Here is a 143,951-nt window from a genome sequence, read left to right on the forward strand (position 1 = left end):
CCTTCCACAATTTCAGCTATCTCATTCCGGTTACCATTCTTCTATTATCTTTTAAATCCTTAAATTTATGTTCCCACTTTTCTTAAATTAGCAAATCTGATGGTTAATTTCCTATTAGAAATCTATTATTTAAATAATAATTTATTTAAATTTCCTCTTGGAAATTTGTGTGTCTTAGAATATATTCTAATAGCAATACATCTGGGCTTACGGTAACACTGATTTGTATTCTACGTTTTCATTATTTGGAATGGTATTAAATTTTGTTTTAGCTAGTCTGTTTCAATTTATATACCCCGCAGATGTTTCTAGTGCTTTGATGTTAAACTGTTCTAGCTGGTACAAAGTCTCATACCACTCTTCTGTGTTATCCAGAGAGTTATCCAAGCAGAACTTAGATCATGGGCAGAGTCAGACATGTGCAGGCTGTCCTTTAGGTAACCTGGTCCCAAACCATTTAAGGTCTTAAATATTAATAGATACCAATGCAATTGACCCAAAATTGGTGTCACATATCCAGTCCAATCTGCAACCTGCTGCAACAGCTGAAGGTTCTTAGCCATCTTTAGAAGTAGCCCCAGTTAGTTCAAATTGCAATAATCCAGTTGAAAATAACAGAGCAGAGGTGATCAAGGTCAGGTTATGCCACCCAAGTTAGGGCAGCAGCTGGTGGCCACAGGGGATGTACAAGCCTGAGATGATAGAATGCAGTCCAAGCCATTGCTACAAACAGCAAGCTCAAGAGCACTTCAAGCTGCAGACATGGTCTTCAAGGGGAATTGCAGCTCCATCTATAAGATCAAAATAGTGCCATAGTTCTTAACGTTGTGGTGAAAAATCAAAATCCCACAACTGTTACAAAGTGCTGATTGTATATTTTCCTGTATTCCTGCAAGTGTGATAGACCACAAGTGCCTACAAATCAGTGGGTGAGGGGATTGTTTTGAAGCTTTATGCTGAAAAGAGGAAAAATAGAATGTAAAACTTAATTGTTCAAAGGCAAAATCTCTTAATGTGCTGTGATTAAATAGGGAATTTGTTCTGTGTAAGCTACTTTGAGATCATCTTAAAGGTATTATGTTTTTCGTAAACACTAAAATGAGAAAAATGAGCAAAAGTTGCTAGAAAACATAATCAAAACTGTATTATAAGAATGGAATTCTAAGGTTTAGTCCAGCCTCTCAACCTTGGGTCCCCAGATGTTGTTGGTCTTCAACTCGCAATATCCCAACTAGCAGGAGCAGTGTTCAGGGAAGATGGAAGTTGTAGTCCAACATCTGGAGACCCCCCCCCAAAGGTTGAGAAAGCTGGTCTAATCTTTCATTTTCTCATAAATTATAATGTGCCTGTGTTTTAATTTGATATTGTGATACATTCCCTGGTAATGACAAGATTTGATTACTGTAATGTGCTCAACATGGGGCTTCCTTTGGAAAATGCAACAGGTTCAGAATTCAGTACCCTGAATTTTATGGTACAGAATATACGGGTCATAGAGGGGTTGCTTTCCCAGGCTCAACTGAAAAAGATGGTTTTGATTGTATAAAAAGTTTAGGCCTGTCCACACATGCCTCAGGGTCATGTGAGGCTGTACTTCAGGTGTCTCTCAGCCCCTGAGGTTTTTGAAGTCATTGTGCTATGAGTATCTAGGCTGTTTCTGCTGCCTTCCCCCATAAGTGGAAGCCAATGAAACTGATCCGGCACAGTGAATTTCACAGCACCATGGTGCCATGTCATGTGTTGTTTATTCATGACATTATTAACAGAATGAGTAGGAAGCCAGAAGGCATGTCCAAAGCCTTTGGCTGCTGCTTTGCTGTTTTGTTTCAAAAAATAAATGATCACATGCATATGTACATAATATATCTGATGCCCCCTCCAATTAATAAATACCTTAAAAATAATTTCAAAACAGCTTGGATAGTTAATGTTGAAGAAGAGGTAGGTAGTGTCATGGCACTTGAAAAGATGAGTTCAATACCACCACCATCGGTGTATAGATCTTGATCTTGAGCAGAAAAATGTATGTGTGTTCCAGGAGTGTGAAGGTACACATTGGACACTTAAAAGTATCATGTCTGTCTTCACATTTAAACAGTGGGTTTTACTCCTGTAAGGTTAAAAGATAAAGGTAAACGTAAAGGACCTCTGGATGCTCAAGGCGACTATGGGGTGCAGCACTCATCTCACTTTCAGATTGAGGGAGCCAGCGTTTGTCCACAGACAGCTTTCCGGTTCATGTGGCCAGCATGACTACACCGCTTCTGCCACAACGGAACACCATGATGAGTGCAAGAGCGCACAGAAATGCAGTTTACCTTCCCACCGCAGTGCTACCTATTTATCTACTAGCACTGGTATGCTTTTGAACGGCTAGGTTGGCAGAAGCTGGGACAGAGCAACTGGAGCTCACTCCATTGCACGGATTCAAACCACCGACCTTCCAATCAGCAAGCTCAAGAGGCTCAGTGGTTTAGACTACAGCACCAACATGCTTAATAGGATTGATCTGCAAAGCTGAGAGGCATGGACTTCTGCCATTGTTCCGATCTAAGTATACTACAATACTAGAAATAAATTACAATACATATATAATTATTTCATTTTAAAGGTGCAGTGCAAACCACAATCTACAGTCTCCAGAGATGTGCAGGGCAGAATGTTGAATTCCTCTATAGAGTTCTAAGAAGAAAGCTGTTTGCAGTTGCTGTTGTTTAAAAGGGACTTGCATGATAGTTAATGCAACCCATGTGCTGAATGTTCTTGAATGTTCTGTAAGCTCAGACAAATAATGTTTCAGGGCTTGGTGGTTAAAACACGATCTCGTTAACAAACAAAAAAGTATGTTTTGCCAATGAAGCCTAAAGTACTTCCAGTACAATAATAATAAATTTCTTCATATGTTTTAATAATTCTGCTGAATAATTTAGCAATTGAAAAGCAGTTGCCTGCCCTACGTACAACTTTCTAGCCGGGACTTTCCTTTTTCAAGCCTATTTCTTATAACCTTTTCTAGCTCTTGGGATGCCCTCCAGCCCTGTGATGTTATAATATAGCTTCAAGAGTGGCTTATGCAGAAGAGGAGGATGGCTAAAATGGGCAATCCAGTTCTTTTGTGAAGTAAACATCCCTTGCCAAATCTGTTAAGCAACCCCTTCTGAAATGCAAGCTAGTGGCTGTAGCCACTGAAACTAAATAGATGGAGGCATTTTAGGAAGCTGACAGCCAGTATGGCAAAAGAGGCAAGGACTTCTTTCCCAGCTCCCCCTGACTGTTTATGTGCAAGAGAGGGAAATAGATCGGTAGTTTTAGGAGACCCAGAGTCAAAAGGAGAGAGTAGACACAAAAGCTGAACCATCTTGAACAGTGCTGGAAACTCCCTAGAAAACTAATAGGTGAACAGGCTCTTTGGGGCTGCTAGGACTATGATTTCACCTACATGAAAGAAATGCCATAAACCTTGTGACCTCACTCAAAGGAAACAGCAGGGACTAGAACCCCTGAATCTTTTCACTGTTCTGAGATTGGGCCATATATAACACTGGTGTTAGAAACGGAAATCTGACTTACTTTGGCAGTACAGACCTGCCTGCATCTCTCATATTGGGTAGAAGGGTCAATGGGGTTAAGAAGAGAGCCTCACCCAGGTTGCTGGCTGCTGGTCCTCCAATATGCTTATGGAAAGCCCGCAAGCAGAACTTGAGTGTAACAGTACTTGCCCCTTTTGCAGTTTCCAGCAACTGGTATTCAGAAGCACACTTGTCTCCAACAGTGGAGGAAGAACATAGCCATGTAGGAGCAATCCCATCAGGTGGTGCAGGTAGGACTGCAGCCAATAGCCAAAGTCCATGGCCCCACCGCCCCACCCCACCTGTGGCTACCCAAAGAGCAGCAGATGAAGGCAGATGAAGCAGACCCAGCATCAGTGCCTGGGCCAGCATAAGCATATTGAGGACTTTATTTTTAAAAGCATGTTATAGTTGGAGGGAAACCAGCCTGGCATGTACATGGTAACAGAAGCTCAGTTTATTATTACACATTACATAATAAAAAAGTAAAAAGAAAGTAAAGGACCCCTGGTCCCAGGTCCAGTCAAAGGTGACTCTGGGGTTGCAGCACTCATCTCGCTTTCAGGGCGAGGGATCCGGCGTTTGTTCACAGACAGCTTTTGGGTCATGTGGCCAGCATGACTAAGCTGCTTCTGGTGCAACAAGTGCCAACCATGACAAGTGTCAGAGCACACAGAAAAACCATCTACCTTCCCACCGCATTGGTACCTATTTATCTATAGTGGTACGTTGTTTCTCAAACTTAATCTGTTCCGGGAGTCTGTTCGACTCCTGAAACAGTTCGAAAACCAAGGCACGGCTTCCGATTGGCTGCAGGAGCTTCCTGCGCTCTAGTGGAAACCGCGTCGGACATTTGGCTTCCAAAAAACATTCGCAAACTGGAACACTTATTTCCAGGTTTGTGGCATTCGGGAGCGGATTTGTGTGGCAACTAAGCCATTTGAGAACCCAAGTATGACTGTACTTGCACTTGGTATGCTTTCGAACTGCTAGGTTGGCAGGAGCTGGGATAGAGCAACGGGAGCTCACCCCATCAAGGGGATTTGAACTGCCAACCTTCTGATCAGCAAGTGATAACACCATAAATGGTGTTTATGGCTAAGTAAGGCTACAGTCTTACCCCAGTTTACCTGAGTATAAGCTCCAATGAATTTAATACACCATCTGTGTAGACATGGTTAGGATTGTACTGTAAATCTGTTTAGCATCAGGGCAGCACAATTTTTTAAAATTTTATTTCTTGTGCTTTAAGTAAGTTAAAAATATAGAGCCTTCCTGAATCATGTCATAAGGAAACCGCTATATAAATTATGGAAGAAGTATAAAGATTTACTGGAACCAAAAACTCCCTGGTGGCTATCCCCTCTGGAGGCCATTGCAGTGGAAAGAAAAAGATAATCAATTTAAAGTGAAAAAAAATCAAAGAAATCAGACATTACCTAAAGGACTGGCTACAATATTATCAATTAAATGAGGTTTTTAAAACAGACAGGAAAAAGGGTTTTGCAACCGAAGAATCAAAAGTAGATAAAGAATTAATACAAAATAAGAAAAGAGTAATATCCAGAATGTACAGGATTCTTTTAGAACGGGAGGTGAAAAATGAAGAGGTGTAAGAAGTAATGACTAAGTAGGTGAAAGATTTTGGTAAAAATATTCATCTATCAGCATGGGAAAGAGTATGGAATAAAGAACGGCCTGTCATACACTAAAGGAAATTTTTTTGAAGATGTCCTATATGTGGTAAATAAACTCCCAGCAAACTGCCCAAAATGTATAAAATTAGAAATCTAATGCTTGCTGGAGGTGTAAACAGGCAGAAGGGACACTGTTTCATAAGTGGTGCGGCTGCAAAAAAAAAAAAAAAAAGAATTTCTGGGATATTATTTATGAGGAATTGAAAAAAATGTTCAAGCAAACCTTTGTAAAGAAACCAGAAGCCTTTCTCTTGGGCATTTTAGACTCAGATATTCCAAATGAAAAAAGGAGAATATTCTTATATGCTACAAAAGCAGCAAGAATATTAATTGCCAGAAAATGGAGAGGAGAATTAGTATCAACAAAAGAGGAATGTCAGGATAAATTATTTGAATATCTCAAATTGGCAAAAATGACAGAGACAATTAGGAGACAGCCAAACCAAAATTTCAGAAAGGAGTGGGAAACTTATAAAGAATATTTTAAAAAACAGTGTCCTCAAGTCAAAACCTGGACCATTGTAATGATAACTGTGAGACGGCATATGGACTGCTATAACATTTAACATGGGATTTATCATCCAGAGTGTAATTTTTTAATGAAATTGTTGGGTTTTATAGAATTTTTATATAATATTTTAAATGTATTTATATATTTTTCTTAATTTTTTAAAAATCTATTATTATTATTATATCTTAGTCTTCTTTTTATTATTTTAATTCCTTTTCCTTAATTTTTCAAAAATATTTTAAATTTTTTTATCTTTCCCCTTTCCCTTCCCCAAATTTCTAACCTCCATTTCCCCCTAACTCTTAAGAATCAAAATGGTGGTGCCCAGAAGGGAGCCCTAAACCAACACAGGCCACTTGCTGAGATCACTGCTTCAGCCCTGACTTCCTACTTATTTTTTATTACTCATCTTTTAAAATTAAATAGGAAAAATAAAGAAAACAGAAATAAAAACCTGATTACTTTATTTTTCTATTTTTATTTTTTAAGGGGGGAGTCCTCCCTCCCCCTACTATTGTAAGGTGGGAGAGTAGTTGCTCACGAGGATAACAGCGAGGACTCCAGCCTGTCTTTTCAGATTTTATTGAGTGCAAAACTTATGTACAGTGCAGAAGCTTCAAAACCATGTCTGCCTTAATCGCTAGCAGATTCCGGAAGTGCCTTCTTCCTATTTCCCCTCCAGCATGGAAACCCGGGAAAACCCCCTCTCCGCCTCTTTTCCTTACGTGGAAAGCTATGCAACAGAAGCTGTACATCCCCTTCCCTGGTAGCAGTGTTTTGGCTCCCCTTTCTCTCGTCTTCCGTGTCTCCTGAAAGCTCCCCCTTCTCAGACTCTGACGAAGTGCAGCTGCTCAACAGAGGAGAAGGCTCTCTGTACGTTCCTGTCTCTCCCCCCTCCCCTGCAAGCAGATCCCTGACAACTATCATAATCTTTTCTTAAAAAACAAACAAACACATTTTTGTTATTGCTAGTTATTTCCCCTTCCTCTCTCTCTTTTTCCTCCCCATTTCCTTTTTCTCTTTAAAGAGAATACATACACACAAAAATTTATATTATCTTTTCCTCTCTCAAAGGGGTTTTTTAATATATATTTTATTTCTTACTTTTATCATTTGAAATAAAAATACTTCTTTCAGAAACCACCACCACCACATCTTTAGTTTCTTCCTTTGGGGGGGTGGTGTTGCCTTTTGTTTTTTGGTTCTCTCCTCTTTCTTCTCTTAAATTACCGCCCAGTTTCAAATCTTCCATATCTGGGTAAGGTAATTGAGAGCGGTAGCTGAACAGCTTGGTAGGTTTCTGGAAGAAAAATCGGCTTTAGATCCATTTCAGTCCGGGTTCAGTCGGGACCGGCACGGCTCTGGTTGCCCTAACAGATGATCTCCGTAGACAACTGGATCGAGGCGGGTCAGGACTGCTGATCCTTTTAGATTTGTCAGCAGCCTTTGACATGGTCGATCATGATCTTCTGGACCACCGCCTCGCAGACGTGGGGATACAGGGCATAGCCCGTAACTGGCTGTGCTCTTTTATCTCTGGTCGGGGGCAAAGGGTGGCACTAGGAGGGAAATGTCGTCACGCCACTCCTTGATGTGTGGAGTGCCGCAGGGCGCAATTCTCTCCCCGATGCTTTTTAACATCTTTATGCGCCCCCTTGCCCAGATTATCCAGAGCTTTGGGCTGGGCTGTCACCAATATGCTGATGACACTCAGCTCTATCTGCTGATGGATGGCCACACCGACTCGACCCCGGACACAGTGATCAGATGCTTGGAAGCTGTGGCTGGATGGTTTCGTGGGAGCCGATTGAAACCAAATCCTTCGAAGACAGAGGTCCTCTGGCTGGGTCGGGATGGCATGGGGATGAGGGACCAAATCCCTGCTCTTGCGGGGGCCCAATTAGCGCCACTGCCTTCCGTTCAGAGTTTGGGTGTAATCCTTGACGCCTCCCTTTCCATGGAGGTGCAGGTTACAGCAACAGCCAAGGCGACATTTTTCCACCTTCGCTGCATCAAGCAGTTGGTCCCTTACCTTTCCCGCCCCGACCTGGCCACAGTGATCCATGTGATGGTCAGCTCCAGGCTTGACTACTGTAATTTGCTCTACGTGGGGCTGCCCTTAAAGCTGTCCCAGAAGCTCCAGCGGGTGCAGAATGCTGCAGCGAGGCTCCTCACGGGGTCTCTGCCATGGGAGCATATTCACCCAGTGCTTTTCCAGCTGCACTGGCTCCCGGTGGAGTACAGGGTCAGATTTAGGGTGCTGCTTTTGACCTTTCAAGCCCTTCACGGCCTAGGACCCTCGTACCTACGGGACCGCCTCTCCCGGTCTGCCCCACGGAGAGCCTCAAGGTCCACAAATAGCAACACCCTAGTGGTCCCGGGCCCTAAGGAAGTTAGATTGGCTTCGACCAGAGCCAGGGCCTTTTCAACTCTGGCTCCGGCCTGGTGGAACGCTCTGCCTCATGAGACCAGGGCCCTGCAGGATCTGATTTCTTTCCGCAGGGCCTGTAAGACAGAGTTGTTCCACCTGGCCTTTGGCTTGGAGCTAATTTGATTCCCTCCCCCTTTCTTTTTCCTTTCTCCTCCTGTGATGAGGCTGCATTTTAATATTTGTATTCTTTTGTATTTGTTGTATTTTAATCTTGTTTTTAAGTTGTAATCATTCAACTTGTTTTTATAATTGTTTGTTAGCTGCCCTGAGCCCAGCCTTGGCTGGGGAGGGCGGGGTATAAATAATAATGATGATGATGATGATAATAATAATAATAATAATAATAATAATAAAATTCCCCCTCCATCCCCCCTCTCCTCTTTTCTCCCCCCCAAACAAATAATAATAATAATAATAATAATAATAATAATAATAATAAATCACATACCTACCTACATAAACCTCCCCACCCACTTTCAACAGTAAAGTCCCCCGCGGTGGTCCTTTAAAGGTCAATGTCAAGGACTCCGGACAGTTAAGTCCAGTCACGGATGACTTTGGGATTGGGGAGCTCATCTCGCTTTACTGGCCGAGGGAGCCGACGTTTGTTCACAGGGCAACCCAGACGAGTTGGCAGGGAATCATCCTATAAAGTAGATAAGCAAGATTAAAAAAGCTTAAAAGCAATTACATTAAATGTGGGGGTTGGGAAACCCTATCAAAAGAAAACGCATCACCTCATATGTAAACACCATGAAACCACACATTGCTTTCCTACAAGAAGCACACAAGCCAGCCAAAGGAAGCAAACTCCTGAGCGACCCCCGCTTCAGTCAACAGTGGGTTGCACTTGGCTCAGGTAAGGCCCACAGAGTTGCCATAATACTAAAAGCAAGACACTATTTCCGGTTTTGTGGAGTTTGTAAACCAAATCATTCTTAAACCAGACTGTTCTTAACCCGAGGTCCCACCGTATTCCTCTCCTCTCTTTTACTTTGCCCAGCAATGGATGCAGATATGCCTCTACTTGCTCCAGCTTTAAGCACATGCCTGAAGCTGGTTAGAGTGTGATATACTGTAAAGTATAAGTATTTTGCCTGCATAGTTTTTACTGCTGCTGCTGCTGCTGTGAACCAATGCACGATTATAAGCATGTAAATTATATTTTTAAAAATTTATTTCTCAAGTTGTTGCTTGATTCTTTGTTAAGTGAAGTAAGAAAGGGAGAGCTAGCTTATTTCATAGCTAGACTTGCTCAAAACAAGGTTTTACAGCCTAATTCCTATGCTTTTAATTTTGCTCCCAAGGATGGGATTTTAAAACTGTGTGCAACCCACGCCTTGGAACCTGGAGGGATAAGTTGCAATTAATATATCTTATCCCATCCATTAAAACCCAAAAGAGGACAGCTGTATAGAACAGGGAAATTCTGTAGATTGCATGTTTACCATTTATATAGCATTTTCAGTACTGTTAAAGATTCATATGCATAGATGCAGTAATCCTTACACGGATCCTCTTAAAGATAAGCCAATATGATTGTCTTAATGTCTGAAGGAGGGAGGTGCTGGTCGTGGCTTAAGCCTGAGAGTAGAGCAGCCTTGCTTGAGTTTAGGTAAAGCTGATGCCAAGGCTGGTTCTCCCATTAGGGTTCCCTGCGCAGTATCTCCTTGAAAGGAACCCTGCGAGGGGAGCGGCAGGGGCGCCGAAGGGAGCTCCAGCCCCTCCACATTTCCAAACGGGGCGCTGCGCCCTCCGAGACTGAGGGGGCGGGGGGGGCGCAGCCGCATTGCCCCTCCCTCGCAGGGAGGCCTTGCCCGGCGGGGGGGGGCGTGTGACGTCATGCACACACGGCAGCCCCCCCCCAGTATTGGGCCCCCCCGGCGCGTCCTTTTTCCGCCCATTTATGCAAGCCGCCTGCGTGGCGGGCCAGGTTGGAGCCTCGCCTTCGCTCGCGCGCAAGCGGATCGCTCAGAACGTTCAGCAAGGAAATAAAAGCGCCGCAGCCGAACGAGAGAGAGAGAGAGAGAGAGAGAGAGAGAGAGAGAGAGAAGCGCCTCCGCCTCCGCCTCCTCCGTCTCCTCCGCCGCCCTTTGTGCCGCTCTCGCCGCGCAGCCCGAGTCCCCGAAAGTAGTTCCGACATTCCTCCGGCCCGGAGCGTGGGATTCTGCAGCCCAGGGCCTGATTCCCTGCTTGGCGGCGAGGCGGCGGCGGCGGCGGCGGCGGGAGAAGGAGTCCCTGAGGAATGCGGCTGCCGCGTCGCCCCCTTTCCCGGGGGAGCTTCGCGGGGCGGCCTTCGGGGCGTCTCTTCCCGGAAAAGGGGGCCAGGAGCGCCGGGCAGGGGGCCTTTCCGCGGGCCCAGGTGGGAGGCGCTCCATAGGAGGAGGAGGAGGAGGAGGAGGAGGGATCTTCTCTGGCTTGGCGCCGGGGATCCAGGAGGCGGCGGCGGCGGCGGCGGCGGCCGAGAAGGGGCTGCTCTGCTGCTGCTGCTGCTGCGCCGCCTTTCCTTTCTCTCGGCTTCCCGAGGAGGAGGAGGAGGAGGAGGAGGAAGGAGCGCGGCCTGAGGAGGAGCAGCCGCCGCCGCCGCCGCCCGGTGCCTTGGCGGCGGACATGGGGGACGAGGGCTTCTCCTCCTCGCCGGGGCCGGGAGCCGAGGGCCAAGCAGCCCTTTAAGAGGAGAAACAAAGAGGACCGGGCGGGGGCGGCGGCGGTTCCTTCTGTGCGGCTCCCTCGCTTCCTGCCGGCCTCCCCCCGCGCCCCGAAAGTATGAGAGGGCGGCCGAGGCGCTGCTGCCCCCGCTCTCCGCCGCCCTCGCCGCCCCCGCCGCCCCGCCGCCGCCGCCGCCGCCGGTGAGAGGCCGAGGAGAGAAGATGGGCGCCGTCCTGAGGAGCCTCCTGGTCTGCGGCTTGTGCTCCCTGGCCGGAGGTGAGGCGGGGGGCCCAGGAAGGTCCCCAGCACGCCCGCGTGTCGTGTGCTCGTGTGTACGGCGCGCATCTCTCGGGGAGGGAAAGGCCTGGCCGGCCTGGGGACGAGGCCCCGGGAAGGGGCCTGGAACATGGAGGAATTTGCCAAGGGGAGAGCTTGCCAGTGCACACAAACACACGGCAGACAGGTCTCTTTCCTGCAGTTTCATGCAGGGAGGATTGCTTTTAAGTTTTTCTTTTAAAAAAGGACAGCATACCAGCCTTTATTAGATTTTGTGATTTTGGGGGAATTAGAACTTTGGAAAATGGTTTCCATCAATTAATTTCCAAGAAATGTGTGGCCATTGTAAACAAACAGCCCATTCCTATGTCTGTCTGCTGGTGCTATTGATTGATAGTGGTGGGACTTCTTTACAATGAATCATGTTTAGAATCGCGGACTGGATATTCTTGGTTTGGGAGTGTTGATTTTCCCTTAGCAAGGTCTCCGATCCTAGCTAAATAGTTACTTGGGAGTAAGCCACGTTGAAATGAGTGGAACTTACAGCAGTCAACATAGTTAAGATCAGGCTGGAAGCTGTAATTAATAATGCAATCCTGTACACAATTACCTGAGAGAGGCCTATTGAACTTAATGGAGCTTACTTCTGTGTAGACATGTACTGTATAGGATTGCACCGCTGGCAAATAACACATTTTAGATAGCAACTGTGTTTAATGGAGTTTGCTTCCTTGTAATCGTGTGTGAGATAATATTTAGCCTGCAATCAGTTTGGAAAAGTTGAGTGACTCCTGAGCACACCTGTTTTCGGACATAAGTTCTGATGAATAAAGCAAGTGAAATTTACAGCTTGACCATGACCATGCATACTCAGAAATAATATGCAATTAATATCCCTTTATGCAAAAGGTATGAAATGTTCAGGTCTCCTGCAAAGAACAGGTTTTTTTTATTGCATCTGTGAAGTCTGCATATCTTAAAAGTATTTTCAGCCATATGAATTAGTATGAGTTCATTTTGGGCAAAATGAAAAGGCTCCCCATATTTCAGGAAATGTTAATTTCCATTTCAGAGACCAGACTGGAATAGATTTTTATATTTTTATATACCAATAAAAATAGGATATATTGGTCAGTTTATTCAATATTTTATTTCTTTTTTGTCTCTTCCCTCATCTCCCACTTCCTGTATTGTGGTGAGCAGAAGTGTCAGATACTCTACAGCTGATTTGCTGAAGCTGTTTCACATACTGTTTAGAAGAAATACTTGTTCACAGACATCTCACAACTATTCTTTTTGCTGCAGTGGAAGTAGAAGAATGCTTCTTGTGTTTGTGTGTGAAAAGGAATCCTGTCTCAATTTTTTACAATTCCTCTGCATTTGCTTGCTTTGATGAACATTTTGGGGAGTTGAACTGGATTGGAGGGGAGACCTAGAAAGGCATTTGATAAAAACAACAAAAAACCCATGTGCAAGTATATTCTTGAACTTCAAGCTTTATGCATTTGTTTACCATATTGCATCTTCATAGGAAAATAATATGCGCATGTAATACCAAATATTCCCTTTGAGGAAGGATAGTTGATTTATATGGCTCTCTGATTTTCAAAGGAAAAATGATTGTTTAAGTTAACTTTTTAATGCATAAAGCTTAGTCTAGTTCTGCTGTGTTGTCCATAATCAATAACCTGACTGAGAGAACAAAAATTAGCAGGATTTTGCCACATATTATTCTTTTCTCCAAATGTTATGCTAAACTTCCATATTTATGAGAATTTCTACAGACTTCCTCGTGTATTGTAGAAAAAACGTTTCTAAAGATGCTTACTTTATAATCAAATATGGATTTAATATGCTTACCTTACAATCAAAACTAGGTATATTGACTGCATTCGGATGATCGTATCTTGGATTAATTATAATAGAATCAGAATCATAGAAGGGGCCTGAGGGTCATCTAGTCCACCCCCCTGCATTGCAGGAATCACAGCTGAAGAATGCTTTACAAATGGCCATCCAACCTATGCTTAAAAACCTTCAAGGAAGGAGAGTCCACCACCTTCTGAACAACTCTTACCATCAGAAAGTTCTTCCTGATGTGTAGTCGGAATCTCCTTTATTGTAACTTGAATCAATTGGTCCATTTGGGTCCTACCTTCCTTAGCAGGAGAAAGCAAGCTTGCTCCATCTTCCATGACACAGCCCTTTAGATAGTTAAAGATGGCTATCATATCGCCTCTTATCCAGGTTAAGCATACTTAACTCTCTCAACCATTCCTTATAAGACTTTGTCTCCAGATCCTTGATCATCTTAGTCGCCCTCCTCTGCACACATTCCAGCTTGTCAACATCCCTTCTTGAATTGTGGTGCCCAGAACAGTACTCCTGGTGTGATCTGACCAAGGCAGAATAGATCCTATCATGGATTAATTATGGTTTTCATGTTTATACTATTTTGCAAATCTTCTTGGGTCACTTTTGTGTAAAAATCAACAAATACAATAAATAATCATAAGCCCCAATATGAATGAGCCTTATGGACACACACACCTGTTTCATACCCCACATCATGCTTGCAAAGCCATAAAGTCTTTAGTTAATTTCATCAGAACCAAGAAACGGTCTAATGGCTTCAGAAAAATCCAGGATAAACCAAGAAACTCGTTAATTGCTTCAGAACAAGCCAGGAGAAAAAGCTACCATATTTTTCGTCCCATAGGACGCTCCGTCCCATAGGACGCACCTAGTTTTTTTGGGGGGAAATAAAGGAAATTTTTTTCCCTTTATTTCCCCCCCCCCAAACCAGGTCGGGGAACAGCGGTATGGCGGCGCTCCCCCTCCCCGCTGTCCCCAGAGCTTGTGGGGCTGGCGCTGGGGAGAAGCGCACTTCTCTCCAGCGCCAGCCTCCAAACCAGGTCGGGGAACAGCGGGATGGCGGCGCTGCGCCTCCCCGCTGTCCCCAGACCTTGTGGGCTGGCCGATGTCTGCCCGAAGCGCGGGGCGCTCTGCTTCAGGGCGACCTGCGTGCCGGGCGGCAGGCTGCTATCCGCAGCCTAGGGAGCCCTGCGGGAACTCCCGTGGGCTCCCCAGGCTTGCTGATAGCTTCCTGAAGCCTGGAGAGCGAGAGGGGTCAGTGTGCACCAACCCCTCTCGCTCTCCAATCTTCAGCGAAAGCCTGTATTCGCCCCATAGGACGCACACAGATTTCCCCTTCATTTTTGGAGGGGAAAAAGTGCGTCCTATAGGGCGAAAAATATGGTAACTTCAAGTCTGGTATAATATAATGACTTGTTCTGAAGCCCTTAACCATTGTTCCTGGTTCAGTTCAGATGAAATGGACAACTTTAGTTAACAGAAGGCCTGTATGCTTGCTGAAGTTATTAAATGAAGGCTCATTTGAATTTGGCTATACTGTATCTTCTATATGTTACATAATTTATATTGGATCTATGTGTGAGTTCAAGTGGGAATAAGAAATCGGAGCATTTGAACTCTGATTGTAAGGTGAATTATTTTATCTAAGAAAAAAATTGATGTTGGCTAGCTCTTTAGATTACTCAGAATTTCAGTATAAATACCTTTGGATTACAGAGAGTTTGTGGCTGTGTATTTTACAGAGGACCAGTTAGCTAGTATATTACTGCTGAGAAAAGCAGGAATTTGGTAGGGTATAGAGGGTTAAAGATTGTGTATGCTTGTTAATTTGCTGATGAATGATGTCAGGCTGCCAAAGGCTGGAGATCCAGTCATTGGGACCCCAATATTAAGATGTCACATTTTTAAATATACAGGATGAACATAGCAATTTTTCATAAATCTATGTGTAGAAGCCAGAAACTTTTACCATTAATATGTACTAGTTATCTTTTAGTTAGTATATTGTAAACTGTATAAAATGAGTATGCTTATATATAATGTATGATGTAGTGATATTTGGGTGGAGAGGGACTGATTTCAAATTCCCACTTGGCCATGAAACTCATTGTGTAACCTTGGGCTAGTCACAGTCTCCCAGGTTAACCCCAGCATACAGTATCGCTGTGAATATAAAATGGGGAGAGGTCACCCTGAGTGTTAGGAATATAATAAAATATTCATGCTGGATTGCTGCATCCTTTTTCTGCTGTACTGCTAGGGCTGCTAGTTTTGACTTCAATGAAAATCAAGCTAGGAAATTGCTTTCAAAAGCAACAGTAATTACTTTGCCATTAAATATGCAATCTGTTGGGACTGTATTTGCCAACTTGGCTAAAAACAGTTTTTAGACAGTCTTTTTTTACTTTGGAAAATATATTTCCTGATGTAAGGCACCTAGGTAAACATACTAGATGTGGGAATGCTCTTTACTAGACAAACTGACAGCTCAATCCTAGGTATGCTTCCTTTTTAGTGAGTTCCAGAGTTCATTAGGGCTTTCTGTACTCCTTTACGTTAATTCCAGAGTGGGTAGTTGTGTTAGTCACCATAGCCTTGTGGTACTTTGGAGATTAGCATGTATTTTGTGGCACAAGCCTTTGTGCATTACAAACGATCGGATGAAGTTGGCTCTAGTCCATGAATGCTTATTCTGTTAATTCTCAAGGTGTCCACAAACTTAGTTATTCCTTGCATAATTACTTGGATGGAAGTCTCATTGAACTAAGTGGTATTAATTTGCATGTAAACAAACACAAGGTCAGCTATAAACCTGCCAGGGTAATATATATGAACAAAAAAGGCGTATAAGGATAATGCTCCCAGGGGGTAGGATTCTTTCTATCAGTTGTTAATTTGGGAATTCACTGAGATTTTTGTAACCACCTTATTCCTTAGCCTGTGAGTGCTGTTGCATTATCCAGTAATAAAGCCTGAGTTGCCGCTGAATATATGTAACAGAGAAACACAGCAAATCCTACCTGTCCCATGAGTGGTACTATATAGGTGTCACATTCACACTGGATACTATTTTAAAAATATTAATGCTCCAATTTTCCTATGATGATATGTTGAAAAGGAATTTCCATTATGCCCCTAAATAGTGTTCAAAATTCTATAGGCGCCAGGTGCATTTTGCACCTGGCTATAAGTTACTTGCGACCAAGTGGAGATGCTTGGGTGCCAGGATGGGGCCTGACATCTCCACCACCTGCAGGCGCATGCCTGGGGATCCCTGGATCTGGACTGTTTTCACACACTAATACCACATCCTGTAAAACTCTATCAGTTATATTTTATCTGCACAATCAGTGAAATGCTGCTTCTGTGCAGCCTGAGCAGGAGCAGTGAAAAGGTTATAGTTAATGGTTTTCACTTGTCTTCACTTACCCCATCCCACTGACCTGCTCACAGTTGTGAAGAATATTCTTACGTTATGAATGGACCATTAAGAAAAAGATTTAGGAATCGGCTTGTATATATGTGGACTGTCCCTTAATCAAGTAACTTTTTTAGGTTAAGTTCTCAAAGTTCTTAACCTAGCTCAAGCTTGTCATCTGAACTAGCCAGATGTTTAACTGATAATCGATCAGTCCATAATTTGAAAAATAAGATTCTAGATCCGTCTTGCCCCAAAATCACAACTAAACAGTTTGTTTTGGTGACTGCAACCCCAGTTTAAGGTGCCATTTGGCACCTAGCTTCTATATCTGAGTTTCTAACACTGCTCCCAAAGCCCCACAGCAAATTTATAGTAATTAGGTCATTCTTATTCCATACCTTTTGCTGCCTCCTTGAGGTAGCGGCTTCTCGAGCTGTTACTTGTAAGCATAAGTGGGGAGTTGAATGAAATACCCAAATACAGTAAGTTTCACAGCTAGAAATCATGACCAGACACTGGTAGGTGTAGGTTTGTAGGTTTCACCTTTTCTCCCCTCTTAAAAATGCTGCTCATGCAGATCATGCATCAAGAGACTATCACATATTAAAGGAGCTTGCTGGTGTGGAATTATTTCTATGAGCAGTGCAGCTAGGATGCTGGAGCAGGGATACAAGACATTAAAATGTATTTTGCACAAATTACTCTCTGTGTAGTACACTCTCAACTTCCATCTGCCCCTCAGTGTGGCCAGTGGTCAAGGATGATGGGAACTGGAGTCCAAAATGCATGAAGGAAAAATAGTTAGGCTATGGTACTGTAACAAACATTTTTAAAAATAAAAATGGAATGGCTTTGATTGTATTTATGCTATGTTTTGATGTCCAGCTAGGGGGCAGAGGATGCTCATTTCACTCCAGTTTTATTTCTTTCTTCTACCATTTTAAAAAGCACAAAATAAAGAACAAAAGATGTCTCATAAAACATCAGGAATTAAAGATTACAAATATAAGAGTTGACAGATTGAGAGAGCTCCCCTTCTTTTTATCCTGTATGAACACTTGTTTGTATCTGGTGCTGTGTGAACAGAGTTCCACTTGTGTAATTGGACTTCTTTAACCTCTCCTCCCACTGTGTACCCCAAAATCTGCTGCAGTTTATGAGAATTCACAGGGAACTTGGGGAGGATGTTCCATTGCTCAAGTAGAAGTCTGCTGTGCAAGCTGTCACTGCTATTCAGTGACTTAAAGTAGAACTGCAATTTCGCTTTATTTACTAAAAGGTTCTGAGATAACTAATGGCAAAATTTAAAAGCAATCAGCTTAAAAATCAAAATCAGAAACAGCAATAAAAGTAGAAATGTCTGTGAAAGAACAGCCAAGGTAGCAAAATGCAGCAGTTTATTAAAAGCTTCAGAGAATAGGATTGTTTTACCTGGTGCTTAAAAGTTAGCAACTTAAGTGCCAGCTGAGTGCTCCATGAGCTTCATGCCATGACAGAAAGACCCTATATTGTGTCACCAGCCACTTCACCTCAGAAGGTGTGCATGCAGAAAGAAGGGTGCCTGATTAAGATCTTTTAGAGTGAATGAGTTCGTTTGGAACTTTAGACTTCCGTTGTTTAGAATTGTGTAGATGCTTGAACCTTGTGCCTGCTGTGTGTTTAGATTTTTTTTGAACAGAAGTTCCATTTTTATGAATATAAGTTCCATAAAACTTAAAGTAGTAAAGCAAAGTTTTTAAAAGAAATTTCCCTCAGTATCTAGTTTTTCCTTTCAGGATCAGGATTATTTCGAAAACACTTCTCTTCTGTCCCCTCCACTCCACCAATAACACCATTCTAATAATTATTTTTATTCAACATTGATGTGTTTTACTGCCACAGCAGTACAATTTGTCTTGAGTGTGTGTAACTCTGTGTACAGAGACGTGGAATTGCTGCCAGAAGATGTAAAGATGGGCCACTGCCAGTTGTAATGGCTTTAAAAAATGAGAATCAGGAAAAAAACATAGAGTGGAACATCCTTTTTCAAACACACTATAGCTCTCATTACACCTTTTGGAACAATCTTCCTTATCCTTTCTTTTTACCTCCTTTTCCCTCTTGCCACACTTCTCTAGTGATGTGGGTTGGAAAACGTCCAAGTACAATATTTTTCCATGATTTTTTTCTCTACTTTTTGACATATGTAGTTTCATAAAATTATTATCATAAAAAATTGAGCACAATGCAAGTCAAATTGGTCAACTGTAAAGGTTAGAATTGTAGCAAAACCGAAAATCAATTACTGACATAAAATAGTGCCATGCAAACAGGGTAAGTTTCAGAGTTATTTGAGATAGCTTTCACTCAGCTGCAGCACTTCTTCTGCAGCAACAGCACAGCTTGCTTCTCGATGGCCCAGCTTCCATTTTTATTTCCCAGAATCTATTGCATGTAGAGTTGTTCTGAGAAAAATAATCTTGGTTTGATATCTGGGCTGCTTTCAAACAAACCACAATATACTGGTCATGTTAAGAGATTTTCCCACTTCTTAAACCAGGGGTTGGCAAGGTTTACCTTGCCTGGGCTGGTTGACTCCAGCAGAGATCCCTCCGTGGGCCAGATCGTGCGTGTACATGAGCGCACACGCCCGTGATTTCCAGCGTCGGCATCTGTGCAGACATGATTTTCGGAGTCTGCGCATGCGCAGACACAATTTCTGATGCCACAGAGGTGAGTCCTGGCACTGCGCCACGTCGGCTTAGCACAGTGCACTGGTTAAACGACCCCCATGGGCCGCTTGTGGCCCATGGTCCTTAGGTTGCCTACCCCTGGTAAACCATGTTTTTTGAAACAGGATGAGTGTGGTGGCTCCGTGCTACTTTTCTTGCCTGTCTCTGTCACTAACCACCACAAAACTACTTCAGCACAGGGATCCTTACTTACATTGGTGCACAGTTTACAATTACATCTGAACTGTGGAATTCTGGTTTAATGTCAGTTAAGAAATCAGCATCCTTTCTGATTATCCTGGTTTGTTTATTAAACCAGGGTTTTCTGATTTGGACATAATGAGGAAATCTGTATTAATGTAAACCCGGATCTCTGTGTCGAAGCCAAGATATGATGAGAAGAAGGGAGAGATGAGGGAGAGGTTTTGTGTCCTTGATGCTTATCCATTGCCTCATCAAACTGGCTTCTGAAACCATGGGTGAATGTCTAAATGCAGGCACTAAGATTGGATGGATCAATCAAATATGGCTTGTTGCAAAACTGGAATGGAAATGCTGTTTCGCATCATCAAGATTATTCTGCTCTGAATAGCATTTTTGCAAGTGTGTGTGTTTGTTATTTTAGTTTTTGCAAACTTCTTGTGTTGCTGAAGGTGGGAACATTGTAAGCATTCTAGTTAGAGGGTATAATTAAGAGAGTATGTTACACTTTAGAATATCTCCTGAGAACTCCTGATTACTCTGTTTCCATAGCCAGGATGTATCCTGCACTTTTAGCTTTACTTTTGTTTAGAATTAAGTAGGCTTTTTCTTGTATGCGCAGAAAATCTTAAGATAACTGAACACACAAGAGCTGAGAAGCAGCCTTGAAAAGAAAACACTTGACATAGCTGCCAAAACTTAATTCTTCTCATCTCTTCTGTGTTAGTTTGAAAATGTTCTTTCATCCTAAATTGCCTCAGACAAGGTACCAAGTAGCCGTTGGTGCCTAAGTTGAGCATGGCAGATGCACCTGAATTGCTACAGAGGAGGTTAAGCGGTAATATGATAGCCATGTTCAAATATATAAAGGATGTCACATAGAGGAGGGAGAAAGGTTGTTTTCTGCTGCTCCAGAGAAGCGGACACGGAGCAATGGTTCCAAACTACAGTGGTGCCCTGCAAGACGAATGCCTCGCAAGACGGAAAACTGGCTAGACGAAAGAGTTTTCCATTTTGGAGGTGCTTCGCAAAACGAATTTCCTATGGGCTTGGTTCGCAAGACGGAAATGTCTTGCGAGTTCCTGCGGGGTTTTTTTCCTCCCCCCCCCTTTTTTCTAAGCCGCTTACCCGTTAAGCTGATAAGCCGCTAAAAGCTGCTAAACCGCTAATAGTGCTAATCCGCTAAGCCGTCAATGGGCTTGCTTCGCAAGACGAAAAAACCGCTAGACGAAGAGACTCGCGGAACGGATTCTTTTCGTCTTGCGAGGCACCACTGTACAAGAAAGAAGATTCCACCTAAACATTAGGAAGAACTTCCTGACAGTAAGAGCTGTTTGACAGTGGAATTTGCTGCCAAGGAGTGTGGTGGAGTCTCCTTCTTTGGAGGTCTTGAAGCAGAGGCTTGAGAACCATATGTCAGGAGTGCTCTGATGGTGTTTCCTGCTTGGCAGGGGGTTGGACTCGATGGCCCTTGTGGTCTCTTCCAACTCTATGATTCTATGATTCTATTAGGAAACAGGTTCCTTTTCTTTTTGTAGAAATACTTACACTACTTCTAAAGACTCTTTCTTTTTGATAAATATTTTTTATTGATTTTCTAATATTGTTTCAATAACAGCCTCATTATAACAATGCCAATTTTATCCAATTAATACAGTTATTAAAACCAATTATTTATATATCAAATTATACAAGTTAGTTAAAGTGACATCCTCATGTGCTAGTTTTGATGGGTTTCTCTTTGTTTTTTATTTTGTTTTTTGTGTTCCGAAATCTTAATAATTTCAGTTACATACCCTTCAAGATAGTAATCCTTTAGACAGCAGCTACAATCTTATGTTTTCAATTCGTGTTTATATATTAAGTAATTTATAAAGTTTCAAGTGAAGTACAGTGGTACCTCCAGTTACGAATGGGATCCATTCTGGAGGTCCGTCCGTATCCCGAAAATTTTGTAACCGGAGAACTGCTTCTGCACACACATGCGCCGCCGCAGAACGCTTCTGCGCATGTGCGAAGCGGCAAACCCACTTCCGGATTTGTCGCGACCATAATCCAAAGATTCCGTAACCTGGAGGTTACGCAACACGTACCACTGTACTCAGTCTGTAATCATTGTTCTTTCCCTCGTGTGGTAATTCCCACCCCACATGATATTGTCCCAACCATATTTGGTGTTGTGTCCTTCATTCTTCCAACTCTTGATATTTCCCATCATGACTCAGGGGAAGCGGTTGTCTCACAGTTTTCCAAAAGCCTCTGCGTCGCTTCGTCCCATGATTCAAGAGCTTGTTAGAGACCCCTCTGTTTTAACAAATAAACTGTCCTCACAATTTTTTTTTCCAACCTAGGAAGAGCAGTCTGATTCCAAACTGCCAATGATTAATAAGAAAACCTCTGACTTTGCAGCCAGCAGAATCCTTTCCTCCTTTCAGCTGAAAATTCCAAATTGTCTCAGTCTCCTTCGCATTCCTTTGAAAATAACGGAGAGCGGGGGTGGTTTTGTTTCATATTTCAACATAGTCCTTTAAAAAGGTGAAACTTCCCCATCTTTCTCTCTCTCTCCATTCCATTCCTCTCATACATGCAATTCCAGTTTGATATTAAATTTCATGTCATTAATCTAGTTTCTTTCACGCTCACTTTTTATATCATGTTTTAACCTTGCATTCCGAGGAGGGTTGCCGAATCAGAAATGTAGAAGAAAAACTTTGAAAAACAACTGGCTCCTCCCTCTACCGTCTCTGTCACCAAATGAAACCTTATCTCAATTCCAACCTTTAAATCCTTGTAGCTGAGATGTTCCACAGTTTGTCAACTCATTGCCTCTAGCACGTGCCTGTACTTTATTCCAATTAAAGCCCCGTTAGCAGGATATCCTCTGCTTCCAGGAACGCTTGGAGGGTGGGTTGTGGCAGGTCGTGGCAGTCGGACTTGTGCCTTTGCCTGCCCTGCCATTCCATAGGGAAGCAAGTGCTAGTCCGCAAGGCAATCCACAGGTGAGAGCCGTTCCTTTCCCACCCAGACATAAATTCCCTCATCTTTCTTTCTTTTTCTCTGTCTGTCCCTGTGGTGTCAAAGGAAACCTCCATTCCTGGCACAGGAGGAAACAGGAAGTCTATAAATACTCTCATACTACTTAGAAACCTGCCAGAAGTGTTGAAAGTACAGATTGGAGAAAAATACTGTTAAGAATTATATGGACATGCTAATAAATTAGTGGGATTTCATGGAATCAGTTTCAATAAGTTATGGGCAAAAGGGTGGTAAAGCAGAGTTTCTCCTATGCTCCCTCCCACTGGCTTACTGGGGCTTAGAGTCAGGGCTTTTCTTTAGTCAGAACTTGCCAGACCAGAACTCAGTTCCGGCCCCTCTCAGGTGGGCTCCATTGCCATTATAAGAGAACAAGGGAAGCGTTCATAGTGAGTACCTCTTGTTTTGTTCTAGAAAAATAGCACTGCTGAGAGCAATGAAGAACTGTGATCCACTTTGACTCCTTCCATGCACAGGTAATTTTCAGGTTGGATTTATGCAATGTGCTTTAAATGAGGCAGTTCAGAAACTAGTCCAGATCAGCGTTGCTACACTGCTAACTTAACCTGGGATCACCTATGTTAAAGCATTGACTTCTGGACAGTTTCTGAGCTCAATTTCAGGTGCTAGCCTTAACCTTTAAAACAGAGGCCCTCAAACTTTCTACCTCCAGGGCCCATTGAGAGGACTGGAAGTTATTGAGGCCTGCCAATTGCAAAATGATGGTGCAGAGGCAGAGCCAGTCACAAATGACAGAGGATGGAAATGGGGTTTCACATAATCAACTGGCAATTACTGGCCACTGGTCACTTTCTACTAATCCTTCTTTGGAAATAGCTACATTCTTAGTGAATTTGTTGTAGCAGTTAGTTTTATAGTCCAGTTTTTCTCAAGTTAAGTACAGTACATCATTTCTTAGCCTCCACATTTCAAACAGAATTTGCTGATTCAGAAATACTAGGTGGAGAAGGCCTTTCATGATATATTCTTCCCCACATACCTCTCAAAGGTATTTTTACTCATCTCTTGTCATGTCTTCCCTTCTTTAACACGTAAAGTGAACTGTATTGCTGCTCCCAAAAAACTAGCAGTTTTCATCCCTTCTCATTTTATGTTTAAAACTTTGTTATAACCAATTCCCCCTCTTATCCCTTCCTTATCGTACAGGTATTAGGATTGTTGTTACGTTGTCTTAAAAATGTCACCTTTTATTTCTGTTGATGCATGCACTCAGAAAAGGAAGAAGTATCATAGCTTGGCATGAGATTGGGCTGGAAGGTGGAGGTTTGGGTGTGTTGGTCAGCAACTTCAGGCACTGCTCCTTTTCTTCTCTCACAGTCCTTCTGTCTGTTTCACCAATGTCCTTCCCGCTCTTTCACTTCCTTTCCACATGCTTGAACAACATCTATTTCCTTCTTTTTCTCCCCTCCAACTTTACGTGTTATTTTTATACTCTTGTCGCACACTCTGCTCCTTTGTGTGTGTGTTTTTGCACAGACAAGAAGCTGCTGCTTCTGACATCAATCTAAAACCCCTAAGCTTAGGTGGTGTGTTAGAGTGGGGTAGTGGAGCTGCACTGCTTAGGTCCACAATCCCGTCAACCTCAACCAGCATTGCCAGTGGCCAGGGATGATGGCAGTTGTAGTCCCAACAACCTCGCAATGACCTCAGATTCCTAATTCTTGCCCTACATGGCTAAAGACCCAAATACCTGTCTTTTCTCATAGCACTCTGCTAGTCTACTGAAATTGCCACCTGAAGCATTTCTCTGGGTTCTCCTGCCATCTGAAGTACAGTGGGTGGCATCAGGAGAGAAATACTTTTCAATGCTGCCTTTTCACCTTTGAAACACCCTCCTTAGATAGGCATACATTGTGCCAAGCAAAAACACTTTTAAGAAATATGAATGTTTTACTTAGAACTGTTTTGACTTTACAGTCTGTTGTTTTAATTTGTTATGTTTGTTTAGTTTTATTGTTTCTTACTACTTTGTTAGCTGTCCAGGCTCCATCCACTTGGAGAGGGTGCTTCGGAGCCAGACAGTTGATAGCCCTGATTAACTCCACTTTCCAGCAGGCCACCAGGGAATCAGCTGAAAGGCCATCAACATGAGATAAAGTATCCCCTGCCACTCTCTGAAAACCATTTGGATCCATTAAGTGGTGGGGGCGGACCATCCGAATCAGCCCCACCTCCCTGCAGAGGGGATGGGTCGCAGAGAAGTCCAGTTGCACCAGGAAGTGATCTGACCATGGCACTTCTTTTGTTTTGCTTTTACTTAGTGTCAGATCACCCACATCCATAGAGGTAAACACCAGGTCCAAGGCATTTCTGTGGCTATGGGTTGGGCCAGACTTATTCAGGGACAGCCCCATGGAGGCCATTCTTTTCACGAAGTCCCGAGTGGCCCCTTGTAAGGTGGTGTCGGCATGGATGTTAAAATCCCCTAGGACAACCAAACTAGGTATCTCCAGGAGAACATCTGCCATGACCTGAAGCAGCTTGGACAGGGAGTCCTTGGTGCAGCGGGGAGGTTGGTACACCAAAAGGAATCCTGTATTGCCCCTATTGCCCAACTTCCAGAACATGCACTCAGAAAACTGGGTCTTCCCAATAGGACGCCTGGTGCAAACTAATGACTTCCTAAAAATCTCTGCAACCCCCCCTCCCCACCCACATGACCTGGGTTGTTGTGCTTAAGAGAAACCTGGTAGACAAGCAGCGGCAAGAACAGGCCCATCTGCTTCATCCAACCAAGTCTCTTACACATGCCAGGTCAAGTCCTCTATCCACGATCAAGTGCTACTCACAGTATGTTTTTGAACTGTTAGGTTTGCAGAAGCTGGGACAGAGCAACAGGAGCTCACCCCGTCGTGCAAATTCAAACCACCAACCTTCCGATCTGCAAGCCCAAGCTTCTCAGTTGTTTAGACCACAGCACCAACCATATTAATAACTTTATTATTGAACAATGTTTATATACTGCTTGATTCCAAGAAACCCTACAAGCAATTGCCAAAAATATAAAATGTTAAAATTCTTGATAAAAAGCAGTTAAAAACAATTATTTAAGAATATTCAAAAGATGATTAAAATCAACAGTAGCTAAAAAGAAATAGACAGGAATAACTTCTACATGTCTGGGTAGGATCGCCTAAACAAAAACATTGTAATGAAAAAGTACACGAAAGGTCAGTGATATCTGATGGCAATAGGTAGGGAGTTCCAAAGGTAGCTTCTACCGCACTAAAATTTCTTACAAGTGCAGAATTAATATTATGTGGCACCTGTAACTATGCCAGTTCTATAGGTCAAAGCAGCAGACTGGTTGTATATGCCCATCATGTGATGTGCTCTTATTACCTAATTGCAAATGAGCTTGTGACATATTCAGTGTGGTTCCTGGAACTGGAAAATTTGCTAGGGAATAAAGAGAGTTGTCTAGTTTTGGATGAGCCTTGTTTCCAGGCAACCAGGCAGAGAAACGTATTTTGGCCCCAAATAAGATAGGTGTGAGGTTTGTGCATGTGCGCCCTCGCATTCTCTTGTGTGTTGCTAACTTTTGATGACTGCATACAAACAAAATTGCTTTGCTGCATGAGACATTCAGTCTTCATCTGGGGCCAACCAGATGTGTCTGGAAATTCATAAGCAACTTGTGGGTCATCAGAAGTATACTGCCTCTAAATGTATAGGCTCTGTTCAGCTATCCTCCTTAGTAAAGCGCCTTTGACAGATCTATTCTCTGTGAATTTATCAAATCCCACTTAAAACAATCTAAGCCAGTGCACATTTTTACTATTTGTGGCAGAACAACCTATCATTTAACGATGTGTGGTGTGAAGAAGTGCTTTTTGTCTTGTTGTCCAGACCCTAGGGCTGGTCAGCTTAATTGTGTGTCTCCTGTGTTGTTACCTTATGAGTGGAGGAGAAAGACTATATCCATTCTTACTTGCAAAGCTCTTAGTGTTAAGAGTGAGTTATTGAAGTTGTTGTAACTATGATCACGATCACCTGTGATTTCAGATCCCTCGTATTTTTTAGAAAGGTGATAACACTGGAAGTTCTTTTTTAATAAAAATTAAATATTAACTTGCTAATTACTTCATGTTGTGACTTGATGTCTATTGAATCCTTAATTTGTGCATAGCCCAGCTCAATGCTTTTCTCTTCTTTCCTAGGCTCTCCTCTGTTGCTATATGCAAATCGGCGTGACCTGAGACTGGTAGACGCTGCACAGGTGAATGAGAATGCTACCGTTGTGGTGGGTGGCTTAGAGGATGCAGCTGCTGTGGACTTTGTATTCATCCACAGCTTGATATACTGGAGTGATGTAAGCGAAGAAGCCATTAAGCGAACAGAATTCAACAAATCAGGGAGTGTGCAAAATGTGGTTATTTCTGGGCTTTTATCACCTGATGGGCTAGCTTGTGATTGGCTAGGCGAAAAACTATACTGGACGGATTCTGAAACAAACCGGATTGAAGTTTCCAATTTAGATGGATCTTTGCGAAAAGTTTTATTCTGGCAAGAATTGGATCAACCCAGAGCAATTGCCTTAGATCCTGCAAGAGGGTAAGTTTTATTGTTCTTTAAAACTCTTGTTTGAGTGTGGGGAACCTTTTGCTAGCTTGGTAGAAGTTCCTAGGAAAAGAGTACAGATCAAAATTCATTTTGCTACAGCATTAGCTGCCAAAGCCTATATTCCAGTTGCAGTGTAATGGTGCTTATTACTAGGTGAACCTTTCTTGCAGAATGTCCTCTTCCTGAACTTCTGTTTGTGTCCTGAAAAGCTGTTCAGTTATCAAACAAACTAATAAGACTAAATATGTTAGTATATTATTTACTTGAGGGGTTGTCATGCACAGTGTCTATTCTGTGTGTGTCAGGAGTCATGCCTTTAGTATATCAGGACCTGCACTTTGGAACTTCATGCCTATTAGGCAGGTGCTATTATTGTATTCTTTTTAAAGCTTGTTGAAAATGTTTCTCTTTTGGGAGGCCTATTCACACACCATTGGCCACATATTTTATTGTGTTGCCACAGTGATCCATGCGATGGTCATCTCCAGGCTTGACTACTGTAATTCACTCTACGCGGGGCTTCCCCTGAAGCTGTCCCAGAAGCTCCAGCGGGTGCAGAATGCTGCAGCGAGGCTCCTCACGGGGTCTCTGCCATGGGAGCATATTCACCCAGTGCTTTTCAAACTGCACTGGCTCCCGGTGGAGTACAGGGTCAGATTTAAGGTGCTGCTTTTGACCTTTCAAGCCCTTCACGGCCTAGGACCCTCGTACCTACGGGACCGCCTCTCCCGGTCTGCCCCACGGAGAGCCTCAAGGTTCATAAATAGCAACACCCTAGTGGTCCCGGGCCCTAAGGAAGTTAGATTGGCTTCAACCAGAGCCAGTGTCTTTTCAACTCTGGCTCCAGCCTGGTGGAACGCTCTGCCTCATGAGACCAGGGCGCTGCAGGATCTGATTTCTTTCCGCAGGGCCTGTAAGACAGAGTTGTTCTGCCTGGCCTTTGGCTTGGAGCCAATTTGATTCCCTCCCTCTCTTTCTTTTTTTCTTTCCTTCTCCTCCTGCGTCGAGGCTACATTTTATTTTAATGTTGTAATATTTTAATGTTGTATTCTAATTTTGTTTTTAAGTTGTAATCATTCAACTTGTTTTTATTATTGCTTGTAAGCCGCTCTGAGCCCGGCCTTGGCTGGGGAGGGCGGGGTATAAATAAAAAATTATTATTGTTGTTGTTGTTGTTGTTGTTTTTAGATTTTTTAACAAGTTTAAAATATTTTTAACATGTTTTGTTTAATTTTTATTTTATTTTTATTACAGGAGTGTTTGCCATCCTTGGCTTCTTTGGTAGGAAGGGCGGGATAAAAATCTGATAAATAAAAATACAGTGGTACCTTGGGTTACAAGCACTTCAGCTTACAAACACTTCAGGTTACAAACTTTGCTAACCTTGGGTTAACAACTTTAGTTCAGGATGAGAACTGAAATCGCGCAGCGGCAGCAGCGGGAGGCCCCATTAGCTAAAGTGGTACCTCAGGTTAAGAACAGACCTCCAGAATGAATTAAGTTTGTAACTTGAGAGACTATTGTATTTTAATATTTTGTTGGAAGCCGCCCAGAGTGGCTGGGGAAACCCAGCCAGATGGGCGGGGTATAAATAATAAATTATTATTATTATTATTATTATTATTATTATTACTACTACTACTACTACTACTACTACTACTACTACTATCACCACTGTAAACAACTCCTATCAACCAGCATGGCCAGGGTTCTGGAATGATAGAACTTAAAGTAGGAGGGCACCACACTGGCTACCCTTCCTCCAGACAATTAATTTTTAAACTATTCAAAGAACGGTGTGAATCCTTAGAGGTAGATTGCCACTACTATTTAATGAACCTAGAGACATGTTTCTGTTAAAGTCTGCTGGTGCATCAATGAGCTATCTACTTCTATAATGAGACACTAATGAAGGATTGTTGATTGTGTGTCTAAGGCAGAGCTTTCCAAACTGTGTGCCATGACACGTTAGTGTGTCGGCTGCATTGTGTAGGTGTGTCAGGCGAACGCTCCCTGTGCTCCTCCGAGGGCTGGAAAGGGGTTAGTTTAACCTCCAGTTTGCTAGTAAAACTGAATTTCTGTGTTGCGAAATGATGCATGTCTAAAAAGTATGTCACCAACATGAAAAGTTTGGAAAACTCTAGTCTAAGGCATACTCTCAGTTCATGTTGAAATTGAACAGACCAGTATGAAATGTGTGCATGCTTTTGCACAGTTCCTCAAATCCTTATCATTGTACAGGGATTCCTTGGCAGACTAATCAAAATGGAAAATGTTCCATGACATTGGTCAAGATGTGAGTTGCTTTCCATGTATGTTTTTTAATAAGTTGGTTAGACATCTTAATTACTGAGCTAAAAACGTTTTGTGTTTTGTTTTTTGTTTTTTTTGAGAAAAAAGTAACATACTTTTCTGTGTCTATCTGCACATCAATTCCTATGTGACTACAACACTATCCCTTATTCATATGGTATTAATTGCAACTCATAAAAACCTAGTGTGGGCTACAAGATTTATTAACTTCCTTGAAATTGTCATTTTAAGTGTTGCCAGCAGCTCATTAGTAACATTTTTGGGGCTTCACTCAGTTTTTTGTGTCTTCACCTTGTTGTCACTTTGACACTGAAGTGGTTTTGACAGGTGAAATGCTAAACTTGTTAAATGGCTCAAAGATTGTGTAGAATTGGGTATTACTTTGCATGTATGGACACTTACCAAGTTCTGTGAACTTTGCATTGAATCATGGCTAAATGATCTGTTACTTGCACATATGTAGCTGTACTGTCACATAAACATTTCGGGAAGCAAGTTCCACAGATTTACCGTACGTGGAATTTACTTTCAAGCTAACATGTTACTTTGTTGGGTATTCATTTCAGTTTTGTCCTTTTTTGTGTTCATTGCTTTAAAGCTGTATTAAGAACAAGCCTTGGTTCCCGAATGTAGGATGCAAATAATAATTGTTGGACTTCTAAAAGTTCTATGTGGTGTCTTGGCTGTTTCACAAAAAGAGTGTGTACTAAGGATGTGGTAGTTTCTGTTTTGCAGCTAGGTTTACCAAGTGGATGAAGCTACTGATTTAGCAAAGTCCAGTTTCTGCTCCTCACCCAGACTTGTTAGCATGTCCTCCAAAGTTGCTGGCGTTCAAACATTTTACTTGCCTGCATTTTGCACTTCATAACCCCTTTTTTAAGTAGAAGGCAGACAAGTAAAACATTTTACAGGCAAGATTAGAAATGCAGAAGACTGTCCAGCTCATTCAAAGTGGAGGAAGAGGCTTTGCCTCCTACGAGAGAATGCAATGGGCTGACAGACATATTTAAATGGGTCTAGGAAGACTCCCTCACAGAGGGAAGCATTCACTACCTCAAAGAGCCCATTGCCCAGCCCTGCCTGGCCTTTGGTTTTTTGGGAGATGTGAGTTTTAGAATCTTTTTAAATTGTGTATGGAACATTTCCCAATACAGTCTTGTACCTTGGCTGTCGAACAGAATCCGTTCCGAAAGTCCATTCGACTTCCGAAAACATTCAAAAACCACGGCACGGCTTCCAGTTAGCTGCAGGAGCTTCCTGCACTCAATCAGAAGCCGCGTCGAACGTTCGGCTTCCAAATAACGTTCTCAAACTTTAACACTCACTTCTGGGTTTGCGGCGTTCGAGAGCCAAAACAGACGAGTACCAAGGTGTTTGACAACCAGGGTATGCCTGTACTCTCTAGCATATTTACATGACCACCACATATGGATCAGTACAGCATAAATGAGACCCTTTTTTATACATTTTCACTAATTTCCTGGGTGTCAAGTACCACCTGTACATCATAAGATAACAGGTAGAAAAATTCATGCCCCCCCCCCTATTTTTCCCCATGCGGACAATTTCATGCTGTAACCAATATCTGTGGTTCATGTTGCAATTGTTGCCTTTACCATTGCAGCTTTGGTCTCTCACTCCAGTAGAAATTTATAAATTTTCAAGATTAATTCATCATCCTTTCTTCTTACAAGTTTTTCAAATTCTGAACTCATTTCCGCAAATCCTTTTTCCTTATTATCTCTTTTAAATAACTCGTTCACCTGAAAGTACTGAAACCAATCTACTGTATGATCCAAAATCTGTTCTCTTTTTTCAAGCAAACTCCTCCTTCTTTAAACTCTATAAGATTTTTGTAAGTGGTCCACTTCTCGTCTATGGTCAACCTTTTCAACTGAGACCACCTCAGTTGGTGATATCCATTTTGAGGTTTTCCCCTCTAAAAGATCTTTGTGTCTCTGCCAAACCATGTATATACTTCTTCCTATGACATGGTTTTGGAAACATTTATGCACCCTTGATTTGTCCTAATGCAGCTTTGCATGCCATCCAAAGCATAGGTCAAAACCTTCTAGGTCTAAAGTGTTGGTATCCATTCTTTCATCCAGCAGAAGCACACTACCTCATAATAAAGTCTGAGGTCAGGAAGGGCAAAAACCCCTCTTCCTCTCACATCTTGTCAGATTTTTATGATTAATTTGGGGGTTTCTCCCCTCCCAGATGGAGTTTGCCACATCTTTCTTCTGCTGTTTGAAACATTCTAGGCTATTTATCACTAGCAGTGTTTGAAATAAGAAGATCATCTTGGGCAAAACATTCATTTTGACTACAGATACTCTTCCTAACAAAGGAAGGTTGATTCTAGTTCAATTTTCTAGGTTTTTTTTTATTATTTCATTCCAGATTTTAATATAGTTATCTTGGAAAAGGTTTAAATTCTTAACTGATATCCATATCCCCCAATATTTAATCCCTCCCAATTTAATTCCCGTAATGTTCTTTTGCCTCTGAGTCTAGATTTTTAACTATCATTTTTTGTTTTTTCCATATTTATATAGAATCCTGCTAAGTTGCCAAATTTTGTTATAGTTTCTATTGTCCTTGGGACACTTTCCATTGGATTTTCCAACGTCAACACAACGTTCACAAAGGCTTTCACTTTGTACTCTCTCTGCCCAACCTTGATTCCTGTTATTTCATCATTTTTTCATATTTCTCTAGTTAATATTTCTAACATTAGGATAAACACAGTGGTGACAGGGACACCTCTGCCTTGTCTCCTTCTTGATACTACATTTTTCCATAACATTACTATTTATTATTAAGTTTGTCCATTGCTCTGTATAAACTGCATTTATCTTGTTGGAGAATGCTGTTCTGAATGCTATAATCTCTATTACTTTCCTCAGGAAGACCCAGGACATGTTGTCAAAGGTCATTTCAGCATCTGGGAATATTAGTGCTCCTTCTTTTACATTTCTTTTTTCCAAGTATTCAATCACATTTAATACATTTCTAGTATTATTCCTTAGGTGTCTCCTTGGTAAAAAAACACACACCAACCTGCTTGATCCTCATGAATATATGATTCTAAGAACACCGTCAGCCTTTTTGCTATTATTGCCGCATACAATTTATAATCATTGTTCAGTAAGGAGATCGGCCTATAGTTCTTGGGTTGGAGTATATCCTGATCTTGTTTGGGGAAGAGAGTAATGTAAGAATTCTTCCACAATGTTGGTGTCATTCTCCCTTGTAAAATTTCATTCATAAGATCTTTAAGGGGAGTGGATAATGTTTCTCTTAATATTTTGTAATAGTGGCTGAAAGTCCTTCTGGACCAGGCTATTTGTCAGACTTTGCCTGCCATATTGATTTGTATGCTGTTGGTGGATTCTTGTTGTTTTATTGTTGGGCAGTGTATGTGATAAAGGGGAGCCATGCCGGAGTTTTGATATGCTAAAGAGACTCCATAAGCTAACTTTGCAGGAGACAAAGCTAATTTTGTAGGAGACAAAGCAAACTGTCCTGCAATCCAGCAGATTCCAAAGACAGTAGCAACCTATTTTTGACCCACCCACCTCCACCTCTCCCTTTGCCCCCTCTGCCTTTGCTCAGCTGTTAATGAGGCACACATTTTAGCTCGCTTTCCCTTCCTTGCTTCTAGATAGGAGAGGGTGAATTGGTCTCTTTCTCCCCTTCTTCTCCTCCAAGTGGTCATCTCCCTCCACCCCCTTATTTCAGAAGAGAAGGGGTGTGTATGGATGTGCTTTTAAGCAAAGTGAGCTTTGCTTCTGGAGAGAGGGAGAGGGAAGGGAATCAAGGAAGTGGGGGTTGCTTTCTTATTTTGACAACTAATTTACTTCCTCCACTTGTGGGCATTCCTGTCTTATTTACATAATGAAGCACTGGAAATCTGCTTTTGAGAGGTTTGTGACCTCTTCTCTTCCCCCAACCCCTAATATTTAGGAAAAATACCATGGAATAATATTTAGGAGGATTATATGACATTTTAAAGATTTAACATCTTTAAGCCCACTTTGTAAGTCTGACTTCTCCTTGTTGTTTTATTGTAATGAATCTCATAATATTGGAGTCCCATTGCCTGGGACAAGAAAACACTCATGATAGGACATGGTGCCCATTAAGGGACAGTTGGAGGATGGTGCTTACATTAATCTTTTAATGTTTTAAGAGAGTCGCAAATTCTGGATATTAAAAGGAAGGCCTGCAAAATGCATTAACATTTGTTTGCCATGGTAAATGTGGTACCCCAAAACCTTTCATGTAACAGGATTTTTGAAGGCTCTCCTGTACAGGCAGTCCTGAATAGGGACAAAGTGAGTGCAGCCGTGTGCCAACGCAGCTGACGCCCACCATGCGATGAGCAGCAACAACATGAAGCCTTCTTTCCCTCAGTCTCTGCACAGCCCCCTCTAAGTTGCATGAGGGTCTGGCGCCCTTGTATGTGAGCAGTTGCTGTGGAGATTTTTTGGTTTGAACATTAAAGTTTTTGGGATGACCTTGTAAAATGGGTGATAAAAAGAAACGGATGATCAAATCATAACATAGAGTATTTAATCCGGAGTGGACAAATAGATAATTACTTACGTACACAAGATACAAAATATTGTGCCTTGTTTGCCGAGAAGTAATAGCCGTTCTGAAGGAATGCAATCATTGTTGCCATTTCGAATTGAAACATCCTGACTTAAGTAAATTGGACACCAATGAAAAACAGATTAAAGCGTCCAATTTGTTGAAAACTCTCAGTCGGGAACAATGGTTTTTCAAGAAAGCAAAGTCAGAAAATGAGGCGGCTACTAAGGTTAGTTTTCAGATTTTTAAAAAAATTGCTGCTGCTGGGAAGTCTTTTACTGAAGGTGACTTCATAAAGAAGTGTTTGCTGACTACACTTTCTGGATTATGTCCCGATCAAAAAGTGTTTTTGAGAATTAAGTTTGTCCCGTATGACAGTGCAGCGAAGAGTAGCTGATATATCCAATAACTTTAATGAAAAGTTTAATCAGAAGGCAAATGAATTCAGCTATTGGCAAAATAGTTTAATCATTAATTATACCTTTACTTGGAAAGTGAGTTGCTAAAAACCTAACTTCGGTCCAAAGAAGTTTAGCCTATTTTAATTTTTGCCCCTACCTACAGTGGTACCTCAGGTTATAAACACCTTGGGTTACAAACACTTTGGGTTACAAACTCTATTAACCCGGCAGTAGTACCTCGGATTAAGAACTTTGCCCCAGGATGAGAACAGAAATCATGCAGCGGCAGCGGGAGGCCCCATTAGCTAAAATGGTACCTCAGGTTAAGAACGGTTTCAGGTTAAGAATGGACCTCCGGAATGAATTAAGTTCATAACCCAAGGTACCACTGTACTGCCAAGTTGTGCGTTTCTGTTCTATGGGTTGACTTTTGAATGGTATTGCCTATTTTACCCTTTCTCCTGAAGCTTAGCAATCAGTAAGTGAAGCTATTCAGGGTACTGGCTTTTTCTGTCATGGCTATTCAATTACTGAATGCCTAACCTCATTAGACTGAACTGTTTACTTTTGCTGGTCTTCAAAATGAGACAAACAGTGTTATTCTCCTATACTTTTGTAAGCAGTACATATATTTGTTTTCTAGTGTGCATTTTTTAGAACTTGTGCCGGAGTGCCAGAGGTAAGGTGGTGACAAGTCAGAGCTGGCCACTCAAAGCAAACGTTTTGTAGGTGCCTGGGCCTCCAGGGTCTCCGGAGCTGGCACCACTGCCATGGAGTTTTGAAGGTTGTGCTTCACATAATTGTTTTCAAACTCTTCTCACAATGTGGTCTACAAACCGGTGTTGGACAATGTATTGATACATTGCACAGCCCTATTAATTAGGGTTGGAAAAATAATTCTAACTTCCTAGGCACCACCTGGAACCAAACTATTAGGTTGTTAGCATACTTAGGAATCAAACGTTTTGTGTCTCTTTTTGTAGGAAATGTATACTTTTTGTGCATTCTGCAATTTCCATTTTTATTCAATTTATTGATTTGTTTATTTGCAACAAAGAGCAGGAGAATTTGCATAGACTACCAGTGCAGCTTCAGACATTGGTGGGAGACCCTTGTATGAATGAACCTTTCATTCTCCTCTCTGATCCCTTTCTCATCTTGCACTGTTGATCCATAGGAATTTGAGCACTCTGGGGAATTCCAGTTTTCCCTCTTTGCCAGGGCTCCTCTTGGTTGGTAATTAACAGTGTGATGTGTAAATAGTTCCTTGTAATATGTTTCTTCTTCTTTTTACAGTTATATATTGTTTCTAAAGACACTAGACACTTGGACTGGGGATGAATCTGTTTCTATTAGTCTGAATAGAATTGTGATAGAGCAGATGCTTTGCATACTGTAAGTTGCTGATTCAGTCTTTTGCATCTCTAGTTAAAGGATCTTGGGTATCAGTTCTGGGGAAGAATCTTTCCCTGACAACTTGGAACACTCCATGATAAAAGGAGTAGGCCAGTTCAGACTGTAATTCCCATCAGTCCCAGGCAGCATGAGCAGAAGTTGCAGTCCAAAACATCTGGATGGAATGAGGTTAGCAAAGGCGGGAGTAGCCAATACTAGGCTAGATGAATCAATTATCTGACTGACTGAAATCAGCATCATATGTTTGTTTATTTTTAAAGAAACATTTCTAACCCATTCTTCATCACAAGCAATATTCCTCCTTTGACAAACCTTTGTGGTAAATTCACATTAGTTGCTCTCATTAGCAGTGACATCTCATATTTCCCCACTATATAGAATTAATTTAAGATGCATTGCTATACTAATTTTGCTGATCTATTACTAATATTCTGCTGCAGTCTTCAATGGGAATGGCAAATGGCATTTGTGTTGTTGCTTCTTGGCAATGGAACAGGATGGGAAGTTGGAACTCATAATCTGGTTCTCATTTAAGCAAGTTCTCTTTCCTCTGACATTCCCTTTTGAAGTTGAAACGAATGTTCATAGTTTGAAGGTTCTGACAAGATTGGCTGCTTAGCATGTCTCATAAGGAGTTATGCATGGGATGCGCACAATTATTGGCATGCATTTGGTTCCCTTCCCTTTTATTATTATTTTTCTTTCCAGATGACTTTTTAATATCTCCCAGATCACTTCTCTCAGCCTGCTATTGAAAGTCATGTGTTACATTAAGAAATCGTACACCATTGGTGAACATACATATAGCAGTGATATATAAACATGTTGCTCAATAGTTTTAAGCCTGTGGGTTTTGGTGTATCCTCATCTCTTGCTGGCCTATCCTAATCTATTCGTTTTACTGCCTCAAGCACAGTCACTCTCTTTGTATATTTACAGTGGTACCTCAGGTTACAGACGCTTCAGGTTACAGATGCTTCAGGTTACAGACTCTGCTAAACCAGAAATAGTACCTTGGGTTAAAAACTTTGCTTCAGGATGAGAACAGAAATTGCGCAGCAATTGTGCGGCGGCAGCAGGAGGCCCCATTAGCTAAAGTGGTGCTTCAGGTTAAGAACAGTTTCAGGTTAAGAATGGACCTCCAGAAAGAATTAAGTTCTTAACCCGAGGTACCACTGTACTTTCTTTTCTTACAGTGACCACAACCTGGTATGATCCAAAATGAAGAATATGCTTTTAAACAGGGGGCAATCTGCTTTTGCATATGTTTAATGTCCTCTTCAACTACAAGTCAAGGTGACAAAATAGATATTGCGTTAAACCCAATTTCTTCTTTTTGGTTGTTTCACAGATATTTTTGTCTTGTAGATATGTAGTAACTCCTGTGAATAAATCTTAAAGGTAGAGAAATGACAGCTGTTAACTAGATTAGTTTCTACTCTGGAGATCTAAAAAGTCTAGAGTGAAGCGGTTGGAGTAAAGCCCAGATGAATCAAAACAATGAACTAAATCACTTTAAATGAATTTTGAGAAAGATTTGTATATTGTAAAGATACATATTACATAATAAGATTTATTTTTATGGTACAGTTTAAAATACAACTGGAGCAATGAACCTTATAAACAAGGGTACAACAAGACATGCAACACTTTGTATTCATCAATCATGAGATCACTTGAGCCCTTACCTTCATTACACAGTCATTAGATGGATTTAAACAGATTTTTATAAGAAGAGGTAATTTGAGAAATGACTTTGGCTTTGAAGAGAAATAATATTTTAGGCCCACCTTGTGTTGTTCAGTTATAATAGAACCAGAAAGAAGACAGAACAAAAAAAGGGGGGATGCACCTGAATATCTTCTTATAGAAGGCACCTTCATTTTCACAAGAGACTACATAGATATCAATGAATTCTTGCCATATTGCTGTGAACTTGTCCCTTTTTTAGGGTTGCCATATGTTAAGAGGTCAAAATCTGGACACAAAAAGTCGCTGAACTGTTTTAGGGCAATCGTCCAATAGTCTCTCGGCTGTAGCCGAGCCAGAGCCTGAACTAGGGCCCGGGCTGCCCACGCCAGAGCCTAGGTTGTCCAGAACCTGAACCAGAGCCCAGGTCACCTGTGTGTGTGTGCGTGTGCGCGCGCGCACACACACACACATATATATATAAAGATCCAGGACAGTTGCTTTAAAATGTAACACACACACACACACACACACACACACACAATGGACATGTAGGACCCCCAAGAGAAGACACGTCCAGGAATTCCTGGGTGTATGGCAACTCTGCTTTTTTGTAATTTTTATCTGCTGCCAAAGCTGGCATGTCCTGAATCCATTTACTGATGGGCCTTTTTGTGTATTATAAAGTTACCGTCATGTTTGTCTGTGCCCCCCCCTTAAACTGATTCTCTCCACGTTTGGAATGGGAGTAGAAGGGTTCTCAGTCACTCACCCCCTTAAGAATATGGAGGTTTTTACTCCTCTTCTTGCCTCAACAAGAACTTAAGTTTCAATATCCATTTAAATGTTCACTTAAACTCCTCTTCTTAGCAATCCTTTGACATCTGATAAATTCAATCTCAGTCCTTTACATTTCTTCTCCTGTATAATTTTTCCTTGCAGTGAGTGCTTAGACCACGTTGGGGGGACCTCCTTTTTTCCTCCCATTGTGTTGTCAGCTTAAAGTCTGTAAAATTTTATGCTGATCAGGTAAGAATTTCGTTTGTTAATAAGTGGAAAATTTACCCATATTGTCAGGAAAGCATTGTTTAATGTTTGGATAAGATATAAAGATTTATTGGAAAATAAAACCCCAAGGTGGTTGTCACCAATGGAAGCAAAAGCCCTGAAAAAGCTCAATATGGAGACCAAATGGCCAAAATATTGGGAAATTTTGGAACAAGAGGGAGATAAACTGAAATTGCAGTTTTGAGAAACTAAAAGACAAAGTGCGAGATTGGCTTCATTATTACCAGATAATGGAGGCATACAATTTGGACAAGAAAATTGGCTTCCAGGTGGAAAAATCAAAATTAGAAACAGAATTGTTAGACCCCAAAACTAAGATTTTGTCAAAGATGTATAACTTGCTGTTGAAATGGAACACTCAGGATGAAACGGTGAAATCAGCTATGATTAAATGGGCACAAGATATTGGTCATAATATTATGTTTGCTGACTGGGAACAGTTGTGGACCACCAGTATGAAATTCACGGCATGCAATGCCTTAAGAGAGAATATTATGAAAATGATATACAGGTGGTACATGACCCCAGTCAAGCTTGCAAAAATTTATCATTTGCCCGATAACAAATGTTGGAAATGTAAAGAAATTGAAGGAACATTCTTTCACCTTTGGTGGACGTGCCCAAGGATCAAGGCTTTCTGGGAAATGATCTATAATGAAATGAAAAAGGTATTTAAATATACCTTCCTGAAGAAACCAGAGGCCTTTCTCCTGGGCGTGGTCGGCCAATTGGTGCCAAAGAAGGACAGAACTTTTTTTATGTATGCCACAACAGCAGCAAGAATACTTATTGCAAAATACTGGAAGACACAAGATCTACCCACTCTGGAAGAATGGCAGATGAAGGTGATGGACTATATGGGACTGGCAGAAATGACCGGCAGAATCCGAGACCAGGGAAAAGAGTCGGCGGAAGAAGACTGGAAGAAATTTAAAGACTATTTACAGAAATATTGTAAAATTAATGAATGTTAGAATGATGTTGGACAGAAATTAAGTGGTCTCCAGCTGTAATGCTTAAGAGAATATGAAAAAGGGTTTAGAAATAAGTAAAAACTAATGGTGAGGATTTGCTGTGAACTAACAATCTGAATTGGAATACAAAAAAGGGAGGTATGAGGAGGTCTGGGAAATAAGTTAAAAGAAAATAAGTAATGGAAATTCTATGTGTTTTTAATTGTTTTCATTTTTGTATTTTTGTATTTTTGTTATTTTTTCTTTTTCTTTTATATTGTATTATCTCTGAAAATTTTAATAAATAGTCTATAAAAAAAAATAAGTGGAAATTTACCGCCTGGAGAAGAGGAGGTTAAGGGGTTCAAATATAGCCATGTTCAAATATATAAAAGGATGTCACATAGAGGAGGGAGAAAGGTTGTTTTCTGCTGCTCCAGAGAAGCAGACACGGAGCAATGGTTCCAAACTACAAGAAAGAAGATTCCACCTAAACATTAGGAAGAACTTCCTGAGAGTAAGAGCTGTTTGATAGTGGAATTTGCTGCCCAGGAGTGTGGTGGAGTCTCCTTCTTTGGAGGTCCTTAAGCAGAGGCTTCACAACCATATGTCAGGAGTGCTCTGATGGTGTTTCCTGCTTGGCAGGGGGTTGGACTCGATGGCCCTTGTGGTCTCTTCCAACTCTATGATTCTATGATTCTATGATTCTACCACTTGATGCTCAGGGCTTCTCGCCATGGGGCAATAGATGCTTCTTGCGCTGGAGTTTTACTCCGCCCCGTTCCTTGCGAAGTGGCAAAGAGACCGGGGAGCTCCTTAAAAGGTGCCACCGAATCTTCTCCGGGCTCAAGACTCCCTCTTGAGCTTTTTGGGGATACGCAGCGCGTTTGCGTTTCCTCCTAAACCCCTTCGAACGATTGGGTCCTTCTCTGAGGAGCAGACTCGCGCCCCGACACCATTATGCAGCAAACTGGAAGTCTCCTTGAAGACCCTGCCTGTCTCCAGTAGCGGAGGTCATCCCAATCAGTAATGTCGTTCCCCCAAACTGAAATTCACAGTAATAAAAAATTCCTTGTTTTAAATGCAAGAACAATAAACCTGCAAACAACATTCAATAAAAGTACCTTAAAATGGAGAAAAACGCAACTATATATCACAAACAAAATTGACAAGTGTACAAAAGAATAAAAAGTCCATTCAGAAGACATCTTAAGGCAGCCCTGTTCAGGGAAGTTTTTAATCTGGGATATTTTAGTGTATTTCTGGTTTTTATGGAAGCCGCCCAGAGTGGCTGGGGAAACCCAGCCAGATGGGCGGGGTACAAATAATAAATTATTATTATTATTATTATAAAGCTTGGGTAACCACTTAAGTTTTAAACAGCTATCATTACTGTCCTAGCTGCAGGAATTAAATGAGGTAGGGCATTCCAAAAGGTGGGTACTGCTGCCAAGAAGGGCGCATTCCTGCGCTGTCACCAAGTGACAATTCACAATTCTATTATTCTATTGTATAATTTAGTTGAGATTCCTGTATCACAGCGGGTTTGACTTGATGACCTCGGGGTCCCTTGCAACTCTAGAATTCGATGATTCTATGTTGTAGAATGAGCAGCAGGGTCTCCTTCGCTTTGTCTGTATCTGGGGCAGTGGTCTGCAAGTTGTGCAGGGCTTTAAATTACAGCAAAACCTTCAACATCCCTTGGGAGCTAATAGACAGCCAGTGTAGATATTTCAACAATGGTGTAACATATATATGTTACTTATAACTCATTTATAAGTTGAATACATAATTTTGTCTCCATTACATGCTAACAGCTGAAAGTCATTTGCATCTCCCCCCTCCCCACTCTTTGAGTCAAGTTCGTTATGTTGACATGATATAAATGAAAATCGACATCTTGCAATGAAGTTTTTGTGTGCATCTTTTTTAAAAAAAAACACTAGATGTAAACGTAAAATAGCAGGGAGCAAAATTTTCAAGGTTTATTTTTGGAGATGTTTAAAAACATAAAATTATTTTTAAAAATAGCATATCAATAGAATTTTATCTTTATGCCCTTTCCTCTTTCAATAAAAGAAACACAAAATTTCTCTTGACCCTGTTTGTTTTATAAGATTGAAGGAACACTCATTTATTACCCTTCCTCTAGTCCTAGCTTGATAAAGATTTCCCTGATTTCCCTTATTCAAATGGGTCTTGCAAATGAAACCACTGTGGGTTTTTATTTCCTATTTGTCTTATCTCTGAATTCCTATTTTGTATGCATAAGTAGGTGGTGTTCATTCTTACTGAGAAAGCCGGTGAGTTACTTACATCTCCAAAGAGACTGTGATCTACTCAGTCTTTTATTCTGTGATCTAGAATAAAAAACTGGCAGTGAGCTTTTTTTTTTAGGGAGGAAAGACAAAGTTGTTGAGCTTTTTGGGGGTTCTTTAGGGAGATGAGGAAAAAGTCACTCACCGAAAGATCGATCAGAGGAAACAAGCAGCCTCACAGGGAAAACTCTGTCTTCCGTTCTAGCAATCATGCGCGAATGGAGGGCGGGGCTGGATCCTCTTTTTCCCACGCAAACCCAAACCTCCCGAGGATCGACCAGTCTATCGCAGTTGACCAGTTGGACAACCCTGACTTACATGAAGAGCATTGGCTACATGTGATAATTGCTTGCATTGTACAGTGGTACCTCTAGTTGCGGAATTAATCCGTTTCAGGGTGCCGTTCGCACTCCAAAAAGTCCACAACTAGAGCGCCTCTTCCGCGCATGTGCGTGGTGCGATCGAGCACTTTTGCGCATGCATGAAGCGCACAGATCACTTCTGCACATGTGCGTGTGGCGAACACGGAAGTAAACACTTCTGGGTTTGCCGCGTTCGTAAGCTGAAAGTCCATAACGAGCGGGACGCAACTAGAGGTACCACTGTACACGTGTTTTCAATTTGGATGCCATGTGCATTTAATATTGAAAAATTGATGGCTGCTTAGTGATAGCTGTCAATGCACAGGATCCCTTGCTCTTTCCTTACATAAAAGCCACATCATTTATTTTGCTACCTGTTATATTCCTTCATTGTTCCAGAACCTTTCCAGAGCTTCCCACTTAATGGGGAGTGGAAGGAACTCAATGCACTTTGAGAAATGTATATGTATGATACAAATAAATGCAAATTCATTTGCTGTGTGTATCCCACATTGATTGCATTTTAAAGTGTATCTTTAAAATATATAGAATATAATGCCTGAAGAGATTAGCTGTATTTCCAAGAGACTGCCATTTTCTCATTAAGAAAAGGCGGAATATTAATAAATAGAAGGTAGAACATACTGTGATGACTCATTGTTGTTTTGCACGGCTGTCTAGGATATTGTTCAAGCTAGAATGATTTGCACCGTGTGATGCTGTACATGTCTCTAATAGCCTAAGTGTGGAGAAGACTTTGTGCTGTTTATGTCTGGCATATGAAGCCTGAAAAGGCCCCACTGAGGTATATGAAAAAGCACTTTCTTAGTGTTCCTGATGTTGGAAGACATAGTGAATTTTAACAAACTGTAGAATCAATTTTCTAATCTTAATTCCAATCATGGGAGGGGCTGTGGCAAAAAGTTTTTCAGGAACCTTCAGCTTTTATTTTAAAAAGAAAAAAGCAAACCTCCGAGTCTCACCCTTTTTAGTCACGGAAATATACAGGAAAATGTTGTTGCTAAGATATTTGTTTGCTCTCAGCACTCCAGCCACTAAGACCAAGAGCATAGTTGCCTGTTTCTTTCTTAAAATTTATAACTATACTTCTGAATACCTAGCAGGTAGCAAGTATGCAGAAACCACTACCTTACTTTCATATTCATAGGACCATGTTTGGCGCATCCTATTTTGCCTCCTTGTCATTCTGCTGTCATTCTGCTGCCTGCCTTGTCATTCTGCTGCCTGCTGCCAAAGCCTGGATGGTGTGGGAGTGCCCATGAAGTGGAGACCAGGATGGTGGGTTCTGGCAAGATTCTGCACAATCTTGTGGAGTGCACAAGATCTCGGAAGATTTCAGTGGAAGCTGGCAACGGCGGGGTGGGCGGGACATCCGCAAGGGCGCTGCATCTTGTGGTTCTGTCGCTTGAGGCAGCTGCCTCACCCTACCTTATGGGTGGGCCAGAGCTGCATAGGGCCACCCAAGTTCGGTGGTATTAGTGGATGAAAAGATGATAGAGACTTTCAGCAGTGTTGTCCATATTATAACCTTGCCGTCCCAGTTGCACCTGAAAGGCCCATTCACTTGACAGTGGTTCTGAAAATGTGTTGATTTTTATGTTCTAATGTTTAATGTTGCCATTATTTTCAGTCTATTACTACCTAATAATTTTTCCACAGTTTTATTTTTCATGTGACCATATATTATCTGCCACTGTGCAAAGTTGGTTTGAGTACTGTTCGGCAGAAAAGTGGTATAAAAGCTTAATTAAAATGTCTATAATATAGCTCAGGGTGAAACAGAATTGACATAATCCGAGTATTGATTATTATTTGTTCCTCCCGTTGATTGGAAGAAGGTCTTGAAGGGTATGGGGAAAATGTGCATAATATCTGATTTCCCTTTAAAAAACAATAGGTTCATGTACTGGACAGACTGGGGAGAAGTGCCAAAGATAGAACGTGCTGGGATGGATGGCTCAAGCCGCTCAGTTATAATCAACGCAGATATTTATTGGCCAAATGGATTGACCTTGGATTATGAAGAACAGAAGCTCTATTGGGCAGATGCTAAACTGAACTTCATTCACAAATCAAATCTGGATGGAACAAATAGGTAAGAGTTGTGTTTTGCTTTAAAAAAAGAAAAAAAAAACTTTGTGAGATTGTATTCTAAATAAATACAACAGTGGTACAAGTATATGAACCAACTGAAGCCCTTGAATACCATGTTTATAGTTTGTTAAATTTCAGATGTTTGAGTTTAGAAGCATAATGTAGAGAGAGATCATAATGCAGAGAGAGATCAGACTGCAATTTGCTGAGAATCCCAAAGGGAAACTTCTTAACTTGCTTTATTCAAAAATGAGCCTATATTAATCTTCATAAAATGTAGTTCTTCAGAGTCTCCCCTACAGTGCTATAGCGATGGTGCCTTTTAAAAGTACTGTATTTTAATCCCCTGCTTGGAAAATATGTGCCTGTTGATGAAATGCACAGAAAAAATAGTGTAGGCAGTGCTCTGACTAAATTGGTTTGCTGGGGTGCCCGAAGTGTACTTTAGGTGGGGTCCAATAGCTTGGGCAAGCTCAGTAGAACTTCCTTTTGAATTGACGGATCTCTATCTCATACCACAACCAACCTTTGAAAATTCTTCAGTTTCAAAAGATGATTGCCATGTATTATTATTGGAGGCGAGAGATAAAACTTTTGTTCAGGAAACACAAGGGAGGCCCACACATTTTGGCCTGCTTAGGTAGCCAGCCGAAACTAAAATCTGACCTCTAACATTACACTGCACTTTGGAGCTACTTGTAAAATATTAAGAACTTACTGCTGCCCGCCCCGCCCCCCCGCAACCAGTGCTTCCAGTGTGAATGAAAGAAGCAGCCCCACTTTCCTCATTAAATTAAAATATGCACTGGCAACTGGCAAGTATCTGTAAATTTATCCATAGCAGAGTTCTGAAATCTACTACATTAGTTGTGCCCTTTAAAGACTCATCTAAGCTGAGACTGTCAGAATATAAAATGATAGCCTTCTGCATTACAAATTGCAAACGAAGGGTGGTTTTTCTTGGAGTTATGAAATAATAATAGTTTGCATAACTGGCAATGTTCAGTTTGTTCTTGACAGCTGATTTTTCTTTTTGAATTGTAAGTTATTTTGCAACCCAGATATTCGAGCTCTGGAAGATTAGTGTGGCCTCATTTGCACATAACACTAAGATGAACATGGCTTAGTGAGAATGAGCAAACATGCAGCTATATTGCCACTTTACTTCCCCAGTCTTGCTGCTACCACACAATGCAGAGCTAAGCTATGACTTGGCTTAGCATTATGTGCAAACTTGGGGTCATGGTTTATCTTGCTCCCAGTAAACCAACAATGGTAAACCAAGGGCATACCTTTATATGTTGGAAACAATACAAACCATAAACCTAGGTTTACATGGCATGCTAAAGTAAACCATATCTTAGCTGTGGGTAGTGTTGCAGCAACAACTGGGCAGGAGCATAGTGGCCACTCTTTTGCTCTAGGTACCCACATGCTTGCTTGTTCTTGCAATGCTGTAGTTTGCTTTTGTGTGAACTGAGCCTGTGTTGAAAATAATGTTTGAAAGACTGTAGGTTTGTAAATGAATGGTGCTGTCCATCACATATATCAAAAAATGGTGTTCTTGGGGACCTCTCTAGGCAGTAGCTTAAGGCTGAGAAGGTGTGAATCAGCTTAGTGTGCTTAAGATTGAGGTTTTTGAGAACTTTTAATAGTGGTATGATACTGACTTAGTACTCAAAATTCACTGCCAACCTTTAAGGATAAGTGCTGTTTTCCTATATATGGTGGTGAAGGGGACTCTCTGGTCCAGGAACCTAATTAGGCCCACCAGACCTTGGAAGTTGACCCACCAGACCATTTTGGGCAAACCATGGCCACTTTTTCTAACATCATGAGTTCAGTTACAGGAAAATCTGAGCCATGGTCAAAAAGCAAAAACTGGTAACACTCACACCTAAGTGTGCTCCCAGTTCTTCCTTTACTGCAAAACTTTGATGCTTTTAAAATTTGACTACTTTTTATGTAACCCTGCATGAAGACTGAAAAAGGTGTCTAATTCATAAAGTACAGTGGTACCTTGGGTTATACACTTCAGGTTACATACGCTTCAGGTTACAGATTCCGCTAACCCAGAAATATTACCTCGGGTTAAGAACTTTGCTTCAGGATGAGAACAGAAATCGTGCAGCGGTGGCGCGGCAGCAGCATGAGGCCCCATTAGCTAAAGTGGTGCTTCAGGTTAAGAACAGTTTCAGGTTAAGAGCAGACCTCCAGAATGAATTAAGTTCTTAACCCGAGGTACCACTGTAGCACATTTAAGTTACAGCTGCAAAGGAAAAAGATTGAATGTTGTTATTTGTCCAGGTTTTTTCGTTGGTTGGTTGGTTTTTTGGTGTAACCTGCCCTGTGATCTTAGGTTGCCGGGTGGGTAGCAATAAGAATCTTTGAATTTGAATTCAGAGTTCAAATTGGGGGTGCAAAGGAAAATACCTAGGACTTTGTCCTAGGTATTCATTTTAAAATTAAAACCAAATGCTACGGATCTGTGTGGTAGGGAGAAGCAGTTCCTGTTTAAACCATGACTTAAGACCCAGGGCTGTGACATGAATGTTTATTATTACGGCCATACTGAAACCGGAATTTCTGTATAGTTCTTTACAAAAACGATAAAAACAACCAAAGTGGAATTTAACAATCAATATACTAATTAAATAGACTTAAAATGTATATCTAAGGAAATAAGAACTCCATTTAAGAATTTAAAGAATAAGAAAAATTAACTATAAGCTGTAATGGTTTATGACTGTGCAGCTGTGTAATCTTTTGCATTACATTCTTTGACTTATGGCTATTGCACAAAATCTGGCTGCATTTCTAGTGACATATGGATTCCAGTCAGACAAGAGCTAATTTAAATAATATTCCTCCATTTTCCCTGGTACTTTTTGTACAAGTGGGCTTATGAGAGAGGCTCTGGGATCTGTATAAAATCTACAGTGGAATGGAACACGGCCCACTGCTTCACTTTGACCCCTCTTACATGGGCAAGACCCTCTCACCATGAGGAATCTTTCTGTATCTGTCTTCCAATAGTGCAGATGGCAAGACATTGAATTTAGCTTGCTTAATGCCTTTCTAAATTTGGGGATGTTCAAATTTGTCAAATAATTTGGAAGTGCCGGGACCATTCTGTTTGTCCAAAGCATAGGATATAGATCAGCTTGAGCTAAATGGGTTCGTAGTTCAATATTTCTAATTCTTTGTGAAATTTTCACTTTTGCTTTATTGTATCCCTGTGTTAGGATTTAAGTCAAAAGCTTTCACAGACGACATGGTCCTGACATTAGAACAACCTCTGGAAAGTACCCCAGAGGCACTGGAGTTTGGGAAATTAGCAGGCTTTAAACTAAATAAAGATGAAACTAAAATTTTAGTTAAAAAAATGGATGGACAGTCAAAAAATAATTTAGAAATAATCAGTGGACTGAAAATAGAGAAAAAAGTGAAGTATCTGGGAATATGAATAACGGCTAACAACCATAATATTTTTAATGATACTATGTGAAGAAATGGAAAGAAATCAAGAAAGATCTGAAAATACGGGGTACAATGCAATTGTCCTTTTGGGAGGGAAATCTCTACTATAGAAATGAACGTTCTCCCAAAAATACTGTTTCTGTTTCAAACAGTACCAATACTTATTGATGCACGATGCAAAAAGAACGATCCAAATTTATCTGGCTGGGGAAGAAACCCAGAATAAAGCATATGATTATACTTTGAGGCATCGTGTTTGTGCTGGATTAAGGAATGGAACTTACTGAAGAACACCCAACTGCTAGATTCGGGAGGGCATGTTGTTAAATATGGACAGCACAGGTGTATTTGGTATGGCAAAGCCCAAATTTACAAGAGCTTCTCCAACTATTCTCCAACAATTCTCTCCCCGATGTTTTTTAATATCTTTATGCGCCCCCTTGCCCAGATTATCGGGAGCTTTGGGCTGGGCTGTCACCAATATGCTGATGACACTCAGCTCTATCTGCTGATGGATGGCCACACTGACTCGGCCCCGGACACAGTGATCAGATGCTTGGAAGCTGTGGCTGGATGGTTTCGTGGGAGCCGATTGAAACTAAATCCTTCGAAGACAGAGGTCCTCTGGCTGGGTCGGGATGGCATGGAGATGAGGGACCAAATCCCTTTTCTTGCGGGGGCCCAATTAGTGCCATTGCCTTTTGTTAAGAGTTTGGGTGTAATCCTTGACGCCTCCCTTTCCATGGAGGTGCAGGTTACAGCAACAGCCAAGGTGACATTTTTCCACCTTCGCTGCATCAAGCAGTTGGTCCCTTACCTTTCCCGCCCCGACCTGGCCACAGTGATCCATGCGACGGTCAGCTGCAGGCTTGACTACTGTAATTCGCTCTACGCGGGGCTGCCCTTGAAGTTGTCCCAGAAACTCCAGCGGGTGCAGAATGCTGCAGCGAGGCTCCTCACGGGGTCTCTGCCATGGGAGCATATTCACCCAGTGCTTTTCAAGCTGCACTGGCTCCCGGTGGAGTACAGGGTCAGATTTAAGGATCTGATTTTGACCTTTAAAGCCCTTCATGGCCTAGGAACCTCGTACCTACGAGACAGCCTCTCCCGGTCTGCCCCACGGAGAGCCTCAAGGTCCATAAATAACAACACCCTAGTGGTCCCAGGCCCTAAGGAAGTGAGATTAGCTTCAACCAGAGCCAGGGCCTTTTCAACTCTGGTCTGGTGGAATGGCCTGATGGAACGCTCTGCCTCATGAGACCAGGGCCCTGCAGGATCTGATTTCTTTTCGCAGGGCCTGTAAGACAGAGTTGTTCCGCCTGGCCTTTGGCTTGGAGCCAATTTTATTCCCTCCCTCCCTCTCTTTCTTTTTTCTTTTCCTTCTCCTCCTGCGATGAGGCTACATTTTAATATTTTAATGTTGTATTTTAATGTTGTTTTTAAGTTGTAATCATTCAACTTGTTTTTATTATTGCTTGTAAGCCGCTCTGAGCCCGGCCTTGGCTGGGGAGGGTGGGGTATAAATAAAAATTATTATTATTATTATTATTATTATTATTATTATTATTATTATTATTTGATCAGAGTCTGATTAGAGTCTGGGCAAACAAAAAACCTACTGGAAAGAAAGACACCACTGTGGTTATCCCTGACAGAAGCAATAGCTAGGAAAAAGATTAATATGGAGAAACAGTGGGGTACATACAGAGATCTGTTGGATCTTGTGGGGGGATGGGATCAAAAATGAAAAATAATAGAAGAAATTAAAGAGTATGTACTGCCTGGTAAACTATTACCAACTTAATGCTCTATTTAAGGTAGACAAAAAATATGGTTTTGCATGCTCCATATAGCAGCTGAGCTAGAATCTTTGCTGTAAAAACTTGAATAGCAGAAGGGGGTGAATTGTCCTCCACTTTTAAGAAGAAAGAGAGAAGTGCCTTTAAGCTTCTTTGTATATTTGCAACAGCATTTTTCAGTTGTAACTTCTATGTACCTGTTGAGAGCTCTGTCATTCCTAGATACCTCTAGGAAGTTACCTGCTCTGTTTTATGGCTGTTCATTTGCCATCTGTCTTTCATCCTTTTCCTAGAGAACATAATAATCTTAGTTTTATCATAGTTAATTTGTAATGATTCCTTTTTGCAATAACTCCCCAAGGCTCTCAACAATCACCTCAGGTCCACTTTTGTGAGAGACAAGAGTACTACATCGTATGCATATAATATAATTTGCAGGGCTTTGTTTGACAGACTAGGATATTGAGTGTGTTGCACTTGTAAGCTTCCTACCAAAGAATTTATATAAAAAATAAAGAGAGTAGGGGCAAGGGCGCATCCCTGTTTTACCCCATTGAGAGAAGGGCTGGAGCAGGCTAGATGACCTTTGCTGTTACATCTCAGCCGCAAACGAGGGTATCAAAGTCAGTAAATGACAGTCTATATTCGTTTCTTCCATCTTGTCCCACAGCTTCTGTCTTGGTATAAGGTCAAAAGTAGATTTAAAATCATTGAAGGCAGCATAAAGCGCACCTCCAACTGGGGCTGTGTATTTCTCAACCAAGTGCTGTAGGACAAGCCCACTGTGGATTGATCCTTCCTGGAGCCTGCCTGCTCGTCATTTGGAATTTTTTCTTGTTCAAGACAGCCTGTCGTTTTCCCAATAGATAGCTGACGTACAGTTTCCTAATAATGTTGGGTAGACTAATGGGTCTGTAGTTTGCAGGTTTTGTTCTTTTCCCTTTTTATATATTGGAAAGATTAACACTAGGCCCCAGTCCTCAGGGATACATGCTGAAAGATCAATGCTTGTGAATAAAGCTACCAACACGGGCATCCACCAGTTGAAGCTGGATTTAAATACTTCAGGTGGAATACCATCGTTTTTGGGGGCCTTGCCTCTTTTGCGCATAGAGATAAGACTCTTAATTTCCAAGATGGTTACTGGGGGCCAGTTTGGAAGGTTACATGTATTTACCCTTTTATTCTGTGCTACCTCTTGCCCTGTTTGCCCAGTAGCATATTGTGATGGGATAGTGAGCTGCTTGTGCGTAAAAGCTTGATCCCTCTGGGGTTTGGCTGGTCATCCAAACCCATGCACTAACGGAGCCCCCAAAGCATGACTCCGTCAGTCGCTGGTAGCATCTGACAGTGGGCGTCTACGGAATTTACGCCAACATAAAAGCTCTTTGACAGACATGCGCTTTCGAGACTCTCTGCGTGACAGTTTCCGGCGAAGGGTGGGCGTTCCCAACGGGGGTCCCGTTACCTCTCCACTACTCTCACTGGAAGCATCCCAGAGCCTCCCCTCCGCTGTGACTCCTGCACTCCCCCTGCTGGTTCCCTCTTCTACTGCAGATTCTCTCCTATTCTCCTGTAGCCTGTCCACCACCTGTCTCTCCGATGGCAGTTCCCTGACATCCACCTCCCCCCCAGGGCCCCCTTCACCCCCTCCCGCCTCCTCTCCCACTGGCGGTGAGGGCGGAAAGCCCCTGAAGGAACTCTCCTCGTCGTCCGAGGATTCTAACACTTCCAGCCACGGCATACCGTCTCTCTCCCCGTCTTCCTCTTCTTCGTCGGAGTCGGCTTCTTCACCCACCCCTGACTCTGGGAACCCTTCAAACTCTCCTTCCTCATCGGTGGTCCCAAAGTGTTCCCTTCTAAATCGAGCCACGGGTTGCGGTTTTCTTGGGAAACGCTGATGAAATGTTTCTATTAAAACCTCGTCATTGACTACCTCTGCTGGTACCCAAGTGTTTTCCGACTCTGCTTCCCCCTCCCATTCTACCAGATATTCCACCTGATTCCCCTTCCACCTGGAATCAATGATTCCTGCCACGTTCATGTCGCGCTCTCTCTCTTCTATCACGGGCGTTTGGGTGGCCTCTCTCTCACGCTCCCCCCACTCGCGTCCCTCGGTACGGCGACAGTAATGACCTGTGAAATACTGGGTGTAATTTCATGTGACTGGGCAGCCTGAGTTTGAATGCCACTGGGTTGACCTGCTGTATGACCTCAAAGGGTCCCAATCTTTTGGGCCTCAATTTCTTACTCCCGCCCTTGAACGGTAGCCCTTGGGTGGACAACCACACCCGGTCCCCCACCCTTATAGTTTCACCTTCCCTCCTATTTCTGTCTGCTTGCTTCTTATATTCTTCCTTGGCTTTCTCTAAGTTAAGTTGAAGCTGACGGTGGATCGCCTCCATCTCTTCAAAAAAATATTCCGCCGCCGGCACGCTCCACCTCTCCCCTCCCTCTCCTGGGAATGCCCGTGGGTGACACCCATAATTTGCCAGGAAGGGACTCATCCCTGTGGACACGTTCTCCGCGTTGTTGTAGGCAAATTCTGCTAGAGGTAACTTATCCACCCAATCATTTTCTCTGTCTTTTACATAACACCTCAGGTATTGTTGTAAAACCCCATTTGCCCTTTCCGCTTGCCCATTGGTTTCTGGGTGCCGGGCAGTTGAGAAATTGAGTTCTACGTGCAGTAAGCTCATAAGTTTCCTCCAGAACCTGGAAGTAAATTGTTTCCCTCTGTCGCTGACCACCCTCAAGGGGGCGCCATGCAACTTGAAAATATGTTTTACAAACAACTTGGCGGTTTCCTCCGCTGTGACTGCATGTGAACAAGCTATAAAATGACACATCTTGGTTAATTGATCTACCACCACCATGACAGCTGTTTTGCCTTTGGATTTTGGCAGGTCCGTCATAAAATCTATGGATACTGCCTCCCATGGCCTTTCGGGCGTGGGTAAGGGTTGTAATAGCCCCGCTGGCGCCACCCTCTCTCCTTTCGCTCGCTGGCACCTGTCGCAACCCCTGACATATTCCCGTACGTCCTCCCTCACCTTGGGCCACCAAAACTCCCTGGTAACCAACCACATGGTTTTGTGCTGTCCAAAATGTCCCGCTGTGGGGCTGTCATGCAACTGCTTGAGTACTCTGCCCCTCAGTTCCCCGTCGGGTATGTACAGTGCCCCTTTGTAATACAACGCCCCGTTCTTTTCTTCGAACCCCCCTGTGTTCTCCTCTGTCCTCCGGAGCTCTCTGAGTTTCTCTTGGGCGTATTCATCGTTCTCCGTACCCTCTATCAGTTCCCTCTGCCCCACCAATGCCGCCCCACACACCCAGCGGTCTTCAGGGATTACATGCCTTGCCTCAGGCGCTCCCTCCCCCTCTAAGTACTCAGGTTTCCTGGAAAGAGCGTCCGCCCTCACGTTCTCGGAGCCGGGCACATAACGAATCTCAAAGTGGAATTTGGAGAACTCCTGGGCCCATCTCACTTGTCTCTGGTTCAGCACTCGGGCTGTTCTCCAGTATTCCAGATTTTTGTGGTCAGTTCGGACTTGAACCTTGTGCTGCGCCCCAATCAGCAAGTGCCGCCATTTCCGGAATGCTTCATGAATGGCGAGCAGTTCTCGGTCGTACACTGTGTAGTTCCTCTCTGATTTGTTCAACTTCCGCGAGAAGAATGCACACGGTCTCCATTCAGACGTATCTTTTCCCGGCTGGAGAAGAACGGCCCCCACCGCTCGGTCTGACGCGTCAGTCTCCACTCTCATTGGTTGTTGTAGATCCACGTGCAAGAGTTGCTCTTCCGACGCAAACGCCTGCTTTAAGCGTTCGAACGCTTGTTGCGCTTCTCCCGTCCAAACAAATTTCTTTTTGCTACTAAGACAATCCGTGATGGGCGCTGTTAAATGGGCAAAGTTTTTGATGAACTTCCTATAGAAGTTTCTGAAGCCCAGGAACCTTTGCACGTCCTTCTTGGTCTTTGGTGTTTTCCATTCCAGTACCGCTTGAACCTTGCTGGGATCCATGGCCAATCCCTTGTCAGACAACCGGTACCCCAGGAATTCCACCTCCTTGGTATGAAACTGACACTTCTCCAGTTTCACCCACAGCCGGTTTTCTCGCAGCTTGCTCAGTACCTCTCTTACATCTCGCACATGCTGCTCCTCATTGTCTGAGTACACCAGAACGTCATCTAAGAACGCTACGCAGTTCTTGTAGAGCAGTGGCCCCAGGACGTGATTCATGAATGATTGAAAACAGGCGGAGCCCCCTTGTAATCCGAAAGGCATAACGGTGTACTCAAAGGCCCCCAAGGGGGTGAACATAGTGGTCTTCCACTCATCCCCCTTTCTCACACGTATCAAGTTATATGCCCCCCTAAGGTCCAGCTTGGTAAAAATTTTCCCTTTTCTCACCCGTGTTAGAATGTCATCAATTCTGGGCATAGGGAAAGTCACTGGTTCTGACACTGCATTTAGGGCCCTGAAATCACATACAAGCCTGGGCTTGCCCGTGTTTTTTTTGTCCACAAAGAACACTGGGCTGCCCCCCACCGCTCGTGACTCTCTGATGAAACCTCGCTTGAGATTCTTGTCAATGAACTCCCTTAACTCCTGCATCTCACTGTCTGACATTGCATACAGCTTGCCCACTGGCAATTGTGCTCCTGGGAGTAAGGTAATTTGACAATCAAAGGGTCTGTGCGGGGGCAGTTTATCTGCTTCTTTTTCGCTGAATACGTCAAGCAAGTCAGCGTATTGTGGTGGCACCCTCCCTTTGTCCATCACTTCCATCCCTGCTAGAGTGCCCCTGGTGCCTGCCTGAGCCTCTCCCTCCTTGCAGTGTTCTAGGCAATGTGCTGATCCAAAGGAAACCACTCTCTGATGCCAGCCTACTAGCGGATCGTGTAGCGCCAGCCAGCTCATACCCAAGATAATAGGAGCTCCTCCCAAGGTGGCTACGTTAAACGCTATCAGTTCGGTGTGTCGTGCCACCCTCATTATCATTGGTACAGTCTGTTGGCTCACTTCTCCTCCCAACAGCTCCCTCCCATCAATCGTGGTAACCTGCAAAGGCTTACTCAATGGGATAGTCTGTATTTGGTGTGCAGCTGCAAACTCTTTGCTCATGAAATTACATGAGCTACCTGAATCCAATAGCGCCTTTATCTTCAGTGGGTGTCCGTTTGCCAGTTCCAGCAACACCTCTATCACAAGCGCTGGTCTTGGAGGTTCCGGCGTGGGCACATTCATTACTCCCTGGCCTGGCTGCTGTGCCCTGATGTTGGCAACCAGGCGTTGGCTTTTACTGGCTCCGTGATTTCTTCTTCCTCCTTCCCCCCAACAGTTCCCGCCATCCCTTGCCATTCCTTCCTTTGCGGACAGACTCTGGCAAAGTGACCTGGCTGTTGGCAGAGATAGCATCTCTTGCCGCTCTTTCCCTCCTTCTTCCGCCCTTCACTGGTGTTTGAAACTGCGCGCGTGCGCGCTGTTCCAAGTTCCATCGGCTCTGCTGGCGGGAAAGGCTGCTCCGGAATCTCTGGAATGCGGAAGTCCTTCCAACGTTCCCCCTTTCCTTCCCGCTTTTCCATAGCTCTAGCTTCCTGGCGTGCCCCAATGGACAGCGCTGATTTAGTCAGCTGATCCATAGACTCCGCCCTAGGCGCCCGGGAAAGTTCATCTTTCACTGCCGGAGAGAGACCTTCTTCAAACAGCATTTGAATAGGTTCACTAGCAAGGTCCCACCCAAGTCTATGAATCAGCATGGTGAACTCAGTCCAGTACTCACGTACAGATCGGCTCCCCTGTTTACACGCCATTAACTGCCTGCGCACCACTCCCTGCTCGATCTCGCTGGAAAACATCAAGTCCATGGCGCGGAAAAACTTCATTGTGTCCTTTAAGATTTCATTATTGGCTGCCATCAGGGGCCGAACCCAGTCCCTCGCCCCTCCCTCTAGATGGCCAATCACGTACGCCACTCTAGAGTTCTCGTCGGGGAAGTCATCAAACAGTAGATTGAGAGCATATTGCATCTCTGTCCTAAAGGCTTGATAGTTCCGGGGATCCCCCCCAAATTTCTGCACCAGTCCAGGCACCCGTCTGGCAAGTGGGGTGGTCTTCCCCTTATCTGCATCTTGAGCCCTCCTCTCCTCGAGCCTCGCCGTTTGCAGTGCCAGCTGGACCTCCAACGCCCTGTACCTTTGTTCCAGGCTTGGATCTGCGCCAGCTCCCGCTCCTGCTCCTCCGGTTCCGGATGGTTCGCTCATGATGCCTTCTGCTTGCACAAGCTGCTTTCAAAGACTGTCAGATTGCTGTGATGGGATAGTGAGCTGCTTGTGCGTAAAAGCTTGATCCCTCTGGGGTTTGGCTGGTCATCCAAACCCATGCACTAACGGAGCCCCCAAAGCATGACTCCGTCAGTCGCTGGTAGCATCTGACAGTGGGCGTCTACGGAATTTACGCCAACATAAAAGCTCTTTGACAGACATGCGCTTTCGAGACTCTCTGCGTGACAGTTTCCGGCGAAGGGTGGGCGTTCCCAACGGGGGTCCCGTTACCTCTCCACTACTCTCACTGGAAGCATCCCAGAGCCTCCCCTCCGCTGTGACTCCTGCACTCCCCCTGCTGGTTCCCTCTTCTACTGCAGATTCTCTCCTATTCTCCTGTAGCCTGTCCACCACCTGTCTCTCCAATGGCAGTTCCCTGACACATATATACTATTAAAATGGGATTCCCAAGTCCTTGCAGGGATACGATACTCGACTCTGGTTGTAAGGTTGGGCCAGCCTTTGGCAACCAGCTTCCAAAAAGTCTCCATGTCTTTGCCCTTTGCTTCTTTTCTTAAATTCCACCAAGCCTCTCTCTGGGCAGGGCCGTGACATAGTTACCTGAAGTTTCACTTTTCCCACAAACCCGTCCAGAGGCCTTTCTCTGGTTGCCCCTTACTTCAGAGGTTTCCAGGAGAACAGAGCAGAGGAAACTATTGAGGGCAAAAAAGTTCCTTCAGAAACAAGAACTATTGCTCAAATAAGGAGAACAAAAAGAACCACAATATTCAGCAAAAGAATTTTGCAGACAAAAATGAAATTAAGAAATGGAGAATTATACATTTGATGAATGTATAATTGGAAATAAAAAATTAATTATACCAGAAACAGGAAATTAGCTAGGGAAGCAGCTGGACAGGAGACAAGGGAGTTAAAGGAATGCTGAAGCATTATAAGGAAAAGCTGAATTATTTGTTTGTTTATGTCCTCTTTGTGGAAGATGTAGGGCAGAAACCTGTGCCTGAACTAAGTTTTTCAGGAAGGGAGTCTGAAAAGCTGAGGAATATAGTGGAATGGTTCTATTCCTCTTAGTTTTATTGCATTGTTGGCTAAGTAGATTCATAAATTTTAAATTTTTAAATTTTCTTTGCATGTTGTCCTGAAATCCGTTTTTGAACACAAATATAGTGGTGACGCTATTATGTGGCCTTATGGGCAACTAAAAAAATGAACAAGTTGCTAGCTCTGGATGATACCCAGCCAAAAGTTCTAAGATCTCAAAGGTGAAATTGCTGATCTTCTAACAAAAGCATGTAACTTAGTTGCTGAAATTGGCTGTCGTAGCCCATCCAATATTATTTTTGAAAGGGCTCTGTGATGAATTCAGGAAACTAGTCCTGCTTGCTTAATGTCTGTTCTGTGGAAATCACTATTAAATATAATCAGGTATATAGGAGAGCATGTGTTGCTAAAGAAGAATTGGCATGTCTTCTGCAAAAGCATGTCTACCTCTCTGAAAAAGTCATTCAATAAATGCTGCTGAGTAATGTGATCAGCCATGGCATAAGAGAATGAGTTATGTTATGGATCACAAACATCCTCACAATGGAGGGATGTAAAAGGAGGATCCACACATTCTATTTTGGGCCAGTGATTTTAAACTTGTTCATCAATGACTTAGAGTTAGAGCAAAGTGGGTATTGCTGACACACAATAATTCAGGGTGGTAAAAACAAAACTGGGTTTGCAAAGAGCTCCAATTCAAGCTTCCTTCAAGGAGCTGAGTGTGCTGTACGTGGTTCTCATGAAGGGATACGATCATGTTTGTTCAGAAATCAACATCTCTTCCTTAAATCATAAAAAAGCACAGCTGAAGTCCATTTGGGTGCCTTGCAAGCTCTTCCCTCCTTTTCCACATAGTTGCACTCAGGCAATTGTGATTAGTGTTTAGGAACAAACCTGTGTGCTTTTATAGCATGATAGTTATTGGTGAATTTGAAGTTTTCAGATTAAAGGCTGCCCTGTTGGAGAATGCAGTGTTGGTAATACTAGTGATTTGCATATGTGGTGGGGACATCAGGTTATAAAATACGAAAGCATGCCATTGGGTGGTATAAGTAAGTATAAAGTGCTGTTGAAAGCCCTCGTTGTATTATTGAGATTTAGAAAAGATATTGAGGAACCACAGGAGCTGATGCTAATCTCATTACTACTTCTTAAATAGAGCTAGCATGTGCGTGCGCACACACACACACTCTTGTGCACCAACCACAAGAGTCAGTTTGGATCCCGGTTCAACATGTTGAAAAATTGTCCAATTTAATCGAAGGTATAGTAAGGGCTGTCTAGTTCAGATCAGGTCTAAATCCCAACCCCCCAAAAGACAGAATTGTGACTAACCCATTTATTATTATGGGGACCTTTTTTTTAAAGGCTATAATCTGTTTTTTTACTCTTGATAGAATTGGTTGACATTTGCAGACATAGTAGCCCTTCTTAAGTGAATGAAGCCTGCCAAATAGGATTATATATTTAATTAATTTGGACCTTGCCCTTCCTTCCAAAGGAAGCCAGGGAATTCTTGTGCTGATCACCTTTAAAAGGTTTAGGGAGGAAAAGATGAAGCTTCTCTCATTCCTGCCACCCTCACAGGGTGAGGGAGGGGTGCATGAGAGAGAGGGCTTTCTCAGGGGCTGCTCCCTGGAGAAGATGGACTGGTTCCCTCCTTGCTGCCGCCTGCCGTCAAGTGAAGACTTTCTTGATCCAACAGGCTTTTGGGAACTGATTGCTTTGAATGAAAGGGTTGATGCTGTTTTTATTGAAATTATCTGTATGTTTTTAAAAAATGATAGGTAGGTAGGTAGGTAGGTAGGTAGGGAGTTTTATTCTATCAATGTTTAATTGTTTTTTAATTATTGTTTTCCTCTCTATGTGGATGGCAGCTAACGGATTTAGGTTGAATCCCAACAAGACAGAAGTACTGTTTTGGGGCTACAGGGGGTGGGCAGGTGTGCGGGACTCACAGGTCCTGAATGGGGTAACTGTGCCACTAAAGGACAAGGTGCTCAGCCTGGGAGTCATTTTGGACTCACAGCTGTTCATGGAAACTCAGGTTTACCAGCTCCATCTGATATACCGGCTAAGACCCTTCCTGCTTGTGTACTGTCTCATCAGAGTGGTACATGCCCTGCTTATCTCCCACTTGGACTTCTGCAATGGAACTCTACATGGGGCTGCCTTTGAAGGTGACCCGGAAACTACAACTAATCCAGAATGCAGTAGTTAGACTGGTGACTGGGAGCAGCCGCTGGGACCATTTAACACTTGTCCTGAAAGACCTACATTGGCTCCCAGTATGTTTTTGAGCACAATTCAAAGTGTTGGTGCTGACCTTTCAAGCCCTAAACGGCCTTGGCCCAGTATACCTGAAGGATTATCTCCACCCCCATCGTTCAGCCTGGACATTGAGGTCCAGGTCCAAGGGCCTTCTGGCGGTACCCTCACTGCAAGAAGTGAAGTTACAGGGAATCAGACAGAGGGCATTCTCAGTAGTGGCGCCCAGTAAAATTTTTGTTGTTGTTGTTGCTGCTATTTATTTGGTAGATTACTTTTATCCAAATGCCCTCTCCTTCTGAATAGAATTTTCTATGGCTCCTTGTTATACATCTGTGCTGGGAGCAATGAAATAAGGTGGGAAATAGCTAGAGCCCAAGTAGAGGAAGACTCATGCCTCATGTTGTATCTGACCAAACACAGGAGCATGGTCATGTGCGCAGGGTGTGCCTGGGCACAGCCTAATGTTGTTGTTTTTTTTTTTTTAAAAAAAACCAGGAATCATGGCAAGGAGGGAGAGAGCACACAGCAACCTGGCTCCCTCAGCTGCCCAAGCAACTCACCATCATTTGTGGAGAGAGCTCAGTGGGAGTGAGGGGCTGCTTTTGCGGTGCGCAAGCAAGGAGGAGGAGGAGCCATCTGCCCTCCCTCTCGTCAGCCATGGGTCTTTTTCTGTGCATGAAAAATATATTATTTTGTCTTCTTGACCACTCTTGTTGTGGTTGTTTTGCAAGCTTTTTGACTCTTTACCTCTTTCTTGTCCTCATTTGCCTTGTCATTTCCCCCACCTTCCTTCCTTCCTTCCTGAAATAAATAAATGGAAAATTCCCCCAGTTGAAATGTGCTGTGCATGCCTATGCACAGGATAGAGCTCATCGTTGACCCTATTCTAGTGGTGGTGATGGTGAGAATTAACTGGATTAAATATTATTCTGTCTGGCTAGAATCTCTGTTGGAATATTAGATATCAAAATGCATCTCCTAAAATTCTCATGTTCTGAATGTTTTATCACGTTTTTCTTTTTTAAAATGCACCTCTTTGCAGTCCATAGTTAGTGCAACCTCTTTTTTCTTTCAGTGCATTTTGTATACTGATGTATAAAATATTAATTCAAATGTCAAGACTGCAATCCTATGTGCAGTGAATTGCAAGTGTAAGAATATATGTAACCCTGTGGCATATATAAAGTAGTATTAGAGAGAGGGACAGCAAAGGTTGGAGTCTGCATTGTTGAAGTTGACAGAAAGAGAAAGTGTATTTGAGAAGAGGTGCAATACTGGGTGGAGGAAGACTAATCCTGGATGATTTCTGTAAGGAAGTTTTACTGTATATATTCTGTAAATGTGTAAAACATTGAAAGTGTACTGTATTAGCTTCCTGGGTTGTTTTGGTTACAAACTGCTTTTTAATGCTGAAATATTGACACGTTTCATGACGTTCTTAGCAAATCATGAGTTGCTCTATGAGTTACTTCAAACAGTGTGCAACCCTAAAACTATAAAATCCTCAGTTAAGATTTAAAATAAACCTATTCAGGTTCTCTTAGCCGATTAAGGGAAGATAAGGTTGTCCTAATTTTTAAAATAAATTTAGGCAATTTAGCAGTTCAGACCTAAGAAAAAGGATGGTTGATAAGAGTCCAATTGGAGCTTCTTTCCTAGATCTAAGGACTTTGCTAGTAGATTGAACATACGTTTTCCATTTGTTTTCCACCAGGCAAGCTGTCATTAAAGGGTCTCTTCCACATCCTTTTGCTCTGACATTATTTGAGGATACACTGTATTGGACTGACTGGACCACACGTTCTGTCCTGGCTTGCAACAAATACACTGGGGAGAACCTGCGTGAAATACATTCCAATATATTTTCTCCCATGGATATTCATGTGTTCAACCAACAACGACAGCCCAGTGGTGAGTTCTCTGTTCCCCCACCATTGCTAACTACAACTTTGAACAGATTGGTAGAAGTCCCAATTTGCCTTAGAGTGGAAGAGTTCATTATAGATGCTTTCCTTGGTACAATTTATAAGGCAATGAATTAAAAATATATCCCAAGAAACACTGGCACCAGTTCAGACAACATACCAAGGCATGGTTAAAGAACCTTAGCTATGATTAATCTCTGCATGATGGCTTGCTGTTGGCCAAAGAACAAAATTATCATTGACATGAACTGGTGAGTGAATCACCAACTCTTAATGTTTTTGATCTGAGTAGTAAAATTGTATTATTTTACTCTCCCTGTGTTTGTGTTTTCAGTTTGTGGCAGGTAGCCAGGTTGCTTTTTCTTTTACAATTCTACACAGAATTGCAGAATTAGAAGAGAACCCAAAGTTCATCTAGTCCAACTCCCTGCCATGCAGGAATCTCAATTAAAGTATCCATGACCAATAGCCACTTTCTGAAGGAGTCTAAGTTCTTCCTGATGTTGAGTTAAAATCTCCTTTCTTGCAACTTGAATCCACTGGTTTGAGTCCTACCCATCAGAGCAGGCAAAAAAAAAACACCCCTTCCTCTTTCAAATGACAGCCCTTTAGATATCGTAGGCGGCTATCGTATCAGTTTTCAGTCTCCTCTTTCCCAGTTTGGTGTCATCTGCAGATGGGAAGAGCATCTCCTCATTTCCTTCACCCAAGTCATCTCTATTGATTTTGAACAACAATGGGCCCAGGACAGAACCCTGCGGCATCCCGCTTGTCACTTGCCCCCAGTATGGCGAGGAACTGCTAGGCAGCATTGGCCCAGCTCCTAAAGGTGTGGGGTGAAATCCATCCCAGCACCTAGCGGACCAGGGCCGTCTGGTGCTGCTGATTTGCATCTAGTAAATAGGTGTCTACTCAGAAGAAAGCCGCACTGAATTCAGATAAGGGTGTGTGGGGCTATAGTTTTTTATCTAGGCAGCCAGGGCTCCTCCGAATGACAAGACCTTTTTGCATCAGGTGAGTGAGGACCACTTGCTTTTTAAAATTCTCTGATACATACAGAGCTGTGTGCCATTTGGACTGTATCTGTAGGTTTCCCCTTCTGTGTCAGTTAACTGGGGTCAAATCAGTATTGTTTACTTTTTATAATACATGGAAGATGGATCTCCCTTGGGAGTTTCTGGACTCTCCTTCCTTGGAGGTTTCTAAGCAGAGGTTGGGTGGCCATCTGTCATGGATGCTTTAGCTGAGTTTCCTACCTTGGAGGGGGCTGCACTAGAATGATGACCCTTGGGGTCCCTTCCAGCTCCATGATTCTATGTTTTTCTGCTTCAACAATATTTCATTGTGTTCCTATAATGTTATAGAAGTCATGTTTCACCTTTAATGCTATTTTAGATTCAACTTCTAATTTAGCTAACAGGACAGTAAAATAATCCCCCCCCCCCGAGATAATTTGAACCCATGTTCTTTTGGCACAGATGTAGTACACACATTCCATTGTGGAGGAGTAAAACGTGTTTTTATAAATAAAACATATTCTGTTTACAGACAGACCATTTAAATAGCTACCTTTCTACCGGTGGCGCCGGGGGCCACAGTCAGAAAAAAGTTGAGAAACACTTGTCATGGGGGGAAAAGGAGACTGAGGGAGAAACAGCTTGTCAATTTAACTCCTCAGAGAGACAGAGGTGGCATTTATGCTTCTAATTATTTTGTTCCTATGAAAGTGGATTTTCCCATGGTCAGATGGCTCCCTGGGATCAACCTCTAGGAGGGATTGCTATTTAGGCTATTGCTTTACGTTCCTGACAAGGCAGGTCAGAGGATGAAATGTGGTGCAGAGGAAATGGTAATAGTTCCTGTTAACAGTATGGAGACTTCTGCTGTGCCAAAGTTTTCTGTGCCGCTGTCTCTGCTTTGCATATCTCATATCATCTGTCTGTGTGAAGGCAGACCAGTCATTACGATAATAAAGTCAAAATTGGGTTTTATATTTATTTATTTTATTTATAAAATACTGTGCCCCTTAATATATTAAAATTTCAGAGCAGTTTACAACAGAAATACAATAACAACAATAAAATGCAAATAGCATACAATAAACTCAGAAACTGAAAAAAAATAAAATCACAACTGTATATCACAAACAAAACTGAAGGTTGTGAAAATGAAAGTCTCAATACAGCTTTTCTTCAAAAGGATGAAATGCAGCTTTGGAGGCTAACATTATTTTGCAGATGTGGGGAGGGAGGCTTGGGTTGGTGTGCAATGCCTTCTTTGTATTTTTCGCCTCCTGTGTACACATAGTTCCCCATTCACATAAATATACACATATTCAAGTCACATATACCCTGTGTATGTGCACTTCCTTACTTATTTTGCTTGTTTCTGCTGTCCATGTTTCTCTTCCCTTAAACACATGTTATTCTTGATGTGCAATGTAATGTTTTTTAGTATTACTACACACTGATCTGCATGGTCTCTGTACTTGACAGCTGCAAACCCATGTGGAACCAATAACGGTGGTTGCTCCCATTTGTGTTTGATGTCTCCTGTCAAGCCCTCTTATCAGTGTGCATGTCCCACAGGCGTGAAACTCCTTGAAAATGAAAAAACCTGCAAAGATGGTATGTTATAATTTTAAAAGTTATTCAGATAATAGAGTTTAAACTGGCAAAGAATTTGATCTGTTAGCATAATTGAATAGTGTACCTTTCTGGCAAGGATGCTACAAGTCAAGAACAAAATGTACACTGCCGCTTCAGTGTATGTTACAACAGTGGTTTCTCAAATTGTGGGGAGGGTGCAAGATACCTGGAGGAATGTGTGTGGAAAGTTCTAGGGAGGAAGAGTTAGTACCACATTAGACTTCATACATAGAGCTTTGTGGGGGGATACTGTGCTCACATGCCAAAGAACCTGTTGGAAGTGCATTGGGGGCTTGAAAAGGAGAGCAAGCTTAAAAGAGGGTAATTTCTCATTTAGTTTGATGGGCTTCAAGACTGGCAGCAGTGCTGTGTGGGAAAGGCAGACAGGCCTGATTTAATGCCATTGCCAGACTCATAGGCCATTCTGGGCATGTTATAAACACACCCTGACTATGACACCCAGATGGCTGTCACCTCTAATCTGTCACTTACTGCAAAAAAAAAAAAAAAAGGTGATTCTGTGGAAAATGCAGCACAGTTCTCTCTAATCTATGTTCACTGCATTTTAATTGTGCCTTGCTTTTGAGGGGCAATTATGTTTTAGTACTCCGGTGAGAAAAATAACCAAGAATACACTTCCTTCCTCCTGGCTGACACTAGGAATGTACTGCTGCTGGTTACCAAACTAATAGAATCCTATATTTTCATAGGAGGAGATGCTTTCAAGCTGTTTTCCAGAGGTGCCACTTGGCATTGTCTCTTCTCTCCCCTCAAAAAAATTAGTTTCAGACCATATGATTATTCCTTGGCAGTTTCAGTATTTCTAGTTGCTGTGAGGTAGACAAACTACAGCAAATCCTCTTACAATGTGTTGCTTTTTTGCAGTTTAGCCTGGAACATATCCAGGAGCAGTCCTTTGATCCTGGCTGTGAATCTATACTTCCCCCATACCAAAACCTGAAATAATGCCCCTGAGTTTGCATTGACAAAGCCAGAATATATTAGCTGAATCTTCAAGCCGGCTGTTGGAGTCTTGTCTTACGTTTTTAATGTACACTGGTATACCTCTAGAATCATAGAATCATAGAGTTGGAAGAGACCACAAGGGCCATCGAGTCCAACCCCCTGCCAAGCAGGAAACACCATCAGAGCACTCCTGACATATGGTTGTCAAGCCTCTGCTTAAAGACCTCCAAAGAAGGAGACTCCACCACACTCCTTGGCAGCAAATTCCACTGTCAAACAGCTCTTACTGTCAGGAAGTTCTTCCTAAGGTTTAGGTGGAATCTTCTTTCTTGTAGTTTGGAACCATTGCTCCGTGTCCGCTTCTCTGGAGCAGCAGAAAACAACCTTTCTCCCTCCTCTATGTGACATCCTTTTATATATTTGAACATGGCTATCATATCACCCCTTAACCTCCTCTTCTCCAGGCTAAACATGCCCAGCTCCCTTAGCCGTTCCTCTAGTTGCCTTCACCTCCGGTTACATATCCTTCGGGATACGTACGCGGCAAACCTGGAAGTATTTCCCCGGGTTTTGCCGCATGCGCATGTATAGAAGATGAGAACCCAAAGATTTGCAATGGTTTTTTTATTTCCTGTACTGCCCCAGTAGCATAAGAATTTGGCTGTATATTCAACATGCTGAGGCTAGAACACCATTGCAGATAAGTCCATGAAAGTTAGTAGTCTACACACTACTGTGCTAGGATTATTATTATTATTATTATTATTATTATTATTATTATTATTTTAAAGCACAGGGCTTGCCAGCCTTTTTTGGCCTGCTTTGCAAACTAGAAAAAACTTGTTGTGGACATCTATTGGCTATGATAGAATTTGTATTTCAATTGGGGGGGGGGGAGGAAACACTGTGGATGCCAAGAGAGGCCTCTGCAGGTGCAGGTGCATGTGAGGGTAAAACAGAGACAAAATAACAGCTCCTGCTCCTGCTTGAAGATAGCTGATGGTACTGTCTCCAGTGGGTAGGTGAAACGGAGTTGCAGATCACAGAACACATAATCATGTGCCCCACTCTTGGCTGCTTAATTGTGGCTAATGCCAATCAGGAAAGTCTGACGCTACTGTGCCTACAAATTCTTCATTTGCTTTTGTCTGTGTGGACTTGAAATTCAAAATGCTTTTCTGCTACCTGAACTATATTTGTGGGCAAATGCATTTTTAATGGTTCAGATATATGAGGGAATGTCTTGATCATTATGATACCAGAGTGCTCTTCTCATCTTCGCTTCTGAATGCTTAACACTGTTCTAGACTTGTAAAGAAAACGCCCTTAACGCCCTTAATGTTGTTTGGGGTGGATTTTCTATTTTAGGCTACATTCCAACACACCTTTGGAGTACTAAAGTGTCTCCAGATTGAACCATGGATGTGATGTTAGAAGAAGTCTGTTTTTCTGGATCAATATTTGTTTGAGAGACATTTTAAAAACCCCAATACATTAATAGTGGATAAGAGAAAAAGGCATTCCAGTGGCAAAAATCAATAATTTCTTTGAATCCCCCCCCAGCTTCTTTCTGGGTTTTTTTTTTGCCCATTAATCCTACATTTTTTATGGATGCGGGGAAATACCCCAACATGCTACATTTACTGGGTGCACATGTTAACCCATGTAACATTCAGCTGATTTTCCTGGGATTTTCTTTGTCCCAGATGCTTTATGTGTACAGAAGATAACTCGGAATGGTGAGCAGTTGAAATATGTAAGAACTTCTAAAAAATTATTTGGATATCTTTGTTCTAAGATTTTTAAATATATGTGTATATATATATATATATATATATCTGTACAGGTGCCATGGAGCTGCTTCTGTTAGCCCGGAGAACTGATTTGAGACGGATATCATTGGACACTCCAGATTTCACTGATATTGTTTTGCAACTGGAAGATATTCGACATGCCATTGCTATTGACTATGATCCTGTAGAAGGGTACATCTACTGGACAGATGATGAGGTGAGGGCCATCCGGCGCTCTTTCATTGATGGGTCGGCTAGTGAGTTTATTGTCCAAGCACAAATTGCACACCCTGATGGCATTGCTGTGGACTGGATTGCCCGTAACCTTTATTGGACTGATACTGGCACAGACCGCATTGAAGTAACAAGGCTTAATGGAACCATGAGGAAGATCTTGATCTCAGAAGACTTGGAAGAACCTAGAGCTATAGTTTTGGATCCCATGGTTGGGTAAGATGCACTAATTTACTATATCAAACCAATTCATTTCATGGGTTTCCAGCTTGCCCTGATTCAGAAACAGATATCTCAGTTCTGCATTACTTAGATTAAGGATAAGCAGTTGGAGACCTCAAGGCCACATCCATTCTGAAAGGATTTCCACTGTGTTTACAAATAGCCTGTCAGTCCCCTGACACAATACATTGTTATGCATCTCAGTCACTTAGCTGAGATGCAAGCAGAGGACTATTCTACAGTGGAAACAGCGTTGGCCCTTCTTACACACCTCAGCTACTTCCGTGGGAGAACTGGTAAATAGTGATGAGTAGCTGACATGACTGAACTAAGCAAGAGGCCAGCCTGGAGATTTGGACAATCAAAGAGGCCCCATTCTAGAGAGAGGCAGCTTTGATTTTTCATGTGAACCCCCTGCCTATGTTTCCTAGTCAGCTTCCTAAATAGTTCTAGCAGTCAATCAATCTACAAATGATTGGCTGAGTCTGTAAAGAGACAGTACCAGAAAAGTCCAGGCAGAGAATTGATCTGGTTACACAATCACCAAGTCATTTGTACGCTGTTTCTGTGGGTCTAGGTGTTTTTCTGGAATATGGGATGCTTTAATATCCAGGCAATCCTTGTAAAGCCTGCCCCACCCCTTTTCATGGTGTCTTTGGGGCGTGTGACCGCGCCTCATTTGGACGCACCTAAATCGGGAGTTGCCTGTTTTCTATTGTAATAAATCTCTGGAATGGTTTAACAAAATTTTAATATTGATGCATTTTTTTTCTTTTTAAATTATTTTGATCAATTTTTAATCCTCATTTTATTTGTATGTTGCCTTTCCATAGTTAAAATCATGCTCAAGGTGGCTTACAACATGAAAAGATTTTTTTTTTTAATATAATTTTTATTAATTAACATCAATAAATAAAACAAAACAAAATACATTAATTTCACATCGTTTTCACAACTTATTTCTCTTTTGGACTTCCCTCAGCTGTTCCGTAAATCATCCATAGTTATAATTTTAATTACACATTTCTCAAATTTATATTGACATTATTTATCTCTTTTTTCCTATTCCCTTTAGACAATACTTCTTACTTTTTTACAGTGCTTCTTTAAATCCCTTAAGCGTCATCTGTCCCTCACTTAAACATTCCAGATATTCCACAAATTTCCCCCAGTCCTCGATGAACTTTTGGTCTCTTAAGTATCTAATCTTCCCTGTCAATTTATCTAGCTCTGCGTAATCTAACAATTTCATTCTCCACTCTTCCACGGTCGGTATTTCTTGTTGTTTCCATTTCTGGGCCAGTAACACTCTTGCGGCTGTAATTGCATATTGAAAGAATTTACAGTCTTTCCTTTTTATCTCATTTCCTACTATTCCTAACAAAAAGACTTCTGGTTTCTTTATAAATTTATATTTTAAAATCTTCTTCAGCTCATTGTATATCTTCTCCCAGAAGTCTTTCACTTTCTTACATTCCCACCACATGTGATAAAAAGTACCTTCTTTATCTTTACATTTCCAACACTTATTGCATGTCTTATACATTTTACAACTTGAAAAGATTTTAAATTGCCCGGAACCTTTTCAATAGATGACATGTTGACCATGTTTTAGGACAATATGGTGTAATTCCTTAATTACTTTTCAGTTAGTGTTTGAATAGCTACTCACTTGATCTCCCATATGCTTTATATGCAGTTTTATTCTTTCTGTCTTTAAAAATGTAAACATAAGCAGATGTAAGTCTCAGCCTGTAAGCATTAAATATTGTTCTATTTAAAACACTTTACTTTCCATTTGGGAGACTCTCCCCCCCCCCATCTCTTGTGTGTTTAAAAAGTGAAAGAACCTTAATCTAGTTCTTGATATCTCTTTCAGTGTGTTCATAGTGATGACCACACAATGCTCAGTGCGTATACACTTCTAGGTTATACATTTATGAGAAATTTACATCAGATTGCAAAGCAGTTTAAATTAACTAATCTGTTTCAGTGAATCTCTTTAGCTAAAGAAAGCAAAGGCCACAGCCCAAATTCCTATCAACCCTGCTAAAATGCAAACAAATGACTATTTGTGTGTGTGATGATAGCATTTTATTGCAACATTTCTGTTTCTCCGTACAGCTATATGTACTGGACTGACTGGGGAGAGAATCCAAAGATTGAGAGAGCTGCATTAGATGGATCAGACAGAATTGTGTTGGTGAATACTTCTCTCGGCTGGCCAAATGGCTTGGCTCTGGATTATGTTGAAAACAAGATATACTGGGGAGATGCCAAAACAGACAAAATTGAGGTCTGTTATTTCTGTTTTATATCAATCGAAAATCCCAGATTTGCTGCTAGCTTCCTGAGACAGCCTATGATGAATTTGTGTTGAAAACTCATTAAGCAGTACAACTAGAAATAGCTAGTTCAGGATCATAATTAATTATTGGTGAATTTTAATATCAGCATTCTCTGTTGCCTTTCTCTGAGCCCTTTAAGGATTATCTAAATTATATTTTATTTTCTGTTGACTAAAAGGTCAGTGCTGGTGAGTCAGAACAAATATATAAAACACAGAGTGTATTCACAAGGAAAGTGCTAGATTTTACTGTCATTTCACAGAAATACGTAGCTTTTACCTGCGGTAGCTGTTGTGCATTTTTTTCACCAGCTTGGCTCCCAGTTCTGAACTTCATTGCTTCATACACACAGCTCTTAAAGCTGTAGACTAAAATGAGTATAAAACCCCACATTGACTGAAATTCTGAAAGTAGAGAAGCACCCCTGGGATAAACACAGAAATTTCCCGAGTTCTTCTGAAGGTTCAGAAAGGTTATCATCATCTTGGAAGCCTTTCCTCCACCTCCACAGAAACAGATGGCTCCATTCGTTCCCAAAGGAGAATTTGGCAGTCTTGTCATATCCTCTTCTTTTGAGGCATGCTTTTATAAACCCCAAAGTTCTTTTTCAAGCTTGGCTCAGGAGAACTTCGCTAGCAATTCCTATTGTTTAGTTGTTGTGGGTTTGCTTTTTACAAATTCTACTTTTGCATATGAAGCAATCTGCTTGCTCTTCCTGTGTTCCTGGCTGAATGTTAGACCCCCTTAATATATGTGCATATCTACGGCTATGTCCACAGCTACTTCCATGCCATTGAAAAAGCATGCAGGGTTTTCCACTCCTGTGGTTACTTCTGACAATGACCTGGTCTGCATGCCATGAAACCATAGTTAGAGTGAACTATGATTTAAGTGCTGATGCATGCTACTGAAATCACAAGTGCTTTGCTCCACTCCTGCTGCTGTTGGGAAACAAACCATACTGGGGGGCTTGGTGTTGCATCTGCACCAGGGTCAAGTTCAGACATAAAGCTGAATGGTGGTTTAGCTTGTAGCATCAACAGGTCTTTCTACACATTTATTTCATGGGGCACTGGGAACAGTGGATTGGCTATATCCCCTCACATGACCTCAGGCAGGAGCAAAGACGTTTTCAATTTTGATCTCATTTTATTGTTGCTTTATTTTATCTAGTCTTCCTTAGTTTTAACTCCTGTCTTTGAGTCTTACGCAAATATCTATACAGTGGTACCTTGGTTTACAACCTTAATCTGTTCCTGAAGTCCAGTCTTAAACCAAAGCGGACTTAAACCAAGGCGTGCTTTCCTATAGAAAGTAATGGAAAATGGATTAATCTGTTCCAGACTATGAAAAGCAACCCCTAAAACAGCAATTAGACATGAATTTTACTATCTAACGAGGCCATTGATCCATAAAATAAAAGTAATAGACCAGGCTGCAATCTACTACCCAGTATAAACACCCTTACTGCATCCTGCCCACAACGTCCTGTGCCCTGTGAGGGAATGCCACGGCAGTCACTTCTGGGGCCGAGCCGCTTGGCGTTGCTCTGGGGCCTGGAGTGGCGGCTGTGCAGGCGACTCCCAGTACCAGGGAAGGGGGTGGTTGCTGCAGCAGCACAGCCTTTGATGCTGCAGTGACAGCGGCGGCAGAGGGACCCAGTGCCGGAGAAGAAGGAGGGAGAGAAAGAGAGACACGCACAAGAGATGCCAGCTGCCGTGCGCCAAAGCGTGTGGACCGGCAGCAGCTCACCGGGGGTTTGGGCAAGGGATGGGCTCCCTCTTTTCTCACCAGCCCTGTTGGTCTAGCCTCTTCGCCCGAGTTTTCTCGAAGATAATGCTAGTGGCGCACCTGCGTCTACAAGGTGTTCATATTTATCCATTCCTAGACCACCTGCTCCTCCAGGCAACAGGCTCAGAGGCTTCAACAGGCTCATCTCCATTTGCACATCACCCTCAAGGCATTAGAGTCTCCCGGCTTCTTGATCAACTACAAAAAAAGATGATTGGTTCCATCACAAAGGATTATTCACCTAGGAGCCCTGCTAGATATACAGTTCAAGTCTCGTGGCTCTTCACCAGAGCAGATCAGCAAAATCTCTGCAGCGGCAGCTTTGATCTTAAAGACAAAAAAAGATGAAGGTCAAACAACTGTCAACAATTCTAGGTCTCTGCATGTAAGCCTCTCAGATTATGCCTTGGGCGAGACACCATGCAAGAACCTTGCAGTGGTTTTTACTTCTACATTAATGGGCGATCATTCACAATGGCCCCAGGTATTTGCTCTTTATCTCCTCCACTCATTCTATGGTGGGTGCAAACCTCCAATCCTTGGCAAGGCACTCCATTCAGAAATCCGTGCAACACTCAGATAACCACGGACACCAGTTTACAAGGATGGAACATGGTTGATCTCTCTACACTCAAGGGCTGTGGAGGCCACTCACTCCATCAGTTGGCTAGAGTTGAGAGCAGCCAGACTGGCAATTGTTTCCTTCTCTCATCTTCAACTCCATCACGTCCTCCTTCAAACAGACAACTCAACAACAACAACATATCCCATTTGGAATCTCTCCAGAAAGAATTGGCTCTTCTCTTCAATTGGGCCTGAGCGTCACCTCCTCAGCCTCACGGCAGAACATATCACCAGTGACAGCAAGCAGTTTGGTTGAGCAGATCCCAGGTAAATCAAGGGGAATGGAAACTCAACAGGTGTTCCTTCAGATTCAACACTACTGGGGTCCTCTACAAGTTGATCTCTTTGCTCACAAGCTAAACCGTCAGCTACACCATTACTTCAGCAGGTTCCAAGACAACCAATCAGATGCCTGGGATGCCCTAATGACAACATGGCTAAAGGAACTCTGAAATCTCGTGGTCTGGATGAGAATGTTATCTCCACCATTCTAGCTTCTAGATGTCCATCCACAAGACGTTTTTATCAATTAACGTGATCAGCCTTTACCTCCTGGTGTAAAGCTTCTCATCTATGGCCACACAGAGTAACGGTTCCAGATGTTCTCCACTATCTCCAACATGGTCTTCCAAATGCCCTACGGGCTAATACATTAAAACGCCAGCTTTCCACCATTTCTTCGATTTTAAGTTCTGCTGGCCGCTCTTCGCTGTCACAAAATCTTCTAATCAAACGTTTCCTCAAAGGAACTATGTTACAGCATCCTTCAGTGACTCACCATTTTCCGTCATGGAACTTGCATTCTGGCACAGCAACGGCCTCCATTTGAACCGCTACGCCAAATCTCCTTAAAGAACCTTTCTTTTGAAGTACTATTTTTGGTTGCGATAACTTCGATGAGACGAGCTTCAGAACTGTGTGCTTTGTCGGTAACAACGCGTTTATAAGGTGGTCTTGCATACATATCCCTCCTTTCTACTAAAAGTTCTTACAAAATTCCACATTCAGCAGGAACTCATTCTCCCACCTTTTTGTGCTGATCCAAAACATCCGTTGGAAAAGGCTTGGAACTCCTTGGTTGTCCACAGAGCCTTAAAAGTGTTTATATACCAGACACAAATCATTAGAAAGACGAATTCTTTGTTTGTATTTTTTCATCCACCCACCTTAGGAGGAAATTTAAATTTGATTCACCATGATCTGTAGGCCTACTTGTGCCTCTGCTACTTAAAGTTCAACATTTTTCTTGTTCTATAACAGAGCATAGCTAATTAATCTAATAAAGATTAATGCACAACTACCATAATGCTGAATTTCCTACTCTTATGATTCTCACAACCTCGAATAAAAACTAGGTGCATTTAGAGATACATGAGGATTTTGTCCAAAATGCATTATTAAGTCACCCAACCAAACTTCCAAGACTAATACACGGATCAGAATTCAGTTTTATTACGTCTTCAGATTCTGCACTATAGCTCTTGTTAGGATTTTTTTTAAAATGCTCATTTTATGATAAATTGCTTTGAAAACAATGTGAATTGATGTTATTGTTTTAAAACAATGCAGATCAATGTAGAAACTGAAATAACACACGTGAAACTGGCATCAGGTATGGATTTGGGGTAGCACGACTGGTTCAGTTGCACTGGGCACACAGCTTTGGGAGTGCTGAAACTATAATGTAGAATGGAGGGGGGCACGGGGCACCACTGAAATTTGAGACCCCAAAGCCCACCACTGCTGGCATAGTCCATAAATAGACTGTCCAGAAATAGGTGATCTCTAGGTGCATTGCAGAACTACTGGATGATAGTACACAGCTATTACCTTGCAAAAGGACAATCCCCTTGAATCCCCATTTTACCACAGCAGGCTGGTTGAAGCCACATACTGCATTACGTCTATATCACTCTGTGGATTTAAAGGGTCTTGGCATCAGAGTCCCATGTGGAGGGGAGCAGAACCTGGAGTAGGATGAGTAGCTCCGTTTGCCTTTGTTTTCTTGGTGTGCAAAAATGGTTGTAGGATTAAAAGAGAATGAAAATTTCTTTCAATTTACGAAGGCAGAGCATCTCAAACGCTTGTTATGATGCATAGTTTAACCAACGTTAAATATAGCAACCAAGTTGCTATATTTGGTTAAAGTAAGCATCATAACAATGTAACCATGTGATATACAACACTACAGTGGTACCTTGGTTTCCAACCGCTTTGGATTACAACCGTTTTGGATTACAATCACGTCAAACCCGGAAGTGCGTGTCCCTTTTTTGGATTACAACCCATTTTCTTGGATTACAACCAATTTTGGAGGGGAGGCCCCATTGGTGAAAGTGCGCCTTGGGTTACAACCTGTTTTGGTTTTACAACCGGACCTCCAGAACGGATTATGGTTCTAAACCAAGGTAAAGCTAAAGAGACCCCTGATCATTAGGTCCAGTCGTGACCGACTCTGGGGTTGCGGCACTCATCTCGCTTTATTGGCCGAGGCAGGTGGTGTACAGCTTCCGGGTCATGTGGCCAGCATGACTAAGCCGCTTCTGGCGAATCAGAGCAGCGCACGGAAACGCCGTTTACCTTCCTGTCGGAGTGGTACCTATTTATCTACTTGCACTTTGACGTGCTTTCGAACTGCTAGGTTGGCACGAGTAAACCAAGGTACCAATGTATTGATTCTGAAAACGTATAATGAACCTGGAGGCAGTTAAGTTTTATATGATTTTGCATGTAATATATAAAATCTTGGAGTGCTATAGACTAGAACAATAGGAAGTTATTTCAAAATACATAAAGTCACCTTTTTCTTTGCACGTGCAGTATTAGTCATATAATAAGCTTGCCATATCACTAGAAAAACAGGGGATGTCTCTTGCAAATCCAGATTTTGCGTGTGTTTTTTAACTGCTGCATACGTGGTTTTTTATTATTTTCTTTCAGCTTACTGATTCATGCTGCACTGTTGCATAACCCCCAGATAGTAAAGCACCAGCGGGGGGGGGGGGTGCTAATGGAGACTGGTGGGGGAGGTTCAGCAGGGAGCTTTTCTTTCCATTTTATCTGGCAGCCTGCAGCAGGCAGAGGAAGGCTGTGGCTCAACTGCTTCCTCATTTATCTGATCAGGTTTCACTGATAAACGTCTATTGAATTGGATGGCTGCTATTGTGCTTACCAGTGGGGAAGATTTCTCATTGACTTGCTACAGGTTTAAAGCATATTTTCCCCTGCTGTGCCATGAGGTTAAAAATGTATGATATGCTCTGTTGAATTGACTTCATATTTATTCATTCCCAGCTCTAAGTTGAATATGAGTCGGGGTGAGGTTTTTCCCCTTTGCTTGTGCTGGTCACGTATGCTACCCATCTTCAAAGTATCTAGCATGGGTGTAGCATTTATATGTGTGTTGTGCATTTTTGCATATTAAGAGCAGGCTATATACCCTTGCAACTAACTCCCCAGCTTTTTGCATATGCATATGCTTTTTCTTTTTCTATTTATTATCTAACCATTCTCTGTTTTCTATTAATTACTTTGTTCTTCTCTCATCCAATCAAGATAGAAAACCATGCACTAACACCCTAACACTAACACACCAACCCCCATTGTCTTTAATTTTTAGTATTTTTAACAAGGGGTTTTTCACTCAGATGTCTGAATCTTGCTCTGCCATTATTTTCCTCAGCTTGATGATTATACACAAAGAAAGTGTTCCCCCTCAACATATGCATTCAATCCCTCAGAAGCCAGATCACTACTCTACTGCAAAAACCTTTCCTTTTAAATTCCCTCCCTGAAAGAGGGTCTTCCACACATTGTACTCAGAGAAATAAGGGTTTGCTTAAAGGTTAAGTCTACTGGCAAGTGCATCATTATTCATTGTCAGAAATTTAAACGTTGCAAGTGCTTATCCATTTCTTGTATGCCAGATTTAGGAAGCCATCGGCTGCCAATCTACCACCTATAGCTTATCAGTCCACTTCAACGAAGTGTACTCCTATAATTGTTCTGGGTTCAGTTGAGATTTCACACAGCAGTAATTTGTAGAGCAAGATAATTTTTGCATCAACTTTCTGTTTTTATTAATAAAGATACTGCTTCTACTAACAGAAGCACATTGGCTCGTAACATGCACAAACATATAGCCTAAAGTAAAAAATAGTGATTCTTAGACTTTACAAAGTCTAGATATTCACATTTCAGTAGTTCAAAACAGGAAGCGTTTTTCCATGTCTAGGTCTTGCCCGCTGTTGTAAGTTGTTGGCCAGCGTAGGTTCAGGCTAGTGAGCATTAGGAGCTGGTATATTCATACTCCAGAGCACATTTCTATAGTTTATGAAATAGTAAAATAAATAGTTTCTGATAATCTAAGCATATGAAGACTCCTTTAAAACAGTACAATTCCTTTTTGAACAAGGATGTTTTGGGTTGCACCTGCTGGTTCTGCATTTGCTCTGGGCCCGAGATGGGATTATGTGAACCTACAAACATCAAGGGTAGGGCCAGCAATGAATTATTATTTTTTAAAAAAAACAATAACTAGGAGGGGCAAGATAGATATCATTAATGTTCCATTTACTATTTTCCAAGCGTAATTGAAATTTCTCTTTGTAATGCAAGGCATTTTATGTTTCCCCAGCTCCGTAAATCCTAGACTGTGTAGTGAGGAACAGTAGTGTGCAATGATAAGTATCAGGTGTGCCTCATTATGTTTTGGCATCTAACATCATGTGTTCCTCAGAACACACTCTCAATATTCATCATTAGTTTCCACATTCTCTGCTGAAATATGGACAGTGACTTAATTCCAAAGGACTTGGACACACCAGAATTCCCAGTGCTGCCTAAACCGTAGCTGACTGCTGTGAGGGGAAATCCGAAGCATCGCCATTGCACCATGCTGCTTTGGCTTACTGGGTTCAGGGGAGGGTGAGAGGCAATATTAACTGGGCTGCCTCAGTGTTGTAAGAAGAAAGTCTTCACTCGCTCTGAGCCAATCAAGAAATCAAAGATACAAAATTTTAAGAGTAGAGTGAAGTGTGCCCCTGCCTCCTATTTTAATCCACCCATCCCCATATCAAGTATTTGGGGAAATTGTCCTGGTTTTTAGACCTCCCCCCCCCATCTCAGAGACTTGAATTATGATGCACCAAGATTGATCCCACGTCGTACCTACTGTTCTCTGTTCCATCCCCCTCTCTCCACAACCCTTTCCAAAAAAAGAGATGAAAATGGATAGGCCTGAGCAGTTGACTCATTGCCAAACTGAGAGCAGACTGTTACACAGTTTGGTTTAGTAGGGGGCCAGAGCTTCTGCAAGCATTAAGGGAAAAATGCAGACGAAACAGATACTCCAAACCTGCTGACTATTGTAATTCTAGAGCTGGTCAGACTATTTCGAAATGAGCAAATGAGTTTGTATATAGTGTGCATATTAGGTTGTGATTAGGTAGGCATTTCTCCAAATTATTTAAAGTCCCCCTCCCCTGCCGTGGTTATAATCCTAAATCCATTTGCTCTGGTTTGCATGGGTTTACTGAAATCAGTGGTCTCTCTGACTAGTAATAATCACTCATGGCGGGACCAACAGACCTTGAGATTTTGTTGGATATTTAAAAGTTTTACAGTTGAAGGTGGGGAACAAACCAAGAATGAATTTTATAGATTCAGATATCAAAATTGTCAATATTGAAGTTCAATTGAGACAATACATATGAACCCCCTCCATCCTCCTGCACAGCCCCTCTCTATGCTAAGCAGAAAACAGAGGAAGAAGCAGAGGAAGCAGGCACATGAGGCTGCAGCTCACACATGTTCCTCCAAATCTTGGTATATTTAGGCTTTGCTTCAGTTGGAGACAAAGGAGTTAAGCCAAAGGATTCACATAAGGGGTCCTAGGAAGGAGATCCAAGCACAGGGAGACAACATGGAAAAATAGTAAAGTTATTTAAGGCAGTATTTAGACTTTGGGTGGCTGATAATAATCAGAAATGCAGAAAAAATGGTTGTGGACAAGACACAACAGATGCGGCATATCATGAAGGGCTGTGGGGGTACTTACACTTGCTTGGAAAAGAACAGGAGGCAAATAAAAAAATTGAGGAGTATAACTGAATTGTATGGATAATGGGAGAAGAGAATGATTAAGTTCCAATGAGAAATATTACATGGAAAATGACTTGTATGCTGTTAGCACATGTATTTCAGAGCAGTTTTGCACTTACTTTATGTTACAAACTTGAACTGGAACTTTCAGTTCCTTCTCCTGCTTCTGCTGCAGATGGATAGGACCTGAACCAATGGCTTAAAGTTCAAGAAAGGAGATTCCAACCAAACATCAGGAAGAACTTTCTGACAGTAAGAGCTGTTTGCCAGTGGCACAGACTCCCTTGGAGATTCTTACATTGCAGGGGGTTGGGACTAGATGACTCTCAGGGTCCCTTCCAACTCTACAGTTCTCTGATTCTAGTTGTAATGGCTAAAACAGGCCTTTCCCCCCCTTGTGGGGAGCTTAGTCACTCCAGGAAGAAATGTAGTGTGGGGAAGTCACATCTGTTTTCTGTCTTAGTCTGTATTGTTGCTGTGGTTTGAAGAGTTTTAGGAGTGGCCTCAAAATTTGAAATCCAACCACATAGTGGTGAAAATGAGCAGAAACCACTGGAGACACCAGCTGGATGTAGAAGGGTTTCTTGCAGATTGAGAGTTTTTCATTTTTATTGAAAAAGTAACTCTCCCTAGCACATTTCAAACAAAGTTACTGAACATTCATAGCTGAGCCTGTCATACTAATTTAAAATAAAAAAAATTCCTTCCAGTAGCACCTTAAAGACCAACTGAGTTAGTTCTAGGTATGAGCTTTCGTGTGCATGCACACTTCTTCAGATACACTGAAACAGAAGTCACCAATACTAATTCACCATACTAATTTACTGAAGTGTATTTATTGTCTTATTTTCTTTTCTTCCCAAATATACTGTGAATGGACAGACATTTTGTCACCCTGGACCCCCACCTCTTTTAAAAAATATTATGGGATAGCACTTCCAATTCAGGTTAACAGCAGATTGCTGCAACCTAGTAACCCAATTAATTGCAAGGTTCTCAGTGGCCCCTAGTAAACCTTAAATTATCTGTTGGGGGATATCTATCTGTCTTGTCTGTCTGTCTGTCTACCTACCTTCCTATCTATCTATTTCGTATACACATACTCTTCTTATCGGCTGAAAAGGGGAGGGATTCAAAGTGTCATACAACAAAAGGGAAAAGGTATAGTAAAAGGAAACAGAAGAAGACCAAGCAGCTTAGTAGACAGCTTTTGAAGCTAACTGAGGTGTCAGCCAGTCAAAATAAGTGTGTGAAAAAGCCACTTCTCCCCTGGTAGTGTTTGCTTCTCATTCATGGTTAAAAGAGGTGCTTTTCAGGTGAGAACCAACCCTTTGTATGGCATAGTGGGTGGTGTTGGCGGGCCTCAATGCAGCTTGAAGAATGAGCCTGCCTGGGTGGTAACATTCTTCCAGATTTTTTCCCTGTGCACATCTTCTTGTCCCACCAGGAATCCATGCATGGAAATCACATTTAAATAGGGCAAGTACACATGTAAATAGAAGCAAGTACTAAAAAGCCTGAAAAGCATAATAGACTTCCCTTATAGGCTCTGAGAACCACTCATACTTACAACTTACTTCACCAAACCTTTATTAGGCATTACAAGTATAAAGGTAAAGGGACCCCTGACCATAGGTCCATTCGCAGACGACTCTGGGTTTGTGGTGCTCATCTCGCTTTACTGGCCGAGGGAGCCTTCATACAGTTTCCGGATCATGTGGCCAGCATGACTAAGCCACTTCTGGCGAACCAGAGCAGCGCATGGAAACGCCATTTACCTTCCCGCTGGAGCGGTACCTATTTATCTACTTGCACTTTGACGTGCTTTCAAACTGCTAGGTTGGCAGGAGCTGGGACTGAGCAACGGAAGCTCACCCCGTCGCAGGGATTCGAACTGCCGACCACCTGATCGGCAAGCCCTAGGCTCTGTGGTTTAACCGACAGCGCCACCCGCGTCCATTATAAAACACTCATACAATTTGGGGCTATGCATGACTTGGGGTTAGATGGCACAATTTCACTTCCATAGAGATAAATTTGGGAAAGATATTAATTGGCTAGATCTGATTCTAGCCAATTAAAATCTAATTCAAGCAACTTCAATTAACTATATTTAAATGTCATTTATGCTATTGAAAAGCATTTACTTTCTCCTTATGTGTATGAGTCTTTGGTAGGGTTCCAGGCTTCAGTCTCTTTACAAACCAAATGTTTTATAATCCAGCTCTCACACATAATTCTTGTTGTTTTAGGAAATAAGAAGTGTGGGATCTACATGGGATTCTGTTGGTAACATAAGAGGAGATGCTCTAGTGTTGTGCACCTGATATTTGGAACGGAGGGGGAAATCTTTCACAGGATGTTCACAAGAATTGTCTCATACCACTAGGTTTTGTTTGCAAATCACCATCAATATATATAGCATTTTACAGAGGAGCAAAAACACAAAGGGCTTTCAGTCTTAAGCAAGGAACAGACAAGGAAGGTGATCTACCAAATTGACTTTCCTTTCATGTACAGATGTACACACATCCTGTTTTTAAGTTAATCATTACTTATGCTTACATTTCTTGAGGGTATGGATATATGGCGGTGCAGTTCAGCACTCTGGTGATTTTCAGTGAATTCTGAAACATGCCATGGATTTGCAACTTCTGCAAAGGGCAACCTGTCCAAACGCAAAAAAGTGTGTTAGACAGTGCGGGGGGTGGGGAGTGGGCATTGCTGCCTTTCCATTGCTAGAGGCATGAATACGTCACCCGTATGACATAATTTTGTTAGTGTTTTCTGTAAAGGTGGTGTGTGTGTGTGTTTAACGTTTATGAGGAATTAAAGCCAAAAGAAGGAAAGAAGGAATGGCAGAGCATCACCTGTATATTCAGTGGATACTTCTTCCGTAGATGGATGCTGTTACAGAAGCCCGTCTCTCTGCTAAGCAGTGGCAAGAGCACATGGGGCCACAGGCTCACACACAAGGTGTGTGTCCCTGTGGAGAATGGAAGACCCAGGGGAGACTGTCATACACCTTCAGTCTGCATGGAGGGGGTCCAGATCTTACAGCACAGTCATTCCAAGAGGCAGCAGCATAAGCTGCCTGCAGCCAGAGCACTCCAAGGATGGATCTCCCCCTTTTTTCCTTCTTCCCAGAAGCCCCCTTGCCCTCCGCCGGAGCAGTTGCCCTGGCAACTTCCAAATCCCCAGTCTCTGGTCCCACCTGGGGCAAGTCTTGTCTTGTTAACGACCCTCAGTAGCTCTCTATTGTTCCCATAAGGCCCCTAGCTTGGCCGGCTACCCAAGAATCCCTTTGCAGCTTGTATTTCTCCCTTCATACCACAAATACGGAAAATCCTAGCATTTATTAATTTTACCCACATCTATAACAATACTTTGGACTTACATTTAATTTATAATGTTGAGTTGCACAGTTTGAGATTTATTGATCTAAATGGTCTGATAATCATTGCTTTCTAGGTACTATCACTTATATTTGTATGTTTGTTTGTACCTGTGAAGGTCATGAACACAGATGGAACTAGCAGGAGAGTCCTTGTGGAGGATAAGCTTCCTCATATATTTGGTTTCACTTTGTTGGGGGACTATATTTATTGGACAGACTGGCAAAGGCGAAGCATTGAGCGAGTCCATAAGCAGACAGCGGAAAGGGAGATCATCATAGACCAGCTTCCTGACCTCATGGGTCTGAAGGCTGCAAATGTCCACCAGATACTTGGTGAGTATCCTAGAAATCTGAACTGCACACTGTTAGGTTAAAGAGGGTGTTTAGTAATCAGTTGAAAAGGGAGGTGTTTCAATTGAGGAACCTTTCTGTGTGTTTAACCACAGAGTGATATTTTTTTAAAAGCAACATATTTTTTTAAAAGCAACAAACTCAGTCAAAAAAAGTCCACGTTAACTTTGGTGAAAAGTTCTTTGTACCACCTCGGTATCCAAGATAAGGGACTAGATCTAATAGCAGCTCCAAACGGCACACTTGATACTGAATTCACCTGGGGATACCCACCCCTTTCTCCATTCTCCAGAAAGAGAGTGCACATTATGTTGTACGACAGCTTTCAGTTTACACTGGGTTAATGCCCCAGGGATAGTGTGCAAAGCAAAAAAAATCTTACAGTCATAAGACATTGGGTTCAATATCAGGTGGGATTGCCCAAGTCTCTTTTCCTGGACGCCCACCCCCGTTCCGCTAAATGCATGCAAGTTGCAAGTTACCTGTACAGTCAAGTCCTGGGATTGTTTTTAAACAGCTTCCATAATTTATGCATGAAAGAGAAGGTTCCATAATTAATGCCAAAGAGAAGGTATCCACTGCTCTAAGCAGCTGATAAGGGAAACTAAAAATGCAACCCTCAGATTATTTATTTATTTATTTATGTATGCAGTTTTTATAGGATTTCCCCTTAAAAATATATGCTCAAATGGGACACAAGGTAGCACTAGCACGGGATGACAGTAGTTTGAGCCATCTGCCCCTAGTGAGAATGAGGAGGACCAAATGTTGTTTATTGTCAGTGGCCTGTAAAAAAATGGATTCAGAAAGTATCTGCCCCACCCCCCCGGTCATCATTTGGCAAGGATAATTACTCCCATATTATCCTCAATTAGCCGCATGGAAAGGCTCCGCTGGTCTGGGAACAGCTGTACGCCATGGCAGCCAGACAGGAAGTGAGTCTGAATTGGTTCAGTCCACTTACGTGTGTGAACGGATAACGTGAGTTAACTCCGTATTGCTGCACTTTTGGGAAACTTTGTGAGCGCCAACAGTCCTTCAGAATCGTGTTTATATTCGTCTCACATCAGAGAAGAATCCTAAATGGTTTCCCCCTTCTCTCTTCTTAGGTACAAATCCCTGTGCAGAGTCCAATGGGGGTTGCAGCCACCTTTGCCTGTTCAGGCCTCAAGGTTTGCGCTGTGCCTGCCCCATAGGCCTGGAGCTGATCAGTGACATGAAGACCTGCATAGTCCCAGAAGCTTTCCTGCTGTTTTCTCGCAGAGCAGATATCAGGCGGATCTCTCTTGAGACGAACAACAACAATGTTGCCATCCCACTCACAGGAGTTAAAGAAGCTTCTGCTCTGGATTTTGATGTAACTGACAATCGCATATATTGGACAGACATTTCCTTAAAGGTAATGCAGTCGACACCCACTGACTTCAGGAAAAAATGAGCAAAGCCGCAACATTTTACTAGGTACTTGGAAGAGAGTTTTATCCCGTTGAAAGTTTTGAGAACCCGCTCAAATGTCTGCTGCTTAAGGGGAGTAAAAACACTGAGGATATTGGATGCACCCACCCTTCTGTCCCTTTGGAGTAGGGCAGCCCCCTGCAGGACCAGCCAAATACATTTTGGCACCTGAGGCAGACCACGAAACAGTGTCCCCCTCCCCACCAGGGAAGAAGGGGGGAGTGAAGACCTACATTAGGAACAAGGGGGACTAAAGCTCAGGGTCAGGATCAGCTGCCCCATGGATCCTGCCACCTGAGATGGTTGCCTCACCTCTTGGGTGGAGCACAGATACTTCCTCTGTTTGTCGATACAGTGACATTGCAAGCAAGGGAGTATAGATGCACCAGGGTTCCTTGATACAGTCCATACTACAGCTGGTAGCTGTGGGGAATCCTAGAAATCCTTTCTGGCAAGACAAAGGGGGAGTGGAGGATGCCAGGAACGTCTACATGGAGGATATGTCCCCTAGAAGCTGCTTGAGAAAACTTAACCCAGTGGCACCTGGGAGAACCTGTGCACTAAATGCTGTGTGAATCAGATTGGGGGGGGGGAAGACTTGACTAAGAAGAGCAACATTGCACAGGACCACACTGGAGCTCTAAATAAATGTACTAAAGGGGTGTGCTGTTTACTAGCTTTCATGTGTACACTCTGTCTCTTGCCTTCCCTCTCTCTTCTGCTACTTCCCATTGCAGACCATCAGCAGAGCATTCATGAATGGTAGTGCCTTGGAGCATGTAGTGGAGTTTGGCTTGGATTACCCGGAAGGCATGGCTGTGGATTGGCTTGGAAAGAACCTGTATTGGGCCGATACTGGAACAAATCGTATTGAAGTGTCAAAGTTAGATGGGCAGCATCGCCAGGTTCTAGTGTGGAAGGATTTGGATAGTCCTCGGGCATTAGCACTGGATCCTGCTGAAGGGTGAGGTGCTTGCTTAATTTTCTGTGTTAAGCTATTAAACCAGATGCTGACTCAATTTCAGCAAGGTTTGAGAAAATGCTGACTGTGCTATGAGAATGATCATTTAGCCAGTGATTTCAAACCTTGCTACCTTTCTGTTCTTCACATGCGTGCTGATGAATCTCTCTGTCAGTCACAAACCCCTTACATGTTGCAGTGTTCTTGGTTATTTCCTACAGTACATTCTCAGTCCACATGTGGTGCAAGCCAGGCCTGCTGGTCTCATCCTAGCCCTGGATGAGTTGAGAGTATATCCTGTTACATTGATCATGGCAGGAAAATATTAATTGTGGTAGACAAAAAGGAAATCTTTACTTGTTGAATAACCCCTGGTAAACCCTAACTCATCAAAAACAAGGTTTGCGCATGCCAATGATTTTCAAACATGTAATGCCAAGGAATAATTGGAATAAAATAGGCAGTATAAGGGTATGATAATGTGATCCATAGAGTAGATAGGCTCATATCTTGTTACACCAGAGGTAATGGACTTTACTGTACTACAGTTGCCATCATCCCTTCGTCTCTCACCATTGGCTGTGTTTGGTGGGAGTTGGAGTCCAACAATGTCTGGAGGGTCACAGGTTAGTCATCATCACTGTCCTCCTTACAATCCCATGTCATGACAGAAACAGTCTAGATCCAAAGCTACAGATTACTTGGCAACTAACAAGCTGTAATAGCTTATTAAATCTTCAGTTTATTTTGCAGTATAAAAAGATGTCGAATTTCCCCTATACAGTGGTACCTAAAGTTACATACGCTTCAGGTTACAGACTCCGCTAACCCAGAAATAGTGCTTCAGGTTAAGAACTTTGCTTCAGGTTGAGAACAGAAATCGTGCTCCGGCGGCACGGGAGCAGCAGGAGGCCCCATTAGCTAAAGTGGTGCTTCAGGTTAAGAACAGTTTCAGGTTAAGTACGGACCTCCGGAACGAATTAAGTACTTAACCCGAGGTACCACTGTACATTTTTCAGGCAAAACCATTAAAAGATGAGTGCCAATAAAAACGCGAACGCGAATGGCGGATTCCCTCCGAGCTCCGGAGGGAATCGGCTCCGTTGAGGACGGGTCTTGCCGCGTCGGTGACGCGGGGACCCTCAGAAACCGCAGGCGCGGATGCCTGCGGACCTGGTGACTCAGTGGGCACCTTAAGCGCCCCCCGACTCATGAAGAGCCTTTTTAAAGGCTACGGAGGGGTACGGAGGGCGGCGTGGTGCTGTGAGTAGATCGCTGCCTCAGTGGAGTGAAGCCGCGAGCCATGACCGGAGAGCGCTAACTTTCTTCCTGAAATCTGGACTGTAAAACAAGCTACCCGTGAGTAGAAGGGAATTTGGACTTAAAATTTCTTGGCTTTGAATTTGGTACGACCGGGGGATGTGCTAAAGGGAAGTCCGCACCCCCCCATCTACAAACGATCTAAAGCAAGGATCGGAGAACTAAGGTGGAAAAATTGCTGTCTCATCAGGGAAAAAAAGATCTTTCCATGAATCTGACAGGTGAAGATTTTGTGCTGGAGAGAAAGGGAGGAATTTTGGAACTTTTAATGTAACCCCCCCCCTGAACCCGGGGGCGTCTTGCCGGAGGGAAAAAGAACAAAGAGTTTGACAGCTGTCAAAGGAGCTGTCAAACGAGCGGCCAAAGTTAAAATCTTGTTATCTAATAACTCTCTCTTTTAAAAGCGATACATTTGAAATGAGATGGTTGGAAACAAAGTAGTAAATAAATGACAAAGTAACAGACTGTTGGAAAGGACTATCGAGTAATTGGAATCCCCCTAGGGGGGACCAGAGGCACTACAATGGCTGCAGAGGGAAAATTACTGGCAGAAATAGAAAAAATGTTTTTTCTCGTGGGAACTTTACAAGAGCAGACTACGGCTATGAGCAAAGTACTCATGACCTTGAATCCCAAAACAAACAATTCTGCCGAATGTATAAACGACACGCCTGAAAAAGAATCTGCAGCCGAGCCACAAGGAGGGATGGAAAGGAAAGGAGGAAGGGAGACAGTTCAAGTGGAAAATATCAACCAACTAAATACCAACCAAAAGCCTATACTGACAGAAAGTAAAGAAGAAGACCTTTGGATTACAACTTTGCAAAAGATGAGAAAGATGAAGAAGGAAGCCCCTGGATTACTTGGAACACTGGAATTTAAAAGAATAAAGAAATATGACCGAGACTTTCTTCTTAAGCATGGGCCTGATTTTCAGAAACAACAGTTTTTAAACTTTTTGGATGGAAGAAAACTTGATGTGACTGTGACAGAACTGTTTCGAGAACCGAAGACCAACAAAAAAGACTACCAACAAAACTGGCAGAGAGAGACTAACAGAGAATTAAGGGCCTCGGATGTGAGGAATCCGGGCTAGGAACTCTTTTTGGGGATGCTTCTCTGGGGACGGAAGCCGGGGTAGGGAGGGAGGGGAGAACAAAAACTTTTAAAACTTTATAATCTTTTATCAGGCCAAATGGATTTACAAGTAATATTAAAGGGAGAAATTCATGGGGAGGGAAATGGGGTCGCCTTAGGAAAAAGAGAATTGGAAAGTGAAAAGTTAAATGTTTTTAAGTAAAATGTTTTTTCTTTTTTTAAAAATAACAATAATAATAATAATAATAATATGTGTAAGATAATGGATAGGAACTTGCAGAAATAATTATTGAAATTGGGATGTAGGAAGAGGGGGTGGGGGGAAGTCAGAGAAAGAGGGTAATGAAAATAAGGGCATGAAATTACATACGTGTTTGTCTGTGTCTTTTTGTGTATGTATGTCTTTAAAAAATGTGAAAACCTAATAAAAATTTATATAAAAAATAAATAAATAAAAACAATGTATCTTACTTAGTATAATAACCAGGGCTTTTTTTCAGCCGGAACTTACTAGAACTCAGTTCTGGCCCCTCTCAGGTGGGCTCCATTGCCATTATAAGAGAACAAGGGAAGCGTTCATGGTGAGTTCCAGCACCTCTTTTTCTAGAAAAATAGTACTGCTAACAACTAAAATAACCAATTAAAATACAATTAAAATCATCCAGCATCCAGCATAGTGGATTATAATTACCACAACAAACAGAAAAATCATTAGGTGGTCTGCCAAGACTCTCAGCAATTTTCAAGTGGTCTTTGGGGAAAATGCTTGAGAAGCACTTGCTCTAGTCTGTTGCCTGCTGCCCTCCGTGATTTCACTGTATAGTCCACTTTTCCTCTAAGACACTCAGACCGATGTACATATATTCCTTCTTTATCTTCCACAGCAGCCCTGTAAGGTAAGTTAGGCTGAGAGTCATTAGTTACCCAAAGCTACCCATTGTTTGCCATGGCGAATATTTAAGCCTAGGGATCTATTATACACAGTACAGTGAAACTATTTACCTCTCAAAAGAAATGAAAGTTATGTTGTGTGCTAAAACAAATGTTTAAGCATTATAGTTCTGATATATTTCTATGTTTTGTCTTTGGTTCTGTATGAGATGAATATGGAATATTTGATCTATATTTTCAGATTCATGTACTGGACAGAATGGGGTGGAAAGCCCAAAATTGACAGAGCTGCCATGGATGGTAGTGAACGTACAACATTGGTGCCAAATGTGGGACGGGCTAATGGGCTGACAATTGATTATGCTAAAAGAAGATTGTACTGGACTGATTTGGATACCAACCTAATTGAGTCTTCAAATATGCTAGGTACAGTTTTGCTGGTTTAGCTAGGATTCTTGAAGTCAGCTGAAGGGTCTTTAAAATACTGCCTGCTCCAGTAAACCCAACTGCTAAGGTCTCCAGTGAAATCTGACTGGCCGGCCGGCCGGCTAGCTGGCTGTCTCTTTCCCCCTCTTCCAATCTACTGTATCTGATCTATTCCTCTTGATGTTTCCTGGCCTTGTGAAGACTGTCATTCTCCAGTGTGCTCTCATGGTTAGTTATTTCAGTCCCTGTTTTGTGATTGACTGGTTCGGATACTAATTTAGTGCCTTTGTTTTCTGCTGACCCATATTTTGTTTTCTTACTTAGTTTTTAATGGTATGCAATGTTTTGAACTGTGGTGCTTTTGAGAGACAGAAAAGGGGATATGTACATTTATTTTACATTGTTCTGGTGTGACTAAAAGGTTTTCCCATAAATTTCTTCATTCATTCTCCATTCATTCATTTGCAAAGTTTCACTTACTGTATTTTTCGCTCTATAGGGTGCACTTTTTCCTCTCCAAAAATTGAGGGGAAATGTGTGTGCGTCCTATGGAGTGAATGCAGGCTCCTTGGCTTCAGCGATAGCAATGCTAAGCCTCCAAAGCACAGAGGGAGCGCTCCCTCCGCGCTCCGGAGGCTTCGCGTTGCTTTCGCTGAAGCCTGGAGAGCGAGAGGGGTTGGTGCGCACCAACCCCTCTCGCTCTCCAGGCTTCAGGGATAGCCGCCTGAAGCCTTCCGAGTGCAGCGCAAGTTCCCGCTGCGTTCTGGAGGCTTCAGGTTCCTTTTGCTGAAGCCAGGAGAGTCTGCGCTCGGAAGGCTTCAGGGATAGCCGTGCGCAGCCCCTCCAGAAGGAAGGGGCTGCATGGGGCTATGGCTTCTTTAGTCCTACGCAGCCTCTCCCGGCAGGGAGAGATTGCACGGGGCTAAAGAGGAAGCCAAGGCAGCGCTGTCTTGGCTTGTGCCATAGCCGTGCGCAGCCCCTCTGGAAGGGAGAGGTTGCGCGTAGCCTGTACGCTGCTCTTTGGGGCCGGGGGGGGTGAAATAAGATTTTTTTTCTTGATTCCCCCCCCTAAAAACTAGGTGCGCCCTATGGTCCGGTGCGCCCTATGGAGCGAAAAATATGGTAATACTTGTTTATCAAAAGGAGCTCAGGGTGGCATGCATTATTCTCCTTTTTCCCATTTGTCCTTGCAGCAACCCTGTGAGGTAGGTTAGTGATTGGATCAAGGTTACACAGCGTAGGTTTGAAACTGAGTGCAAATTTGAAACTGAGCTCCCAACTTGTAGTCCTACTAGCTAATCACTGCACCACACTGGCTCTCATGTTCATTATATCTATGAGTTACTGTAGATGTATTTTATTGCAACTGTCCTTCCGAGTGTGAGAGAGGTGGGGAAATCTTGACATCAGTATATATATTTTTTTCTAAAACAGGTCTTGACCGTGATGTTATAGCAGATGACTTACCTCATCCATTTGGTCTGACTCAGTACCAGGATTACATCTATTGGACAGACTGGAGCCGACGAAGCATTGAACGTGCCAACAAGACCAGTGGCCAAAACAGAACTGTCATCCAAAACCACTTGGATTATGTGATGGATATCCTAGTATTCCATTCATCTCGTCAAGCGGGCTGGAACGAATGTGCCTCCAGTAATGGGCATTGTTCCCACCTCTGCTTGGCAGTGCCTGTTGGTGGTTTTGTCTGCGGGTGTCCAGCTCACTATTCCTTGAATTCTGACAACAGAACATGTAGTGGTAAGCCATAAACACAGTTAGGTGGTGCAGAGGGCAAAGGGCTATGTTTTTGTGGTTCGTCTCAAATATTACAGTAATGTTTGAAATTCAAACCAAAACGAGCTATAGCTGTAGTGGATGGAGCAGGAATATGCCAAATACTGAGCCATTTCCACTTGTAACATAGACAGGTTTGTTGATATAACTTGAATCATGCAAGATTTGAATATAGGTTGCATGTGTTAGGCTTTTTGTTTTTTATTCATGGCTCAAAAACTCAGTAATTTTCTGTTTAGTTGTTTCCCTAAATGCTCAAAACACATTGTATGAATTAGTTCTCTAATCCTAACACTAAGCATAGGCCACTAGTAATATACCTATATTTCAGATTGCAGAACTCAGGGAGCCTAGAGCCTTGTTGGAGGCTATCCAGCAAGTTCATGCCTGACAACATGCTTGAATTTAAGATTTGAGCTTAATTCTTAATACTAAAGCCATAATGGAGACTATCAAGATATCCAGAGCAAAATAGATTTAAAAAATTGTGTGTGAAAAACAATTTGTATGTCACACACCCCTCGCTGTTTAGTTAGTTAGTTTTGTTTTGTTTTTGCCAATTAATTAAAGATAGCAGCTCTAATTTGCTAAGTAGCATAAACATGTTTTTGTTAAATGAATAGTTTAATAATTGTTTTTGAAAATGACCGGTTGGCTTTTTTGTATTTATGTTTAAGCCCCTACCAGTTTCCTGCTCTTCAGTCAGAAGAATGCAATAAATCGCATGGTGATAGATGAGCAGCAGAGTCCAGATATTATCCTTCCAATCCATAGCCTCAGGAACATCCGAGCCATTGACTATGACCCTGTAGACAAGCACCTCTACTGGATTGACTCTCGGCAAAACATTATCAGGAGGTCACAGGAGGATGGCAGTCAGGTATCTGAAGTGTGGGAGGAATAGGGATCTTTAAAATGGTATTCATGTTCTAAATATTTTATAAATGAATTTTGTATACTAAAATCTACTGAGTACATGTTTGCTAGTGGAATATGGTCATAGATGGAGAACAGATGTAAATAGGAATACGTCAATTTTGAGGAGGAGATCATATTATATTTCAAACCTACCTATCTCTTAGTTTTATGAGTCTTTGGCGAATTAGCTAAAATTAGCACAGATGCTGTAGATTTGTGAACAGACATCCCACAAAACTAGTAAAATACAACATTTGAGAGACCTTGCTTTAGAAGTAGAACCACAGTATATGTTATATTTTTTTCTGTCCCTATTAAAATGGGCATGAGAAGTCAAGCTGATGTTTAAATATTCTGAATATCTGTACTAAACTTCCTTCTGATATCTGAATATTAACTGTAGATTGTGTGTTACAAACAGTGCCAACCTGGTGAATTAAATATCAAAGACTGCATTTATCTGGACAGCTATTTTACTGCCTTGTTCACTTTAAAATAAAATAAAATGAAAATGAAATAAAAGACAACAGCAGGGGTACATTCAAATGCTTCAACACGCACTAAATTGCGAAACATTTCCTGTTATATTCAAAAATGAACTCATGCATGGATAGATACATGGCACCAACTGTGGGAACCACATACTGCTGACACAGCAATCTCTCTCTATTGGAATTACAGTAGAAGCATGAAAATGAGAAGTGCTGCACTTTTAATGGATTATTGAATCCTTCTTTCTTCCTTCCTTCCTTCCTTCCTTACTTTCTTTCTTTCTTTCTTTCTTTCTAAACCGCCCTATACCCGAAGGTCTCAGGGCAGTACTTATATTTGATATAAGTTTATGTGACTTTTTGTATTGTATCAGATTGTTAATGTTTGAGGTTTTGTTATGCTTTCAAATGTGTTGGAAGCCACCCTGAGTGGCTGGGGCAACCCATCCAAATGGGTGGGAAAGAAAGATAAAGAAAGAAAGAAAGAACATTATTATTATATTCTGTTTCAACGCTTGGCTGTAACTTGAGCCAAGGAACTTTGAGGCTCTGAATTATTGTAAAGCCATTGCTTTCATATAGTAATTCTGCATTGTGTGGCTAATTCTCTTCTGGTTGCTTCCTTGGATCAGTCTTCAATCTTTTTCTTTCCACCCCAGAGCTTTACGGTTGTGATGAGTCCAGTTCCAAATCAAAACCTAGACATACAACCCTATGATCTGAGTATTGACATCTACAGTCGTTATGTTTATTGGACTTGTGAAGCCACAAATGTAATCAATGTTACACGCCTGGATGGAAGGCTGATGGGGGTGGTGCTGAAAGGAGATCAGGATAGGCCCAGGGCCATTGTTGTGAACCCAGAAAAAGGGTAGGTAGAGTGTTGCATGGAATATACATTCTTAAAACTCAGCAATTAAAGCGCCAGGTTCTCTTTTTTATCAGCTCACCTTTTTGAAATAGAAGGTGCTTCTGTGACAGAGTATCTAATGGAAGAACGGTTGACAGCAGAGCGGAATGACATGTTGGGTGGACTTAGAGACTGGTAGAGGGATGGCAGTGGGGAGTGTGGCTGTGTAAGAGAAAAACGGGGTGGGGAAAATAAAATGAGAGAGATTGCTATAGTTGAATAGTTAGGGGATAGCTGTTATGAAATTTGACATTGATCGTTATTGGATCAGGGAAATACAACTTTAAAATATATATAATATCAACATCTTAGATATTATGCTCCATAAATAACTATATGGGGAAGGTCAGCTTTTAAGAAAAGGACATAAATGATCTAACTCTGTTTTTATAGGTACATGTATTTCACCAATCACCAGGAGAGGTCTCCTCCTAAAATAGAAAGGGCTGCATTAGATGGAACTGAACGTGAGGTCTTATTTTCCAGTGGACTGAGCAAGCCTGTAGCCTTGGCAATAGACAACCAGTTGGGGAAGTTATTCTGGGCAGATTTTGACCTCCGGAAAATTGAGAGCAGTGACCTTTCAGGTAGAGTAAAACAACAACTTCCTTTTACCAATTTTAATCAGTGTTGTAAGTATTTCATAAACTGGTAGGAAGGAATGAGTATTCTCTCTTGCTCCATTGCTGGTTTCCCCTTTCCTATTTATATTTTCATTGTAGTGAATTTGCAGAAATTTCTGTGAGGCAAGAGCAGAACTACGCTCAGTTTAAATATACAGTCATACCTCGGGTTAAAGGTGCTTCAGGTTGAGCATTTTCTGGTTACGCTCCGGGGCGACCAGGAAGTAACAGAGCATGTTGCTTCCGGGTTTTGCCGCATGCGCAGACACTCAAAATGACGTCACACAAATGCGCGGAAGCGGCGAATCGCGACCTGCAGGCGAGGGTTGTGTTCACGTCAGGATGCGAACGGGGCTCCGGAACAGATCCCGTTTGCATCCAGAGGTACCACTGTACTAAAATAATTGCTAGTGTAGCCATTGAGCATTTTCTTGCGCTAAGCTCTATGGAATTGGGTGATAACCAGCTCTGTAAAGCAGCTTATCAGTATGTTTTAGACTATTATTATTTTCCAGGACTGAGCTCTGCATTAATCTTGAGAGTGTCAACTAAGGGATGGATTGGATCTTCTGGCTAGAATCCAGAACGGACCTACAACTAATTGGAAACACCAAATTTTTTCCTTGGTATCCACTCCTGAAAACAGTATTTTAGAGTTCATTATCTGACCAAACTCTCACTGGTTTCCTTAGGAAGTGCTTATATTGAGCTGCATTTCCAAGTGATGCCCATTGCAGTCTTGGATGGCTGCTATATAACAAGGTCTTCTCCATAGACAGAGCGTGTATTTGTAGTCAACTTCAGGTCAACACTCATTATCTGTTAGCTTGTCCCCTATGGCTGGGCAATATTTGGTTTTCAGCATCGCAATATACCACCAGCTAAACATCATGATTTTTCAGTACATCATGATGTCTGATAGCATGCTTCAACTCATACATGCCAACTTCATGGGTCTGAGGACAGTTCAGTGCCCCAAAGTATGCTGGGATGGGTCTGAGCACCCCCCCCCCATGTTGAGGGGCCAGCCCCAGCTGGGCCTCCCTGTGGTGGTGGATGGCCTCCCTGGGCCTCACAGCCTCCTCCCAACATGCGTAATGTTACATGTGTGTGACGTCATGCACATGCAATGAGCCCCCCCCCCCAATGTCGCGTGGAACTCTGCGCCTCTATGCAATTTTGTGGGCATTTTTACAATTTAAGTAAGTAGTTGATTTAAATTTCCATATAATATATTTAATATATTTTCAACTAAATTAAGAGTAGTTCAAGTTGCATCTGTTTCCACACTCAGAGGTCTAATTGGAATAAGCCCCATTGAATTCAGCAGGGCTTGCTTGTGAGTAGACACATTTTCTTGCACTGCTTACTGACAAACACTCTCCCATCATTCTCACCTCATGTCACATAGTACCCAACCTCCTATTTCAGCATAAGGCAGCTAGTTAAATCTTCCTCCTCCATTTCCCCCTGCCACAGAAGGATCCCCCCCCCAAAAAAAAACATCTCAAAGGGAGGGAGGGAAGCAAAGAGATAGTAAAGGTAAAGGGACCCCTGACCATTAGGTCCAGTCATGACCGACTCTAGGGTTGTGGCGCTCATCTCGCTCTATGGGCCGAGGGAGCCGGCATACAGCTTCCGGGTCATGTGGCCAGCATGACTAAGCTGCTTCTGGTGAACCAGAGCAGCGCACGGAAATGCCGTTTACCTTCCTGTCGGAGTGGTACCTATTTATCTGCTTGCACTTTGATGTGCTTTGGAACTGCTAGGTTGGCAGGAGCAGGGACCGAGCAATGGGAGCTCACCGGAATTCGAGCCGCCAACCTTATGTCAGGAGTGCTCTGATGGTGTTTCCTGCTTGGCAGGGGGTTGGGACTCGATGGCCCTTGTGGTCTCTTCCAACTCTATGATTCTATGATTCTAACCTTCTGATCGGCAAGTCCTAGGCTCTGTGGTTTAGCCCACAGCACTACCCATGTCCCTTCAAGCAAAGAGATAGCCTCCTTTAAATAAAATTTAAAAACCTTCATTTTTAATATGAAGGGTAGCTATTTATTGGGAACCAACAATGTAAACACCACCAGAAAATCAAAATCAAAATACTCCCCCCTCATGGGTGTGGATCTTTGATTGTCTAGCCGTGGGGGGTTCCTCCTGGATTGTTAGCAGGCTCTGCACAATTAGCTAAGTGCTGAAGAGTTTTGGGGGTGAGAGCAGGCAGTTCAGCTTAAAGAGTTTGTGCTGGTTTGTGTAAGTTTACAGGTGAGGGCTTATTGTCATCACAAGAGGAGGGGGGAGCAGGGAGAGATGGTGCCTGCTCTCAAGAAAAGTTCAGCTGAGCTGTCCCCTGGGAAGCTGTCAGTCTCCACCTTTTGTTCATATTTCACTCAAGTGTTTCAACCAGGCAATATGCCTTATCATGATGTCATTTCAACATCAGTATTCAGCGGTATAGCAATTTATACAGACCCAAGAGATTGCCTTCTGAAACTTCCATTTGCACAAGCAAGCAAGTACACCCCCACAAAAATGGTCCTGATTGTCTCTTTTGAGAGACAATAATAGCTTTGTGACATGCAAAGTGGCCCCTTATGCACTGGCTGTCAAAAAAATAAAAACAAGGAAAAGGAATTAAATAAAATCACTATAAATTGTTGTGGTGATTGGGAGGTTCAATATGAAATCAAGCTGGATTTGCGTTTGTTGGTGTCTTTGGTAACTTTTCTCTCTTACATCATGGATGTATGATCTGCGTTATTTTATTAATACTGTTACTACAAATTTGTCAAGGCCGTGGGCAACAATCGTATGAGCATAAACATATAAATTTCTCTAAAATCTAGTCTTTAAAAGTTGTTGTTTTTATTATGCTGATATAGTTCAATTTTAATTGTGATGAAAGCCATTGTGACGGACAGCAGAACCAGACCAGAGCCTGACGATGCAGTCCCCCTGAAATTCCACCAGAGGGCTGGAGCCTCTCTCTGATTGGCTACAGAGTCAGCGAGACACAGAAGGGGGAGGAGCAGCACTCTGGGAGGGAGAATAAAAGGAGCCGGTTCTGAGGGAGAGAGTGAGATAAGGCTAAGGTTCAGGTTCAGGTTCGGTTGAGAAGATAGATAGGGCTGGATTTCAGAGGAGAGCTAGGGAGTAGGATGGGATGACTGAGGGAGACCTGCTTCTGAGTTCAGTTCAGCATCCACCCTGAGGAGACCATCTGGAGCAAGAGGAGGGTCTGGGAAGGAGTGCAGACCGGAGTGTTCTGGGAGGTGGAACCTGAGGGAATTCAGGCTGCCTAGGTCTCCGTCCAGCCGGGGGGGGGGAGAGTTCTTCCGGGTCCCGAAGACGCCCAGGAACAAGGGGGTCTGTTAGACCATTGGGAATATCTCAGGTTGTTAAGAGAGCGGAAAGTGAGGGAAAGTGCCCCTCACTCGTCAGCTAAGGGCTTAACCTAGGAGGGAAGCTGGGCTGCTTTAAAAGTGTTTAACTGCCAAAGCTAAGTAACGGAAGCTAATGTTTAAGAAGAGCTATACCCATAGAATTGTATTTAAGCCTGTGTCATCTTTTTACCTCATTTTAGTAATAAGTTAACTTCTACTTGAAAGAACGCATTTCCTGACCTGTTTTGTTTCACAATCTTCTTTTTTAATAAAACTTTTCTTGTTTGCTTGATCAGCTGCTGCCTGAGACTCTTAAATCATTAAGTTTCCCCACATTGGTAAATTGAACAACTTCATGTAATTGGCATGCAGTGAGGTGTGTTGCTCTATATTTAATTACAGTGGTACCTCGGGTTACAGACGCTTCAGGTTACAGACTCCGCTAACCCAGAAATAGTACCTCAGGTTAAGAACTTTGCTTCAGGATGAGAACAGAAATTGTGCAGTTGTGGTGCAGCGGCAGCAGGAGGCCCCATTGGCTAAAGTGGTGCTTCAGGTTAAGAACAGCTCCAGGTTAAGAACGGACCTCCGGAACAAATTAAGTTCTTAACCCGAGGTACCACTGTATTAATTGGTGGTAAGTGGTAGGATCTGCTACATATTAGTTATGTAATTCAACATGTATATTAGAAAGACAGGTTTTACACACCCCCACCCACCCACCCACCCACCCACCCACCCACCCACTGTCCTGGATCAGACAAACAGTTCACCTAGTACAGCATTCTGTTTCCCACAGTGGCCCACCAGATGTCTTTGGGAAATCTAAGTTTGAGGGCAAAAGCTGTCTCCCACTGCTGAAACCTGGTGGTTGGTATTCAGTGGCGCAGTGTCTTGTAATCTAGAGTTTCCATAGAGCATACAGGGGGTGTTGAGGGCTTTTGTTCCATCTTCTGGCTGTTGGCCATTGGATGCCTCAGGATGCGTCTTTTCCTCTTGTTTGTCTGAGGGAGGCTGTGAGGAATCCTGAACAGGTAGGGAGATTGCTTGCTTCCTTTCAGCCCAAAACTAATGTAATCCAGATATTAAGATGGGTTGGGAAATTTGTTCATCCGGATAGAGACTTGTAATCCGTTTTGGATGGGGTGATTTCATGAGGTGACGTTCTCCTTGGAAGACCAACCAAGCTCATGAGTGGGGGCAGTGAGTAGTTACTTGGTGCATTATTTCTCATTGAACCCTTGTTGCCACATTTTTCAGCTATATTTCCTCTCCACTCCATAGGAGCCAATCGGATAGTCTTAGAAGATACCAACATACTACAACCAGTAGGTCTGACTGTGTTTGAAAACTGGTTGTACTGGATTGACAGACATCAACAGATGATTGAAAAGATTGACACAACACTTCGAGAGGGACGTATGAAAGTTCAGGCTCGTATTACCCAGCTCAGCGATATTCATGCTGTTAAGGAACTTAACATACAGGAGTACAGTAAGTGTCAAGCAACATAACAGGGAAGGAAAAACTAAATGACCCATATCATACATGGTTAATATTTTGTTGGTTTCTTTATTATGCTGTTCACTACCATTGAGGGATCCCCCAGTAAACTCCTAATGAGCCGTAGGGTTACCTGGAATGTAATTTGGAAATTACCTGGAATGTAATTTGGATATATGCTGTATTTTATTTTTTAAAAACAGTTTTAATACATGAACAATAAGTTTCCACTCTTATTTTGCTCCGTAGGACAGCACCCCTGTTCCCAAGATAATGGTGGTTGCTCACACATTTGCATTGTCAAAGGTGATGGAACGACACGTTGTTCCTGCCCTGTGCACCTTGTCTTGCTTCAGGACGAACTTTCTTGTGGAGGTAAAGCTTCTTTTTATTTTGTTTCCATTTTTAAGTGGCATCATTCCCCCTATATAAGTCAATACATGGAGGGACGCAGGTGGCACTGTGGTCTAAACCACTGAGCCTAGGGCTTGCCGATCAGAAGGTCAGCGGTTCGAATCCCCGCGACGGGGTGAGCTCCCGTTGCTCGGTCCCTGCTCCTGCCCACCTAGCAGTTCGAAAGCACATCAAAGTGGCGGGAAGTGAGAAGCCCAGGTAGTGCTAACCACGACTAAAATCATATCATTCTAAATCATGATTAAAACAGAGCTGGCTTGGGGTGGGGTGGGGAAAAGATTTGTACTAAAGAGGGAAGAAGGAGTGCACAAGCTTGCATCTTGCTCCAAACCATTGTTAAGAGAGATGCCTCTGCAGTCCAAGGCTAGACATTTAGGGCAGTTAACATTTTTTCTCTGTCTCTGACCTTACAGAGAAAGTGTGAGGATTTTGAAGTGTTAAACCAATGTGAATTAGTTAGCTTATTTCCACAGCAAACATGTCTACATGCTAGAACAAGGGTATTTCAGCAATGTTTTCCTAGACATTTAATGTTATGCTAAAATGTAAGTGTATGTGAGAAAGAGAAAGAAATAGATATCTCCAAATTTATGCTCCATTCAATCAATAGTAAACTAGGGTTTTGCTAACTAGGGTGGAATCTACACACAAATAAAACCCGTTCTGAAAATGCTTTTTTTAAAAAGTGTTTTTAAAAATACATTGAATTTTCTATAAGGCTCAGCATCACCATCTAGTGTCACATTGTATATTTCACTTAAAACACACTTGAAATGTTTTATTTGCAGTTGTATAGCTGAGTCCTAGGTGTGAACAGCTGCAGTGAGATTGCGGTGGTGACTGGAAGGAGCTTAAAAAGCCCTCACTCTGAAACAAGACCTATTGAATGCATTTATAGAAAGCACATAACTAGACACTGAGTCACTGTGGTGCACCCATCTGCTGTACATTATATCCCTTTTTAATGTTTTCACATAGACTTATTGTAGAACATTGGAACATGAGCTGCCTTCATGAACACAACTGGATTGCCCTAAAAACAGAACTCTTCATGTCCAACTGAAACATAAAGGCATAATAAGGAGCTTATTGTCCAGGCAGGTGCATTATATGACCCATAAGAGCAGCAAAATAACCAGACTGTACAACAGTGATGGGATAAAATCAGGTCAAAACTTTACTAGGATCAGTTCATAATTCCACAAGCCCCATATTGATGGAATGAATCCACTGGGTTTGGACTACTACAAACCTGTTCCATAGGAGTTGGCCAGTGTTGAACGTTCCCGTGGTGCAAGCCAAGCAAGCAAGATCTCACAGAGGGACCAGGGTGCAGATTCCAACCAGGCAGATACCCAACCCAAGCTTGGGTTAGCTGTGGTCAATCCCCCACTCAGGCCCCTGTGTTGATCCTGTCCAATGCCATTTCCACCCTCATACAAACAATGTTCTTCCACCTAACAAAGGAAGGCCATAATTTCACTGAGGGAAAGTGGGAAGGGAAGCCCAACGAAGTGCCAATCAGGTTGAGGGGGGGCAGGAATCCTTTCTGGCCCTGTCAACCAGCACCCAAAATTGCTCAGTGTAGGCTCTAACCTGAGGGTGGGCAGGCAGGATGCTCTCAAAGCAAAATGGCTCTGAGTTCCAGGGAAAGCAACCTTATATAGGCTTTCTCCCTCCCCCTTGCAAGGACTCATAGTACAGCTTTTTCCCATGAGCCATTGCACAGAGAGGATAGTGGGCAAAACCTTGCCCAGTATTTTGCTGCAATCTATAGGCCACAGCGCCGCCAAGCAAAGGCACTTATTGGGCATGGAAGACCTAGCAGAGGCAAAGAAGGATTCTCCTTTGTGTGTGTGTGAACTTAACAGCCTAGTGCAGGGGTCAGCAACCTTTTTCAGCTGTGGGCCAGTCCACAGTCCCTCAGACCATGTGGTGGGCCAGACTATATTTTGAAAAAAAAAGTGAATGAATTCCTATGCCCCCAAAATAACCTAGAGATGAATTTTAAATAAAAGCACACATTCTACTCATGTAGAAACATCAGGCAGGCCCCACAAATAACCGAGAGATGCATTTTAAATAAAAGGACACATTCTAATAATGTAAAAACATGCTGATTCCCGGACTGTCTGTGGGCCGGATTGAGAAGGCGATTGGGCCGCATCCGGCCCCTGGGCCTTAGGTTGCCTACCAATGGCCTAGTGAGATGAGAAGAAAAGACAAAACTCAGCAGATTAGACCCAAGTGCTTGTTGTTCCCAACAGTGCCCAACAAAGCAACTGTTGCCCTGTTTATAACCAAGTATTTCATTTAGTGTATTGCCCAGAAGTGCCCTAAAATACTGCAAAGTTTGTATGCTAGTTGGCATAAGAGTAATGGCTCATGGCTTTCAGTTTATATAACCAAATGGCCCAAAGTACAACTCATCTGTGCCATAGCTTGACAACAGGCTAGTGGATTTCTCATTTTAAAAGAAAGGGAGGAGAGACAGAGAGGGAAGATTTTACAAAGAGTTGTGTAGCTGGACATGGGATTGCCCACTCCCTCCTCAGATTGAAATCTGCCGCCTTTCTTTGGTTGTGGCACTTTCAAAACCATAGTGAGAGTAGCTGGGAGGGGCAGTAGGAGGGAGGGGTGGGGTGAGTCAGGCATCCTCACAATATCTCCTTGAGGATAATCCCAGGGACAAAATAACAAAATATAAATAGACCCATTATCAGCACTAGGTTGCATTTTTTTTTTATTTAACACTGATTTTGTTTTGAACCCGGAGTGTCTATTGCTCTTGAAACCATGTAGATCTTGAGTAGAAAAGACATTACATTAGAGGCTGTTTCTGTTCTGCTGTGTAGATTCCGGAGTTTAGTTTGACTATAAATCATTGCATCACCAAAGTTCAGTCATTGCAGTGGGAGAGGCAGAGGTTGGTTGTTCACAGTTCAAGTAGAGCCTTAGTTTTGGTTTTCCATAAATACGGCTTCTATCTTCCCATAGATATTTTTGACACTTGATCAGACGTTTATGTGCTGTTACTTCACAGTTTCATTCTTCTGAAAAAAACCAAAACTTTTTCGTAACAGAACCACCAACATGCTCTCCTCAGCACTTCACATGTTTCACAGGGGAGATTGACTGTATTCCTGCGGCTTGGCGCTGTGATGGGTTCACTGAATGTGAAGATGCCAGTGATGAAAAGAACTGCCCTATGTGCTCAGAGTCCCAGTTCCAGTGCGAGAGTGGCCAGTGCATTGACAGTATCCTTCAGTGCAATGGAGAAGCAAATTGTCAGGATAGCTCAGATGAAAAGAAATGTGAAGGTATTAATTTTTCCAGCTCATGAAAGAAACTGGAAAATTGATTTGGAGATGAAAAGGAAGAGGAACAGTGGCAACTTTTTAAACAATCTTGATATACGTATTTCAAACAACGAAAATCTCTTTAGAATGAATTGTCTGTTCTAACAGATACCTACTGCTGTATATATTCTGTGCAGCAATAAGAAGTCCAATTCTGAGCTTAGGAAATCCAGTTTCTTTACTGAGAGAAACTGAATTCTGAAACTTACTGAAACCTTGCAAATTGAGTGAATTTGCATAGTTCCTGTTCTGTAATTTTACCAGTTTGTGTATTCCAATTTTGTTTGCTGTTGGGAAAAGCAAAGAGTCACATGGGACAAGCATTGGAAGCCTTTTCAGCCCCCAGCCCCCGGCTCACACTTTTAAGCGTATATTTACAGCTCAAATGATTTAAAATTTGCAAAACTCAAATTCTTGAGAAGCTGAATTTTGCATTCAGTGCCATAGACTCTGACTTGTGAGGAGTGATACCTGCCCTCTTCCCATTGGCAACTCCCTTTGTCCCTTCTTCCTTTATGAAATTTTCTGAAATGGATGGAGGAAGGGAGAGCTAGAAAACGAGTGATTTTTATCTCTCACACTCTCTCTCAAGAGCCAACTCTGCTCTCTTCTTCTGCTAGTGGAGACTAGCCTGTTCCTCGCATGCTTGAGGTTTTAGGTAACATATAGTGGGCTACAATAGTGGTTTCTGAATTGCTGGAGGGTCTCTAGAGAAGGTGGATTAGGGTCTCTAGAGAAAGTGGATTAGGGTCTTATTGATTCTCCCTATTTACACCTGCTACAAAAAGCAGTCACCTGCCAGAGCCCCCAGGGCCTCAAATTTGTACATTGTTCAAGTCAAATAGGCTTGATTTGCCTCCTGATTTAGAACTCTCACAATGATAGGCTTTGATACTATTCATTATCTTGATTTTTATGCTGAGCATTTGGCTAGTTGTTTCAGAAATTTGTGATACTAAGTAAACACATGTTTGCTTTTATCCTCCTCCAGTGCTTTGTTTAACAGATCAGTTCCGATGTGCCAGTGGGCAGTGCATTGGGAAAAACAAGAAATGTGACCACAACTTTGACTGCAGTGATAGCTCTGATGAACAGGGATGCTGTAAGTATGAAGTTTAAATACAAAACAACTACTATTTTGATCCAGTTCATAAGTTATCTTGCTTGTAAAATACAAATGATAGAAGTTAGCTTTATATTAGTTGAAATAAAGATAAATAGCTTACGCTGCTGTTATTCTGGAATTGAAGTGAGAGAATGAACAGAATAAACAGAATTAGGAACCAGACAGCATCCGTATATCACATTCTTTACCCCTAGCTACACCTTACAGACTCTCTACCATGCAGATGGCTCTTATCATGTGGAAAGAATCAGTCTTCCTGCTCAACCTTCCTGACAGACTAGGACACGAAGACTTCCCACATGGTTGAGACCATCCATGCAGTAGAATTTTAATGGTACAGCTGCACAATGTCATTTTTGCAACAATCCATGGCTCCAAATGGCATGTGCTTCAGCTCTTAACTCTCATCATCTAGTTAAAGAATACTTTTATCCATTCTCAGGAGAGCTAAAATGTCCCCTTTCAAGCATCTCTGTACAATTCCATTAATCCCATCAGTTTCTTGCCACCTCACTTCTCACTTAAGCTAGGAGCAGATATTTCATCACATCCTACATCTCCCACTAAAGATGTGTGGCAAGTTAAGATTCATAAGGGATCAAGGTATTCGATTTCTGGGAATGGAGGTGAGAGATGACCTAACCTGGGGAGAAAACAGCAAAGACCTGATGAAGAGAGCACAGCAGAGGTTATATTTTCTGAGAATCCTCAGGAAAAACAAATCTCTCAAAGGACCTGTTGATGGCATTTTACCGTTGTACTGTTGAGAGTGTATTAACTTATGGTCTGTGTGTGTGGTTTGGGAGCTCACGGTCAGGGAAAAAACAATGCTGTCTAGGGTTGTAAAGACTGCGGAGAGAATAATTTGGTGCACTCTTCCCACCTTGGATCAACTCTATGCTTCCAGGTGCCATAAGATAGCTGCAGAGATAGCGCAGGATAGTGCGCAGCCCGGAAATGATCTCTTTCAGCTTCTGCCTTCTGGAAGAAGGTGCAGGGTTATAAAGACTAGGACTAGCCGCCTGAGAAACAGTTTCTACCCCAGAGCCTAGGACTTGCCGATCAGAAGGTCGGTGGTTTGAATCCCCACGACGGGATGAGCTCCCGTTGCTTGGTCCCTGTTCCTGCCCACCTAGCAGTTCCAAAGCGCATCAAAGTGCAAGTAGATAAATAGGCACCGCTCTGGCAGGAAGGTAAACAGTGTTTCCGTGCACTGCTCTGGTTCGCCAGAAGCGGCTTAGTCATGCTGGCCACATGACCCGGAAGCTGTACGCCGGCTCCCTCAGCCAGTAAAGCTAAATGAGTGCTGCAACCCCAGAGTCGGTCACGACTGGACCTAATGGTCAGGGGTCCCTTTACCTTTAAGGAGTCTCTATGGGAGTTATTGTAGTTAAAATGGGGTATCAGAGTTTTTAGGGGGCTAACCAGGTTGGGATAGCTGGCATAGCAAGCTTGTTGGGTTTTGAATGTTTTATGTAGATTTTTCAATTTCGTTGTTCTGTATGGAACAATGACAATAAAGATTATCGTAATTGTATAGAGTGGCAGGACTCTAAGGTTCATGTTATTTAAAATGTATATTTGTTATCTCCTTACTTTTAGACACAACAGAGGAACCAGCCCCGCAAGCCACCAATACAATAGGTTCTATCATTGGTGTGATTCTCACAGTTTTTTTGGTTGGTGCTATGTACTTTGTTTGCCAGAGAGTATTGTGTCAACGCATGAAAGGGGATGGAGAAACAATGAGCAATGACTATGTCGCACATGGACCAGCTTCTGTACCACTGGGCTATGTTCCTCACCCAAGCTCTCTCTCTGGATCTCTTCCTGGTTAGTCATCAGACATACAAGCATTTTGGAACTTTGTTGTCTCTTATGTTCTGTCTGAATGAAGCTTCTCATAGTTTTGCTGATGTGTGCCAACAAAACAATGTGAATTCTGGCTTCTATTTTTGGCAACTGGACTTGCAGAAGCTGCAACTAGAATCCTCAAACATTTTTATAATCAATTGGAGTTTTATGCACCACCCACTTCCTCCACTGGCGTAAGTGTGGCCATTCCTAGGCTCAAATATATCCCAATTAACAGTTTACTGAAGCCCTAATAGGCTGATAGGAGTGGTGCTGAAAAGTGATTAGAGGTAGACCTGGTGGTGTTATTGTGAACTCAGAACAAGGGTAGGTGGAGTGTGCCATGTGGAAGTATATGTTTTAAAACTTACCAACTAAAACATCCACTCTAACTTTCACCAGTCTGGTGCCTTAGAGCTTTATTGGACTGCATCTTCCATCACCCCCAGCAAGCCCAACTTAGGTGGCTAATGCTGATGGGAGTTGTTGTCCAGTATAGCTGGAGGGCACCAGGATGGCGATTGCTGGTCTAGTCCTTTTGATTGAGTGCTGGCTTTCCTCCTCCATCTTCAGATCATCTTGGCAGGAATCATAGAATCATAGAATCATAGAGTTGGAAGAATTAACTGCCTTCCAATAGCACTGTGTGTAGTAGTCTTTCCTAAAGTACATGCATACGCCAGACCTGGACACATTATCTAATAGCAACTAAAGCTCAATTATGCAACCTGTGTAAGTTATGCAAATTGAAAACGTTTGTATGATTTCTTAAACTTTGAATATTTACTTTTGCCGTCATTACCTTCCTAGTAAAAGTGGGTGTCCAGTATGTGGGTGATAGGACAGACCAGGAGGGATCTCCTTTATAGACATTTACAAACAAACAAAAAGCCCAAGCACAGGAACTGAGGGCTGTCAGCAAAAGTTGGTAGCAGAGAGACTGGCAGGCAAATTGCTTCCCTTCAACCCAGGACCCCAATGGAAGAAGGGTCATGTAAGCTGTGAGTTGTCACTTTACAGTTACTGTATTGTGTGAATAGTAGAAGTGGCCATGCAAGCAGGAAGCCCCCACAGAGCTGACCTCCAAAGCATCAGTGTCACAGATACTGGGAAGATGTGTGGGCAGGGTGACAGTGAGGGTGGGGTGGCATAGGAGTGCTGGACTGGCCCCACCTCTGCATCCGAACCACTCTACCCCCACCCCATCCCCAAAAGTGGCAGCACCCTACACAATCTGCAGGCCTAATATTCCATTTTCCCCAGTGGGTTTGCTGCTCCTTTCTCACTCTTATTCCCACTCGGTGGTTTAACAAACGTGTGTAGAAGTGGTACTTGGTGGAGATTCTTTAAAATGTGTAAAGCCTCCCTAAAAGAGTAGTTATTCATGTTATTTGGAGAAAATATGGGTGCTATTAAAGCTTGCTTGGGCATATGGTCCCTGCTATCCAGAATACTATTGTATTCTATATTGTCTTGTATACTATCAATGTTGTGAATGTTGATTAGTTTTCTTTCTGTTTTAGGAATGTCCCGTGGCAAATCTGTGATCAGCTCACTCAGTATTATGGGTGGAAGTAGTGGACCTCCATATGATAGGGCCCATGTTACTGGGGCATCATCCAGCAGTTCTTCAAGCACCAAGGGCACTTACTTCCCTCCAGTAAGTCACTTCTGATAAACTATTCTTTCTGTAATTTGTTGCACTGCTGAGCCTAGCTCTGAAAACTGGACCATAAAGTCTCTTTTTGCAGCACAAGAAAAGGACAAAGTTAGGTCAATATTCTAACAAATCTGTAATGTAATATTGAGCAGGAAAGCTAAATATTAGATAGATACTTATTATATAAATATTTTTTCTCCTTGGAGCTTTCAGTTTGAAGGCATAGTCTGAAGGTACACAATATAGCAACTTTTCTGAATCTAAGAAGATTTGAATCTGATCAGTGCCTTGATGGGAGACCACCATGGAATTCAGGGTACACTTTCTTAAATTCCACTATGGAAATAAGACATATAAATGAAGTGAAATAAAAGCAAATGCTTCTGAGCAGTAAAAATGAGTAGTATGTAAAACACTAGCATTTCCATATACCTACAGGATCACCATGCCTGACACATGCCCACTTGACTGCTTCGATTGGTAGAATTGGCACCACTACAGGTGCCAGATAATGCCCATTTTGCATTTGTAAGAACGTGATTGTTTAGCATGGCAGTGCCTGCACTTTGGAACTTCCTGCCTATTGCGATCAAGCAGTCACTTTCACTGTATTCTTTTCTGTGCCTGCTAAAAATGTTCTTGTTTAGACAAGCTTAGGTAAAGGTAGAGGTACCCCTGACTGTTAGGTCCAGTCACAAACGACTCTGGGGTTGCGCGCTCATCTCTCTATATAGGCTGAGGGAGCTGGCATTTGTCCGCAGACAGCTTCCGAGCAGCACACAGAAATGCTGTTTACCTTCCTGCCGGAGTGGTATCTATCTACTTGCACTTCGACATGCTTTCGAACTGCTAGGTGGGCAGGAGCAGGGACCGAGCAACGGGAGCTCACCCTGTTGCCGGGATTCGAACCGCCAACCTTCTGATTGGCAAGCCCTAGGCTTTGTGGTTTAGACCACAGCGCCACCCGCATCCCCCTTAGACAAGCTTAGCCAGATGCTTAGAAAATTGAGGTAATCTTAACCTGTTTTAGTATTTTAACTTTTGTATGTTTTAAAGTATGGTTGTGTTTTTTCTCAATTTTATTGTTTTATAGCTTTGAGGGTTTTGGGTTTTTTTAGAATCAAACAGTGTATAAATTTAATTAAGTAAATATATATGACATTGCTCAAAATTCTAAGAAACCCCCCCCCCAAAAAAAATCAATACACTTTTGAAAGGTTCAGTCGTGATTCAAAATGGTGTTTAACAGCAGACAAAAACCTGCTCCTTGATCTCAGCGACTGTCAAAATGGTTCCAATATATTATGAGGTGTCATAAAGAACGGACTGCAGGCCTAATCTTCCATGTTTTTCCAGTGGTTTTGCTGCTCCTTTCTCACCTTTATTCCCACTCAAGGTGGTTTAACAAACAACTTTCCAAAATATATACTAAATGGTAGAAGCTAGTGCTGTGCTTACTAAGGATTGGCTTACTACTGCTGTGCTTAAAATATTGCTTTTAAACTTTGTTATGGTTCTGTTAAAATTGTGTCCCCTCCTCTCCCTCTCTCCCAAAAGATTTTGAATCCTCCTCCATCACCAGCTACTGAGCGTTCACATTACACCATGGAATTTGGTTATTCTTCAAATAGTCCATCTACCCATCGGTCGTACAGGTAATTTTATTATTTGCATTCATTGGCACTGTAGTGCGGCATTTCAAATAAGTCTACTAAACCTGTCTAGCCCACAAACATTTTTACTCCATACATGGTGTGCATGTAGTCATTTGTAGTACACAAATGTCATGCGGAAAGAAAAGTCTGTCAGCATCGCCCTTGAGCCAGTGTACCAACTGGACTCATGCACTACAGCCCCGACTGGGCTAGGCGAGCTGGGTAGCACTGCCAGAGACCTCCTTTCCCACAGGAACAGGTCACAGTGCTGTGGACTCACAGCTTGGAGCTGAGAGCACCGGATTCACTGTCTCAATAATACAGTCGTTGCGCAGCAGCGTTTTGCAGAGTCTTGCAGAGTATAAACCACTCGGAGAGCAGCTCTGTAGAGTATCTTCCTTTTATTCTGTAACTACAGCTATAATACAAAACTATATACAGAGCTAAATATTCTGAGCATACATCAATGCTACTTTGAGTGCCTGCAGCTGCTCTTAGCAGCAACCTTATCTCTAAACACGATCTCTTGCACTCACTCTCCGATACACAGACTGACTCTCTCTCTCTCACACAGACTGACTCACTCACTTGACTAATTAAGTAGAGAGCAGTACATTGCTCCTCCTCTCTGTAGAGTCAGCAGAGACCTCAGGAGATTCTTGGGTATGGGAGGGGTGAAATCTCCCCATCCTCCCCCATTTCATCCGACCATTTCAAGAATCTTTAACATAACTGCAATTTGCACACACACTCCAAAAGTTGTTCTCTGCTTACAACCTTGGTAACATATTTGCAGGTATCTCTCTCCCCCCTTATCTAAGACACTTTATCACATCATTAAACAGTTACTACAACCACTCTGTGTCTATTAGGAAAGAGTTAAAACATAAATCTCAACCTGTAGCTCACACAAAATACACATTGTGAATACACAAATGAATAAGCAGCTTCTGGAAAAATCTTCACACACATTTCTTCCTCTCAAATACAAATTGACATTTCTAATTAGGCAGATTTGAACAAACCACTTTAAACACATGCTTGCTCCTTCAATCCTGATCCTTCAAATGTCAGGTAAGGAAATAAATGCAGCGTTTTGTGCTATTACTCTCAGCACACTTCATGCTAGGTTTAAAAACCCCACCAGAGTTGCATGTGACCGCAGTTTTAGCGAACTCTTCAGAAAACCTTTTCGGTGGTACACCCTTGGTTGTTATCTCAGATCTGCGCAAAACTCTTTGATCCTCTTGTTCTGGTGTTTCCTCCTCTTTGGGAGAATGGGGAGCTAAAGTATATGAAGCTGCTACGTCTGAGTCAGCGTCAGACTCACCTGAGGCTTTTCGGCTCTGATAATCTGTGCCATCATCTGGAACTACATTGGCATCAGGATTATCAATCACATCAGAACTTGCCTCCGTCTTAACTTTCTTTGCCTCTTTTGCACCATCATCACAAATGGGATGGCACTGAAAAATGCCAACTCTGTCCCATTGTGGATTGTCGTCAATACTCCTGGTCAGCCTTATGGTTTTTGTGTCTGTGATCAGGACACGATAAGACCCTTTCTCATATCCTAGGAAAACACCATGTTAGAATCATAGAATCATAGAATCATAGAGTTGGAAGAGACCACAAGGGCCATCGAGTCCAACCCCCTGCCAAGCAGGAAACACCATCAGAGCACTCCTGACATATGGTTGTCAAGCCTCTGCTTAAAGACCTCCAAAGAAGGAGACTCCACCACACTCCTTGGCAGCAAATTCCACTGTCAAACAGCTCTTACTGTCAGGAAGTTCTTCCTAATGTTTAGGTGGAATCTTTTTTCTTGTAGTTTGGAACCATTGCTCCGTGTCCGCTTCTCTGGAGCAGCAGAAAACAACCTTTCTCCCTCCTCTATGTGACATCCTTTTATATATTTGAACATGGCTATCATATCACCCCTTAACCTCCTCTTCTCCAGGCTAAACATGCCCAGCTCCCTTAGCCGTTCTTCATAAGGCATCGTTTCCAGGCCTTTGACCATTTTGGTTGCCCTCCTCTGGACACGTTCCAGTTTGTCAGTGTCCTTCTTGAACTGTGGTGCCCAGAACTGGACACAGTACTCCAGGTGAGGTCTGACCAGAGCAGAATACAGTGGCACTATTACTTCCCTTGATCTAGATGCAATACTCCTATTGATGCAGCCCAGAATTGCATTGGCTTTTTTAGCTGCCGCGTCACACTGTTGGCTCATGTCAAGTTTGTGGTCAACCAAGACTCCTAGATCCTTTTCACATGTACTGCTCTCAAGCCAGGTGTCACCCATCTTGTATTTGTGCCTCTCATTTTTTTTGCCCAAGTGCAATACTTTACATTTCTCCCTATTAAAATTCATCTTGTTTGTTTTGGCCCAGTTCTCTAATCTGTCAAGGTCGTTTTGAAGTGTGATCCTGTCCTCTGGGGTGTTAGCCACCCCTCCCAGTTTGGTGTCATCTGCAAATTTGATCAGGATGCCCTTGAGTCCATCATCCATGTCGTTGATAAAGATGTTGAATAAGACAGAACCCTGTGGCACCCCACTAGTCACTCTTCTCCAGGATGAAGAGGAACCATTGATGAGCACCCTTTGGGTTCGGTCAGTCAGCCAGTTACAAATCCACTGAGTGGTAGCATAGTCAAGTCCGCATTTTACCAGCTTCTTTACAGGAATATCATGGGGCACCTTGTCAAATGCCTTGCTGAAATCAAGGTAGGCTACATCCACTGCGTTCCCTTCGTCTACCAGGCTTGTAATTCTGTCAAAAAACGAGATCAGGTTCGTCTGACATGACTTATTTTTCAGAAATCCATGCTGACTATTGGTGATCACAGCATTCCTTTCTAGGTGCTCACAGACTGTTTGCTTAATGATCTGCTCCAGAATCTTCCTGGTATTGATGTCAGACTGACTGGGCGGTAATTATTTGGGTCCTCTCTTTTCCCCTTTTTGAAAATAGGGACAACATTTGCCCTCCTCCAGTCTGCCGGGACTTCGCCTGTTCTCCAGGAATTCTCGAAGATGATTGCCAGTGGTTCTGAGATCACATCTGCCAGTTCTTTTAATACTCTTGGATGCAGTTCATCTGGCCCTGGAGACTTGAATACATCTAAACTAGCCAAGTATTCTTGTACTATCTCCTTAGTTATTCTGGGCTGTGTTTCCTCTGCTGAATCATTTGCTCCAAATTCTTCAGGTCGGGCATTGTTTTCTTTATTGGAGAAGACTGAGGCAAAGAAGGCATTGAGGAGTTCAGCCCTTTCTGTGTCCCCTGTTTGCATTTCACCATCTTCTCCTCTGAGTGACCCCACTGTTTCTTTGTTCTTCCTTTTGCTACGAACATACCCATAAAAGCCTTTTTTGTTGCTTTTAACCTCTCTAGCAAGCCTGAGTTCATTCTGTGCTTTAGCTTTTCTGACTTTGTGTCTACACGTGCTGGCTATTTGTTTGAATTCTTCTTTGGTGGTTTCCCCCCTTTTCCATTTTTTGTACACATCCTTTTTAAATCTTAACTCAGTTAAAAGTTCTTTAGATAGCCACCCTGGCTTCTTTAGGCACCTTCCATGTTTCCGTCTCATTGGTATTGCCTGAAGTTGTGCTTTTACTATCTCCCTCTTAACAAACTCCCAGCCATCATGAACTCCCTTTCCTTTTAATATTACTGTCCATGGGATCTCACCCAGCACTTCCCTAAGTTTTATGAAGTCGGCTTTCTTAAAGTCAAGAAATTGAGTCCTAGTATGCTTGGCTGCTCCTTTCCGCTGTATAGTAAACTTCAGAAGAGCATGATCACTCGCGCCTAATGATCCTTCCACTTCTACCCCACTAACCAGGTCATCAACATTGGTTAGGACCAGATCTAAAATGGCTGTTCCTCTTGTTGCTTCTCCCACTTTCTGGACAACGAAGTTGTCTGCAAGGCCAGTGAGGAATCTGTTTGACCTTATGCTCTTGGCTGAGTTTGACATCCAGCAAATATCCGGGTAATTGAAGTCCCCCATTACTACTATCTCCCTTCCTTTTGCATGCTTGGCCATCTGTTCCAGGAAGGCATCATCTATGTCCTCCATTTGGCTTGGGGATCTATAGTAAACTCCCACAATGAGGTCCCTGTTATTCATCTCTCCCTTAATTTTGACCCAAATGCTCTCACTTTGGCTTTGAGGTTCTAAATCTTGGATCTCTTCACAGGTACAGTGGTGCCCCGCAAGACGAACGCCTCGCAAGACGGAAAACCCGCTAGACGAAAGGGTTTTCCGTTTTGGAGGCGCTTCGCTAAACGAATTTCTCTATGGGGTTGCTTCGCAAGACGAAAAAATCTTGCGAGTTCCCGCGGGTTTCCCCCCGCTTTTTTCGCCCTGTTCCTAAGCTGCTAAGCCGCTTAACAGCTGATCCGCTGATAAGCCGCTTCTCAGCTGATCGCTAAAAGCCGCTAGACCGCTAATAGCGCTAATCCGCTAAGCTGTCAATGGGCTTGCTTCGCAAGACGAAAAAACCGCTAGACGAAGAGAATCGCGGAACGGATTAATTTCGTCTTGCGAGGCACCACTGTATACACATCCCTGACATATAACGCCACTCCTCCTCCTTTCTTGTCTGGTCTGTTTCTCTGAAATAGATTGTAACCCTCCATTATTACATTCCAGTCGTGGGACTTATCCCACCAGGTTTCAGTGATGCCTATTATGTCATATTTAGTTTGCTGTACCAAGAGCTCAAGCTCATCTTGTTTATTACCCATGCTTTGCGCATTAGTGTACAGACATTGAAGTCCATTAATCATTCCCCTGTGTCTCTTATTTAAGGATTTTTTCTATGACATTTGGATGATCATCTTCATCAGTTGATAGACTCCTACCTTCAGGAGCACTGTCTTCCTCCCCCACATTAGTCAGTTTAAAGCCCTCCTGATGAGGTTTCTGAGATTTTTGGCAAAAACATTCCTCCCAACCGTTGTGAGGTGCAGCCCATCTCTTGCCAGAAGTCCATCTTCAAGAAACTGCAGTCTGTGATCTAAGAATCCAAACCGTTCCTGTTTACACCATTTGCGAAGCCAGCTGTTCACTTCCACTATTTTTCTCTCTCTCCCTGGGCCACGTCGTTCAGCTGGGAGGACAGATGAGATGACAATTTGTGCATTAAATTGCTTCAATTTCCTGCCCAGAGCCTCATAGTCTCTTTTGATCTTCTGGAGGCTATTGCTTGCAGTGTCATTGGTTCCCACATGAACCAAGAGGAAGGGGTATTTGTCAGTGGGTTTTATGATTCCGTGCAGTCGTTCAGTTACATCTTGGATCTTAGCCCCGGGGAGACAGCACACTTCCCGAGACATCTTGTCAGGCCCACAGATCACTGCTTCTGTTCCCCTCAGTAGGGAATCCCCTATCACCACTACACGCCTCCTCTTAGGTTTGGTTGGGGTTCTTCCGTGATCTCTCCGTTCCAAGGTCGCCTGCACATTCCCTGAGGACTGACTTTGCCGCTCGTCTTCATATACCTGATCGACTGTAACGAGGGAGAGATCCTCAAATGGAGTCTGCTCTTCGTCTTCCATTCTAGGGGAGAGGACCTCAAAGCGATTGTGTATTTCTAAACAATCAGAGCGAACCCTGGGCCTCCTACTTCTTTGAGTCACGTTTCTCCATATATCTGGCTCCTGTGTTGGTGAACTAGCCTGCTTCTCAGGGGAGTCCCTTGTCTCCTCCCTGGTGGAGACGGTGTGCTCTGTTGCTTCCAAGAAGAGCTCCAGCTCTCTAATTCTTTGGAGCGTAGCCACACGTTCCTCCAGTTGCTGGACTTTGTCTTTTAAGAGGGCAATCAACATGCAATTGCTGCAGGTAAAGCTGCCTGCAACCTTTGGCAAGATGGCAAACATTGTGCAGGAACCGCAGGCGACTGCAGCTGTTCCCTCACTCTCCATCTTGAGAACGTGTCGTTGGGGCTGGCTACAGTGGTTCTCCATCATAAGAAGCATGCAGACAGGACAAGTAACTCCCCCCCAAAAAAACCGTAGGTCTCCCCCAACAAACATTTGAGACTAGCTCCCCTAAATCTAAAGATAGATTAAATTGCGCGCGCCTAGTGGCACGCGGCGTTACCCTACAATCAGCCACAAGAAACACACACAGGAGAAAACCCTTTTTGCTCCTCCTTCAGCCGCTGCCCTACAAGCTCTGATAAGCTCCTCCCACAGCTAATCACCTACCTCAACAGAAACCCTGCCCCCTCTGACCTTTGCACAGGGAGAGCAGCTAATCAGCCACAAGAAACACACACAGGAGAAAACCCTTTTTGCTCCTCCTTCAGCCGCTGCCCTACAAGCTCCACGCTTACTCAGTTTGTCACCCTGCGAGGTGTGCACCCAAACCTCTGAACCAAAAATTTTAAAGTGCTTCACACATGGCTTCCTTCCGTGAAGCATCTCATATGGGGTGCAATTTACACTAGACTGGTACCTCCTGTTATACATGTGACAGAAAAACGAAAGAGCTTCGGCCCAAAAAGGATTGGGCAGCCCCGAATCATGTAACAGTGTTCTGATACCTTGCTGCAGGGTCTGGTTTATTCTCTCACATAAACCATTCTGCCAGGGCGATCTGGGCGTGGCAGTCCTATGCTCAATGCCCTGTTGAGAAAGAAAAGCCTCAAACTCCTCTGAACAAAACTCTCCACCCCTGTCAGTGAAAAAACAATGTACATTCTCATTATGTACATTCCTGAGCCATTTACAAAACTGACGAAACTTAGTAAAGGCTTCAGACTTTTTCTGCAGCATATAGACCCATGCATATTTAGAGTAGGAGTCTATCAAAACCATGAAAAACCTTGAATTGCCTCTAGAGAGCGCTAGAGGCCCCACTAAGTCTGCATGAATGACTTCGTATGGTTTCTTGGCCTCTCTCCCAGACTCTGTACCTTTGGGAGCTTGCCTTGCCTTACTCTCAGCACAAGAAACACATTTCATGTGGTAGGGACATTCTTTCAGCTTCATACCTTGAACCATATCAGGCATTTTTGCCACAGCCTGGAAATTCAAATGACCATAAACACGGTGGTAATAATGAATACATTGGTCATGCAACTTCTCATTCTTATCAATAGACAAATTGCAACACTCTTTCTCAGTTGCTTCTGCAGTACCTGTACCTGAAACAAAAGGCAATTGATACAGACCATTTACACATTTTGCATATAGAATGAGCTTGCCATCTCGACGAATTTCACAGCGAGATTTAGCAAACACCACCTTAAAACCCTGATGATCAAGCTGGGAAACACTCAACAAATTGTCCTGAATACCAGGCGCATACAGGACATTCTTAATAGTTGCATTCAGGCTCTTTAAGAACACAGTTCCCTTAGCCTCACTCGTGAGAACTGTCCCATCTGCTTGATGAATTTCTTTCTCTTGCTTCTCAAGCTGAACAAAGAGATCCTTATCTTTGGCTACGTGGTTGGTACAGCCAGAGTTGATCACGAAGAAACTCCGCCCACGTTGATTGGAGCAGCGAGAGATCAAGGCCTTTGAAGTAGCAGGTGCTTGGGGATTTCGTCCTCCTCCCCCTCTGCCTCTGAAGTTTCCCTTCTTCTTTGAAGATTTCTTGCAGCACTGGAAACTCAAATGGCCTTGTGCTCCACACGAAAAGCACCGCTTCAACTTTAGTGCTTTAACAGCAGCAGTTTCACTTTCACCTTCCCCGCTGAAAACTCAGGCACATTTTCAAGCACATTTTTAGCAGCACAGTCCCGGCTTTCTTTAACAGCCTGTCTGCGATCCCATTCATTCAAGAGCACGCTAGACACATAATCTTCTGTTAGCCGGTCAGCAGGCATTGTAGAAATCTGGGCAGCTACTCCATCGTAAGAATCATCTAGGCTATTTATCATCAGCATTGCAAACACAGCCTCTGAAATAGCCAGGTCTCGCTGAACAAGGTCCTGTCTGAGACGCTTTAACTGAGATAGATGGCTAGGCAAATCACCACCTTTCTGCAACTGTAACCTGCACAGCTTCTTGAAGAAAATCACACTGGAACCAGCATTTTGTCTCAGATGCATATCTCTCAACTTATGCCAAACAGCTTGTGCAGTCTCTTGACCCTCTAAGTTCACCAGCAAGTGGTCTGAAACACTCAAAACAATTGTCCCTCGGGCTTTCATATCTGCAGCACGCCACTCAGCCCAATCATCATCATCTTTATCTGGAGGGTCATCTTCTATCGTGTGAAATAGCTTTTCCCTCTGTAAAAGCGCTTTCATCTTAACTTGCCAAACTGCATAGTTTTCAGGCGTGAGGAGGGGAAAAGATAGAGCCATCTGGCCAGAATGTGCACAGGCCATGTCTGCTATTACTTAGAGCAAGACACTTCCCTCGTGCAAACACAGATAAAGCCTTGGACTTCTTCAGCCACTCTCTCTCCCAGTCAGAGCGCAATTAACAGGCAAACAGGGATGCTATCTTCTTTCTTTGGCAGTCAGCAACATACCTCAAGCAGCAGCAACAGCAACAGCAACAGCGGCAGCTTGAACACTCTGCTCCAACACAGCTCTGCTTCTAGGCACCACAAATCAGTCCAGCATGCAGCCTCCGTTCCGCCGTCCAGCGATCAGCAACAGAAACCTCTGATGACTGGGATGACTGGAAAAATGACTGGTCAGACGACTGGGCCCATAACCGATGTCAGCATCGCCCTTGAACCAGTGTACCAACTGGACTCATGCACTACAGCCCCGACTGGGCTAGGCGAGCTGGGTAGCCCTGCCAGAGACCTCCTTTCCCACAGGAACAGGTCACAGTGCTGTGGACTCACAGCTTGGAGCTGAGAGCACCGGATTCACTGTCTCAATAATACAGTCGTTGCGCAGCAGCGTTTTGCAGAGTCTTGCAGAGTATAAACCACTCGGAGAGCAGCTCTGTAGAGTATCTTCCTTTTATTCTGTAACTACAGCTATAATACAAAACTATATACAGAGCTAAATATTCTGAGCATACATCAATGCTACTTTGAGTGCCTGCAGCTGCTCTTAGCAGCAACCTTATCTCTAAACACGATCTCTTGCACTCACTCTCCGATACACTGACTGACTCTCTCTCTCTCACACAGACTGACTCACTCACTTGACTAATTAAGTAGAGAGCAGTACATTGCTCCTCCTCTCTGTAGAGTCAGCAGAGACCTCAGGAGATTCTTGGGTATGGGAGGGGTGAAATCTCCTCAAAGACTCCTCCTCCCACTTCACAAAACTCCATCCAGAGACTGCCCTGGCTTACAGGGGGCTGTTTACAAGCTTGCACCTGTGCCAGCTGCTTTCTTAGCAGTGAATCAAAGGCACCTTTAATTCCCAATATTTGTAAGCCCATGGACTGCCTTTGGGATGGCCAATTGGGTTGTCTTTTGGGGTATGCATATATGCTTCCCGAGCCAGGACAGTGTCAAAATGGAAGGCAAAAGAAGAGAATGAATATACCACTCCCTGAGCAAATAAGATTTACTGAAATTTCATGCAAAGCAGGTCTTTCCTTGCACTGTGGAGGCTACACTGGGAGCTGCCTTCATTTTTCATTTAATGCAAAAGCTGTCTAAGGAGAAAAACATAAAATGTGTTTGGACCTTTCCAAAATGTCTTTTTATTGTGCATTTATGATTATTTGTTGTGTTAATAATAGGATCAAGGCAGTCAAGCACAATCTCACTTTCCATACTGTTTGTGCCTGCAAAATGTTCAGGACTGACATACTGCTTCATTTTCCTATCAGTGCATGTCCCATAGTTTCCTGCTGAAATCCTGTAACTTTTTATACCACAAATAGCTCAGATAGCTCAGTTGGTTAGAGCATGGTCCTGATAACGCCAAGGTTCAATCCCTGTAAGGGACAGCTGCATATTCCTGCATTGCAGAGGGTTGTATTAGATGATGCTCAGGGTCGCTTCCAACTCTGATTCTATGAAATGTTCTGGGTTATGTTGCTGCTTTTGTTTTGATCCTGCCTTTGTTGGGCACATATTTCCCTTCCAGATGGCAGTAGTGCTGTAGTGCTCTAACATTGGGGAACCATTGCAGGACAGCTAATAAAGTGAAATTGATGTGTGGATGGTGCAATATCAATCAGCCATCAATGCACTTTTATTGCACCAACAGCATGTTGCAGGAAACACCCACACCCACAAAAACAACCCTTTGCCTACTGATCATATTGGCATGTTGCATGGTCAAGGAAATCTGAGATTCCTTTCAAATGTTGATGCGTCTTTCCTTCCTAACTCTTTTTTTCCATTCCCATCCCAGTTACAGGCCATACAGCTACCGGCATTTTGCCCCTCCCACTACACCATGCAGCACAGATGTTTGTGACAGTGACTACGCCCCCAGCCGTAGAGTGATGGCAACTGTGGGAAAGGGTTACACCAGTGATTTGAACTATGATTCTGAGCCTGTACCCCCACCGCCCACACCACGCAGCCAGTACTTATCGGCAGAGGAGAACTATGAGAGCTGCCCACCATCTCCATACACAGAACGGAGTTACTCTCACCACCTCTACCCACCGCCCCCTTCTCCTTGCACAGACTCCTCATGAGAGACTCCCTCCCTCCTTTGACTGCCTCCAACCCACCAGTGTAAATACTAACTGTCCTTATCAAGAGGGGGGAGGACATGAGGCAGGCTATAGTCTGTACAGCTGAAAATTATTAAATGAGGGTGGGGGTTATATTGCATATATCTTGTACAGAAAGGGGGTGGGGAGAGAGAAAGAAGGTTATTTATATATTTTCCTAAAACAGTTTGCTGCTTTGTGCCATAAGAAAATTTTAAAATTTGTATACGAAGTTTGTTGTTTATTTTTCCAAATGGAACACAAGAAGATGCCTTAAAATTTGTGAAGTGACTGAGCACATAGGGAAATAGAAGGATCAAGGTTGTATTGCTGTTCAATGAGCCAAACACCAAAAAGGAAAAGAAGAGAGCTTTTGACAAGGAATAGAACTAAGGGAACCGGCCACAAAGCAGCATATCTAAACGTCTTCAAAGAGCTGAATAACCTCTGGCATTTGCTCTGATGGACCAGCTGAAGAAAACTGATAACTAAAGGGCTTTATTCTCAGAAGTGAAATCATGGATGCTTATACACTTTTGAAAATGGCACCTTTTTGCTTAATTCACATTTTCTGAAGTAGCCAAGTTGCATCATTTCTACGTTTGTCCCTTTCTAGGTGTTCTATCATTTTCTTGGCTGTGGTTATGTTTCAAGTCGCTGTGTGTGTGCTAAAAAGAACAATATAGGTGTTCAATGGATTGTGGCTGTTTATTGGGTGCCACAATAACCTTCTGAGAGGAGAATAAGGAGTGGGCCTCGAGCTTGCTTACTTCTTCCCTTATGTCTCCCTGCTCCATTTTGCAGGGCCAGGAAGGTCTCTTTGTTAGCATCAGTCTGCTGTAAGAGAAGCGAGAGAAGGAGTGCACAAACTTGAGGACTGTTCCTAGTTCCACCACCATGTTAACTCTTTGGAGCTGAGTAAAGAATGAATGGGCCTTTTGTGAATATGTAAGTGTGTGTGGGTGCATGTGTGTGAGAGGAGTCTCCCCCCCCCCTTCCTTTCCTGGCAGTACAATAGGATTATGTTATACCAGGTCAGAGCTATTCCCATCATAAAGACAAGGGTAATTATACCTGAATACCTTTTCCTGCCAGCGCTTTAAAATGTTTCAGTGCCCTGAAAAGGTGTTGTATAAAAATATAATGACATCATCATCATCATCATTATCATCATCTAGATGTCATATTTATAAACTATAAAATTTTACTTTCAGTTCTTAGTTTAATGTAAATGAAATGTTATGTTCTTGCAGTACTTTCAGTGTCTAGTGAATACCGCAGTATACAATGCTTACATATATATTTTAAAATGATATTTTTCTTTATTAGGAAACATTTAAGTGTTTTTCATTCAGGATGCACTCTGGACCTCCTTGGTTGTTTGAAACACGTCTTCCTGTTGAAGTTAAGTAACCCAGTCTTTGCAGTGCAATTTCCACTTCCTCTTCTATGGCAGAAATTCAGTTCTTAAGCATAAACTGCTGTGAACAACAGGTTTTTTTACCATCATTCTTTGCCAAAGTATTTTGTTATCTATCTATCTAGTTAGTTTCATTTTCTCTACAACCCTTCCCTGATTTGAAGGGGGTGCCAGGGCTTCATTTTATGGCAGCTTTACATGCTGGCAAGAAATCAACATGTGAAAAAAGCTTTTCTGAAGTTCAGGCTTTGGAACTTGGACAGCTATCACAAAGAGGCTACAGAGCCTTTCTGCTAGAATAAAAATAATAGTATTGTTACACTGATTGTAAATAGATGTCAGGAAATCCCATTATTTTCACTAAGAGCTGTTTCATACATTTTGTGGAAATCATATTAGCCATGATTGCATCTGCATTACCACATTGGATGCTGAACTAATGAGAAAAACACAAAATTGAGATGTGCGTTTTCAAAAACTTGGGAATACAGAATAGACATGTCCCGGAAAGTTGCAATGGGCTACTCCTCCTTAGAGCCTCCTCCTATTGTATTTAGAAATAAATCACAATTTCATGCTTTGTGTCATGCAGGAAATACTAGTATAATATCAGCATGGGCATGGCAGCCACAACTACTATATAAAAGAAGCCCTTTTATGTCTGAAAGTTTATAGGCTCCAAACATGACCTGCCTTTGAATCTGTAACTTTCATGGGGTTTGGGGATTTGTTTGGTTTTTTTGGGTTTTTTTGACTAACTTGTGCACTGTTACATTTCATTCTCAGAAGCTCACTTTTATTTCAACTACATGAGCAACCTTGGCATTTGGAAATCTAATGGATGTACACTATGTGCCTGAAGAAGCTTTAAAGGAAATCTATTTGTATTCTAGACCTAAGTGCATTGACATAGAAGTAAACTTAAATGAGTTAAATGAAATTTGCTTCCAAAGTTATGCTTGTCAGGATTGCAGGCCAAATTTTGGAATTAGGCTTGGTTTCAAAGGCTAGTTTGTACATTTCTACAACCCCCCCCCCCAAAAAAAGAAAGTGCTGAATTACAGGAGCTTCATTTCACAAACTTGGAAGTTATCTAGCTGTCCATTTTGAATTTTTGAACAGAAAATTTTTTCCTGGGATCACCTGGAAGTTGCAGAATAAGGAAACTTCATGCAATACCTAATCTGTGAAGAATATTTGAGGTTGAACAGAGGCTGTACTGCTGGTGGGAAGTGACCATTCATTGTTGACAGAACACCATTCTGACTGGGAATTAGCCCATATAAAATTGCACTGGGGAATTCAGAATATTGTGTTGCTTTATCTCAATCCAAATGTTTGTACTGCGTTGGCAACAATCTTCTTCTTGCAAAGTGTGTATTTGTGCCAATTTCTTTTACAAGGTGGTTGAGCTTATGCTGTGCTGTGCTATCTTCTTTCAGTGATGGAGCCAAGATTTCTTGCCTCCTGTGCAAATTCATTTAGATGACAGATAACTGTCAATTTTTTGTGGTGCACGCAGGACCAACCCTCGAAAGAAAGCCACTAACTTAGAGCAAATGCTATCTTGAGTCAAGCCAAGGATAAGCTGTTTCGCATCTCTGTAGATCAACAGTTGCATACTAAAACAAATCAATCTAAGAGTTGAATTTACATTTGAAGATGAGCAAGAGCACTAAGAATAGAATCTTTGTTCTTGTTTATAAAATTGAAAGTGCAATAATATAATAAAATAAAAAGAATAGAATGAAACCATTCTCGGTGCCTAGCTTGTCAGCTTGACTTGCACCATTTCTTCCACCTCTGTACAGTGTAGTGTCGTGGCTTGACTTTTCCTGTAATGCTCTGTTCATCATTACCCATGTTTTGCCTATAGCAACAGAAGGGCTTTCCACCACCAAGAATCAGGGAGAAGGCTTGGCTAGAAAGAAATACAGGGTGGAGGCATCCAAAGTCACAGGAGAAAATTACATTTATTTGCGGGTGCTCTCCCACTTTCTTCAGCCTAACATGTTTTGAGTTTAGCTCTTCACCAGAGGTAGAGAGGTAGTAGTCAGTCACTTTTTGTTCCCTGAACCAAGGAGCTGCTTTCACTTTGGAGGCCATTTATACCCAACAGAAAACTTTCTCCTGGCTTCTGTTTTCCACTAGCTGTCAGGATCCTTCCCCATATCATCCCCACAATTTTATGAAAGATTGTGTGAACAGGCTTCTTGCGCATATGGACCTATGCAAAGGGCAGCCAGGTCACAGGTTATGGAGTTTGGTACCACAAGATGTGGTGATGGCCAGCAACTCTGACTGCTTTCAAGGGGAATGGGACAAACCCAGGGAGGCTGTCAGGGGCTAGATTATTATGTCAGCATATAACCATTAAGACTTTATATGCAAAGTCCTATTGGTTATATGCTGACTGCAGAGGCATCTGGTTAGCCACTGTGAGAAACAGGATGCTGGGCTGGGTGGGCTCTTGGACTGATCCTGTAGGTCCTTCTCTTAGGATGCATGGGCATCCATTTGCCACCATGCGAAGACAATCCTTAGTCAGGCAGAGACCATAGCATTCCATATAATCAATATTATTTGTGTTTCAGTTACCAAGTGTTCACATTTGACAAGTGTTTTTAAAATAAATACCTGTCTAATAGATATTTGCAGAAGGTATTTCTAAACTTCCTGATTGTAGCCTTTTCCAATTCTGCTTTGGCAAGATAAAGTCAGAAAGTCAGGTTAATCTTTCTCTAGTAAAGACTTTGTGAAATATTTATCAGAAAAGCGACCATGATGTGCACCTGTATGATTGATAGGAACGGGCAACTTCCATTTTATGATATAGTATCATTTAGCTTTAATTGCTAAAACAGTACTCTACATTAAATTATTTTACAGCCACAGAAAAAATATTTATATTTATTTAACTGGGTCCCCAGTAAATGAGTTCTGCAGAAAGCTATTTAAAAATAGTTTCTAGATGCAGTAAACAAAGTACAAAGTTTTTATGTATGAGACTACTTTTAAAGTCTCTGGGTTTGTTTGTTTTTACTAAAATTAGACCGGGGGGATGCATGATGACAATCAGTCATGAATGCTACTTTTTATTTAAGAGATTTAGATTTTTATTTTTATTTTTAAAAAGCCAAATAGGAAGTTGAATGATCCAAACCATAGGTCACAATTACAAAACAGAATGCATGCAAAACTATACAACATGCATCCCACTACTAATGGGATGTTTAAGTAAATGTGCATAGAAACTGTAAATGCATTTTTTTATTTCCCTTGATTTCAGGGGGACAGAAATATGTATGTTTCAGTCTTTCCCATTGCAATCAATGGGACTGAAAAGAGTGGGCTTTTCACCACACAGATAAGCTACCATTCTGTTACATGCTACAGGGTGAAATCTGTTAGTTGTTAATTGGTGGAAAGCACCTGTTAACAGGAATGACTGAAATCCGTAAAACTGTACTTGTGATGTTTGCAGGTAAAGTGATAACTCCAAAATCTGTGTGCGAGCACAGGCACTCTGAAATTTATTTGTCTCTGTCCATTTATGGCAGTTTTCATTAAGGAGGGCAATTTTTGTCTTGAAAATACTTCTGGCCAAAGGGTGTCAGCCTAAACCATGTTAAGGACGTTTTTGGCATCCATTTTAAACTTTAAAATGGAAAATAAAAGAGATTTTTTTTTTGAGGGGGGAGTGGAGGAGAGTTCACTGTTGCAGTAGAAGCATTGGATGCCAAAAAGAGGTTAAAAGGATGCTGGCCCAGAGGCCTAAAACAACAAGGCAGGGGAATCTTCCAGTCAAATCTACCATTGCCTTTAGTCAAACTGGGGAAGGGATGGAGTCAGTATATTTTCACGTATGAAGATACCAGCCGCCATAAGCTGAACAAGCCTTGTTTGCAAAGTGAAGGATCTGGTGCTGCTTTTAATATTTTAAATGCTCACATCTTGTAATTTTTATCTTTCTTTCACTGTCTTTAAAATCCAGTTAGTGTGGTCATAGACTTATGTATGATGGTGCTTTGCAAGGATGTATTTGTTATAATGACCAACATTTGGTCAACCCTACTCACTCATTCACTAACACTTCTTTTTGAATTGTAAAATAAAAGTGCTTTACTTGCAAACTGTATATAACCCTTGTACAAAGTTCCCATCCCCCCTTTTCAATTATTACTATACATGGAGTTGTAACAAATAAAATGTTGATTTTTTTATAATAAAATTGAATGGAAGATAAATTTATTATATTGACAGGACACAGGAACTTACATATGGCTAATTAAATGATCTATGCCTTTTACACTGTGGAGGGGTTATTGTTTTTGTTCGTTACTATGTTTTGTGTTTTATATTGTAACCTACCCTGTGAACCTTGGCTGAAGGGCTCTAGTTAGTTAGTTAATAAGAGCTTATAAACCTGAAATGACAAGACAAAAGAGCCAAACTGATGTGTACAGTGAACATCTTTCCCTGAAGTATGTGCTATACTTTAACTTCTCATTCAATTTCATTGAAACACTGCAAGATGGAGGCAATAAAATAAGCTTTAAGAGGCTGCACCTGTAGCAAGAATAGATCTGCAGATATGGATATTATACATAAATGCAGCAGACTTCTTTTCCATAGGGAATAGCATTTCATAGTGAAGATGTCACTATAGAGAAGAGCTGCTGTAGCCACCCCCTATCTGCAATGATAATTTATTAAAGTCTTAAATATTGGCAGAATGTCTGTGTGTGGTAAGCCTGCTTGAAGACTTTATAGGGCTCCCATGATTTCTTTCTTGACCTTCAACATTTATTAGTTTTTAAATAAAATAAAAAAATTCCTTCCAGTAGCACCTTAAAGACCAACTGAGTTAGTTCTAGGTATGAGCTTTCGTGTGCATGCACACTTCTTCAGATACACATTCTGTGTATCTGAAGAAGTGTGCATGCACACGAAAGCTCATACCTAGAACTAACTCAGTTGGTCTTTAAGGTGCTACTGGAAGGAATTTTTTTATTTTGTTTTGACCATGGCAGACCAACACGGCTACCTATCTGTAACTAGTTTTTAAATGTACAGAAAAACAAAAAGGGGGGAAAGAATCCCTCTCTTAGGAAACAACAATCCATCATGTACAATTTTCATATGCAGTCTGAATTACAAAACATAATTTCAAAAATCCATATACAAAGATAGTAGAAAGAGGTTAGTTAAAAATTATATCCGAAAACTACAGATAAACTTAGTAAAAATATCAGGCTATGTTTTCAAATTAATATCTCGGAAAGACCTTCAGACCAAAAGGGCAAATTAGCATTTTGAGATCTAGTACAATTAGGACAAATAAAGTGTCTTCACAAAAGAATATATAAGACAGGCCTCAGTGCCTGAACTATCTTTTGCAGGAACAGAGCCTGAGGAAGTAATAATGGACAGGCTCCAACTGGAGGACTATGTGTGGTTGGCAGAATATGATTTTAGTCGTTAATCCTGCACACACATACCTTTGGGGGGGGGAGCCTAATGGGGGAGGGGGGCGAAAACTCAATGAGGATTGACTAAGCATGCTCTGTCGCCTCAGACTGTGTGATGGGGGGGGGGCAGAAGAGAAATCTGGGGGGAGCAGCAATAGAATCACATACTCTAGTTGTCGCCCTGAGGTGGAGCACTCTACTAACCTTTTGAACTTGGGTGGTCAAGTGCCTCTCTGCTTAAAAGTGAAATGCTATAGCAATTTATATTTGGAGAACTCTATGTATACAGAATTATAGGCATTTGTAGATCAAAAAATGGTCCAGCAAGGGCCAGTGAGCTTCTGGGACTTAATGCTGCTAGTGGTGAAGCCTTTAGATATGATAGCCTGATAGACGCCTATTTTCCCCTCTCCCAGACCTTTCAGAGGCTGAGAATACACCACAATGTTTTGTTGTAGTCCTGTACTTTTATAAATGAACAGTAATAAGCATGTCCTGTGGCACTAAATTTCTGTTAGCACTTAAATTATGCAAATGAGCCGAGAGAAAAATCCTGATAACACTTTACTGAAGAAACTGAACAAAAATGGAATTTGCCTTTTCCAATTGCCACTGCATAAACTGAACTGACATTTTCAGAGGTTTCCAATGAATGCATAACCGCTGGGTTTACGTAGTCAGGCCACATATCAAGGGCAGGCAGTTGGGTGTCCTTTGGATGTTTGAAAAATAATTACCGTCAGACCCAGCTTCCATGGCCAATAGTTAGCGATGAGGCTCTTGATCTCAGGTTCGTAGGTTCAAGCAAAAAGATTCCTGCATTGCAGGGCATTGAGCTAGATTATCCTTGTGGTCCTTTCCAAAATTACAATTCTATGGTTCTCTGATGTGAGTTGTAGTTCAAAACAGCTTGAGGGTATGACGTTCCTGATCCCTGTTTAATCTGAGGAAAGTATGGTTAAGTGTTCTCCTCAGGCAATTTAAACTGAATTTGTTAGATTATGGCTGTGCCCCAACACATTATATTTTCTATTGTTTTTGAAACCACCAAAAACTTTTTAAAAAGCAAAACCTGCAGAAACAAAGCAAAACCACCAGAAATAAAATCTCATAAAAATAAAGAAAACCAGCTGAAGTGGAAAAGACAAGAAAGAACCCAGAAATGAAACAAAGTCAAAAGGAGCATGAAAAACAATGGAATAAATGCAAATTCACTTGAAAGCTAAAAACAGAACAATGTTGGCTATTTGCAGACTAGTTGCACTGTAGAAGGCGTGCTGGAGAGACCACACATCACAAGGAACGCAAAATAACTTTAGCTAGGTTTTAATAACAAAAACTCCTTTTACACTAATTATAATATTATAATAATTATAATATTATAAAATTATAATATAGCAATAAGCATGACCCAACCACCAGGGTGCTGAGAGAGCTAGGTGCTGCTCTTTATATACTATACCCAACAGGTTAATTACCACACCTTAACAGCACCTGCTATACTGCTTCACAGCTGTAAAACTAGGTCACATTATTTGCTCTGGCCCTTAAAGAAATACACATCTTGTGGAACAACAATAAACCTTCAAATTTAAAGAGACCATTCAACACTCCAAACTCAAAAACTTGTGGAAAAGAACTAGAACCATTAGCAAACAACATGGAAGAACAAAATAACCAGAAACTGCAAAACAAAGCAACATTTAGCATATTAGCTTTCACTATCTCTGTTTCTTGCTTGTTTATTTTCTTCATTTGGTAGTTTTTCTTGCTTTGGGGATTATCGGGTCTCATCAGAAATGCAAAAGCCAAGAAAAAACAGAAATGAAGCAAAGACTGCAACACGAAAAACAAGCATTTCAGTCAGGCTTATTTCTTCAATTCAGTATTTTTGGTGGTATTACTTCTGTTTTATAAGACCTTCAGACCAAAAGGGCAAATTAGCATTTTGAGATCTAGTACAATTAGGACAAATAAAGTGTCTTCACAAAAGAATATATATGACAGGCCCCAGTGCCTGAACTATCACAACTTCCAAAGGTGAAGAACCACCATGCGCATTAACAAGCGAACAAAGGGCCTAAAAATCTGAAGCATGAAGATGAAACAAAACCACTAGAAACTCAAAAACTAATGGAAAAGAATCTAATGGAAACTAATGGAACTAGAATCACTAGAAACCAATAAGCAAGCAACATGAAAGAGCAAAATCACCAGAAACTCCAAAACTCCAAGCATCATTTAGCATATGAGTTTTCACTGCTTTGGCGTTTCTGGAGAATTTGCTTTCTTAATGGCCATTTGCCGCCCCCCCCCTTCTTCTTCTTCTTCTTCTTCTTCTTCTTCTTCTTCTTCTTCTTCTTCTTCTTCTTCTTCTTCTTGCTATTCTTTTAGTTCTGCTTCTTTATAATTGCCTTTTACGTTTCTGCTAGTTTCTTTGTTTCTACTTGTTTTGCTGGTTTCGGGTTTATCAAATATACCGCCTCGGGAGGTTTTGCTTTATTTTGGTATTCTGGTGACTTTTGTTTCTTTTCTAGTGGCTTACTCTACCCCTAACCCTCATTTTAACCCTAACCCTAACTCTAATTCTAATCCTAACCCTAATCTGAACCCTAATTCTAATCCTAACGCTAAAACTAACCATAACCCTAACTGTAATGCTAACACCAGTGCTTTTTTCTGGGGGGGGCGCAGGGGGACTTTGGCCTCATTGAGGGGCAGCATTTCAATATGAGTAGGAAAATGAGAGTACCCCTAAACATATTTTTTTTAGGGGGAGGAGCACTGACTAACCCTAACCCTCATTCTAACCCTAACCGTAACTTAAATTCTAAAACTAACCTGGACACTAATTTTAACCCTAACCTTAATCCTCATTCTAACCCTAACACTTACCCTTATTTTACTTCTAATCATAATCCTAACCCTAACCCTAATTCTAATCCTAACACTAAAACTTGTTGTGTTTCTTTTATTCCTGCTTCATTTCAATTGCTTTTTGCTTTTCTACTAGTTTCCTTGTTTCTGCTTGTTTTCCTTGTTTTGGGTTTATCAAATATACTGCATCGGGAGGTCTTGCTTTATTTTGGGATTCTGGTGATATTGTTTCTTTTCCAGTGGCTTACTCAAACCCAAACTGTAATTCTAATCCTGACCCTATGCATAATTCTAACCCCCACCCTAAACCTTATCCTTACAATAAGCTTAACCCTAACCATAACACTAACCGTAACCCTCATTCTCACCCTAACCCTAATTCTGATTCTACCCTAACCATAACACTTAACCTAATTCTTACCCTAACACTTTTCCTTTGGCTTGGCTTGGCTTGTTTCTGTGCTGCTTGTGGTTTTGTTTTATTTCGGCCGGGCTTATTTATTCAATTTAGTATTTTTGGTGGTATTACTTCTGTTTTATCAGCTTTGATTGATTTGTGGGTTTCTTGCAAAATTGAGGTCTTGGGGGTTGATTCTTTCCGGTGTCTCATTTCACTCATATCATTTCCTTGTTTGTTGGTAGTTCTGTGTCAGGCTTCAGGGACTTGGCTTCCTCCCCCACCCTTTGGCAGTAGATAAGCAGAACAAAGCGAAAGGAGTCTCTTACCAGTTAGAAGCTTTAATGATCATAGAGAGAGAACAAAGAATCCATTTCTAGGAATGAAGGTGCTCCCAATTAAGGATTCCCCCCTTCCCCCCTCGTCATCCACATCACATCCGCGTCTTGCAACCTGATCTTGCAACCACTTTGCTTTCTCTGCTGCCACCTTATCTTCTCTCCTTGACCTTGGGCTGAGCGGGTGTACGCTTTCCAGCGAAAGAGAGGCTGTTAACTTTCTCTCTCCCAGTTCTTCTCTTAGCTGTTCACCACCCAGTTCCTCCCAACTTCTGTCTTTTGAACTATGCCCCTCTGCAAACCACTGTTCCAAATCTGTACTGCCCCACTGCTCCTGGGAAGATTCAGGATCCTGATCAGGAGCAGGGGGAAGGGGAGACTCCCACCATTCCTCCTCAGCACAGTCCATGACATCATCCCCCCCTCGAGCTCTCCTCCTTCCACCCCACTGGCTTGGGTCTATGGGGGTGGCTTGCATGAAATGCCTTTCACAATTCTGCTGCATGCACATGCTCTGCATACTCCCACAATCTTTCTGCTGGCCCATACCCCTTCTGCCCAATTAGGTACTGCAACTTTCCCCCATTGCCATCAAGAGTCTAGGATTTGCTCTACTTCGTATTCCTCCTCTCCTTCCACTATGACAGGAGGTGGAGGAGCTTCCTTAGTAGTCTGGCACGGGTGCGCAGGCACCACTGGCGACAACAGTGATCTGTGGAACATGGGGTGAATCTTCATGGATACAGGCAACTGAAGTCTAAAAGTCACGGGACTTCCGGGTTAGCGCCATCGTTTAATGGCGGATTCTCTCCGAGCTCCGGAGGGAATCGGCTCTGCAGGATCGGGTCTTGTCCGCGGCAGCGACGCGGGGACCCCTAAAAATCACAGGCGCGGATGCCTGTGAACCTGGTGACTCGGCGGGCACCATTTGCGCCCCCCCAAACTGTGAAGGAGCCTTTTTAAAGGCTTTGGAATGGGGACGGGGTGCGGCGCGGTGCTATGAGTTCTCTGCTCCTCCTGCGGAGTGAAGTCGCAAGCCATTGACGGAGAGCGCTGACTTTTTCCTTGGAACAATTGGATCCTAAAGTAAAAACCCGTGAGTAATATGGAATTCGGAATTTAAAGAAAAAATCTCTTCTGAATTAGGAACGAGCGGGGAAGGGTTAAAAAGGAAGTCCACCCCCCCTCTATGTAGATAACTTAAAGCAAAGAACTTGTCATCTAAGGTCGAGAGGACCTTTTTTTTCTTTCTAAAAGACTTTAACCCTCATGCTTTGACACTATAAGAAATTTTACCGGAGGATAAAAGATTAATTGTGGGAGCTGAAGTTTCACCCCCCCCGGACCCGGGAGTGTCCTGCGAGAGAGCCTGTTGATGAAGTACTGAGGACTTTGACAGCTGTCAAATTGGCTGTCAGAGGGAAAAAGAGAACTTTGTTTCTGTTGCTTCTGCTGGTTATACTTGTTACAATTTGTTGAGAATAAGGAAGGACTGTTACAATAAATTGGCTATTGGACTTGAGCTGAAAAACATTAACAAACTAAAATCCCCCTAGAGGGGGTTTAGGACATTACAACAATGGCTGGAAATGGGAGATTTCAGACTGAATTGGAAAGAACATTTGTTCTCTTGGGAAAATTACAAGGGGAAATTGATGTTTTGGCTACAAGTGTCACAACTCTGGTCTCAGCAGCAAACAATGTTGTTGAAGTTGATAAGGACTCGAAGTACGAAGCTCATACAATTGAGCAAATAGGGAAACTTGAATGTTATGAGAATATGGAAGAGGAGATATGTGCTGTTCCTGAAGAGAAGGAAGGAAGAGCTGTAACCTCCCAGATGTCAAATGAGAGCTGCAATTTGTGGCCTGACATGAAGGTAATAAAGGAGAATAACAATTTGATGTGGAAAGCCTGGCCTGAATTGGTGAGCCTGAAACTGAGAGATCCCCTTTTGTGGAGATCTGAAGACCGAAGGATTACAAATTTGATCAAGGCGGAAATCGGAGCTTTGGGGACATTTGGACTTGAAAGGAGTATGTCGGGGTACCCTATAGGCTCTTTTTTCAAGTATGGAGGGCTGGCTGGGAAAAATATGGATCCTGTTGGGCCAAAGCATTTCCGAAATCTGGGGTTTAACATTAAGGAGTATCAAAAAGACCGGCAGAGAGGAACTGAAAGAGATTTAAAAGCCTCGGATGTGAGATCTCCAGGCTAGACAAGATACTGAATTGATGAACACTTGTTGGGGACTGTAACTGGGAAAGGGGTGGGTGGAGCCTGGGAATCCAAAGGGTATATAACTATAACTTGTTTTATTTTTATTCTGTTCTGTTACTTGTTTGGAACTGGGGAAAGCCGTGGAAGGGAAATTTTGGTCGACTTTAGGAAAAATGTTGAAGAATGAGTAATGAAGTTTAAGTATCTGATGTTTAAATTTGGATATAAGGACTTGCTGAATTAACAATTTAAATTGGAATACAAGAAGGGGAGGTGAGAGGAGGGCTGAGAAATAAGTTAATGGAAATAAGTAATGGAAATTGTATTTGTTTTAATTTTGTATTTTTGTATTTTTGTTATCTTTTTGTCTTTTTTCTTTTTGTTTTTATATTAATTGCGGAAAACCTAATAAATATATTTTTTTAAAAAAATGAAGTCTAAAAGTCACAGGATTAATCTGGCCTATCACTTCAAATGGACCCACTCTCTGATGATCTAATTTCTTGCATCTGCCTTTTTGCAAATTGCGTGTTGACAACCACACTTGATCCCCCACCTTGATCTCACTTCCAGGCTGCCAGAGAGCATCTGCTGCCTTCTTATAGGCCTCATTTGCACAGTCCAGATGCTCCTTTAGTAACTCCTGGATGGCTGCCAACTCCTACGAATTCTTCTGCGGCTGGCACTGACAAGGTGTCGGTTGGTGATGGAAAGGAACGAGCATGGCATCCATAGGTAGCAAAGAAGGGTGTCTGCTGAGTTGAAACGTGAAGGGCGTTATTGTTCATGAACTCTGCCAAAGGGAGCTTGGCTACGCAATCGTCTTGTTGGTAGTTTACGTCACAGCGAAGGTATTGTTGCAATGTAGAGTTAGTTCTCTCCAGCTCTCTATTAGTCTTGGAGTGTCTGGCAGAGGAAAGGCACAACTCCACCTTGAGTAACTGCATGAGTTTCTTCCAGAACTGCGAGGTGAATTGGGTCCGCAATCTGAAATGACTTGGAGTGAAAGCCCATGCAACTGAACACGTGGTCTAGGAAGAGCTGTTCTGTTTCTTGGGCTGTTGGGAGTCCCTTACATGGCACGAAGTGTGCCATTTTGGTGAACAAGTCCACTACTACCCAGAATACTGTCTGCTGCTGCGACTTCAGTAGATCCGTTATGAAGTCCATAGCAATGGTTTCCCAAGGCCCTTGCGGGGTAGTTAACGGTTGCAGCAACCCTGCTGGTACTTCTTTGGGCCCCTTTGCCTGTTGACAAGTCTCACAGGCTCACACTTCTTCCTTCACCTCCTCTCTTACTCTTGGCCACCAAATCTGCCGTGTTACCTGGTATAATGTCTTGTGCTGTCCAAAGTGATCCACTGTAGGGTTATCATGCAAGACCTTGGCTCTAAGGTCATCCACTGGAACATAAAGAGCTTCTCCTTTGTACAATAGTACCTCTTTCTCAGAGAAGCCCTCTGCCTCATTGGTGTCTCCATGCCTCTGTAGCTGTAGCTGTGTCGGCTTCAAGATATGTCTACATACAGAGACTGGTTCCTCGTCCTGATATTCCAGCTTCTTAGAAAGGCATCCACCCCCTGATTCTGACTGCCTGGACTCTGAAATCAAACCTGTCAAAGAACTGCACCCAGCGAATCTGCCTCTGATTCAAATGCCTTGTCGTCTGCCAATACTCTGGATCACGGTGGTTAGTGTGCACGTCTGTCTGGTGCTGTGCCCCTTCCAGGAAGTGTCTTCAAATTTCAAAGGCTTCCTTGATAGCTATATGTTCCTTCTCCGAAATGGTGTAGTTCTGCTCAGAAGGAGTCACTTCCTAGAGGGGAAGGCGCACAGACAGAGGTTGCCATCTGGGTCTGACTGCAGCAGCACCACACCCACTGCCCTGTCAGAAGCATCCGTTGCCATTATCAGCGGCCGGTCGTGTGCTAGGTTTACCTCCGAAGAGAACATGGTTTTGAGCCATTCAAATGCTTCTGCGTGACACTGGAAAGACTTCTTGCCCTTCAAACAATCTGTGAGAGGTGTAGTCAGCCTTGAATAGGCCAGCACGAACTTGCGGTAGTAGTTTGCAAACCCCAAGAATCTCTGCAAGTCTTTCTTTGTTTGGGGTTCCTGCCACAAAGCCACGCTCTGCACCTTAGCGGGATCCATGTGCACCCCCTCAGGCATGAGTCTGTAACCCAGGAAATCTACAGTTGAGACATGGAATTGGCATAAAGCTGATTGGGAGAAGATATGGACCAGTTGCATCAGCAACCTACTTCCGTGTTCAGAAGTGCATTGATTAGAAGTATGGAAGGACAGATATCAGAAGCAGATTCTGCCCCTGAGCACCCAGTTTCTCCTATCCAAGAGCAGCTGAGGTTTTGCAGGACTTTCAAAATTTCCAGTAGGTAACACTTATTGGCCAAACTGTTCGGCACAGACAGCTATAGTTAATTTTTAATGTGAAATTGGGCACCATATAAGAGAAAGCAGTGAGCAAGTTTTCTTTTCTTTAGTTTGTGAACAAAAGCTATTTTTAAAGAAAAAAGTGAAACCTCCAGCTGCAGCGGTAGTCTACCTGGAAAATTAATACCCCTTGTTTTTGAGACTGCAGTTGTGGGGCCAGATATTCCCTACAAGTTAGGCAAATTAGAAAGTGTTTTACATAGGAGAAAGAATGGAGGCATTTTGCAGGAGTCCTTCCTGCATCTTTTCCAAATTACTGCAGATTTGGCTAGTGGAGGGTTGTGACAAATTTAAAATGGGCAAGTACAATGGAAAGATTTTCTGTATGTATTTTGAACTAGAGGAAGAAGTGTCCATCAGCTGGGTTAATACAGCTGCAGAACTCTGTGTATGGAGAGACCATGTTTCGTAAATGATTTTATGTGTATGTTTTATTAATGTCTTTTGATTTAAGTATATATATATATATATATTATCATGGTAATACTAGATTTGGTTTGCAAACATAATTCCAACTAACAAGGAACCAAATTTGAATCTAGCTTTAAAAGATTTGCAAAGAATAAAAATTAAGAAATAAAAGGTTTTACTTTAATTGCAGGGAGATGGACTAGATGACTCTTGGGGTCACTTCCAGCACTACATTTTTATGCTTCTCTGTGCAGGGTCACTGGCTCCCCTGGCCCTTCTTGGACCCACACTGGGGGTCGGGGGCAATGTACCTGCAGGAGAGGTTCTGGGTAGGCATCTGGGTAGGCATCTGATTCTATCTCTGCCAAGGCATCTCTGCATGGAATCATGGAATCACAGAACCAGGGTCATCTGATCCAAGCCCCTGCAATGAAGGGATCTCAACTAAAGCATCCATGACAGACGGCCATCTGACTTCTGCTTAAAAACCTCCATTGAAGGATTTATAGCAGATAAGAAGAGGGTTTCTGACACCTGGTTCTGCAGTGAAAACCAAAAAGAACAGCCTGCTGGGTGGCTAAAACTGAGAAAGCTTTGTGGATAAGAAGAATTTATATTTTGTTTTAGGGTGAAAAGACTGTGAGCTCAATTTATCAGTGTTTTGGCCACATTGCTGTTGGCACTCAGCCACATGGGGTTGAAATCAGAGGGAGAGATGTGCAGGTTATCCAAGTGCAGCGCATATGGAGTGCAGTCGGCAGTTGGGTCCACCACCCGTTACAGTGAACTTCATGCTCCAGTCAGCTCAGGTTAGGTTGGGGGAGAAATTTGATTCTGGTTATTGTTGTTTACATATCCTACCTTGTGGGACATCTTCAGGAGAAGAAAAGGCTAAGGAGTAAACCCTACACAAATCTGAAGCGGAGTGCCTAAGGTGGTTGGATGGCGCCTTGTACGCCTCCTTCCAGGAACTTTTGCAACTCAGCTGGTGCCAATTGTATTGTTCTGCTTTCCTTTGGGAGAGAGAGGGGGGAGTCTTGTCATCTGAGCAGCTCGGGACCTCCAGACCCACTGCCCAGGCTTGCGCCCAGGCCATGCAGCAAAAACAACTCAGGAGGCAGCATTACAAGTTGCTGGTCTGCAGTTACAGCAGGCACTGTGGCTCTCCAGTAGGTGGGCTTCACCCCCATAGGGTCACTCCATTGTCTCTCAAGAAAGATGGATGCCAACCACATATAAGTATTTATAATGTAACAAAGTATAATAACCGATGCCAAATAAATCAAAAGTAGAAAGGGCAATCTAGAACTAAACATATAGGAACAAATCTCCGTACTAAAAGTGAATGTAAAAATTAATATCACAAGGTTGATTTCTTCTATTTATTTCATAAAATTTATGCACTGCTCGATTGTAAAAAAAGAAAAAGAAACCTCAAAGTGGTTTACAAAAGATAAGACAAGAAAATCAAGAAAAATCTACAGCTATACCTCAAAACATACACAAATTAAAATACTAGAACAAATTCAAAATTCACATCAGTGTTTCTAAGCATCTGGGCAGGCTTGTCTGAACAATAATGTTTTTAGCAGGAGCCCAAAAGAGTGCATGACCTCAACATGCAGGGAGTTCCACAGTGTAGGCGTTGCCACGCTAAACAATAGAGTTCTCACAAATGTAGAACGGGTATTATGTGGCACTTGTAGTAGGGTCAATTCTCCTTATCAAAGTGATCAAGTGGGTGCACGTAAGGTAATTTGGCACTAGATGCTGGTGTGGGGCCCCAGTGTTAGTCCTGCTGAAATGTGAGGTCACCCAGTGAGCTTCGTGGCCAAGTGGGGGTTCAAACCCTGGTCTCCCAGGTCCTAGGAGTCTGATGCTCTAACCACAAATATAAATATATGTGTTTGTACATGTGCAGAGGCATACCTAGGGGTTGGTGAAACCAGCCTGGTTAGGGGTGCAAATATCACCTCAGAAATCTGCCTCCAGTTATCTCCCCCATCCCCGAGGTAACACCATATTTACTTGTGGTGCTTTAGAACAGCATCCCAGTAGTGGCAAGATCTTTGTTTGGTTGCCTGTATGAGCTGTTGTGATCTCAAAAGGTTGCTCCTAGTGGGGGATAAGCTGGATCAGGTTAGATTCCCCATTTGCCAGGTTGAGGTCCAAGCCGTGTGACACAGCAGGTCTTAGATCTGTTGGTAGCTTCCTGGGAAAGGCCGCTTTGTGGAAGGCTCTGGCTGCCATTAAGCAGGAGTTTCTCTTGACCTGATGCTGTGTTGGCTTTAGAGAGGCTCCTGGCCCTTCCTTTTTCATTTTCAGATTGTCGGGGTAGGAGAAGAAAATGAAAGCCACCACAACCATCACAGTAATTGAGCTTGGAGAAGCTCTGCTTCTTCTGCTGCTGCCTGGGCACCTACTTTCTGGCTGTCCTGCCTCAATATTCTGCTTCAAGCTATTCCTGTCACTCCCAGGGTCATCTAGTCCAACCCCCTGCGATACAGGGATCTCAATTAGAGCATCCATGACAGAAGTCCATCTGACTTCTGCTTAATAACCTCCAATGAAGGAGGTTCATTGGAAATGAATGCAAGGGAATTTTCACAGGGGGAAACTTTCAATTATTCTGTTACCCCACCAGGTCTCAAGTGGTATGGCTCAGTGATGTTACACATCACATCTGTGAGTCTGGGCTACAACAATGGAAGAAACTGTAGCTGACTAATCTCTGTCTTCCAAGCACCCCTTAAAAAGCCAGGAGCCCTGTCCCATGTCCGGAACCCATCAATCCTACTCCTGAGATCTCCGTTTTTATATATAGGTTTTATTATTGTGATTACTTTCCATTTACACCTACAAAGATGTCTCTTGCACAAAAGTACTGAGAGGTTTCTCCACCCAAACAATGTGTCACTGAAGCATGTTAACCAAAGGACTAAAAATGCCACAACCTGCTGTGACTTGCAAAATGTACTCCAGCATCGCAAAAACAGCATGTTCTTATTGCACATGCACTGAAGTATCAGTGCCAATATGAAACCAACTAAGTCTTTTGATTTAAGGGGGGGGGGGTGTTGTTCAGCCATCCCCGATCCCAGTTCCAAATTAAGAGATGTCTCATGAAGGACACAGGCTTTCATCATTCTACTTCTTCTTGGTCTGGTAATCCTAAAGCTTTCCCCTGGAAGTGAAAAGACAACCAAGTCAGTAAGATTTATACAATTCTGTATGTTTTGGGGTTCACAGCAGAATCTCTCCCCAGTGCTAAGGAGACCAAATACAGACTTATGCCAATTAATGCACAACTTCTGATCTATCAGTCCAGATGCATCACACTACAGATTTGTAACACAACCTGTTTCTTGTGCCTGCAAAAGCAGCAGGAGGCAGTGGATGCTAGTCCATTAGGGAGAATGAGGCAGTGGGGCATTGCAGATGACCCTGCGAGAGATCCCTCCTGAAACCTGAGAGCTGCTGTCAGCCAGTGTAGACAATGCTGAGCTAGGTAGACCAATGGTCTGACTCAGTAAGACAGCCTCCTATGTTCCACTTTGCTCATACTTTATAGCCAAGAGGGTGAAGCTCATCCTGGGAAAATGAAGTTGGTGGGGATAAACTTTTGGCGGATCAGCTACTGGAGATGGGAGGAAGAACAACACTGATTCCTGGACAAACCACTCTCTGTACCAGTTGCCTTGGTAATGCCGAGCAACTCTCAATACACTACTGGAGGTATGAACACTAATGTGCGTCTCTGCCTTGCTCACTTGACTCTTACAACCTATGTATCCACTTTGGACAAGGCGTTAACCAGCTTCAGACAGATGGGCTCTTGGGAATCAGAAAAGGGAATCAAGCCTTCTCTGAAGCAACTAACAGTGCTACTCTAAAGCTTTGGACCCACTTTGAAGATTTGGAGAGACACAGTCAAGTGAAAAGGCACACCCCTCTTCCTCCTTGCCCCAAGTGCTTTCTAAAAGGAAAATGCCAGACAAAGGAGGGAGAAGACGGACTGTAGTTTTGTGACTAACAAATCTAGCTCCTAACTAGTAAATGCTGGATATTCAACTCCCACCTCTGCCACACACGTCCACCCATAATTGTCATAATTGTCACAAGCACTTTCAGTGAAAACTGATGCCAAATTCAGTCAGAAAACTTTAAAAGCTTCAAACTGTTATTCATCCATCTTGACCCCTGCAATTTTGCAGGGAATTTACCTAGAGGTATCTATATGATATACCATATGTTTATGCCAATTGCCAACAACATGGTGAGGGGAGGAATCCCTTTTTCAAACAAACAAACAAACAAACAAACAAACAAACAAACAAACAAACTTTAAAGGTTTATCTGTACCTTGTCTTAAACATGGCTCCACTCAGAAGAGGCTACTTTGCCCACAGATTTCATCCAGGTGTGACAAAAGTTTTAAAGTTCTTCAATAATTTTTTTTTTTGTTTTAATTTGTGAAGCAAATTCACAATACAAAATTTAAAAATCAACTCCAAGCCTCCCTTTCTCTCCCCCTTTGAACAGAGGTCGGGGAAGCTGGCATCAAAAGACAGTTGGTGGAAGGGGCAAAGCTGCTTTCTTGCCCCCACCTGCCCCATCCTCTTTCTCCTCAGGGGAACAGGAGGGCTCAGGGGAACAGGCAAGTAGACAGGCAGAGAGGCAGACAGGCAGAGAGAAGATCAATAAACAGGCCCCTCCTCCTGTTTTCCACCCCCTGCCCCACTAGTCTTCAGACAGATGCACACGTACAAACACACATGGCTGTTATACGATCCAGTTGTCTTTTAAAAGACAAAATTCACTTGCGGGGTGGGGGGGGGTGGCCAGCAGATGGAGCTCAGCTGGCTGAGCTTCCCAAAGTCATTTCTCCTTCTTCCCTTCTTTGGTCTCCTCTGGCACCTCCTTGGGGGCAGAGTTCTCCTCATAGCTGAACATCTCTGCCACTTCTCTCTTCACCAGAGCCACCAGGAGAGGAAAGCCAATGCAGGCTGGGACCAGGTAGCGCAGGGCTGGCTGTGCATGTCTGAAGATGTGCATGTTGAAGATGGTAAGGCCCAGCCCAAAAATACCGCATAAGCCACAAAACAGGTGTGGAAGTATGTGTGCTTGTTCCTCTTGAGGCAAAGCATGGCAGTAAAGCAATGAAGACTATTGGGGTGACAATGTCCCCCAAGCCCATCATGGCAAAGTTGTCAGCCTCCAAGTATTTCTCTAGCAGATCTTGGGGGGAAACCAATTTTATGGGTGCTTCAAATGACTTTGCGACCGTCACCATAATGTTGGTGCCAAAGACACAGAAGACATCATACACGAAGAGCCCACCAAGCAGAATGCAGCCGGTGCTGACATTCTTCAAGTTCAGCAGCTCCACCCCACTGAGAGACCCACTGAGACCTCCGGGCAGTATATAAATTCACTGAATAATAAATAAATAAAAATTGAGAGGGAAGGCCAGGCCAAAGAAGTTGTTGGCAATCCAGTGCTTTCTCAACAGGTACCAGATTTCCAACACTGCTACTCATGGCCAGGCAGACAAGGCCCACGGTGTCAAACTCGCGGTCGACAATCTCTGCCTTGGTTTCTTCAGAGCCCCGAGTAAAGTGAAGCTGGTACTGTTTGTTGGGAAAATTCAGAGATAGTAACAGGCTGATGTATTCGTGAGATAATATTTTGAAGAAGAGGTGGAGGCCTAAGAGGGTGCAGCTGGCAACGACAGGAAAGCGGGCAGCATCTCAGTTGGCAATGGTCTCTGGCATATCCAAAGCACTCTTCCCCTTTGCGCAGGAGACGGGAGTGCAGTGCCCTGAAGAAGATGGGCAGCAGGCTGCCATAGGCCAGAGCATGCCCTCCGGGGCGGCAGGAGGCAGCCCCGGCCATGGAGGCGTCTCTGGCCCCACTCCTGTTCTGCACCTCAGTGCAGTGGCGTAGCGTGGGGGGTGCAGGGGGGGTCGGCCGCACCGGGCGCAACATCTGGGGGTTAGGGTTAGGGATAGGGTTAGGGGGCGCAAATCCACGGGTTAGGGGGCGCAAATTACTTGCCTTGCCCCGGGTGCTGACAACCCACGCTACGCCACTGCCTCAGTGTGCTCCATAGCCTCCAGTCAAAAAACCGCAGCCCCCAAAGTTTAAAAGTTATAGCCATTTGTTACCCCGCCCCAAGAGGCAACTCAGCTTTCTGAAGCTTTGGTTTCTCAGGCAAAATGAGCATTGCCTAAAGCGGACTGAGGGAGATAAGCTTTGAATCTGAAGCCCCAACTTAGGATCCAATTTGGATCCCCCCTCCCCCCACGCCCGTCTTGAATAGATACACTACAAACTTTTATCGGTTTTACAGTGGTACCTTGGATTAAGAACTTAATTCGTTCTGGTGGTCCATTCTTAACCTGAAACTGTTCTTAACCTGAGGTACCACTTTAGCTAATGGGGCCTCCCACTGCCACTGCGCCACAGTCGCACGATTTCTGTTCTCATCCTGAAGCAAAGTTCTTAACCCAAAGTACTATTTCTGGGTTAGCAGAGTCTGTAACCTGAAGCATCTGTAACCCGAGGTAACACTGTATAGTCATTTCACTACCACAGCTTTATCTGAAGAAAACTGGGAATAAAAAATTGGTAAATTGGCTGAGAATTTTCCTAGCCAATGGGATTACATTTTTCAAGATTCCCAAAGAAGGGCTATAGTTGTTAAACGAATTTTAATCTGCACCCTAGTTATATCCTAACACAGTGACAGAGCTCAGTGCAAGCTTGTAGGAATAAGAGCACAAATAATAATTTCTACTTTCAGAATGTCAGAACAAATGTGTGGTATGTAACACAGGGTACCCTGCATTCGCACCCAACTGTCACGAATGGCTGCTGGCCCAGCAGCTCCAATGGAAAGTTCACAGGTAACTATTGTTTAGAAAGGGGAGGATGTGCCAGCAGAGGAAGCAAAATCTCTTACCCATCCACCTTGACTATGGATCCAAGGGCTGAAGTTTTCCTTGAGGTATTTTGCTCCAAAGCCCAGTATGGTGTTCATGGGATGGTTGTCTATAGCAGTGAGTCTAGTTATGACTTCAATAGCAAAAGCAACTTTGATACTTTGTGCTTGCACTTCAGAATCTGCTGTAGAGTCTGCAGGTATCTCTTCTAGGAATTGATCGGCAACTCTACTGAAGAATCCATAGGACATCAGTTCTGAGGCACACTGAAAGAAAGTCCTGTCATTTTGTACCTGGAAATGAATGTAAGGCATTTGTCATTAGGAACAAACAGAGGTATTGGTCCCATTTCAGGCACAACAATCTCTGAACACAGCAAGTTCAAGGAAGGCTTTTCCTTGTAAAATATACAAATAAGAAATAATTGCTCTCCTATTCTCTGGTAAGTGTGGATTTGTGAGACAACTTCTTTTTTACAGCCAGCTTGTAAATGTAGTCCTGGAAAAGTGCTTTCAGCTGTCCAAAACCCCAAATAAATCTTTGGAAAAAGATTACTGAGGCCTCCTTAATGTACACACATTTTATGTGGATATAAACAAATCTGATGGATCAAATTGGGCACCACAGTGGATACAGGGAAGCTGGAAGGTGTGCAGAAGAGGGTGACCAAGATGATGAAGGGTCTGGAAGCCAAGACTTAAAAGAAACAGTTGAGGGAGTTGGATATGTTTGGCCTGGATAAAAGAGACTGAGAGGAAATAAGATGTCACATGGAAGATGGAGTAAGCTTGTTTTCTGCTTCTCCATAGGGTTCCAGATACAAGAAAGTAGATTCTGACAAAACATTAGGAAAAACTTTCTGACAGTAAAAGCTATTCAGCAGTGGAACAGACTACCTCAGAAGGTGGAGGATATTTTAAAGCAGAGGTCGGACGGCCATTTGTCAGCGATGCTTTAGTTGAGAGTTTTGCATTGCAGAGGCTTGGACTAGATGATCCTCGGGATCCCTTCCAATTCTACTATTCTATTATTTTATTATCCAAACCTAATCTGAATTCCACAAAAGGCTTTCTCTTGTCTTCCTTCCCCTGCAGCTGCTCTTTAAAATATATCTTTCTCCCCTTTCTACACATTCAACATTCTAGAAAAGCAATTCACAAAATTGTAAATAATAAAATAGAAAGTTCTGCAATTACAGTGGTGCCTCGCAAGACGAAATTAATTCGTTCAGCGAGTTTTTTCGTCTAGCGAGTTTTTCGTCTTGCGAAGCACGGTTTCCCATAGGAATGCATTGAAAATCAATTAATGCATTCCTATGGAGACTGCTTGCCAGGCTGGCGGTGTGGAGAAGGGCTTTTCTCCCCACTGCAAGCCTTCAGGACAGGTACGGGAACAGAGGGGAAGGCGCGCAGCGCTTCTCCTCTGTTCCCAGGGCTTGCGGTGGGAGGAGGGTTTTTCCTCCCCACCGCCAACATTCAGAACAGCATTCTGAAAGTTGGCGGTGGGAAGGAAAACCCTCCTCCCACCGCAAGTCTTCAGGACAGCCATCCGAAGGCTGGCGCAGGGAGAAGGTCTCTCCGCCCCACCGCCAGCCTTCGGAGCAGCCATCCCAAGGCTGGCGGTGGGAGGAGGTCTCTCCGCCCCACCGCCAGACTTCGGAGCAGCCATCCCAAAGCTGGCGGGGGCGAAGGTCTCTCCGCCCCACCGCCAGCCTTCGGAGCAGCCTTCCGAAGGCTGGCGACAGGAGGAGGTCTCTCCGCCCCACCGCCAGCCTTCGGAGCAGCCATCCCAAGGCTGGCGCGGGGAGAAGGTCTCTCCGCCCCACCGCCAGCCTTCGGAGGAGGTCCGAGGACAGAGGGGAAGACGCACTGCGCTTCCCCGCTGTCCCAGAGATTTCCCTATGGGCTTTCGTCTTGCGAAGGAAGCCCATAGGGAAATTCGTTTTGCAAAGCGCCTCCAAAACGGAAAACCCTTTCGTCTAGCGGGCTTTTCGTCTTGCGAGGCGTTCGTCTTGCGGGGCACCACTGTAAATGCTTAAAGATTCAATGCAAGTAAAAAACAACATAGTACAAATTGCAGCCTCAAACTGGTTACCTTTTCCTGCAGTTTATCTCCCGATGCTCTTAACAAGGCAACTATTTCTTTTATTAACTTTTCTTTCTCATCTGGTAAAACAGGAAAAAGAAGAAGAAGCTAATTTTCTGGTTTAACGCAGGATGTAAAATAATCATTTACATTCATTAACACAAATTATTTCGTAAGCTGCCTCAAGAGCTTTAAGTATTTATGGAATGCTTTTTCCATGTGTTCTATGTATATTATCTCAATCAGCAGAGGTTGTTTGGCAATACTAGGGACACGGGTCCAAAACACTCTTGGGCTTGCTGATCGGAAGGCTGGCAGTTCAAATCTGTGCGATGGGGTGAGCTCCCGTTACTCTGTCCCAGCTCCTGCCAACCTAGCAGTTGGAAAGCACACTAGTGCAAGTAGATAAATAGGTACTGCTGTGGTGGATGGTAAAAGGCGTTTCTTTGAGCTCTGGACTCGTCACGGTCCTCTGTGCACCAGTAGTGGTTTAGTCATGCTGGCCACATGACCCGGAAAGCTGTCTGTGGACAAACATTGGTTCTCTTGGCCTGAAGTGAGATGAGTGCCGCACCCCATAGTTGCCTTTGACTGGACTAACCCTCCAGGGTCCGTTACCTTTTACCTTTACCTGGCCATACTATCAGCTGCCTCGTGTGGAGAATACTGACCATCACTGAAGGTGGCTGAGAAACAGTGTGATAGATAACCCAAAGGGCACAACTGTGTTATATATTTGAAAATGTTTAAATAAATCTGAAGGTGTGTTTCAGTTATGGTGCTTCCAGACAAAAGCCATATTGCAGATGTCTGTTACTTTTCTGAACACACATAGAGTTTTTAGTAAAGGTAAAGGGACCCCTGACCATTAAGTCCAGTGACTCTGGGGTTGCGCACTCACCTTGCTTTACTGGCCGAGGGAGCTGGCGTTTGTGGCCAGCATGACTAAGTCGCTTCTGGCGAACCAGAGCAGCGCATGGAAATGCCGTTTACCTTCCCACTGGAGTGGTACCTATTTATCTACTTGCACTTTGACATGCTTTTGAACTGCTAGGTTGGCAGGAGCAGGGACCGAGCAACGGGAGCTCACCCCGTCACGGGGATTCGAACTGCCGACCTTCTGATTGGCAAGCCCTAGGCTCAGTGGTTTAGACCACAGTGCCAGCCAAAAGGCTATGCCAGTACGCTGAAGAATGTGTGCTGGAATCCTTTGCAACATCCAGGGGTTATGTGGCAAGTGTGCAATGGTTCCTTGACAGACAAATCAATCAGGAAAAGGTTTCTTCAAGAAAAAAAGTTTTTGAAAACACAGACTCTACAGAAATGCCATTTGGCTGCTGAGGAAAAGCAGATTACCTTTTTCAACATCATCTTCATTTTCGGGTTTGGTGGCACACCCACCAT

General features: G+C 42.8%; 2 protein-coding genes and 1 pseudogene across 6 annotated transcripts in view; 1 reads left to right on the forward strand and 2 right to left on the reverse strand.

The window, feature by feature from the left end:
- The first annotated feature begins 10,994 nt into the window (after window positions 1-10,994).
- On the forward strand, window positions 10,995-118,153 carry LRP6 (LDL receptor related protein 6). 4 transcript variants are annotated; one of them, XM_081861346.1, is made up of 23 exons: window positions 10,995-11,133; window positions 26,556-26,949; window positions 43,996-44,193; window positions 60,790-60,986; window positions 63,496-63,627; window positions 66,461-66,857; window positions 68,988-69,159; window positions 81,242-81,458; window positions 82,586-82,875; window positions 83,669-83,895; window positions 87,443-87,627; window positions 89,062-89,388; window positions 90,102-90,304; window positions 91,493-91,704; window positions 92,137-92,330; window positions 97,031-97,240; window positions 97,499-97,624; window positions 100,747-100,983; window positions 102,014-102,124; window positions 103,751-103,981; window positions 105,526-105,662; window positions 107,220-107,317; window positions 117,621-118,153. In XM_081861346.1, exons 1-23 carry the CDS (start codon window positions 11,079-11,081, stop codon window positions 117,910-117,912), a joined length of 4,842 nt encoding a protein of 1,613 aa, XP_081717472.1. In that variant the 5' UTR covers window positions 10,995-11,078; the 3' UTR covers window positions 117,913-118,153. The 4 variants fall into 4 exon arrangements, with proteins under 4 accessions (XP_081717472.1, XP_081717470.1, XP_081717471.1 ...); XM_081861344.1 differs by having other exon boundaries at window positions 10,996-11,133; window positions 100,789-100,983; XM_081861345.1 differs by lacking the exon at window positions 43,996-44,193 and having other exon boundaries at window positions 10,996-11,133.
- A 17,669-nt stretch (window positions 118,154-135,822) lies between these two features.
- BCL2L14 (BCL2 like 14) overlaps window positions 135,823-143,951 on the reverse strand; it is a 12,763-nt gene continuing 4,634 nt past the window's right edge. The window contains exons 3-6 of the mRNA XM_081861426.1: window positions 143,904-143,951; window positions 142,557-142,627; window positions 140,483-140,755; window positions 135,823-136,702 (exon numbers count right to left, since the gene is read on the reverse strand). The exon at window positions 143,904-143,951 is cut by the window's right edge and continues 117 nt beyond it. Coding sequence (XP_081717552.1) covers window positions 136,661-136,702; window positions 140,483-140,755; window positions 142,557-142,627; window positions 143,904-143,951 — 434 coding nt within the window. The 3' untranslated portion in view covers window positions 135,823-136,660. The remainder of the gene's footprint in view (window positions 136,703-140,482; window positions 140,756-142,556; window positions 142,628-143,903) is intronic.
- On the reverse strand, window positions 138,198-139,744 carry LOC309342728 (minor histocompatibility antigen H13 pseudogene; annotated as a pseudogene). Its single transcript has 3 exons — window positions 139,686-139,744; window positions 139,055-139,239; window positions 138,198-138,930 (listed from the first exon to the last, which is right to left on the reverse strand). The product of its transcript is annotated as a minor histocompatibility antigen H13 pseudogene (transcript).

This window comes from Podarcis erhardii, assembly GCF_964252035.2.
Source record: "Podarcis erhardii genome assembly, chromosome: 5".
Lineage (NCBI taxonomy): Eukaryota > Metazoa > Chordata > Lepidosauria > Squamata > Lacertidae > Podarcis > Podarcis erhardii.

Coding starts and splice junctions, on each gene's coding strand:
- LRP6 (XM_081861346.1), top strand. CDS start 11,079: ATGGGCGCCGTCCTGAGGAGCCTCCTGGTCTGCGGCTTGTGCTCCCTG. Junction 66,858..68,987: donor GTTTTGGATCCCATGGTTGG/GTAAGATGCACT, acceptor TTCTCCGTACAG/CTATATGTACTGGACTGACT. Junction 97,241..97,498: donor ACTTAACATACAGGAGTACA/GTAAGTGTCAAG, acceptor TTTGCTCCGTAG/GACAGCACCCCTGTTCCCAA.